The sequence below is a fragment of the Oncorhynchus masou genome, chromosome 11, assembly GCF_036934945.1.
Source record: "Oncorhynchus masou masou isolate Uvic2021 chromosome 11, UVic_Omas_1.1, whole genome shotgun sequence".
Classification (NCBI taxonomy): Eukaryota; Metazoa; Chordata; class Actinopteri; order Salmoniformes; family Salmonidae; genus Oncorhynchus; species Oncorhynchus masou.
This window is the reverse complement of record NC_088222.1, coordinates 10,710,945-10,821,542: the sequence shown is the minus strand read 5'-3', so window position 1 is coordinate 10,821,542 and position 110,598 is coordinate 10,710,945. Positions and strand designations below refer to the sequence as shown.

The window sequence follows — 110,598 nt, the reverse complement described above, 5'->3', positions numbered from 1 at the left end:
AGAGAGAAAGAGAGAGAAAAAGAGAGAAAAAAAAAGAGAGAGAGAGAGAGAGAGAGAGAGAGAGAGAGAGAGAGAGAGAGAGAGAGAGAGAAAGAGAATAATTTCCTGTTGACTATAATAATCCACACAACCCTGACAGATCATCTCCATAATCATGACTCGAGTGTGTCAAGCCCTCTCTCAGACTGGTTCATTAAGACAGGAGCAACAGGAAGTGGGGGAGAGGAAATCGAGGCTGTGCGTGTGTGTGTGTGTGTGTGTGTGTGTGTGTGTGTGTGTGTGTGTGTGTGTGTGTGTGTGTGTGTGTGTGTGTGTGTGTGTGTGTGTGTGTGTGTGTGTGTGTGTGTGTGTGTGTGTGTGTGTGTGTGTGGAAGATAGGCTGGGGAATTGTCCTCTAAACCAGGAGCGCATGCAGAGTTAAAATATCCATATCAACTCACGATGGAGAAACAGACAATACAATTGTGGTTGATTTCATCCATGTGAAATACTGTATATGTTACAGTTGTAATGGCATTCAATTAATTCAAGATGGAACATGGTATTTAGAAAAGCTTTTCATTTGTTATTTTAACAAATTCATTAAATAGGAATCATAATAACACACATTTTAAAAACACAATCATTATTTATTTCTCAGGTACTGTATATATTCTCAGCTTTTGTAAACACAGTGCTATCCAGACACAGTTACAAGGTCATCATCTATTTGCTAGTCAAAGAAGAAGAATTAGATTTGGATCAAATAATTTTCCTAGCCCCATACCTAACAGTCATCAAATAACTGTTTATTTGTTTCCATATTGAAACAGCCAGTCAGTTGGATAGTCAGTCAACCATGATTGGCCATATAAACGAGGTAAGTCAGCACAGGATGATCACTCCCTAAAGGCACCTTTGCCGTAACCATAGTTTCAAAGACAGCATAGCAACAAGAATGGGGTGAGGGGGCTGGCTAAAGAGACTGACAGCTCTAATCCAGCAAATGCCATGGCTGCCTGCCTGGCGGTGAGTTGTATTTGTGAGGGGAGAGATGCTCCACTGTATACTGGCAGGGATGGGGAGGCCATGCCTGTGCACACATGCCATCACAAATGTCACATTGACAAATGACTTGTAGTAGGGTTGGGGGAATTTGGTGGATGCATTTGGAGGATAATGTTACTACATGGTTATTTTAATATTGTCATATGAGGATTTAGTATTAATTAAAACATTTACTGAAGCAAAATGTGCACGTTATTTTCAATTGTGTTTAAACTTTACAGTATTTCTTCTTGACTGTATTTTCCCTTGACATTAACTTGACGTTTTTGAACAAAATGTTTTATTCACTGAAAATGAGTTGCAAAACTATGTTGCAAAACTTACATTTGTGCAAAAATGAATCAAGAATAGTGTTAATTACTAATTCAATGTCCTTGTAGTTTTATTTAGATTTCGGAGTCAAAATGGAGAGTGGAAAAAAAGGTAAAATGGCTTGTTTTCGTTTTATTGTGTCAAAATTGGACTTGGAACAACAGAAAATAAATAACAACAAATAAATAATAGTTTTTAAAGTTTTTAGTTTTGTTCATACCCAGAAGTACAAGGCCCTTCATCGAATATTCACAGGGCCTATGGGGGGGTTACAGCCTAGGTTGGCAGCACAAACAAGAGGATTAGACTGTGTGAGTGTGACAGAAAGATAAAAAATACTCATCAAATTAAATATCAAGTTCAAGAAACATTGGGAAACGGCGGCACACCAAAAAAGTGTTTAAAAATGCATTTCATTTCACCTTTTAATTTTCGGTCCGGCAGTGCATTTCGGCATTTCGTAATGCATTTCGGCATGATAATTACAATTGCCTACACCTGTGTGAGGGTGGTACATAGTGGGAATAAAAACATTAGTGATCCCACAATTGTTGCAATAAACAGTTCGTTCAGAAAGTATTCAGACCCCTTGACATTTCCCACATTTTGTTACATTACAGCCTTTTTCTAAAATTGATTAAATATTTTTTTCTCATCAATCTACACACAATACCCCATAATGACAAAGCAAAAACAGGTTTTTAGACATTTTTACAAAACAAATGAATAAAAAAAACTTTTTTTTTAGTTTGTTTACAGAAGTATTCAGACCCTTTGCTATGGGACTCGAAATTTAGCTGAAATCTCTTTGCTTTGTCATTATGGGGTATTGTGTGTAGATTGATCAGGGGGGAAAAATATTTTATCTAAACCATTCTAAACCATTTTAGAATAAGCCTGTAACATAACAACATGTAGAAAACGTTAATAGGGTTTGAATACCCTCCCGAATGCACTGTATCTGTCATGTCCTCTGCCTGAGCATCAAACTCTTTGAGTATAGAGTAGATGCGTCTCAGGCGTAGAAACTGGCCAGTCGGGATACTGGTTTTGAGATGTCGCCGACGATTACTGTTGAAGTGGAGGACAGTAATTCCTCTCTTTTGGGTTCCGATAGATAGTAGTTTTGAATATTTTGAGATATAGGAAGTTGATACTGTTGGAGTCTCTTTCAACAGTGAATTGAAGGAAAGTCATTGAGTTGTTCAGGTCACAGACAAAGTCATCAAGATGGTCTTTAGATGAACCCCAAAATAAAATTAGGTCATCAATGTAGCGCTTCCAAAACCAGGAGAGGCAGACAGAGCATGGGGCCCACCGAGGCAGTCACCAAGGACGTGCAAGTTCCTGTCCTGAACCTCTCCAAAATATCCCTGACACTGACGCAGGAGACTATACTAAGTAAGGAACTATTTTTCTCAAACACTCAAAATGTTTTCAAATTGAAAGTGGATACTTACAAATTCATGCGACAACTTTAACTGAAATGTTTATTTTCCTCTCTAAATAGATCCAGCACAAGCTACATATTGAAGCCCCTACAAAGAACGAGGAACACCAATCCAGCGTCCCCCTCCGCAGTCCCCCGCACTTTTTCCAAAACCCTCATCGTTCATCACCCCATACCTTTCAAGCCCAGTTGTCACCACGTTTGGCAGACTGGTTGAAAAGGAATTGGAAACTATATATTTTAAAATGACCATGGACCCCAATGTCACACTCTTCCTCCACCCGAAAGACGAGCACTAAGGAGAATAAGGACATCATCATAAAACCTGCGGATAAAGGTAGGGCAATAGTTGTCATGGACATGAACGATTACAATTCTGATATTGAAAAACATTTTCTGTCACGATCGTCGTTGGAAGCATACTCGGACCAAAGCGCAGCGTGATCTGGGTTTCACATATTTATTGAAGCGAAACTTTGAACAAGAGAAAATAAAGAAACAACGAAACGTGATGTCAATGAAGTGCTCAAAGGCAACAACACAAAAACAAGATCCCACAAAACACAGTGGGGAAATGGCTGCCTAAATATCATCCCCAATCAGAGACAACGATAAACAACTGCCTCTGATTGGGAACCATACCAGGCCAACATAGAAACAAACAACCTAGATAGGAACACCCCCCTAGTCACACCCCGACCTAACCAAAATAGAGAATAAAAAGGCTCTATATGGTCAGGGCGTGACACTGAACCTGTACTGCCCCTATCGACTTTTGCAAAGTGACCAATCTGCCTATATAACTATATAAAATCAGAAATTGATAGCTTGTTACAGCATGCCTCACCTCAGTCATTTTTTCCCTCCCGAAAGTGCATAAGAACCCTAGTCAGCCTCCACCCAGACCTATTATCGGTGGCATATGATCAGTGATAGAGCCCCTTTAGAAATGAATAGATTTTTTGTGTGAAAGATTTCCTTTTTTAAGTCGCCGTCCATTTTAAAAGACACAAAAGATTTACTCAACTGCTTAAATGACTGTCAACTTGAATCAGATGTACTGCTCATTACACTAGATGTGACCGGTTTGTACACCTGCATGGGGCGGCAGAGTAGCCTAGTGGTTAGAGTGCTGAACTAGCAACCGGAAGGTTGCAAGTTCAACCCCCGAGCGGACAAGGTACGAATCTGTCATTCTGCCACTGAACAGGCAGTTAACCCACTGTTCCTAGGCTGTCATTGAAAATAAGAATTTGGTTAAATAAAGGTAAAAAAGAATTCCCCATGCTGAAGGTCTACGATTGATTGCCAAATTCCTGAAGTCATGTGAAGACTCAGTGAATCTGCCTAATGACTTGCTGTTGAACTTACAAATTACTATTTCAAGTTTGATGAGAAATTCTACCTACAAACTAAAGGCACAGCAGTAGGCTCAAATTATGCAAACCTTGTCGTTGGAGATTCGATAAAGACCATAACCCCTTTCTTCCTTAGTTCTGGAAGGTGTTCCTAATGTTGTGTGCACTCGGTGTATGTTAACATTTCCAAAGCAAGTGGAATAAACTATCACAAATTAACAGTTAACCCTCTCTTTCTCTCTCTCTCTTGCTCTCTATATCTATCTATATCTCTTGACAATCAAAGTTCACTCACAGAGCGAATGTAGGCTGGTTGATGGTACCTGCATGGCTGTTTGAGGGACAACTGGACACAACATATCAGAATTGTTGGACTTCAGCTGAGACCCTCCTCTCCTTCCCCGTCTTTCAAGGAAAGAGAGGGTTAACTGTTAGCAGAGGGCTCGACATGAACTGTTTTTCGCTTGACCTGAGCAAGTTTTTAAAAAGCCAGACAAGCAAACTCTAGATCACGACATCAAAATCCTTTCAAGCTATTATGATTTTTTACCTTTATTTTACTAGGCAAGTCAGTTAAGAACAAATTCTTATTTTCAATGACGGCCTAGGAACAGTGGGTTAGCTGCCTGTTCAGGGGTAGAAGGACAGATTTTGTACCTTGTCAGCTCAGGGATTTGAACTTGCAACCTTTCAGTTACTAGTCCAATGCTCTAACCACCAGGCTACCCAAAGTGTCCTCTGGATGTGATGTGTTGCACACTGTCCTCCCAATCGAAGTATAATTATTGTAGGCCTGCGTTGACAGCCACAAGCAGCCTTTCAATCATGCAGTCACAAGATGTGTTTTTGAGATCAAAGCGGGTCTAGCCGCTTGAACACATTTGTTGATATTCATTGCGAGTTTAGATCTTTATTTGCTCAGTTATAGCTCATTTTTGGTCAGCAATGAAAATCCTTGAAAAGTAATGGTGTGTGCAGAGGACAAGTACATTACAAGTGTCTTGTTTGAGAAACAGATGCCTCACAAGTCCTCAACTGGCAGCTTCATTAAATAATACCCGCAAAACACCAGTCTCAACGTCAACAGTGAAGAGGTGACTCCGGGATGCTGGCCTTCTAGGCAGAGTTGCACAGAAAAAGCCATATCTCAGACTGGCCAATAAAAATAAAATATTAAGATGGGCAAAAGAACACAGACACTGGACAGAGGAACTCTGCCTAGAAGGTCAACATCCCGGAGGCACCTCTTCACTTTAGACGTTGAGACGTTGAGACACTACATAAAGAGATACCTAAGACAACAACATAGCATGGCAGCAACACATGAAAACACAGCATGGTAGCAACACAACATAAAAAACAACATGGTAGCAACACAACATGGCAGCAGCACAACAAGATAGCAGCACAAAACATGGTACAAACATTATTGGGCACAGACAACAGCACAACAGGCAAGAAGGTAGAGACAATAATACATTATGCGAAGCAGCCACAACTGCCCGTAAGAGTGTCCATGATTGAGTCTTTGAATGAAGAGATGGAGATAAAACGGCCCAGTTTGAGTGGGGTTTTTTTTCAGCTCGTTCCAGGCACTAGCTGCAGCGAACTGAAAAGAGGAGCGACCCAGGGATGTGCGTGCCTTGGGGACTTTTAACAGAATGTGACTGGCAGAATAGGTGTTGAATGTGGAGGATGAGGGCTACAGTAGGTGTCTCAGATAGGGGGGAGTGAGGCCTAAGAGGGTTTTATAAATAAGCATCAAGTGTGTTTTTTTACTGAGAGTTGACAGATGGCACTTGTCTGGAAGGATGTGGGTGGAGAGTGTGGATAGATGGGTGTAGATGGGTTTGGTTGAAGAAATTCCCTCTTCCTCTACCCCCTCCCCCTAAAATGTAATGTCATTGCCACATTTTACCCTGTCATCCAAAATCAAATAAAATTGAATATTTTACAAGTGAGAAGCTAAGTCAAAATAAGATTGCATGATATTAATTTGTCTTTACACATCTCTTCACTGCTGCCCAAACGTAGTCATCGTCCACTTAAGCCAGCATTCCCTGTTTTTAGTTTTAAGATTTTAAGGTAAAGCACTTTGGATGAAGTGTCATAAATGTGACACAGGATGTATTATTGTGGTTATTTATGTGTTTGTACTGTACGTACAATAAGCTATCCAATATTCTTACATCTGATATGGGTTGAAGTCACTATTGTTAATCCTGAGTCAAGTCTTCGAGCTCCCGAGTGGCGCAGCGGTCTAAGGCACTGCATCTCAGTGCAAGAGGCGTCACTACAGACTCTGGTTTGATTCCCAGCTGTATCACAACCAGCTGTGATTGGGAGTCCAATAGGGCAGCGCACAAATGTCCCAGCGTCGTTCCCATTTGTTCTCTCAAAGATGAATTTTACTCATGAAATAAAGATTGTCCACAGACATATGTTAAATACTCAGTCCCTGGCTCATTGGAAGAGAGGGCAGGAGTCAGAGAATTAAGGCCTGAGGCTACAGCCCACTGGTCAGATCTTCAAACTGAACCTAACATTAGATAAAGGGAACCCGAGTGAACAAATAACATAATGACATACTTATTTAATTTATTTCATAAAAGTTAAGCAACACCCAATGCTTCTGTGTGGAAAAGGTCATTGCCACTTTACAGTCAATAACTGGTTGTGACTCCTTTAGCTGCAACGACTCCAACCAAACTCTTCCTGTAGTTGTTGATCAGTCTCACATCGCTGTGGAGGAAGTTTGTCCCTCTCTTCCATGCAGAACTGCTGTAACTCAGCAACATTTGTGGGTTTTCAACCATGAACTACTCATTTAAAGTCCTGCCACAACATCTCAATTGGGATTAGATTAGGTCTGGACTTTGACTAGGCCAGTCCAAAACCTCAGATATGTTGCTTTTCAGCAATTTTCATGTATACTTGATTGGGTATTTTGGATCTTGCTGCATGACCCAGCTGCACTTCAGCTTCAGCTCACAGACCGATGGGCTGACATTCTCCTGTAGAAGTCTCTGATACAGAATTCATAGTTCCTTCTATTAAAGGCAACATTAATATTATTTTGTTGAATATGTAATATAATGATACAATTTTTTTTATATGCTTCAAGGGCATTGAAGTGGTAAACACAATGGCATAAAAAGGCCAAAGGTTTTAAAGAGGATAAAATACATGAACAATGGTTCTTTCTGTATTAGCATGACCCACATCAGCCCATTAAAACACCTTGGCGGACCAGAGAGGACTTAGAGCATGTGGCTAGCAATAATAATAATCATCATCGGCAAGGTAGACTCGGGAAGTTAGCTTTTTTTTATCTCTATTTTAGTTTGTTCGGGGTGTGATTTGGGTGGGCATTCTATGTTTTGTTTTCTATGTTTCTTTATTTCTATGTTTTGACCGGGTATGGTTCTCAATCAGGGACAGCTGTCTCTCGTTGTCTCCGATTGGGAATCATACTTCGGTAGACCTTTTTCCCCTCCTTCAGTGTTATCTTAGTTATCTTTGTTAGTGGAACTTAGCCCTGTAAGCTTCACGGTTGTTTCCTCGTTTGTTGACGTCATTTTAAATAAATAGGAATATGTACGCTCACCACGCTGCACTTTGGTCCACTTCTTTTGACGGCCGTGACACTAGGTCTTTCCTTGCAGTATTGGACCACAAGACTGGACAATAATCAAGACAGACCTCTCCGCATCTTTACAACCATTGACTCTATATATATTTTTTTTATTTCACCTTTATTTAACCAGCTAGGCAGGTTGAGAACAAGTTCTCATTTACAAATGCGACCTGGCCAAGATAAAGCAAAGCAGTGTGACACAAACAACAACACAGAGTTACACATGGAATAAACAAACGTACAGTCAATAATGCAATAGAAAACATCTATATACAGTGCCTTGCGAAAGTATTCGGCCCCCTTGAACTTTGCGACCTTTTGCCACATTTCAGGCTTCAAACATAAAGATATAAAACTGTATTTTTTTGTGAAGAATCAACAACAAGTGGGACACAATCGTGAAGTGGAACGACATTTATTGGATATTTCAAACTTTTTTAACAAATCAAAAACTGAAAAATTGGGCGTGCAAAATTATTCAGCCCCTTTACTTTCAGTGCAGCAAACTCTCTCCAGAAGTTCAGTGAGGATCTCTGAATGATCCAATGTTGACCTAAATGACTAATGATGATAAATACAATCCACCTGTGTGTAATCAAGTCTCCGTATAAATGCACCTGCACTGTGATAGTCTCAGAGGTCTGTTAAAAGCGCAGAGAGCATCGTGAAGAACAAGGAACACACCAGGCAGGTCCGAGATACTGTTGTGAAGAAGTTTAAAGCCGGATTTGGATACAAAAACATTTCCCAAGCTTTAAAAATCCCAAGGAGCACTGTGCAAGCGATAATATTGAAATGGAAGGAGTATCAGACCACTGCAAATCTACCAAGACCTGGCCGTCCCTCTAAACTTTCAGCTCATACAAGGAGAAGACTGATCAGAGATGCAGCCAAGAGGCCCATGATCACTCTGGATGAACTGCAGAGATCTACAGCTGAGGTGGGAGACTCTGTCCATAGGACAACAATCAGTCGTATATTGCACAAATCTGGCCTTTATGGAAGAGTGGCAAGAAGAAAGCCATTTCTTAAAGATATCCATAAAAAGTGTTGTTTAAAGTTTGCCACAAGCCACCTGGGAGACACACCAAACATGTGGAAGAAGGTGCTCTGGTCAGATGAAACCAAAATTGAACTTTTTGGCAACAATGCAAAACGTTATGTTTGGCGTAAAAGCAACATCGCTCATCTCCATACCCACTGTCAAACATGGTGGTGGCAGCATCATGGTTTGGGCCTGCTTTTCTTCAGCAGGGACAGGGAAGATGGTTAAAATTGATGGGAAGATGGATGGAGCCAAATACAGGACCATTCTGGAAGAAAACCTGATGGAGTCTGCAAAAGACCTGAGACTGGGACGGAGATTTGCCTTCCAACAAGACAATGATCCAAAACATAAAGCAAAATCTACAATGGAATGGTTCAAAAATAAACATATCCAGGTGTTAGAATGGCCAAGTCAAAGTCCAGACCTGAATCCAATCAAGAATCTGTGGAAAGAACTGAAAACTGCTGTTCACAAATGCTCTCCATCCAACCTCACTGAGCTCGAGCTGTTTTGCAAGGAGGAATGGGAAAAAATTTCAGTCTCTCGATGTGCAAAACTGATAGAGACATACCCCAAGCGACTTACAGCTGTAATCGCAGCAAAAGGTGGCGCTACAAAGTATTAACTTAAGGGGGCTGAATAATTTTGCACGCCCAATTTTTCAGTTTTTGATTTGTTAAAAAAGTTTGAAATATCCAATAAATGTTGTTCCACTTCATGATTGTGTCCCACTTGTTGTTGATTCTTCACCAAAAAATACAGTTTTATATCTTTATGTTTGAAGCCTGAAATGTGGCAAAAGGTCGCAAAGTTCAAGGGGGCCGAATACTTTCGCAAGGCACTTTACAGTGTGTACAAATGAGGTAAGATAATGGAGGTAAGGTAATAAATAGGCCATGGTGGTGAAATAATTACAATATACCAATTAATCACTGGAATGATAGATGTGCAGAAGATGAATGTGCAAGTGGAGATACTGGGGTGCAAAGGAGCAAGATAAATAAATAAATACAGTATGGGGATGAGGTAGTTAGATGGGCTATGTGCAGATGCAGTGATCTGTGAGCTGCTCTGACAGCTGGTGCTTAAAGCTAGTGAGGGAGATATGAGTCTCCAGCTTCAGTGATTTTTGCAGTTCGTTCCAGTCATTGGCAGCAGAGAACTGGAAGGAAAGGCGGCCAAAAGAGGAACTGGCTTTGGGGGTGACCAGTGAGATATACCTGCTGGAGCGCGTGCTACGTGTGGGTGCTGCTATGGTGACCAGTGAGCTGAAATAAGGCGGGGCTTTACCTAGCAAAGACTTGTAGATGACCTGGAGCCAGTGGGTTTGGCGACGAGTATGAAGCGAGGGCCAACCAACGAGAGCGTACAGGTCGCAATGGTGGGTAGGGTATGGGGCTTTGGTGACAAAACGGATGGCACTGTGATAGACTGCATCCAGTTTGTTGAGTAGAGTGTTGGAGGATATTTTGTAAATGACATCGCTGAAGTCGAGGATCGGTAGGATGGTCAGTTTTACGAGGGTATGTTTGGCAGCATGAGTGAAGGATGCTTTGTTGCGAAATAGGAAGCTGATTCTAGATTTAATTTTGGATTGGAGATGTGAGTCTGGAAGGAGAGTTTACAGTCTAGCCAGACACCTAGGTATTTGTAGTTGTCCACATATTCTAAGTCAGAACCGTCCAGGGTAGTGATGCTGGATGGGCGGGCAGGTGCGGGCAGCGATCGGTTGAAGAGCATGCATTTAGTTTTACTTGCATTTAATTGCAGTTGGAGGCCACGGAAGGAGAGTTGTATGTCATTGAAGCTCGTCTGGAGGTTAGTTAACACAGTGTCCAAAGAATGGCCAGAAGTATACAGAATGGTATCATCTGCGTAGAGGTGGATCCGAGAATCACCAATAGCAAGAGCGACATCATTGATGGAAATTATCTGGAAATGATCTGGTACATGGCGATAGGCAGGCAAACAGCCTCTGATACTGTTGTTAATGACAATGAATATTATCAAAGATTTTGTATTTTATGGACAAAATAGTAGAGTGACCGCACTAACAATGGAAAGTGTCAGGCGGGACCATTCTAGCTAATGAGAGGGCAGCTACACGTGTGAGCAAGAGGCTGTCACGAATCCCGCTTCCTGAGTCTGTGTTTGCCTGTGTTTCTGTCCTGGAGTGTGTTTCCGGTGTCCTGGAACGCACCATATCTGGTTGCCGGGCGAATTAGCTTGTTGGGAGATCGATGTTCACCCGCACCTGTATCCCATCAGTAATCTGCACACCTGTCCTGATCATCACCTCTCCCCTTCAAAAGCTCTGACCTGACATCCATTCCCTGCCGGATCGTTAGCCAGGAACAGTATGTTGTGCCCACGAACCAGCCTCCAGTTTATAGAGGTTTTTTTTTGTTGTTTTTTTGTACGTCTTGCTTGCCTTTAACTTACCGCCGTTTGTTTTGTCTACAGCCATTCACCCGGAACCCATACCCCATCCCTGTCTGCCCGTCGCCAGTGTGTTGTTATCCATTGGATCTGCCTATCCACTCCCATCAACCCACCTCCGCTGCCCGCTCCTCCACCCGGAACTATCTACCTCCACGTTCTCATTGATTAATAAATACTCACCATCGTTATACTCGCCTTGTCCTGGTCTGCTTCTGGGTCCAATTCTGGTAAACCCTGACAGGGGCACCACTCCGATATAAAGTGGGTTTCAAAATTGCTGAAATGCAACGTGTCCACTTACAGTGGGGATAACAAGTATTTGATACACTGCCAATTTTGCAGGTTTTCCTACTTACAAATCATGTAGAGGTCTGTAAAATCCAGAAAATCACATTGTATGATTTTTAAGTAATTGATTTGCATTTTATTGTGTAACAGTATAAATTTAGACCGTCCCCTCGCCCATACCCGGGCGCAAACCAGGGACCCTCTGCACACATCAACAACAGTCACCCACAAAGCATCGTTACCCATTGCTCCACAAAAGCTGCGGCCCTTGCAGAGCAAGGGGAACTACTACTTCAAGGTCTCAGAGCAAGTGACGTCACCGATGAAACGCTATTTAGCGCACACCGCTAACTAAGCTAGCTGTTTCACATCTGTTACAATTGCATGACATAAGTATTTATACATCAGAAAAGCAGAACTTAATATTTGGTACATAAACCTTTGTTTGCAATTACAGAGATCATACGTTTCCTGTAGTTCTTGGCCAGGTTTACACACACTGCAGCAGGGATTTTGGCCCACTCCTCCATACAGACCTTCTCCAGATCCTTCAGGTTTCGGGGCTGTCGCTGGGCAATACAGACTTTCAGCTCCCTCCAAAAATGTTCTATTGGGTTCAGGTCTGGAGACTGGCTAGGCTACTCCAGGACCTTGAGATACTTCTTACGGAGCCACTCCTTAGTTGCCCTAGCTGTGTGTTTCGGGTCGTTGTTATGCTGGAAGACCCAGCCACGACCCATCTTCAATGCTCTTACTGAGGTAAGGAGGTTGTTGGCCAAGATCTCGCGATACATGGCCCCATCCATCCTCCCCTCAATACGGTGTAGTCGTCCTGTCCCCTTTGCAGAAAAGCATCCCCAAAGAATGATGTTTCCACCTCCATGCTTCACGGTTGGGATGGTGTTCTTGGGGTTGTACTCAAAAGCTCTATTTTTGTCTCATCAGACCACACTTCAGACGGGCCTGGACATGCGCTGGCTTGAGCAGGGGGATCTTGCATGCGCTGCAGGATTTTAATCTATGACGGCGTAGTGTGTTACTAATGGTTCTCTTTGAGACTGTGATCCCAGCTCTCTTCAGGTCATTGACCAGGTCCTGCGGTGTAGTTCTGGGCTGATCCCTCACCTTCCTCATGATCATTGATGCCCCACGAGGTGAGATCTTGCATGGAGCCCCAGACAGAGGGTGATTGACCGTCATCTTGAACTTCTTCCATTTTCTAATAATTGCGCCAACAGTTGTTGCCTTCTCACCAAGCTGCTTGCCTATTGTCCTGTAGCCCATCCCAGCCTTGTGCAGGTCCACAATTTTAACCCTGATGTCCTTACACAGCTCTCTGGTCTTGGCCATTGTGGAGAGGCTGTTTGATTGAGTGTGTGGACTGGTGTCTTTTATACAGGTAACCAGTTCAAACAGGTGCAGTTAATACAGGTAATGAGTGGAGAACAGGAGGGCTTCTTAAAGAAAAACTAACAGGTCTGTGAGAGCCGGAAATCTTACTGGTTGGTTGGTGATCAAATACTTGTGTCATGCAATAAAATGCAAATTAATTACTTAAAAATCATACAATGTGATTTTCTGGATTTTGTTTTAGATTCTGTCTCTCACAGTTGAAGTGTACCTATGATTTAAAAAATTACATACCTCTACATGCTTTGTAAGTAGGAAAACCTGCAAAATCGGTAGTGTATCAAATACTTGTTCTCCCCACTGTATATTGGTGCATTTGCAACAACCCAACCGTAACTATGGACAGAACAGCTGGCAAGCATATTCACTGTCATCTTCAACCTCTCCTTGTCCCAGTCTGTAATCCCACGTCTAAAACTGATCACCATCATTCCTTCGCAAGAACTCTAAGGCTTCATGCCACAATGACTAGCGCCCCAACAGATCCATAGATGATGCAATCTCAATTGCACTCCACACTTCCCTGATCCACCTACAGAATACCTACAGTAGCTAGATTTCCATCCAATTGGAGACAGATTTTCATGCGAATATTCTAAAATTTGCATATAAATAATATGCGCATTTTAGCACCAGAGATGTGTTTGTATCAAATTGACTTGTTGCAGAAAAAAGGAGGTGCGTGATGATGTAGTGCACATAAAAATACATTGAGGTAAAATTAGCATGTAGCGAATATTTAAAAAAAAAAGTTAAAAGGGTTTCCATCGCATTTTACACTCTACTGATGGTTCTCACAATTCAATATTGTGTTATTTAACAAGTGTGCCCACTCTGGTATTTGCAAGTGCGCTCTAGCCAACAGCACTATCTGCGCTCTGTTGGCTAACGTACGTATAGCCTATGTAACCGGTGTGAAATGGCTAGCTAGTTAGCGGGTGCGAGCTAATAGCATTTCAATCAGTGACGTCACTCGCTCTGAGGCCTTGAAGTTGTCATTTTCCTTGTTCTCCAAGGGCCGCGGATTTTGTGGAGGGATAGGTAAGGATGCTTCAAGGGTGTCAGTAGTTGATGTGTGCAGAGGGTCCCTGATTTGAGCTAATGTAGGGGGAGGAGGGGGACGGAAGCAAAACTGTTACACTTACATCAGTGGTTCCAAACCTCCAGCTGCATACTCCTAGCATCAGGGTCAGCCCACTCTCAAATGTTGTTTTTTTTGCCATCATTGTAAGCCTGCCACACACTCACTATACAATACATTTATTAAACATAATAATGAGTGTGAGTTTTTGTCACAACCCGGCTCGTGGGAAGTGACAAAGACCTCTTACGGGACCAGGGCTCAAATAATAATCATCAATAATTTAACCATCTTATATTTAAAACCTTATTTTTTCATTGAAATATGTGAATAACTCACCACAGGTTAAGGGTGTGCTTGAAAGCATGCACATAACTCTGCAGTGTCGGGTTGTATTGGAGAGAGTCTCAGTCTTAAATAATTTTCCACACAATCTGTGCCTGCATTTAGTTTTCATGTTAGTGAGGGCCGAGAATCCACTCTCACATAGGTACGTGGTTGCAAAGGGCATCAGTGTCTTACAGCGATAACGCATAATGAAAGGAAACTTTATTAATATCACACCTTTTTCTGAAGTGAATGGTTTCCCCAACTACACCGCCCGCGAACAGCTGTGTTCTTTGATATCTACATTATGTGCAGCGCGAGTGAGGTTGATAGAAACTCTACATTTTCACTTTGTCAGACATATTAAAAAATGATTTACAATAATGAGATGTTTCCACCAATCGAAATAAAGGATAGGCGGGAGCTTGACAGCCCACCGTGCCGCTTTGTGGACAACGACTCCCATTGTTAGGGCGGAGAGATATGTATATTGTCACCATATCTATGTCGTTGGCGGAGTAAACCCTGTACCGTTGTCTCGTCCTCTCTGATGATAGAATATAGCTATCACTGCTTGGTGCTATCAGAGTTCTGCTGAAGTCGTACGTTCCATCATTCGTTACAATGTTGCAGGACGCAGCTGCAAAGTGTATGAAAACATAGCGGAAAAACTATCACAATTATTTGATGAAACGTAAATATATTGTTGTGAATGGTGTAATTTAGGCACTTGATTTGCCTACTGTGGACATTTTCCCCTCATTGGACGTGCACATACTTAGTTATTGTCATGTGATCCCTTTTTATCCAATCAGTGGCTTGGTAAGGCCTTTTTTTTCCTCCCGTAGGTTTGAATCGGTTAGCCAAACGTGTTGCAACGAAGCTAGCAGTGGGGACGTTCGTGGAATACTTTCTAACAAAGTGCAGTGGAATTGCATGTGTATACTGTCAAAGTTGTTTATTGGCAATATGTCACACAAACAAATCTACTACTCAGACAAATATAACGACGAACACTATGAATACAGGTATGTTCGCTTCCTGATCCTGTTATTAACTTGGCTCGTTAGCTGGTAGCTACTATTAGCGTGTGTGGTTTAACTAACTAGCCAGGATATGTAAGGACCAAAGTAGTGGGACGGGTTATATATCTACAGTTAGATGGTGATGCAATTTCTCTCCCCCATAAAAAAATAAAATAAATAGTGGACAAAATGTAGCTAATTCACTTTCCGAACTGTGAAAGGTAGCAATACGCAAACCACACGAATAACTAGTTAGCCAACTTTATATTCTCTGTGCCGAAAATGGCGTAGCTACCAACGACTGTCGTTCGTCCTTTTTTATATTTAAAATGACTCCAGTGAACTGGTAATATCTAGCTAGGTAGTTAACATTGAGTTAAGTGACTACTTCCATCTTTGCTGCTACTAGTAATACTACCATATATAGTAGTATATAGTATTAATCATAGTGGGCAGAGGCAAGTACGAGCTAGCGAGAGCCTATTGGCCCGTTCTAATATTTATTAGCATATTTCCGTTAGGGAACGCCCACTCTGAAGTGCGCGTGTGCAACATCTCAATTTGCTCTTGCACTCCCTTCTAAACAACGCTTTTTGCCCCCTTTTTTTCCCCTTTGGCAAAGCGTAAAGTCTACAAAAATTTGACCACTGTGTAACATATTCTAGTTTTAGAAACAGAACTGTTGAGAGCAAATGTTTTATTGATGAAAGAATAAGCAGAATATCGGCCAAAATCCATCTTCTCCCACCATATTTGGTGAGTGGAAACCCCAACCGGATGCTTCACACTTATACATCCGGTGAAATATCTGTCTCATTGTTCTGTGCTACTACTTTGTTTGCTCTGGTCCAGGACGTTGTTCAGATGCATACTCACTATTCTCCCATTGAGGGAAATGTGTTTAATGACTAACTTCAATATACTTTTGTAAGTAACCAATGTTAAGATGATGTCGTTAGAGTAGAGACAAACATTTATCTATATCCCTGCTGTCAATTCTTCAAAATACAAAATGAGATGTATGAGCACTTTGCTTACCGCCATATCCATGCGCATGCGTCAGATCTCCACTACAAGCATGCGGATGGATTGGCGCGCTGCAGAACGACGCCCTGCACCAGAGCTACAGCTTCTATGATATGGCGGTAGCAACAATCGTTTAAGTGCGTTCCGCCACCAACTGTACTGGAATGTACGACCACTCATGCATGATCTGTCCAATTCTGTACTACCATTAAAAAAAAAATGTAAAAATAAATAAATACATAAATCCCTACTAACTTCTACCACCCCCCACCCTATTAAACTTAATCTATATCATGCTGAAACACTCCACCCTTATGATTGTTCAGCATGTCAACAACCATTTCAACAGTTACATCTGTTACCCCAATATCTCTTTAGCCATCTCCCCCCCCCCCCACACACACACACACACACACACAATTACAACAAAAAACCTTCACATTGCTCCCACATTCACCATAATCATGTTCCCTTCCACACTTGGCACATCTTTCCTTTCTTTACATTGAACAGCTACATGTCCCATTCTTTGGCATTTAAAACACCACAATGGGGATGGGACAAATTCTCATACATTGAAACTAAGGAAGCCTGTGTGTACTTTTCCAGGCAAAACCTTCTCAACCCTCAGCAACACTGATTGGCTTTCACTTATTTGACCCTGTTTCCTACTGATCAACCTTTTGGCCTCAATCACTCTGCTTTCCTTCACATTCTCTTTAATATCACCTATGGACCTAGATATTGGGACCCTAGTGATAGAGCTTACCCTTGGTGTAAGTTAGGGGTAAATGACTGCCCCCTCTCGTTGAAGTCACAAAGTTCAATGCCGACTGCGGTCATGCGGGCATTGCAGAAAACGGGATCCCCCATTCTGGTGAAGGAAAATCTTTGTGGTCAGTCTTGGTGTAAATAACAATTTAGAAGACGATCACAAAACCAATAATTGCTTCTATTACACCAGATGTATGTCCTGATTATCTTAAAATCACCGAAATAAAGTTAAGGATAATTTAGTAGCTAATGGCAGCACCCCAGTCGGCCTTTAACTTGAGACACTCAATGAGGGGGCAGCACAAAAATGTGTTTGTTTGTTGCTCTACTTGCTCTTCCAACAGACATGTTGTTTTGCCGCGGGAGATGGTGAAACAAGTCCCCAAATCCCACCTGATGTCTGAGGATGAGTGGAGGCGAATGGGAGTGCAGCAGTCTCTTGGATGGGTGCACTATATGATCCATGAACCTGGTTTGTACCCTATATTCTTTGTCTACACCACATCAATCATGTCTCAAGGCAAATAGCCTGGTCGCAGGGCTTGTTGTTTTGTTTTTTTTGTGACAATTTTATGTTGTCATACTTGGCATGACAGTGAGTGACCCAAATGAGTTGGCAAGACGGCACAAACAGATCTGGGACCAGGCTAAGCGTAGACTATATGTGAAGGGTTTGTAATTTGTAAGTCAATTCTTCTTTTTTATATATATATATATTTCTTTCTTTCAGAGCCTCACATTCTCCTGTTTAGACGACCATTACCGAAGAACTGATCTGGAACGTTCCTTCCTGTCAACATTCCGTGGTATTCATTGAATACTCGCTCCCCTTCAAGTTATATTGTCTGCTGTGCATGAAGCTGTATTTGTCTCAGCAACCAAGCTCAGTCTGATTGTATGGAGGATGTGAATGTTCTGTCACTGTGGCATTTAATGAATATCATACATCACCAATATGTTGCTACTAGTACTACACTAATACCAAAGTGCCTACGATGAATATCCACCCTTTGATCAAGTGTTGAAATAAAGTATTGAGTAACATGTTATTGACATAACATGTTGTTTTTCTATCGCTTTAATATAATTGTTGTATAACCTTCCCAAACGGCTGCATGTGCTCACTTTTCTATGACTAATGATATGTACTGTGTTTTTCTATTTTCTAACTGAATGGATTTATAAGTAGGTGCACCAGATGGTATTGACTAGCTTTTTGTACATAAAAAGTCAACTCTGATTGAAAGCTCAGTAAAGATGGTGTTTGCTTGTATACTTGTTCCAGGTTCTCTAAAGTACCTGTTTTCTATCTACTGTCCACTGACATGCAGGCAGCACGTGTGGCATGACGAGTAGCCAGCCAGGCCACTTTTGGTGGCCAGTCAAACATGTTTATTTTTCAGCTCGTGTATTTGTGATCTGTTGATAGAGCCGTACAGCCTCTAAACTGCACCGCTACTGAACCACTGAGGATAGCATCAGTCTAATACAAACGTATCATTTGTGATTGTCTACACCACATACACAATGGTATGAAATAAGTTTGTCACTCTTGAGCCTAAATCAATCTATGGTGTTTGGCTGTTTGAATGTCATTACTTTTGATGAGAATGAATAAATATATTTTTGAAATTGGTTACTTGGTCCTTCAGAAATTGTGCTGTAAGCTTTTGGCCATGAGATGGTGCTATAGGACATGTATTGGAAATGTATTGGTACATACCTGTCTAATGAGGTGTAGGTCTACATAAAAAGTAACAAACTGAGTGTTGGTGAGGGGGGGGTATTATTGAAATACAGTCAAAAAAAAAATGTAATCTATGAAGTAAACAGCTTTCACTTGACAAACGCCTTACCAAAATAATGTATGTAGGCAATGCTTTGTGGTTAGAGGTCCACTGCTGATTGTGCAATACCCTTGTGTGCCTGAGTAGGTCAAATATTGACTGAATTGATCATTTACTCTCTACCAAGGCCATTTTGATTGTCTTGCTTTTTATGAACGTTGTGACTGTTCTGTGGGTGCAGTGCTCATGTTATTGAGAGCAATGGCATGCCGTGGCTGCAGGCAACATAGATTTAGCATGGTGTCTAGTTCATATCTGGAATACCCCAGATGGCTGTGGCAGAATAACTATTTATATTAAATATATAATATGATCCGTCTTTTAAACAGTGGAAAATATTTTAAAGAAAATGTCAAGTTTGTCAGAGGGACCCTGTCATTACAGTATGAATAATCATAACCTACTATCATAATGTTCTCGCACACAAGCACTGCACACACACACACTACATTTAACCTCATTTTCTGCACCAGACAATTTTGAGGTTCAATTCCATTAATAGAGCACGTCACTCACAGTGACCTCTTGGTCTGCCCTAAGGTGCCCTAACATAGTCACACTTCCACAAACATCTACATGCCCTGATACAAACGCCTTTCTGACATTTTTGTCTTTGACACCACTTTACTTAAATGTTGTCTCTAAAAAGTGGAAGCACAATAAAAAAACTGAAGGACAGTAACGTGTGTCTGTAGTCAGCACATAATGATGCAGACACATTTTGTTTCCTGCATAACAACTTCTTCCAGTAGTGTTTATTCGAGTGATGTATCTGTCTGCTCTGCAGTATGGACACACCAACAAGACTAGATATTGCCTAGTTCACTGGCATATCTGAAGAGTGTGGCTCTGGCGTGGAGATCACCTTATTCTAAAATGTATTCAATTGTTTTCTTCCTCATCAATCTACACACAATACCCCATTATGACAAAGAAAAAATAGGTTTCTAGAAATGTTAGCCAATTTAAAAAACTAAATATTACATTTACATAAGTATTCAGGCCCTTTACTCAGTACTTTGTTGAAGCATCTTTGGCAGTGATTACAGCCTCGAGTCTTATTGGGTATGACGCTACAAGCTTGGCACATCTGTATTTGGGGAGTTTCTCCCATTCTTCTCTGTAGATCCTCTCAAGCTCTTGTCAGGTTGGATGGGGAGTGATGCTACACAGCTATTTTCAGGTCTCTCCAGAGATGTTCGATCAGGTTCAAGTCCAGGCTCTGGCTGGGCCACTCCAGAACATTCAGAGACTCGTCCCGAAGACTCTCTTGGCTGTGTGCTTAGGGTTGTTGTCCTGTTGGAAGGTGAACCGTCGCCCCACTCTGAGGTCCTGAGCGCTCAGGAGCAGGTTTTCATCAAGGATCCCTCTGTATTCTGCCCCGTTCATCTTTGCCTCGATCCTGACTAGTCTCCCAGTCCCTGGTGCTGAAAAACATCCCCACAGCATGATGCTGCTGCCACCACCATGCTTCACCATAGGGGTGGTGCCAGGTTTCCTCCAGACGTGATGCTTTGCATTCAGGCCAAATAGTTCAATCTTGGTTTCATCAAGCCAGAGAATCTTATTTCTCATGGTCTGAGAGTCTTTCGTTGCCTTTTGGCAAACTCCAAGCGGGCTGTCATGTGCCTTTGACTGAGGAGTGGCTTCCGTCTGGCCACTCTACTATAAAGGCCTGATTGGTGGAGTGCTGCAGAGATGGTTATCCTTCTGGAAGCTTCTCCCATCTCCACAGAGGAACTCTAGAGATCTGTTAAAGTGACCATCTGAATACTTGTTTCTTTTTAATACATAAAAAATAATAATCTTAAAACCTGTTTTCACTTTGTCATTATGGGTATTGTGTGTAGATAGCTGAGGAAAAACATGTAATCCATTTTAGAATAAGGCTGTAATTTAACAAAATGTGGAAAAATTCAAGGGGTCTGAATACATTCCGAAGGCACTGTATGTATCAATGCACCCAGTCACTACAAAGATAGAGGCGTCATTCCTAACTCAGTTGCCGATGAGGAAGGAAACCGCTCAGGGATTTCACCATGAGGCCAATGGTGACATAAAATAGTTACAGAGTTTAAATTAATGGCTGTGATAGGAGAAAACTGAGGATGGATCAACAACATTGTAGTTAATCCACAATACTAACCTAATTGACAGAGAGAGAAAAAAGAAAGCCTGTTCAGAATAAAAACTATTCCCATAAAAGCATCCTATCCAAGCAGATGATACATCTCCTTTAATTATTGAAATGTGGTGTGCTTTCTGGCCACGTGACTGCCATATCTTCACACTTGGGTGCTTCATTTTGGTGGTAGTGAAGGATCAGCTCGCTGGCTACACCTACTACGGAGTCCATGAACTGCAGTGGCTGAGCTCAAACTTAATCAAAGTCCTACTATGGAGAAGCCACACAGACGGCAAGGACAGCGAGACACCTTGATGACACCTGCTGCCTGCCTTCCCCTGGACTTGCTCCAGACACCACCTTGATGACACGTGCTGCCTGCCTTCCCCTGGACTTGCTCCAGACACCACCTTGAAGACACCGTGCTGCCTGCCTTCCCCTGGACTTGCTCCAGAGACCATCTTTGCTTGCTCTCCCATTTGATCCCCTCCTTCCAATGATTACTCAAAGCCATGGACTTTCCAACCATTTTTTGTTGTTTTAAAGCTCTTTGAGGTTCTTTATGTAATGAATAACGCTATGAAAGTTGAATACATTATTATTATTATATGTGGAGGATAGATCTAGAATCTACAGGGAGAGATCTAGAATGCACAGGGAGGGATCTAGAATGCACAGGGAGGAATCTAGAAGGCAATGGGAGGGATCTAGAATGCACAGGGAGATATCTAGAATGCACAGAGAGGGATCTAGAATGCAATGGGAGGGATCTAGATTCTAGAATGCACATCTGTACAAATCAGCAGACTCCTAATTGCGTTTGGGGACTGGTTCCAACAAACATTCCATAGTCACCTGTTTTCTCTTAACCAACACATGTCACATAGTGAATGAAGATTACCACAGCTGCTTTTTATATTAATTTTGGGCAGCACTTACGGTATCACTAACACAGGGAGTCATTTAAAGTAAGCGCAATATCAGAGGAGGCTGGTGAGGGGAGCTATAGGAGGATGGGCTCATTGTAATGGCTGAAATGGGATACATGGAATGGAGTCAAACTTGGTTCATGTGTTTGATGTGTTTGATACCTATCCATTTATTCCATTCCAGTCATTACAATGATCCCATCCTCCTATAGCTCCTCCCACCAGCTTCCTCTGCTCTGGATACTACAGGGGCTGACAGGACTGTGATTGGACTAGGTTCTATGACTTACTGTATATCTCAATGATAGTGTGTAACAGAAGGGTTACATCTTACCAACAACATACTACAATTATCTTCTCAAAACAAGGACCTAAGTCTGAAAGATAAAGGTGAAGAAAGATAATGTGACATTTACGTTTAGATGTATGTCGTGAAGATATAGCTGAAAAATCAATGTAGAAGGAAAACATGTACTGTATATTCTGACCATTAAACTAAAATATATGTAGGAATACTATGCCATTATACAGATGGAGTGCATGGAATTTAAGTTAGACTAAGGGACGAGGAAAAAATCAGAATTCATTTCATTCATATATTCATTCATATATAACAGTACTTTGTTCACACTTCACAACCACATTTCATCAAGACTAGAGAAGCTCCACGGCTGAAAGATGTGATTGTGTTTAGCCCGAGCCACCACTTGAAGGAGTCTGGGGTTGGAACCCCCGGCACTCTGCCCTTTCCACCCCCTTCATTGGACCATAAGACAAGGGATGGTTTGTCTGGCTATACTGTGTTTTTGATTCACTGCTCCATTTGAGGAAATGTTGCATAACCTTTGACCCATAACAATGACCTTTCCAACCCCTTCAGTAGAATGTCTGCGAGTAGCTGTCCAAGGACCCCCCCCCCCCCCCCACACACACACACACAACGTTTTGGTCAAAAGTAAAGTCTAGACATTAGTGTGTCCATTTGGAGGTTTGAGTCTGTTCTATTCTATTATAAACTGAGTGTGCCAAAACATTTAAATTCCTCTGTCTGTCCTCAATTATCTTTCTTCGGGCGGCAGGGTAGCCTAGTGGTTAGAGCGTTGGACTAGTAATCGAAAGGTTGCAAGTTCGAATTCCCGAGCTGACAAGTCGTCCTGCCCCTGAACAGGCAGTTAACCCACTGTTCCTAGGCCGTCATTGAAAATAAGAATTTGTTCTTAACTGACTTGCCTAGTAAAATAAAGGTACAATTAAATTCAATCTTTTTATAAAGGTGTTAAATAAACTGCATTATCTGCTAGGCCTATGTATCATAATAACTTTCAAAGATAATATTATTTGTAAATACCATATAGACTGTATAAAATGGGTAACAACAGCGGGCTTTGTGCCACTCTCACACAAGCGCCATCAGTGCCCTCTGGAGACCTACCTTGCTTGTTTGCATAATACTTTTCCCTGTCCCACCCCCCTCTATCTCGACTGATATCACTGCTGAGAAAGGATTTTTGAATTCGCAGCAGCACACAGGTCACACCCGCCATGCTGTGAGTCACAGCGACAAACTTGACAAGCTCCGGCAACCACCGTCAACTATTTTAACGACCCAGACAAAGAGGATATTTTTTTTTTACCAAGTAAGTCAAAGATTGATTTTATGTTTAGGTCAATGCACCGTTTAATTCGTGATACGGATATGTTTTCTTGAACATTTGTTGAGAAACTTATCTGCTGTGGGTTGTTGCATGGCTGTCTATCTGGTATCTGAGCTTGCCTTGCGGTCATGCATGCTGCTCACTCAGTGAGTAGGGTTGGATAAATGTCTATATTTGAGGGGTTGGAGCTTTTAGTTCGCCTTACACTTGTTACAACAGGTTGTTTATTTTGTAAGGAATTTACTACAGCTTTACTATGTTTATTTTGAAGTTTGCGATCTAGTTACGTTAATACATGTTTCTGAAAGATCGATTTTCCTGTAAAAAGTCAACAAAAAGTGCACTTTTATTTTATCAGACTAAAATTGTGTGTAGGTTGTCATCACCACCTAAATTATTTCAAAGGAAGGCTTGTACATTTTATTTCGTGCTTTTTTTAATATAAAAACTTTTGCAAATACACGTTTGTTACCGTAGCCATAGCAGCGTCTCACCTCATATAAATTACAAAGTTGGCGTAAAATAGTTTCAGTTAGAGAATTATTATTATTATTTAGTCAAGAGACGTTTAAAGATTAAAATATCTCCATGTTTAATGAGTTCTCAGGGTCATTCCGGGGTTGCTAGCGATGCACGTATAAATGAAGGGCGCTCATTCATTTGAACAACAAAATATTTGTATTGAAATGGGAGAAAATGAAAGCCTATCCACGTAACAGTTTGAGATTACAGTGGTTGAGTTTAATGATTTTATATAAATAGATACACTAGATGACTGGGGGGGACTGTGTTGAAGCTACCGTGCCTCCATCTTGGCACCCATCACCATTGTAAAACATCTTGGAAGTTACAGAAGTGCATTTATTAATGCCTACATTCGTTTTTGCCACGTTTATTCTATTAAAGACTCATTAATGCACACTTTTGAATTATATGTGAAAAACACATAAATTAAAATGTTAATTTTAAAGTATACAAAAAATTACAATTTTGTCATTGAGACATTTTAATTGAAATGCTGTAAAATGACATTAATTCCTATGGAGGACTGCTCCTGTGGAGTGCCAATATGGCCAACCGGTGGCTTCAAAGCCTCACAATGGCCAATACATAGCATCAGCAATCCAGGGTTTATGTACATAATTGGTTGAACTAGCCTGGAGACCCGGCGTTGAATTGTATTGGATTCAATGCCTGGCATAAATTAGCGGTTGGATCAGGGACGTTTCCTCTTACGACCTCTACAAGCCAGAATGTTGAATACAATAATATTTTAACTTACTTTACAGCAGGTATTGAGTTCAGATTTATATCACTTGAAGCATGCGCAGAACCATGTAAACACGTGCACGAACTCGGCAAGTATTCATGAGTCTCATGTAGGTATTTTCATGTTGGCCGTGCTTCAGGCGACAGCGATCTGAACGCACTACCTGTAAAAGAGAGCGATGCTCCAGGGACCCACTGACAGGAATAAGGCAACTCTCAGAGGATCTATGAGATGGATGTATATCTTTACAGAGAAATTGTGTGAATTAATATACTGTCCATAATAAACAGCATGAGACTTAATGAGCACTAGCACAGGAGCAATAATAATGTTGACTGTATAAGGAGATGGTGGCCTAATTAAAGGACTGTATAACACATAGCATCAACTACTACTCTCTTGTCCACTTGGAGAGAGATGGAGGAGGCTCTGACCTGAGCAGGCAGAAGGACTGTCAGGTGTCCTGCCCCTTGACGTAATTATACTTTCCTGTTGTCTTACATTCTTACCTGCAAAAGGACCAACCACATTGACAACCAGTAAAGTTCAAATTTAATTTGATTGAACATTCTGGTTTGTAGAGGTTGTGATCCACATATTAATGCCCGGTGTAGAATTCATTGAATGTCATTGTCAGGTTAGGGTCAAACCAAAGGGTATACGCGTTGGAATACTCTCACCAGAGAACACTGCGTTACCTGTATATCGTGTTGCTGTGACACACACACCAATCATAGATCTCTTAATGACAGTCATTTTTATTACTGGGAAGGCTTGATCTTGTAACTTGTTCAGCAGATCTCCTGGGTGATATGGAGTGAAGTAGGACAAAGAGAGAAACTTATCCAGTTCAGGCATATCAATGCAAAGCCATTAAAATTAATGTCCTCTAGCAGTAGTTCCCAACCTTTTTTGCTTACTGTACCACCAACTGAATTTTGCTCTGCCCGTAGTACCCCCCGGGGGCATACCAAGTACCCCCTATGGATAGATCAAGCACCCCAGATTGCTTGTCCAGGAGCCTGCCAGCAAATTTAGGAAAATGTGTTAGTTAAATGATTGTAATTTAGCAGATACTCTTAACCCTAATTGCTCTTGAAAGTTACTCTGGATAAGTGTCTTGCTCAAGGGAACATCTACAGTTTTTTTTTTTCTCTCTCTCTCTCACCTAGCCAGCTCGGGAATTGAAACCAGCAACCCTTTGGTTACTGGCACAACGCTGTTAACCACTAGGCTACATGCCACCCAGTTGACTGTGTTGCTCTTTGCTTCTAGTCAAATGTGAAGCCTGTGGAGATAACATTGGACACTCTCTACCAACGACCAATAGTCATACAGAATGTTAGCCCTATATGACATCCAGAAGGCGACCTACCTTGTGGATGAGCTATCAAGTGTGAGAAATGCATCCTTGCATTGAGGACAGATAGACAACGAAAGCATTTAGCTGCCTATGAACACATCTGTTATGTACCTACTTAATTTCATGTTTCACTAAATTATTATTTTATACGTCAAAGGTTCATTACTCTGAACATTGATTTATAATGCTTGAAGACCCACTGAAGGAATGCTATGCTCTGCCTGTCTGTTTGGAAGTCCTCTGCGGAGGCCTCAATATAGTAATTATTCTGCCTCATCAAATTAGATCCCAGTCCTGTGTTGGGTCATGTGAGGCATGGCAGCCACCCGGACCTTGTCACTATAATGGTGGACTCGCACTTCACTCTGGTTGTCCCTCTGGCCCTGTGCCTCTGGCTCTTTGTTAGAGCAGGACCGGAAATTGCTGTGAACATTTACCAGCCAGCAGACAATCATAAAAGAGTTTCTGAGGTGGTCGTATTAATGGTCAGTAAAGCTGTGTGTGTATAGCTGTTCATAAAACAGTGGAGGTATAGTACCAGTCAAAAGTTTGGACACACCTAGTCATTCAAGGGTTTTTCTCTTATTTTTACTATTTTCTACATTGTAGAATAATAGTGAAGACATCCAAACTATGAAATAACACATGGAATCATGTAGTAACCAAAATTGTTAAACAAATCAAAATGTATTTTATATTTGAGATTCTTTAAAGTAGCCACCCTTTGCCTTGATTACATCTTTGCACACTCTTGGCATTCTCTCAACCAGCTTAATGAGGTAGCCACCTGGAATGCATTGAAATTAACAGGTGTGCCTTGTTAATTTGTGGAATTTCTTTCCTTGATGCATTTGAGCCAATCAGTAGTGTTGTGACAAGGTAGGGGTGGTATACAGAAGATGGCCCTATTTGGTAACAGACAAAGTCCATATTATGGCAAGAACGGCTCAAATAAGCAAATCAAAATGACAGTCCGTTTACTTTAAGACATGCAGGTCGGTCAATGCGGCAAATTTCAAGAACTTTAAAAAAGTTTAAGTGCAGTCGCAAAAACCATCAAGCGCTATGATGAAACTGGCTCATGAGGACCACCACAGAAAAAGGAGACCCAGAATTACCTCTGCTGCAGAGGACAAGTTAATTAGAGTTACGAGCCTCAGAAATTGCAGCCCAAATAAATGCTTCAGTGTTCAAGTAACGGACACATCTCAACATCAACTGTTCAGAGGAGACTGTGTGAAGCAGGCCTTCGTGGTCGAACTACTGCAAAGAAACTACTACTAAAGGACACCGATAAGAAGAGACTTGCTTGGGCCAAGAAACGCGAGCAATGGATATTAGACCAGTGGAAATCGGTCTTTTGGTCTGATGAGTACAAATTAGAGATATTTGGTTCCAACAGTCGTGGCTTTGTGAGATGCAGAGTGGGTGAACGGATCTCCGGCATGTGTGGTTCCCACCGTGAAGTGTGATGGTTTGGGGATGCTTTGCTGTTGACATTGTCAGTGATCTTATGGGCAGGTGGGACGGTAGCGATATAATTAATGCCTTACCTTTGATCTTCTTCTGTTGGCACTCCAAAAGGTCCCAGATACATCACAAATGGTCCTTTTGTTCGATAATGTCCTTTATGTCCCAAAAATGTCCATTTATTTGGCGCATTTGATTCAGAAATACACCGGTTTCAACTCGCCCAACATGCCTACAAAGTATCTAAGTTTACCTGTAAACTTGGTCCAAACACTTCAAACACCGTTCCTAATCCAACCTCCGTTACCCTAAAACATAAATAATCAATGAAATTTAAGACTGAATGAACTGTTTCTAATACCTGATAAAAACAACGTGAAGCGCGCTCCAGTTCACGTGCCTCAAAACAGTAGAGTCCACCTGGAGTGACACTTACAATGAATAGGACTACTTCATTTCTCAAAAGAAAAACATTGAACAATTTCTAAAGACTGTTGACATCTAGTGGTAGCCATAGGAACTGCAACCAGGTTCCTAATAAGGGTATCCCATAGAAAACATTGGAAAATCCTATGACCTCAATTTTTATCTTCCCTGGATGGTTTTTCCTTGGGGGTTTGCCTGCCATATCAGTTCTGTTACACTCACATTATTTTAAATTTTAAACTCAAGTGTTTTCTATCCAACTCTACCAATTATATCTATATACTAGCTTCTGGGCCTGAGTAACAGGCAGTTTACTTTGGGCACGCTTTTCATCCAGAGGTGAAAATACTAACCCCTACCCAAGAGAGAGGTTAAAGTAATCTGGAAAATGTCAAGGACGTTTCTTTTAAGTGCAGTCGCAAAAACCATCAAGCTCTATGATGAAACTGGCTCTCATGAGGACCGCCACAGGAAAGGAAAACAGAGTTACCTCAGCAGACGATAAGTTCATTAGTCACTTTACAAATTACCTTGACTAACCTGTACTCCCGCACATTGACTCGGTACCGGTAGCCCCTGTATATAGCCTCGTTATGTAATTTTCTTGTTACTTTTAGATATGTTTCTTCTCGCTTTTTTATTTAGTAAATATTTTCTTAATTCTATTTCTTGAATTTCATTGTTGGTTAAGGGCTTGTAAGTAAGCGTTTCACGCTAAGGTCTACTCCTGTTGTATTCGGCGTATGTGACATAAAATGTTATTTAACTGCACCTCAGATTGCAGTCCCAATAAATGCTTCACATAGTTCAAGTAACCGACACATGTCAACATCAACTGTTCAGAGGAGACTGCATGAATCAGGCCTTCATGGTTGAATTGCTGCAAAGAAGCCACTACTAAAGGACACCGATAAGAAGAATAGATTGGCTTTGGCCAAGAAACACGAGCAATGGACATTAGTCTGGTGGAAATCTGTCCTTTGGTCTGATGAATCCAAATTGAAGATTTTTGGTTCTAACCTCTGTCTGTGAGATGCAGAGTAGGTCTCTGCTTGTGTGGTTCCCACCGTGAAGCATGGAGGAGGAGGTGTGGTGGTGCATTGCTGGTGACACTGCCAGTGATTTAAAACTCGAGGCACACTTAACCAGCATGGCTACCAAAGCATTCTGCAGCGATACGCAGTCCCACTGAGAGCAAACCAGATGGGATGATCATTTGTTTTTCAACAGGACAATAACCCAACACACCTCCAGGCTGTGTAAGGGCTATTTGATCAAGAAGAAGAGTGATGGAGTGCTGCATCAGATGGCCTGGCCTCCACAATCACACGACCTCAACCAAATTGACCTCAGATTAAAGGAAAAGCAGCCAACAAGTGCTCAGCATATGTGGGAACTGAAAAGACTGTTGGAAAAGTATTCCTCTTGAAGCAGGTTGAGAGTGCCAGGATTGTGCTAAGCTGTCAAGGCAAAGGGTAGCTACTTTGAAGAATCTCAAATATAAAAAAAATATTGATTTTTAACACTTAAAAAAAAGACTACATGAGTCCATATGTGTTATTTCAGAGTTGTGATGTCTTCACTATTCTACAATATAGAAATAGTAAAAATAAACTCTTGAATGAGTAGGTGTCTACTTTTGACTGGTACTGTACACGAAACCAACATCTGATGAGCCAAGTCTAAAGCATTGGAAAACAGACTAATCAGCTGGTTATGGACAGTATATGATAGCTTTTGGTAACTTTGGTTTGAATGGGGAACTGTCTACTCAAACATCTTGAATATCGATGATGACTTATGATTCTCAGCACACTCGGTGAACCCAACTAGACAATGTAGGACCCTGTCTGTCAACAGACAAACTTGTGACACAAGGGCTGTGTTGACTCCTGCCAACTTGTGTGTGCCAAGTTCTTTCAGAGCTCATCAATAGTGTCAGGTACTCCAGGGAAGAGAAGAGTCTCTTATTGGACTCTGCCTCCATCAGAATACAGTGCTGCCATTTTAAAGGAGAAGTTCTCCTGATTTGAATCAAATCTACTTTTTTTTCACTTGGGTTTGGGAAATTTATCCCACCGACAGTAGACTTCCTCATTGCTTGTTCTGCAGTATGGCGGCCACAGATGATCAAAGACTCCAAGAACAGACGTCATTTTAGAAACATCTAATCTCTCCGTATAGTGGTTCAGGTTTTTTAGATGTTGTACACACGATATTGTGTAATTCCGAACTGTATCCGCAACATTATATGTGTGTGAACTTCTACTTTAATCCTCCCAGCAGGAGAAGAGGCTGATGCCGCTTTAACATTGAAATGCATGCTGGTAAATTATCTAGACTCGAGAGGCTACTCCAAAACAACACGCATGTAGTCATCATGACTCTTAAATGATGGATCAATAAATGAATTTAGGCATTGTCATTGGTAATTCACTGTAGTGAAGAAGTCATGCAAGAACATTGATGCAGAAATAAGTTGCTTTGGTATTTTGTTTCACTTCTTGAATTCCCAATATCAAGTTGCTTTCCTAAGGTCTTGTTATTTCAGAGTAAAGGTCAGGAAAGGTTATTCTGGGTCTTCATTGCAGTAGGTTGTTTTGGTTTATTCAGTGACTCCTTAATTCAAACATGCTAATGATGTTTTGAACGCTTGCAATCCTTTCATTGTCTAAACATCTGTGTGTCTACTGCGTGTTGTGGAGGTCGGCCAATTTAAAGTTTTCATAACAATCGGAAATCGGTATTTTTGGGCGCCGATTTGCAGATTATCATTTATTTAATTAAAATATATATATATATATATATTTTTTATATACCTTTTATTTAACTAGGCAAGTCAGTTAACAACACATTCTTATTTTCAATGACTGCCTAGGAACGGTGGGTTTACTGCCTTGTTCAGGGGCAGAACGACAGATTTTCACCTTGTCCGCTCGGGGGATGCAATCTTGCAACCTTGCAGTTAACTAGGCCAACGCAACAACGACCTGCCTCTTTCTCGTTGCACTCCACAAGGAGACTGACTGCCTGTTACGCGAATGCCGTTAGCCAAGGTAAGTTGCTAGCTAGCATTAAACTTATCTTATAAAAAAACAATCAGTCATAATCACGAGTTAACTACAGATGGTTGATGATATTACTAGATATTATCTAGCGTGTCCTGCAGTGCATATAATCTGACTGAGCATACAAGTATCTAAGTATCTGACTGAGCGGTGGTTGGCATTCAAACAGCACTTTCGTGCCTTTTGCCAGCAGCTCTTCGTTGTGCGTCAAGCATTGCGCTGTTTATGACTTCAAGCCTATCAACTCCCAAGATGAGACTGGTGTAACGCAGTGATATGGCTAGCTAGTTAACGCGTACTAATAGCGTTTCAAACGTCACTCGCTCTGAGCCTTCTAGTAGTTGTTCCCCTTGCTCTGCATGGGTAACGCTGCTTCGATGGTGGCTGTTGTCGTTGTGTTGCTGGTTTGAGCCCAGGGAGGAGCGAGGAGAGGGATGGAAGCTATACTGTTACACTGGCAATACTAAATTGCCTATAAGAACATCAAATAGTCAAAGGTTAATGAAATACAAACAGTATAGAGGGAAATAGTCCTATAATTCCTAATAATAACTACAATCTAAAAATTTCTTACCTGGGAATATTGAAGACTCATGTTAAAAGGAACCACCAGCTTTCATATGTTCTCATGTTCTGAGCAAGGAACTGAAACGTTAGCTTTCTTACATAGCACATATTGCACTTTTACTTTCTTCTCCAACACTTTTTGTTTTTGCATTATTTAAACCAAATTGAACATGTTTCATTATTTACTTGAGGCTAAATTGATTTTATTGATGTATTATATTAAGTTAAAATAAGTGTTCATTCAGTATTGTTGTAATTGTCATTATTACAAATAAAAATGTTTTTTTTTTAAATCGGCCGATTTTAATCGGTATCGGCTTTTTTTGGTCCTCCAATTATCGGCATCGGCGTTGAAAAATCTAAATCGGTCAACCTCTAGTGTGTTGCCTTGACTTTGAGGTTAACGTTGTTAACAACATCATTGGAAGCACAGGACTCACAAACGAGTTAATCAAATTACGTACGTTCTGTCACAAGCAAAAGTATTCTATTGAAGCACGCAACCCAGACTTCAGGGACTTTTCACCGGTAATTGATTTACGGCTAGTTGGAATAAGACTGAAATGGAATGCTCTATATCACTCAACAGAATCTTAGTTCCAACTAGACAAATGTGGAAAGAAAATGGCGTTTGTTTTGCTTGTTATGAGTTATGTATTCCTTGTCTGTGAGACCAGACTATTTGTCAGAACTTATGAGTGCTCAAATTGCCTCTGACAGAGGGCTTGTACAGGGTTGCATGGATATGCCGTTAGCACACAAGGGTTTTCTATGTCACTGCTACCAGTGCGGCAAACCCCAATAATGTAATTACCTCAAAAGCAGAGGACAAGGTCATGTTTATTAGGGTACACAACTGAAATCACTTTTAAACATGTTGCAATGGAAAACAGAAACAAGGGTCTTATTGGACAAGGTCGGGTTTTAATTATTTTCTTCCGCTTGGTACTTAACACGGCCAAGTTGGATCACAGGTTTGTGTTTCGCAAGCTTTCCTGCTGCAGTAAGTCAACCTGCATCAGGTCATTTAATGGACTGGGTCTGCTGGGTTTGGGGACCAAAATATGCAGTTTCATATCAGTTTGAATTCCATGCTAGACTGGCAATAGCCAGAGCAGTTGTGAGCTGCCCTCAACCCCCAGCTGTGGAGGCCACTGTAAACGGTGCTATGAAGTCATCATACGCACCTATTTGCATATGCATTACCTCTGTTCCCCTGACACTCAAGGACCTGAGCAACATGAGAACTTACTGTAGCTGTTTCTAGGTAATATGTTGCATTCCAACAAGATTGTGATGGTAGTTCTGCTTCTTCTGGAACTACCCCCACCACACGCACACCCCAACATCCCCAGGCTTGAATAATTTCCTATTGGCACAAACATGAGGAGCATCTGCTCCTTGCAAGAGACACAATTACATTGTTGTCGGAGCCTTCGGGGAAGAGTGTGTTGCGTTGCATTCCAGAATCCTTCAATATTCCGTTTTAATGTTTGTCTTGCTATTTAGCAGAAATAGGATTTCATATTTCATATCAAATGATAAGAAGCTACATATTGAAGCTTGATCTCGGTTTCCTGCACAGCCATATAAACATTGGCGTGGAGCGCTCATATTGACACAGTATGTTGTATGTACGACTACTTGTATTTGAGAAGTTGCTCTGTGGTGTTGTGGCAGATCTCATTTCAGCACTGCGACTCCCTATTCATTTATATGTTTTTTTTCTTATCTAGGCTCAAATTCACTTGTCAAATTGATATGTCTTGGCAACTTTTAGAAAATCTGAAATATTGCTATGAAATCACCTCAGTGACTTCCATGCATGTGACATGAATTGTCCAGGATCAATGAAGCATCAAAACAACATTATGGTGGTTTAGGCGTTATGCTCATCAGATTGATTGAAGCGGAGGGGACAGCAAGAGGTTATTAGCCTACATTGAGCCTATAGGTATAAGAGGTTATTAGCCTACATTGAGCCTATAGGTATAAGAGGTTATTAGCCTACATTGAGCCTATAGGTATAAGCCAAGGAGGATCAAACTGAAATGCTGTGAATACCGTTGAGTTAACGCCTATATCCAGTGTAAAACCTCTTGATGCAAATGTGCGAAAGAAGCCCAACTGTCATGTGTTATACTTTATGGCTATTATCGCAACATTCAGTCTTACAAATGCCTCCAGTCAGTGTAACAATTGTTTCCATTTCCAAGAGTATTTATGGTTGTCCTGGCAACTCCTGGCCCCCTTCGCGAAGAAAACAAAACAGAACTCCGAAATTGAAAAGTCTCCGAGATCCAACGGCTGAAGCCAAGAGGATGGATATCGCGGAGGGTAGAGGAGAGAAACCAAGCTCAGTGAAGCACAGTGCTGTTGACAGTGTTTTGAAAAGGTTCCAGTGTGGCTGAAAGAAGTGGCGTTTTGTACATACAGTATATATATATATATATCCCATTTAGCAGACGCTTTTGTCCAAAGCGACTTACAAGTCGGCTGGGGCCACTACTTTTACATATGGGTGGTCCCAGCGGGAATCGAACCCACGACGCTTGGCGTTGCAAGCGCCATGCACTACCGACTGAGCCACACAGTACATTCTGTCACTGGCATGTCCACCGCTCTTTGCAGCCGAAGTCTACACCGTTGTCATACAACTTGTCAATCTTTAACCTATAACAAGTGCTCTACTCATGTGGGCGGACACTAACCTCTGTTAAATTATGCTCCGATATAACCCCCTCCTGTTTCCCTCACTGTGGCAGCACCGGAGCACCTTGGGTTACAATAGGATTTACTGCTGAAAGAGGGCAGCTGGAATACTGATCCCTATTCACCCTGCCTGCTAAGGATCGCAGAACGACCCTTTTAAACAATAGACACTCACTCAGAGAACCCCCCCCCCCCCCTCCTCCTCCTGAAATTGTGTGCATTCCAGAGGCGCGAGAGATTTCAGCGCTATCGCTCCACAACGTGCATCGCTTGACTGCCTTGACCGAGAGAAGGCAGTCAAGTCCACTAGATACTCCTATTGTTAAGGTAGGGCTGCCAAAGAGGCAAGGCTGCTCTGCTCTCGGTGTGTTGGATGAGTGGGGGTTTCCCTCCTATTCTTATTTCTGTCGCATTTTTTGGACAGACTGGGTTGAATAATTTATTGTTGCTGGTGAGAAGGAAGGAGCGGTATGGCTGGAAAGAGGAGGTGACTACCGGCTCTAGAAAGAGGTGGCTACTGCATTTGGTGGATGCTTATATTTGTTTTCTCTTTGTCATGATCAGCAGTGTTGTCACTGGTCATGCTAACATCTTGGTAGGGGATTGTGAAGAGTGGACCTACTCTCCCCAGCTGGAGGAGCTTCTGACTGGGCTACAGAGCTGGGTAAGAGTCCATTATCATAAATACTACCAGGACTTGCATGGGACAACAGACACTGAACGGAAGCAGCACGATGTGACCAATAACTCTTTGTTGAGAACATGTCATGATCAGTGTGTCTTTGGAAGTCGACTATTACGCTCCACATTCGAAGTAAGCTTATGCTTATGGTTTTAGTATTTAAAAAAACAAACATTTTCTCTGTCTGGATGTTGAATCATTCAGTGTTTTTTGTTTCTAATGAAATCTGGTGCCTGCATGTGATATTTTTTAAACTGTTTAGCACTACTGTACTATCGGTGGTGAGGTATTCCACTTGATTCTTATGCTCTTCAGTTACAATAATATATTTATGCCTTTTTTTTAAATGAGCTTATTGACTGTTGATTTACCGGTAGTTAGATTTGCAAGGGGTACATTTGTACAGGATCTAAAAGGAAACAGATGTTCTTTCTTTCCTCTACCAGGCTATACAGATGTGATTTTATTTTCTAAAGTGACCTATTCCTATTTGAGGTTTTGTTACGGCAGGACATGGAAAAAGTTGTGAAGCTACTTGCTGTGTGTTATTATTTTACCCTGACAAGGAAGCTGGTATTGTTTGGTCTCTCCCTGTAGAGATGCTTGTTTTCCACCTCATTATTGGGTATGGGGGATACTCTTCGTTTGCAGCAGCCAGCCCAGTCAGTGTTGCCTTGCTTCACAAGATCAAAGCCAGTTAACGTCTTTTCAAGTGCTATCGCTGCACTTCAAAGACTCTGGGCTCGTGCCTCGGAGCTCTCAATTCTCCAAAATAGCAGTGGTAGCACAGAAAAGATAGCCATGCAGCCTTTTGTCATTCATGTGCCATCTTTAAACATCACAAGGGTCACGTGATGTGTGATTTGACACCACATCATACTTTTCCATTTAATCCTGCATGTACAGAGTGGAAAATGTCAAGAATTTGTATTTGCATCTCTTTTTTGTGTGGCTGTCTGTGTTTGTCAGAGATGTAGGTTGGTTCCCCCTTTTTGTTAATGAATTATTTTATATATCTATAGATACTCCTTTTGAATTCCTGCTGTGGTAGTGAAATTCACATTTCTTGATGAGCCTCCATGAATTCTATTGGACAGATCTTTGTAAAATAGAACATTATCAATCACCTAGATGATGGTTGAACTAAGGTAAAGGAAATCAACTGAATTGACTTCAGTCTGCAGAGTTTCCTTGCAAGCTCTTTTGATACCTGAAATTAATTTACACATTCATCTATGCAGATTTCAAGATGTATTGTTAAAATTCCACAGGCCTACCCTTTTAAGTTGCTTTTCCCCCTTGGGCATACTTTAATGGAGTTTCCTCTCCGCAAGGCAAACTGCAGCGTTTGCCTTTTTTCATTGGTGTCTGCAGCACTGAGCACTTTGACAATTGGTTCATGAACAACTGCATTGTGGAAAACCCTCTGCTATCTCTGCATATTTCAAACTTTTCCATGATGGGCAGTAGGAAATTGACTGGAGAAAATAGTGGTTGCCGCACATTTTATCGCCTCACACGTTCTGGGGTAGTCTAATCTGCCTGCCCAAGAGACCCATACAAATGTTGGCAGGCACAGGTCAATGTTTCTTTTCTTACATTTTTTTTACAGTAGAATTGAATGCTTAATTGCTTATGGGGAGGGTCTGGCGTGGACGTAAAGACAAAAAGGAGGCCTGTATATTGCAGAGAAGATTTGAGCTTTACTGAGTTAGAGGTAGGACCAGGAGCATAGACCTAGTTGAAGAATGTCAGCCATTCTGCTGCCTTACGTTATTGTAAAGAGAGGGCCTGTCTTGACAGGGAGGAGCACCGAGGGGACTGGAGGCAGACCACTTGCCCTAAGACATGGCTGTTAATTTGGAACGCCATAGAAATCTAATCTCAAGCCATGTCCCAGGGCAGGCAGACTGCATCAGACATCCTAAACTCACTAACGAGGTGGACGGAGGCAGACAGGAACACTAGATGACAGCCAGGCAACCCAGCCAGGATGGTTCTCCCCCCGTGAGAACCAGTCATTAGCTCCAGGTTCCACAGCTAGAAGCTGTCTGGGTCTGTATTTATCAAGCCTCTGAGTTGGATCTGTTTAGCTTTTTATACTGGGCATACACAACCTCTAAAATCGTAACAACTTGGACTTGTCCACATATTTCCCTAATAAATGTTTTCTTGTCCCAGATCGTTCATTCAGTTCATCCTCAACCCTAGGATGTGGGTGCTCACATTACATGATGATTTCCTAGTTGATCCTGCCCTGTTTCTCAGAGGTGCAAAATATGGTGTGGACGATATGGATTTACAGCGCATTGACTTTTTCCACATTTTGTTACCTTACAGCCTTATTGTAAAATTGATTAAATAGTCCCCCCCTCCAATCTACACAAACTACCCCATAATGACAAAGCAAAAACAGGTTTTTAGACATTTTTGCATCTTTTGGCAGCGACTACAGCCTCAAGTCTTCTTGGGTGTGACGCAACAAGCTTGGCACACATGTATTTGGAGAGTTTCTCCCATTCTTCTCTGCAGATCCTCTCGAGCTCTGTGAGGTTGAATGGGGAGCGTCTCTGCACAGATATTTTTCAGGTCTCTCCTGATATGTCCATCAGGCTCTGGTTGGTCCTCAATGACTTTCAGAGACTTCCTCCCTCCATTGCTCAGTTTGGCCAGATCTAGGGAGAGTCTTGGTGGTTCCAAACTTCTTCCATTTAAGAATGATGGATGTTTCTGTGGTCTTGAGGACCTTTAATGCTGCAGAATGATTGGTCCCCTTCCCCAGATCTGTGCCTCAACACAATCCTGTCTCGGAGCTCTACGGACAAACCTCGTGGTTTAGTTTTTGCACTGCCAACTGTGGGACCTTATATAGACAGGTGTTTGCCTTTCCAAATAATGTCCAATCAATTGAATGTACCACATGTGGACTCCAATCAAGTTGTAGAAACATCTCAAGGATGATCAATGACACTAAATTTCAAGTCTCATAGCAAAGGGTCTGAATACTTAAGTAAATGAGTTATTTCTGTTTAAAAAAATATATATATTTTCACTTGATCAGTATGGTGTATTGTGTGTAGATGTTTGTATTTAAAAAAATTAATTTTAAAAATAGAATCAGGCTTTAACGTAACAAAGTGGAAAAGGTCAAGGTCTGAGAACTTTCCGAATGTACTGTATTGTTCTCCAGTGGGACTTTAATATTGAGAAGGAACTTCCCCACAGCACAATCTCATTAATTATGGCTAAACACACATATTTCTACATTTTATTTTCTTTAAAATCAGATTTTAAAACTTATCTCAACCACACTGCTAACCTTATGCCTAACCTTTTTAATTTTAAATGAAGATGACAAAAAAATGAATGTCTACGATATATAATGTTGACATAGGATTCACTAGTTACCACAGCCACTGTGTTGTTGATTTTCCTCTTGGTCATCATTGTTTTGATCTCACACGCTGAGCGCTAATTGGTTACTGGCAGTAGGCCTTGTCCAATTTAAGTCGTAGCACTGCTCCTACTACAAGATGCAAAACCAAAAATGTAAGAAAATGCTCAGGACATCTGACAGGGGTCTGTAGAGGGGAACAGCCATCATCGGTGTGTCCTTAACCCACTAAAAATAGCCCAGTCCAGACGTACTGATCCTAGCCCAAGTTCATAGGATTTCACCCCGATTTGTGAAAATTTAGTGATGGCAAAAACAGTGACGCATTTTTGTGGTGAAATCGTGTACTGTGTGCCCGGCATTAAGTCATAATGAATCAGATTTGTTACGGACCTGATCCTAGATCAGCTCCAACAGTACACTTTATCCCTTGGAGCATCTCTGTTATGGTATCCACACGAACAGTCCTAAACCATTATAGCTTTTTAACATTGCTTTTGATTAGGTGGTGAAGTATATCTTGACCTACATGTGGTGGGTGATCACGGAGTAATGTCAGAAGACCAGTGTAATTGTCAAAAGGCCTATTGTAAGTTTACTTGCTGAAAATGGCAGTAGCCAGGCCCTGTTTTGTAGGCTAAAAGAGTGAAAACCCATCGAGCTGATTTTTATCTACCTATCCCTCTTCAGGATAGGTGTTGGATACAGTTTTGCATATGTGTTGACATGCGGATGGGCCTAATCTATTTAGCTAATGTGTTACTATTTTAATCTTTTTATGGAAAGATAAGCTGATAGACTTATGGCTGATTCTGCTGATGCATTACTGTACAGCGAGAACACCGTTTAGAGATCTAAGAATAAGCACGTGACAAATAAAGCGTTCCAAATTAAAATGTTGTCATCAACATCCTAATGAAAATCCAATATTGAGCAGGTTTTCATTTATTTTTTTAATATCAGAGCTCGATTGCAGGATAAAGTCAATAGGATTAGATTTATGATACGACTGCAGTAGTAAATAACACATTTTACATCACTATACTATAGGTGTCTTTTTTATTTAGAAAAGCACTTCAACAATGGCGTCATTGGCATACATAAAGAAATGCTTTGTGTACTGTCGTCAAGTGCCTTCCTAACCCTTGTGTACATATTGCACCACGTGATGACTGTTAACATTGATGCAACCATAGCAACCGCATGTACACTGGATGGTGTAATGCATTTTCATCAGGTAATGACATTTTGTTGTGGTGAAATTTGATTTAACGAAACGTTTCGGCAATTTATGCCCCGAAGTATATCCTAGACCACTCTTTCCAGCCGTCTGGTTGCCTGGTGGATTTCTCTGTGCTAGAAACACAATTTATGCTTGGCGGCTTCAGCTGCGCTGGTAGCCATGGCAACTGTATCCCCCACAAGTTGAAGACCAATCCTTGCCTTTGCTAATTGTGAGCAAGTCAGGCTTGTCTGCAAGTTATCCCCAGCCTGTTCAAATGCCTTTTGTGCTGAAACACAGGGTGTTGTAATATGTGCTCCAGAGAAGCTTGGTGTCCATATTACAAGCAAGAAAAATACCTCTTGTGCCATTTTTAAAAAGGGCATTTTAGGTTTTCTAGTTAAGTATATGCATGTTTTTTTTTTCTTCATGAAAAGATAGGGTGTTGTGAGTTCCATGTCGGCAAGTAGAATTTTATAAAGGACATATGTAAAGCCGTTGATGTTTCATTGTTTCATATGAACTCACTGTTTCTCTCCCTTCACAGATCTGTGATGTAAACCATCTCATCCTTCACTCCCCTGTTTCAAGCTACTGTGCAGGACAGAAAAGGCCGTTTCATGAATCAATATTCGCTAGTTGAAGCCATGACAGACAAGTAAGTTCTTGTTCCCATTGTCTGCATGAAGGTTACAAGAAAGCGTCCACTGTCTTCTCTCGTGCCTGTTTTGTGGGATGAAGTAAGAGGATATCACCATGTTAGTGTGCCTTTATATTACACTTTCCCCACACAGGCAATGCTTTGCATGTCAAGAGGCAGAAAGAGGAAGAGGGAGCTAGTGTAAGGTTAGTGCTATATCACATGGGGTGGAGGTATGGAGGAAGTTGGCACTAACCCAGCCTGGTCTAACCTCCACTTCATGTGATGTAGCACTAACCCAGCCTGGTCTAACCTCCACCCCACGTGATGTAGCACTAACCCAGCCTGGTCTAACCTCCACCCCACGTGATGTAGCACTAACCCAGCCTGGTCTAACCTCCACTTCATGTGATGTAGCACTAACCCAGCCTGGTCTAACCTCCACCCCACGTGATGTAGCACTAACCCAGCTTGGTCTAACCTCCACCCCACGTGATGTAGCACTAACCCAGCCTGGTCTAACCTCCACCCCATGTGATGTAGCACTAACCCAGCCTGGTCTAACCTCCACCCCATGTGATGTAGCACTAACCCAGCCTGGTCTAACCTCCACCCCATGTGATGTAGCACTAACCCAGCCTGGTCTAACCTTCACCCCATATGATGTAGCACTAACCCAGCCTGGTCTAACCTCCACCCCATGTGATGTAGCACTAACCCAGCCTGGTCTAACCTCCACCCCATGTGATGTAGCACTAACCCAGCCTGGTCTAACCTCCACCCCATGTGATGTAGCACTAACCCAGCCTGGTCTAACCTCTAACCCATGTGATGTAGCACTAACCCAGCCTGGTCTAACCTCCACCCCATGTGATGTAGCACTAACCCAGCCTGGTCTAACCTCCACCCCATGTGATGTAGCACTAACCCAGCCTGGTCTAACCTCTACCTCATGTGATGTAGCACTAACCCAGCCTGGTCTAACCTCCACCCCATGTGATGTAGCACTAACCCAGCCTGGTCTAACCTCTACCTCATGTGATGTAGCATTAACCTTTCTGTTTTCTCCCAGAAGACACACGTGATTCTCATGGGGCCTCATTTGCATCCTCTTTATGTTCACTATTGCTGCTGGCTCGCTTATTGCTGCTGGCTCGCTTATTGCTGCTGGCTCGCTTATTGCTGCTGGCTGGCTCGCTTGTTGCTGCTGGCTGGCTCGCTTGTTGCTGCTGGCTGGCTCGCTTGTTGCTGCTGGCTGGCTCGCTTGTTGCTGCTGGCTGGCTCGCTTGTTGCTGCTGGCTGGCTCGCTTGTTGCTGCTGGCTGGCTCGCTTGTTGCTGCTGGCTGGCTCGCTTGTTGCTGCTGGCTGGCTCGCTTGTTGCTGCTGGCTGGCTCGCTTGTTGCTTCTGGCTGGCTCGCTTGTTGCTGCTGGCTCGCTTGTTGCTGCTGGCTGGCTCGCTTGTTGCTGCTGGCTGGCTCGCTTGTTGCTGCTGGCTCGCCTGTTATTTTCCATTGGAATGCTGGAGTTTCTCTGTAGCCTATATAATGGAGGCAATAAAATGCTAGCTTGTCACGTTTCTGGCATCTAATTGTCACTTCACTCTAACACTAATTGTTCCCTCTAGAGTTTTAACCAACTACCCCGTTGCAATAATCTGCCTCATACCTAATCATACTGTAGCTATGTTGCACAATTTTGATACCATGTCATCTTAGTCTAACACCTGAGACATCTCTCTTCTTAGGGATATACTGTATGTATCCCTAAAGTATGTGGGGGTGACAGGAGAGCTGGGCTATATGGACGACTCAAAGTTTATTGGTCGCGTACACAGTTTTGCAGATGTTTTGTTAAACTTTATATCCAATTGTTCTCCGTCTCCTGGTCGCGGCCAGCTGCGAGACAGCCCGGGATCGAACCGCGTCTGTAGTGAAGCCTCTCGCACCGCGATGCAGTGCCTTAGACCGCTGCGCCACTCGGGGGGCCCAGTTTTGCAGATGTCATCGCAGATGAAGCTCCAAAAGGGCAGCAATATCTAGCAACGCAATAACAACACACACATCATCCAACGGTCTTAATTATTTTATTAACTTATCAGAACGAGCAGCGTCATAGTCTGGAATATAAATATATACAGTACCAGTCAAAAGTTTGGACACCTACTCATTCAAGTATTTTTACTATTTTCTACATTGAGGACACTCAACTATGAAATAACACATATGGAATCATGCAGTAACCAAAGTGTTAAACAAATAAAAAAATATATTTGATATTCTTCAAAGTAGATACCATTTGCCGTGATGACAGCTTTGCACACTCTTGGCATTCTCTCAACAAGCTTCATATGGAATGCTTTTCTAACAGTCTTGTGCTGAGAACTTGTTGGCTGCTTTGCCTTCACTCTGCGGTCCAACTCATCCCAAACCATCAATTAGGTTGAGGTCCGGTGATTGTGGAGGCCATCTGATGCAGCACTCCATCACTCTCCTTCATGGCCAAATAGCCCTTACACAGCCTGGAGGTGTGTTGGGTCATTGTCCTGTTGAAAAACAAATGATAGTCCCACTAAGCGCAAACCAGATGGGATGGCGTATCGCTGCAGAATGCTGTGGTAGCCATGCTGGTTAAGTGTGCCTTGAATTCTGAATACACCAGACAGTGTCACCAGCAAAGCTGGTTACACAATTCCATGTTTGTTATGTCATAGTTTTGTTGTCTTCACTATTCTACAATGTAGAAAATAGTAAAAATAAAGAAGAACCCTTGAATGAGTAGGTGTGTCAACTTTTGACTAGTACTGTGTGTGTGTGTGTGTGTGTGTGTGTGTATGGACAGTATATAAATAGAAGAGGTGTGTACAGCAGTAGTTATATAGGATGCGCCATGACTCAAATACAGTATATACATATAAAGTGGGTAAAATGTTATGAAAACATTAAAGTGCCCAGTTTTCAATGACTCTGTAAATTAGGGCAGCAGTCTCTAAGGTTTTTTTTTTAAGGTCGTGGGAAGGGTGGCTGAGGTCCTTGACAATGTTCTTTGCCTTCCTGTGACATCGGGTGCTGTAGATGTACTGGAGGGCTGACAGTGTGCCCCTGATGATGAGTTGAGCTGACCGCACCACCCTCTGGAGAGTCCTACAGTTGCCGTACCAGGCGGTGACAGTCTGTCAGTGTGAAGGACCGTTTTTCAGGTCCTCAGTGATGTGTACACTGAGGAACTTGACGCTTTTTAACCCTCCACTGCGGCCCCGTGGCTTTGGATGGGCTTGTGCTTTCTCTGCGGTCTCCTGTAGGCCACGATCAGGACCTTCATTCTGTTGATGTTGAAGGAGTGGTGATTTACCTGGCAACACTCCACCAGGGCCCTCACCTCCCTGTAGGCTGTTTCAGCATTGTTAGTAATCAGGCCTACCGCTGTTGTCGTCAGCAAACTTGAAACAGGGACTTCACCCATGACTACTTCAAAATGACAGAAGTGAGCGCTATGGGGCGATTTAGTAATTTAGTTCAGTTACCTATTCTTTCTTAGGTACAGGAACAATGGTGGACATCTTGAAGCAAGTGGGAACTGGGATAGGGAGAGAATGAATATGCGACCTGTTTCAAGAAGCTACGCATTTGTTGCACGTCACCACTTCACAGGAGAGGCATTTTAACGTATTATTTTTTAATGTGTTGTCGGGCAGAAATGCCTTCTTTCACGTATCTTAATAACACACGTGTATGCTGTTTGTAAATGCAAATAAAATGTCAAGTTTCTGATTGGTTTAGGTATGGAAAATGTCAGGAACCTTCCTGCTAGGCATGTTTAGGTGAGATAATGGATGGGCTGGATATGCTGAGAGACTTGGTCTGCCATATAGCACGCTTCTGTCTATAACATGAGCTGCTCAGTATGTGTAGATGATCCTTGCTATTGCAACCTTTTTTGAAAGATACAACGTAAGTACATCACTGGGGCCAAGCTTCCTGACATCCAGGACCTATATACAAGGTGGTGTCAGAGGAAGTCCAAAACATGGTCAAAGACTCCAGTCAGACTGCTCTCTCTGCTACCGCACTGCAAGTGGTACCGGAGCGCCAAGTGTAGGTCCAAAAGGCTTCTGAAACTCTTCTACCCCCAAGCCATAAGACTGCTGAACAATTAATCAAATGGCCACTGGACTATTTCAATTGACCCCCCTAGTTTTTACACTGTTGCTACTCGTGGTTTATTATCTAGACTAACCTGTACCCTGCTCATTGATTTGGTACCGGTACCCCCTGTATATAGCCTAGTTATTAACTTTATATAGTAAATATTTTCTTAACCAACAATGCACTTCAAGAAATAGAGTTAAGGGCTGGAAAGTAAGCATTTCACGGGAAAGTCTACCACGCCTGTTGTATTCGGAGAGTGTGAGAAATACATTTTGATTTGAGGCCATGGAGAATCGCAAAATTGTTGTTACTGCTCTCAACAACATTTCTGCCCTGAATTTAATTATCGACAAAGATCAGAGGGAAAAAGTTGTGATGTCAAGTTTCTGCACACAGTCAGTGTGACCCGGAGTGACTTGACACAACTGGCCAAACAAGCTGTAGCTTGGGCTACTTGTGTGGGACACCTGGGTGACTTCATGATAAATGTCATGTAGCACACTCATTTTGGAAGTTATCATTCTGAAACTTTGCACAAGTACTGCGCATATTCATTATGTACTGCGCATATTCATTGTTTCTCTCCGTTCAAAAAATATTCCTCCATTTGGGAATTCCTAAATGAATCGTCCTCGATCAATTTCTTCTAAAATTGTGTGTACATCTGTATATCTAGACTTAGATTTAGCTTTTCCTGACTTAGTCGCCATACTGATTGATATATAAACAGCTGAATATGCGCGTTACCAAAACAATGCTGTGCGCAACATGCGTGGCTCCTTCCGATATGAATCGTCAAAAAAAAATTGGCGAAAGAACCTCTTTACGCTGGAGTTTACTACATGGGTTGGTCTTCCAACACATAAACATTACATATTGCCGTTTACCTCAGCTCATTGGCTATCTACCCAGCTAGATTTCAAGACGATCAGTGGTCATTGGATTAAAATACAGTCAATCAACGAAACAGCGGGCAAATCATTGGTGCACAGTGATGTCATTACTTGTTGTCTTCAAATCGGTTTCTTTCAGTCCCGTGAAATGACCCATGTTTGGTTGTGTTCCAAACAAACCAGTTGATTGCAGTGAAACCAAACATGACTGGAAAGTCACTTTTTGTGTGTGTATTTACCTCGAATGTGTCGTCGTCAAATGGAATGAGATGGAATTCACGACACAAGCGGTTCACAAAATGTTTCGTGTTAGGCTATAAAAATAGATTTTATCAAACAAAAGACCATTCATTGTGTAACAATGAGCATTGGGATTGCAAACAGAGGAAGATTGTCAAAGGGAAACAATTTATTTTATTGCAGTTTGTGATTTTTTTTTTTTACGCCTGTGCTGGTTGAAATAGTTTTTTTTTTATGGGGCTCTATCCTCAGATAATCGCATTGTATTCTTTCGCAGTAAATCCTTTTTTAAATCTGACAACGCAGTTGGATTAGCAAAATTCTAGGCTTTCGAAACGTGAGACACTTGTATTTTCATGAATGTTTAATATGACTATTTATGTAGCGATCACCGTATGTTGTCGAATTTCATCCCGCTACCGGGTTCGGTGCACAGAGGTTAAGCCATTTTCCACAACTTTGGAAGTATACTTGGGGTCATTGTCCATTTGGAAGACCAATTTGCAACCAAGCTTTAACTTCCTGACTGTCTTGATGTTGTTTCAACATATCCACATAATTTTCCTTCCTCATGATGCTATCTATTTTGTGAATGGCACCATTCCCTCCTGTAGCAAAGCACCCCCACAACATGATGCTGCCACCCCAGTGGTTCACGGTTGGGATGGTGTTCTTTGGCTTGCAAGCCTCCCCCTTTTTCCTCCAAAAATATCAATGGTAATTATGGCCAAACAGTTCTATTTTTGTTTCATCAGACCGGAGGACATTTCTCCAGAAAGTACGATCTTTGTCCCCATGTGCAGTTGCAAACCGTAGTCTGGCATTTTTATGGTGGAGCAGTGGATTCTTCCTTGCTGAGCGGCCTTTCAGGTTATGTTGATATAGGACTCGTTTTACTGTGGATATAGATACTTTTGTACCTGTTTCCTCCAGCATCTTCACAAGGTCCTTTGCTGTTGTTCTGGGATTGATTTGCACTTTTTGCATCAAAGTACGTTCATCTCTAGGAGACAGAACGCATCTCCTTCCTGAGCAGTATGACGGCTGCGTGGTCCCATGGTGTTTGTACTTGCATACTGTTTGTACAGATGAACGTGGTCCTTTAGGCGTCTGGAAATTGCACCCAAGGATGAACCAGACTTGTGGAGGTATACAATTTTTGTTTATTTTCATTCTTATCTGATTTCTTTTGATTTTCCCATGATGTCAAGCAAAGGGGCGCTGGGTGTGAAGGTCGGCCTTGAAATACATCCACAGGTACACCCCCAACTGACTCAAATTATGTCAATTAGAAGCTTCTAAAGCCATGACATAATTTTCTGGAATTTTCCAAGCTGTCAACTTAGTGTATGTAAACTTCTGACCCACTGGAATTGTGATACAGCGAAATAATCTGTCTGTAAACAATTGTTGGAATAATTACTTGTCATGCACAAAGTAGATGTCCTAACCGACTTGCCAAAACTATAGTTTGTTAACAAGAAATTTGTGGAGTGGTTGAAACACTTAGGTTGGAGTCATTAAAACTAGTTTATGTAAACTTCCGACTTCAACTGTATGTCCGTGAACAGCCAGCGAGCCTGCACATGCTCTGAGGACGCCATCTGGGCTGGTAGCCTTGCAAGGGTTTACTCACGTCAGTGTCCGACATGGCTGGCTCTCCCTTTTATAATCCGTTATTGTCTGTAGTCCCTGCCACATATGTGTCGTGTCTGAGCAAATTAATTGCGGCTCCACTTCGTCTTTGTACTATCGTTTTTCCTCTGATTGCATTACGGAGGTCATAGCTGGTCTGTTTGTACACTTCCATGTTCCCAGTCATTTAGCCGTGGTTAAATGCGGCGGTTTATGCTTTCAGTTTTACGTGAATGCAACCATCTACCCACGGGTTTTGGGTTTGGATAAGTTGTAATCAATTCTGATTGGTCAGAACAACATTGAACTGTTTTTACCATGGGCGCTTCCTGCTTAGTTTCTGCCTATATGTAACAGTATAGCTTCGGTCTCTCTCCTCGCCCCTGACTGAGCTCGAACCAGGGACCCTCTGCCCACATCTACAACTGCCTCCCAGTTGAATTTCTGGTGGGTGACCGCCAATTTAGTGTCCAAAAGTTATTTTTGCCTGTAGGTAATAATACTAGATACGTTCTGATTTTAAATTATTTAAGAAATTGCAACCAAAAAAAGCCAAATACTGCAAAGTTGGATTGGAGCTAGAAACAGCTCGACCGGGTCTGTTGGCACCACTGTCAAAAATCCAGATTGAGATAAATTGCCTGCATTGATGCGATACAGGTAAATAGTGCGGTAAGTTTTACTTTACTGGAGCCATGCAGTGTGCACAGAGTCAGCGATGCTGTTCTCAATGGTTACAGCTGTGATCAGCACACACACACACTCACGCAGCACCCCGACAGAAAGAAGTTAACCCCTTCAAGGCTAGGGTATGTAGAGTTGGACTGGTTTCATCCACAGGCCCTAGATTGATAACATTCCTCTGCATCAGTGGTAGGCTTACAGCACACAGTTTAATTTTGAAAGTTTGAATAAAAATATTGCTGAAAACCAACAGATCATTTTGGTACTGAGGCAGATCCTTTTTTTAAACTAAGCCTTTACCAGCCTGTTTTTGTATAACAATTTACGTCTGCCTGTATTTCTACATGTGTGCAGAATGACAACTTTAGTTTTGAGTTCAGTAAGTAAGTGATGAGCTTGTTGACAAGCTGTCCGGCAGATCAAAGGTTTCTTAGCAACCAGCGTTAGGGGTGACGGAGGCCCCAGATTTAGTAGTTCATTGTTCTGCCTGTGCTGGTCAGTGTTGTAGCACAATTGTTCGTTTGGAAGAATGATAAATGTTCCTGCCAAAAGGAAGGGAAAAGAAAAGTGGGAGAGTGTCCCCCGTCAGTGGTCTGGGAACAAAGACCCCCTCAACATGGGACTACTTAAGATTCATGCAGCTCTGATCAGCGCTGTTGCTGCTGAACACCCATCTCATTTTTATCTGGCATGCTTTCCAGCAGCAAACAATTACATCAGCTGACATCCCAGTAAATATGTGCAATCTGATGGACGGCAACTCCCCCAACTATTAACAGCCCAGTAGCTAGAGGCCTCTGTAGGAAGATGGAACGTCTTGATTAGTTTGTCTTAATGAAACTAAATTCTATTATTTCCAGCATGACAGTCATTTTTTTGTTCTAATAAAATGTGAGTCTTGTATAAATATGACTCTACCACAGCATTAGAATAACCTTGAGTTCCAAGTAAACAACCTACCCCATTTGGAAAAATTCCATGTGCACATTGTTAGTCGAGAGATTAGTCATATCTTAAACTGGTTGTGGAAGCTGTTTTTTTTTTAACGATCTGCTTCAAGTATTCCCAGATTGTAAATAAAGCCTTGCTGTTATGCACCATTCCCTCTGTTGTGGTGTTTCTAAAGCCAGATTTGGGTTTCAATACTTGTAGACAGGGATTATTTCTGTTGAAACCCAAACCTTTGTATTCCACCCCAGTGCACAGTGCAGATCAGAAACCAATAGTCCTCTGGGTACACCTCTTTGCTGATTGTGAGCAGTGGGATTTCACCCAGTAATTTTGTTTTGTTCTGTATAAAGAAATAGTTTTACTCAAGTGTTGGTTGGCTGCATTGCACCGATGGGGACAGAATCTAGGACAGAAACGCTTACGTAGATTACTCCAAATGTAGTTTACACAGCAAGGACTAGCTAGTTGCATGCGAGTACACATATTTAAAACCTGATGGACCAGTCCTCTACCCGGCAAGGCCTAATCACCAAACGGTCAGATAAAAAACATCTGCTGATCCAAAGTTGAACTCCTAAACTAGTCTGTATTAGATTGGGACAAAGCCTTTTCAATCTCTGTGAGCAAGGTTATCCAGCTCTTCGAAGCTGCCAAGAGCAGAGGCATCTGATGGGAGGAGAGTGGGAACTCAGTCGGTATGCTCTTTAAAGCCTCAGACACACCAAGAATTTTGACTGCCGTTTGCGCTTTCAGTTTCACGCGAATACTGCCATCAATCAACGGTTTCTGGTTTGGGAATGTTTTAATCGTTGCTATGGGAACGACATCATCAATGCACTTTCTAATGAACTCACTCACCGAATCAGCGTATTCATCTGTTGTTGTTGGACGCAATGCAGAACATATCCCAATCCACGTGATCGAAGCAGTCCACGCTTCAAGACTGCTTCGATCACGTGGATTGGGATATGTTCCGCATTGCGTCCAACAACAACAGTTCGTACATTTGAAGTCGGAAGTTTACATACACCTGAGCCAAATACATTTAAACTCAGTTTTTCACAATTCCTGACATTTAACCCTAGTAATAAGTCCCTGTCTTAGGTCAGTTAAGATCACTACTTTATTTTAAGAATGTGAAATGTCAGAATAATAGTAGTATTTTATTTCTTTCATCATATTCCCAGTGGGTCAGAAGTTTACATACTCAATTAGTATTTGGTAGCATTGCCTTTAAATTGTTTAACTTGGGTCAAACGTTTCGGGTAGCCTTCCACAAGCTTCCCACAATAAGTTGGGTGAATTTTGTCCCATTTCCTCCTGACAGAGCTGAGTCAGGTTTGTAGGCCTCCATGCTCGCACATGCTTTTTCAGTTCAGCCCACAAATGTTCTATCAGATTGAGGTCAGGGCTTTGTGATGGCCACTCCAATACCTTGACTTTGTTGTCCTTAAGCCTTCCTCCTAGCATAACAATGGTCATTATGGCCAAACAGTTCTATTTTTGTTTCATCAGACCAGAGGACATTTTCTCCAAAAAGTACGATCTTTGTCCTCATGTGCAGTTGCAAACCGTAATCCGGCTTTTTTATGGTGGTTTTGTAGCAGTGTCTTCGTCCTTGCTGAGCGGCCTTTCAGGTTGTCGATATAGGACTCGTTTTACTGATAGATACTTTTGTACCTGTTTCCTCCAGCTTCTTCACAAGGTCCTTTGCTGTTGTTCTGGGATTGATTTTCACTTTTCGCACCAAAGTACGTTCATCTCTAGGAACGGTATGACAGCTGTGTGGTCCCATGGTGTTTATGCTTGCATACTATTGTTTGTACAGAGGAATGTGGTGCCTTCAGGTGTTTGGAAATTGCTCCCAAGGATGAACCAGACTTACTGACTTTATTGTCCCCATGGGGAGAATTTGTTGTAGTGTCATGTACACATTTAAAGTGGCGTTGAAATACAAAACAAGATTGACAAAACAGCTTTCATAACAGTTACGCACCAATAAAAATAGTAAGAAATACAACTTTTTTTTTTTTCAGAAAAAAAGACTAGCCTGCTGGCCTTACGGGGTCAATGGGAACATTCACCCAAGCTATTTAGGAGGGATATCACACCTGGCACAAATGATTGTCTCTTTCTGTTTTTCCTGCTGAGGGGTGCCCTATACCTGTGCCCAGAGGGGAGTAATTCAAAGTCCAGGTACAGGGGGTGGCTTGGGTCTAAAATGATTTTGTGAGCCTTACGGAGGGCCCTGACCTTAAAGATCTCATCCAGGGCCTGTCTGTTTGACTCCAAGTACCTTGCTTGCTGTGGTAATAATCCTTCTCAGCATGTTTCTCTGGCTGACAGTGGCATTTCCAAACCAACAAACAATACAAAAAGTTAAAATACTCTCAATAAAGGATTTGTAAAACAGAGTCAATATAGTACAGTCTATATTAAAAGAACCCAACTTTTTTAGAAAGTACAGTCTCTGTTGGCTCTTTTGTAGATCAGGTCTGTACATTTACTCCACTGAAGCTTATTGTCCAAAAGGACACCCAGATATTTGTATTCCTCTACAATTTCTATATTCTGGCCTCTGATAGATGTTGCAGAGGTAGGTGTTGTACGCTTCCTTAAGTCTACACACATCTCTTTGGTCTTGTTGGTATTGAGGACCAAGTGTGACTCCTCACACCACTCTACAAAGTCATCTAGGACCGGGCCATGTTCCTCGTCATCATGCAACAGGCTGATCAAGGCAGTGTCAACAGCAAACTTAACGAGGTGTCTGTCCAGTATGGGAACTAGTACAACTATTAGTGTACAAGATGTACAGAAGTGGGGACAAAACACATCCCTGAGGAGAGCCTGTGTTATTGCGTATATCTGACACATGGGGACCTATTTTTGACTCGCTGTGAGCTTTGGCTCAGGAAGTCCAACAGCACAAAACCAGCCCCCCGTCTAAGAAGTGGGTGCTGGTTTTGTGGCTGTTGGACTTCCTGAGCCAATGCTCACAGCGAGTCAAAATAGGCTTGTGGAGGTCTACAATTTATTCGGAGGTCTTGGCTGATTTCTTTAGATTTTTCCCATGATGTCAAGCAAAGGGGCAATGAATTTGAAGGTAGGCCTTGAAATGCTTCCACAGGTAGACCACCAATTGACTCAAATGATGTCAATTAGCCTATCAGAAGCTTTTAAAGCATGACATCATTTTCTGGAATTTTTCAAGCTGTTTAAAGGCACAGTCAACTTAGTTTATGTACATTTCTGACCCACTGGCATTGTGGTAGTGAATTACAAGTGAAATCATCTCTGTAAACAATTGTTGGAAAAATTACGTGTCACCCACAAAGTAGATGTCCTAACCGATTTGCCAAAACCTATATTTTAACACGAAATTTTTGCAGTTTGAAAAATGAGTTTTAAAGACTTCAACCAAAGTGTATGTAAACTTCCAACTTCAACTGTACATATATTACGACTTTTGTGTTTGTTTTGGTGTTTGGAAAGGGTGTTTTCAGCTGTAGCTGAAGTCTGTGCCCCATTTTGTTGGTTGAGAATATGAACAGGTTTCTTCAATTAAGTGTTTGATGTCATTCAATGAGAGAGGAGAGCAGCTAGGTCCTACTGTCTGCAGTTGTATTTTTTATTCTACCTTTATTTAATTAGGCAAGTCAGTTAAGAAGAAATTCTTATTTACAATGACGGCCTAGGAACAGTGGGTTTAACTGCCTGTTCAGGGGCAGAACGACAGATTTGTACCTTGTCAGCTCGGGGGTTTGAACTTGCAACCTTCCGGTTACTAGTCCAACGCTCTAACCACCCTGCCGCCCCAGTGCATTAGTATTAGCATTGGTTCATGCACTTTTTTCACTTGAAGTACTGCACCAAACATCTTAGCTACAGTGCGCAACTAAGACCTCTGCAAAAATAGCAATGAATAACAGATTTCTTGATTTACCATAGATTAATTCAGACTATTTTGAGGAAGTGTTACTGGCTATGTTGCTATAGTGGCTCTAAGGACAAACAGTAATATTGTTGTTGTTTTTTACTCGTTTTTCAGCCAAAGTCCTTTAGGGAGAATGCCCTTTTGCTTCGCCTAGCTGAGTTCTGCTCGGAGCAAACCGATGAGGACGCCAACTCACCCACAGCCTCTCTCTCTCCCCATCCCCCCCCTTCCTCTTCTCTGTCAACCCTCATTCTCTTTCCGTGGCTTGTACCCGCCCCTCTTTTCTCTTTCTCACCTCCCCCACTCTTCAGCATATTGACAGGGCTGTGTGGATGTTGGTAGGATGTGTCCCATATGTGTCCCAAATGGCCATGGTCAAAAGTAGTAGGGAATAGGGTGCCATTTGGGACTGAACCTTAAGCATGAGAGCACAGATGAGAATGTGGAGCAGGCCGGGGTGGGGGTATTGGTGATATCTTTACTGGAAAGGCCACATGGCCAGGGTATGTGTGGCGTTCCCCAGTCGGTCTCAGCTGGTCCACCATGCGTGTGAAGTGTATTCATATCAGTGTCAGGGGAAAGTCAGATATAGAGAAAGAAGCCAAGGCTCAGGAGTTGGGCACCAGCCTGCTGCTGTCTGAGATGCTTCGTGGTTTGTCTGAGTGTGACTAGTAGTTAATATGCCCATGTGTTCCACCTGCTTCCTCTCTCTTATAGGGCAGGCTCAGAGATTCATCAAGGCATAGACTGACTATATCTGCAGAATATATATCCATCAGACTACCTACAGAAGATCTGAACTTTACGTCCCTATTTATTTAACCTTTTATTTAACTAGGCAAGTCAGTTAATAGGGCTGCAATCCCATTAACGGGATATGACAACAGCCAGTGAAAGTGCACGGGAAATCTCATAATTTAAAATTCCTCAAACACACATCTACCTTATACCGTTTTAAAGGTAATTTTGTTAATCTCACCACCGTGTCCGATTTCAAATAGGCTTTACAGCGAAAGCACCACAAGCGATTGTGTATGGCCACCACCAACTCACAGAAATTCAGCAATTTTTCCAGCCAAAGAGAGGAGTCACAAAAAGCACACAGAGATAAAATGAATCACTAACCTTTGATCTTCATCAGATGAAACTCATAGGACTTCATGTTACATAATACATGTATGTTTTGTTTGATAAAGTTCATATTTATATACATTGGCGTGTTACATTCACTAGATCCAAAAACATCCGGTGATATTGCAGAGCCACATCATTTTACAGAAATACTCATTATAAATGTCAATAAATACAATTGTTAGGCATGGAAATATGGATATCTCAGATGGGGAGTGAGGCCTAAGATTTTTATAAATACGCATCAACCAGTGGGTCTTGCGACGGGTATACAGAGAGGACCAGTTTACAGAGGAGTATAGAGTGCAGGGATGTGTCCTATAAGGAGCGTTCGACTTGAAATCAGGTGTCACGGCCCAGTGATTTCTATCAGTCTGTTTGCCATACGTTTGTTGTGAAGTAGGTCATTTGTTAAAAGTGAAATGGCGCCTCTTATTCAGCATCACTCATCAATTAGAGATGTGGACCCTGTGACACCCTGACTTCCTCCGTGACACCAGGGTGGGGCAGGGGTCTATGGGTCCGTGGCACTGGTCAGTCAACGCTCAATTGAGATGTCTGGAGCCGGTGCCACGTTTTGCGGGAGTCAAGTGAAGCTTGTTTCCTCAGTATGTAGAGGGGGCTGTGACCCCTAACCTATAGCTCATCAATTTGGTGCCATGTCATCTCCTCACAAACTATCAATGATGTGATCATGGGGGTGAGGGAGTGGGACACAGTACAGGGCCATACCTTATTTGGGGTGTTGCTGTCTTTGTTGTGACTGTTTGCTAAGGCCACCGGCTCGGCACGAAGGAAGGATGGATGGATATTCAAATTATTGGTGTAAATAGCCGAAATGACGCTCTTGAAACCAAGATAATGTGTAAGTGATGATTGTTTTAACTGAGACATGAGTTTAGATTTAAAAACATTGTCAAAGTTCCGTGGCACATGCGTACTCTACGCTATTTGAATATACACTGACAGGCCTTTGAATCGCAAAGGAATTCCCCAGTAGCTTCTCTGCAATGCATTGTGTGCCATATAGGCTATTTGAAATGGACAGGACAAAGAACATACAACTCAATTTTTAAAGCCATAAAAATGGTATGTTTTTATTATATACATTTTATTCTATTGTTTTTATGTGCCCAATTCTCTGCATGACTTGATACTGTACAAAACAAAAGAACAATGTAACTCATCCAACAAATGCTAATTAATTCAATGTTTGGGTTCAATTCTGTGACCTGATTTCAATTGTCTGGAAGATTGTATCTTATCATGGGATAATGATCTCGGTTGCATTGCCAGGGGCTGAGGGTCATGCAGTACAATGGAAACCCCTCTTCTTTGAGTTTCATCTCATCATATTTCTTTTCATTGAGCCTTTTATTTAACCAGTATAGAATATTTAGATTTAAAAAATATATATATATTCTACCTTTATTTAACTAGGCATATCAGTTAAGAACAAATTCTTATTTTCAATGACGGCCTAGGAGCAGTGGGTTAACTGTCTGTTCAGGCGCAGAACGACAGATTTGTACCTTGTCAGCTTGGGGGTTTGAACTTGCAACCTTCCGGCTACTATTCCAAGGCTCTAACCACTAGGCAACCCTGACACCCCATCCTTGTCATTTTTTATATATTTTTCTATTCATGAGATTAACATCCATTTGCTAAAATATATGAATGTGTTCAGAGTGTGCGGTCCAAAGAGGGTAAGCTAATGTTGCCATGTCTAGCTTCATGTTTACACCTGAGCATTTTGTGCTTTCAAATCTAAACCATCAAAGGTTAAATCAATTGGCGAGCCCATATTTTTTTATATTTTTTTTGTGAGACAGGTTTTGATAATATATTTTGAGTTGAGTGCAGCGAGGGCTTAGCTCCTGTTCTCTTGAAGGGGGGAAATGCATTCACTCTTTTGAAGTACTTTAATTTTGCGTATGGGGGATTGGGAAGCATACACAGGGAAAGTGTTGTGAGTGGAGGTTTCACCATCTGTCTGCAGAAATGAGTTCTACGTTCTTTCGTCTCTTTTTTATTAATTCTGCTTCAATTGCAGCCAGAAAGAAACATTTTAAGATGTTGTGTGAATTATTTATTTGTTTGCACCGATTTCAGAGAATACATTTTTCATTCAACAAACTATTGTAAAACTTTCTGTGAAGCACATTCAGAATATTCTTTGTTTTCAAAATGGTAAAGCAATTGACATTGCTGTGCCATGGGAAAATATTTATATCACGTCTGTGATTTGACAGCTGAAAAACAAATGGCTGTAATATGTTAAAGCATCAAACTTTCCCAGGAGATGTATATTATTTTTAATTGTTTATTATTTTAGTACTGTTTTATGTTCTTCAAGCATTATAATATGTTCTCCTACATAACCAATTAGGTAGCCATAAGAGACCATGCCATTAAAATGCTGTCATGGGGTTAGAGGGTTCTCAGTATATTCTCAGGCTCTGAATAGAGCTTTCCCCTGGCTGCTAATCACACAAAGCCTACAGCTGGTGGGAGTTGTAGGTAGAGATGCACACTGATTGACATTTTCCCCTCGGACTCTTGTAAGGGTGGATAATGTTATTACTCTAATGTAAAGATTCAGAACTGACAGGCCAAGGCTGTCCTTTCTAGTCTGTAGTGTTCTGTTCGTCCTATCCTATACAAAGATAATCTTTATTTTGTATGGTTATTAGCTTGGTTCCAGATCTGTTTTGTGCGGTCTTTCCAATGCCTATAGTCTGTCATGTCAAACACAAACTGATCTGGGACCAGGCTATATGATTTATATATTTAGTAATGAAAAGTCACTACGTACACAACAGGCAACCAACATGTAATTTCACAGAAGTGTTATATGTTTCCCTGAACCCTCTCAATGTCGTACAGTCTGTTACTGTGTTTTGAGTTAATGATCAAACTACTCTGCAGTCCTGGGCAGTGTATTGTGTTATGGATAGTTTTTTTTCATGTGCTGTCTGTTATTATGTGTGGTGTATTTATTACTCTACATGTTCTGGGGTGACAGTGGATGTATTGTACAGTCTTCCCATCCCTTCTATCCTGACAGGCTTCTTCACATCACATAGAGATATCTACAGTACCGCATCATCATAACTGTCTTCTCTCTCTCCTATAGCTTGAGAATTGTGTAATTCTCTCAAAGAAGGAGCCTCTCGTCTAGTAGAGCCGACTCGTTGAGGAGCCACAGGTCAGGACAAAAACCTTGTGTGGGCTTGCATGTTGCAACACAAATGCTGCATGCTTCTCAAGCCTCCAAATGCTGCACAGCTTCTCTTATGGTCCGCATGATCTGAAAAACACTTGGGTGATTTATTTCTATTTTTATAGAACCTCCCTTTTTACTTTGGAATTGCTTATTTTTGTTATTTTCTTTTATCTATCCTCATAATCAAGTTATTGTTTCATTATCTTTTGTCCCAATGAGTTAATTAAGGTGTATTTCCTCCCAAACCGCCTCTAAAGCTTTGTCCCCCTCTTCCTTGGGAGCTTCCATGGGCCCCCCCCCCCTCCTTTATGTTGCTTGAAATGGGCTTGATGTGTCTGTCCGCTCTCCTGTGGTGTAACTTGTGTTTATCACCTGTTGATTTCTGACTTGTTTTCTCTTGATTTCGATCATTTTCACGTGACGTTTCTGCGACGGTGTGTGTTTTTGGTTTTTTTCTTCAGCTTTTCGTGTTTTTAAAGTAATTTGTCTCAATTGGAACCTGACCCCATAAACAGGACTACGCCGCCTACCGAGAAAGTGGCTGATGTAACAGGGGACTCCGAGACCTACAGATGTTTGCTTAGCTTAGCAGTAGCCCTTTCCACTTGAAAATGGCAGATTGTGTCATTGATAAGCAAACAATGAATAGTTTGGCCATCCTGGAGCCTGATCTTCCTGCACCTTTGTCACTGGGGGTGTCTGTGGTAGCGGTGCCTACTACTACGATTTCGACCTCGGCAACCTTCCGTTCCCGTTCTGGATCAATCGGGGCTTCTCCATCTGTCGGGAGCAACGTGCTCAAGTTATCCTGCCTCTTGCCTGTCAAAAAAGGGTTCTCCGAAGCGTGGGAATAGGCAGATTTCCTCATCCTTCTCGCTAGCTGAGATTTGTGACCGTTCTTGGTGCAAAAATGTCCTGTCCCGGAGCTGGGGTAAATGACATTACTAAGCTGCTCCCGAATGTACTACACCAGCACATGGACATCAATGCTATCGTAGTCCATGTGGGTTTTAATGACATTATAAAGGGCAGCTCTGAACAGTTGAAACTCGATTTTTAAAGACATGATTGACTCTCTGCTCGACACCAATATAAGAACCATCATATCTGGCCCTGTGCCCTCTCTGAATCGTGTCATGGAACACTTTAGCAGGATTTTTATTTTCTCTTCACAACTGGTTATGTGAATTTTGCAGCTCAATGGGTGTAACTTTTTGTTGACAATTTCGATACCTTTTTGAAACGAAACACGTTTTATAAGGAGGATGGGATCCACCCAAATCACTTGGTTTCCCTGGATCCTTTCACTGCATTATAAGGCTGCGTTGAGAAAAAGACTTATCAATGACCCCCAGCCCAGCTCCGCTCAGTTAATCCCTACCATTGTGACACGGAGTTGTCATAATGCTTCAGAAAATGTACATTACACCAGGGGCGTTGGTAGACACAATGTAAGTAACCTAATGTATGTCCCTCGATCTACCCTGAATGCCTCTGCTGATCCTACAGCTATTGTATGCATTAGTCATGTGCCAATGAAGCAAATGTACACTGTTAGCACTAAGGCGGTGTGCCCTGGTAGGAAGTCCACTGTGTGCAGCTCACCCTTCACTAACATAAATAACATGAACATATCTACTTCTGCGAAGCTTCCCAGTAAAGCAATGAAAACAAGTAAACATCCCAGAAGAAAAGTGCCCAAAATAGCCCACGTTAACATATGTTACTGAAGAAACAAAGTTACTGAAATCTAGTAACAAATGACATTCATATCCTGACTATCTCTGAAACTCACTTAGATGATACCTTTTGATACAGTGGCATCAATGCAAGTTTTTATAACATTTACAGAAAATATTGAAATACTAATGGTGGTGTTGCTGTTTTAAATTCAGAACCACAGATCTCATGTTAAATACTGTTGAAGTAATATGGCTACAAGTTCATCTGCCCCACCTAAAACCCATTCTGGTGGGAAGCTGCTATAGACCACCAACTGCAAAGTCAGCACAACCGATTGGCAAACATATTGCAAATTAAGAAATATGCCTAAACTGAATAAAAATTAGAAACCACAATCTGAAACAAACCTGAATGATAGTAATAGGCTTTGGAGCACCTTAAATTATTTTTTTTTGGGGGGGGAAAGGCAAACTCCATTGAATCAGATGGCTCATTCATCACAAAACCAACTGATATTACCAGCTACTTCATTGGGAAGATTTGCAATCTTAAGCATTACATGCCAGCAACAAACACTGACACAGCACATCCAAGTATATCTGACTTAGTTATGAAAGATGCGCATTGTAATTTTAAATTCCGTAAAGTGAGCGTGGAAGAGGTGGTCTATCAGCAATGACAAGCCACCGGGGTCTGACAACTTGGATGGAAAATTACTGAGGATAGTAGGGGATGACATTGCCACTCCCATTTGCCATATTTTCAATGTAATACTTCTAGAAAGTGTGCCCCCGGGATTGGAGAGACGCTATAGACATTCTGCTACCTAAGAATAGTAAAGCCCCCTTTACTGGCTCAAATAGCTGATGAATCAGCCAGTTAACAATCCTTAGTAAACTTTTGGGAAAAAATGGTGTTTGACCAGATACAATGCTATTTCACAGTAAAAACGTTTAGGGAAGGACATTCAACAAGCACAGCACTTACACAATACTGGTAAAAAAGTACTCTTCACTGACGAGTCGCGGTTTTGTCTCACATGGGGTGATGGTCGGATTCACGTTTATCGTTGAAGGGATTAGCTTTACACCGAGGCCTGTACTCTGGAGCGGGATCGATTTTGGAGGTGGAGGGTCCGTCGTGGTCTGGGGCGGTGTGTCACAGCATCATCGGACTGAGCTTGTTGTCATTGCCTGCAATCTCAAAGCTGTGCGTTACAGGGAAGACATCCTCCTCCCTCATGTAGTACCCTTCCTGCAGGCTCATCCTGACATGACCAATCCAGCATGACAATGCCACCAGCTATACTGCTCGTTCTGTGCGTGATTTCCTGCAAGACAGGAATGTCAGTGTTCTGCCATGGTCAGCGAAGAGCCCTGAGCTCAATCCCATTGAGCATGTCTGGGACCTGTTGGATCGGAGGGTGAGGGCTAGGGCCGGTGGTGCGCGCTAATAGTGTTTCAATCGGTGACGTCACTCGCTTTGAGACCTTGAAGTAGTGGTTCCCCTTGCTCTGCAAGGGCCGCAGCTTTTGTGGAGCGACGGGTGTCACGATGCTTCGAGGGTGACTGTTGACGTGTGCAGAGCGTCCCTGGTTCGCGCCCAGGTCGGGGACGGACGTAAAGTCCATACTGTTACACTAGCAGCCTAGCCAGCATGCTACAGTTACACTATAGCTAACAGCCTAGTCAGCATGCTACAGTTACACTATAGCTAACAGCCTAGTCAGCATGCTACAGTTACACTATAGCTAGCAGCCTAGCCAGCACGATACAGTTTCACTATAGCTAGCAGCCCAGCCAGCATGCTACAGTTACACTATAGCTAGCAGCCCAGCCAGCATGCTACAGTTACACTATAGCTAGCAGCCTAGCCAGCATGCTACAGTTACACTATAGCTAACAGCCTAGCCAGCACGATACAGTTACACTATAGCTAGCAGCCTAGCCAGCATGCTACAGTTACACTATAGCTAGCAGCCCAGCCAGCATGCTACAGTTACACTATAGCTAGCAGCCTAGCCAGCATGCTACAGTTACACTATAGCTAGCAGCCTAGCCAGCATGCTACAGTTACACTATAGCTAGCAGCCTAGCCAGCATGCTACAGTTACACTATAGCTAGCAGCCCAGCCAGCACACTACAGTTACACTATAGCTAACAGCCTAGCCAGCATGCTACAGTTACACTATAGCTAGCAGCCCAGCCAGCATGCTACAGTTACACTATAGCTAGCAGCCTAGCCAGCATGCTACAGTTACACTATAGCTAGCAGCCTAGCCAGCATGCTACAGTTACACTATAGCTAGCAGCCTAGCCAGCATGCTACAGTTACACTATAGCTAGCAGCCCAGCCAGCATGCTACAGTTACACTATAGCTAACAGCCTAGCCAGCACGATACAGTTTCACTATAGCTAGCAGCCTAGCCAACATGCTACAGTTACACTATAGCTAGCAGCCTAGCCAGCACGCTACAGTTGCACTATAGCTAGCAGCCTAGCCAGCACACTACAGTTACAGTATTCTTTCAGCGTTCCTCAGTACACCATAGATTGCCAAGTTAGATTGGCAGTGTGAGTCGGAGGAATGTTTTTGTTTTATTTGTTTTCCTTGAAAGTGGGGAAATTAGTATTTCCCCTCCATGTGAGCCAAGTTCAGGAGGACAGGCTGGAAGTGTTCTGAGAGCAGTGGGTGCTGGTAGTTTCACAGCAGAGGACTCCTAAGGAGGTTTTGTCTCTGGGAAACTAAATCAGACCATGAAATCAGTTGCTAAAGATGAGGAACAGAGGATGTTAAAGAGCCTGGACCCAGTGGTGCAGCTCAGTGAGGGGGACACTAGGCCTTAAGGGTTTTCACCAGGGCCATTTTTAGTGACATTACATCTTAAATATGGCAAATGGTGACACAGGTGAAGATGCTATAGAAAGCCTTATTTTTTTATTTAAATTGTTTTTTTAACTAGGCAAGTCGGTTAAGAACAAATTCTTGTTTCGTGGGTAAACTGCCTTGTTCAGGGGCAGAACGACAGATTTTAAACTTGTCAGCGCGGGGATTCGATCTTGCAACCTTTTTGGTTACTGGTCCAACGATCTAACCACTAGGATACCTGCCACTCCTTGGGCATCCACAGGTAAACAATGAGTAATATTAAAGGTGGAATAATCTGTAGTTAGCTGAAATCTACAGTGCAGGCAATATCATTTTCACAATAGGCATCAAGAATTTAACAGCCAATATTGTTCTAATTCTGATGTGATCTATTTTTGTATATTAGCCAACAGTACTTGGGCATTTCTGCATTCTGGTGTTAGAGAAAGTCAGACGTGGAATTATTCAATGACTAGCTATTAACGTGTCTCAACCTCCTAATAGCTACACATCCTGCAGTGTGTGATTTATCTATGAACCAGACGGGGGAGATCTGATGAAGACCGTCTCCAAGACACACAGTACACGTGGCGAGCAGTGGGAGTGAGGACGGAGCCTGGTTCTGCCTGGGATCTGAAAGCGATGTTGTCCACCAAGGTTACCGCAGATCCCCTCTCTCCTGAGTGACGCAGCGGTCCAAAGCACTGGATCTCAGTGCTTGAGGCATTTGATGCCAGGCTGTATCACAACCGGCCGTGTTTGGGAGTCCCATAGGGCAGGGCGCACATTTGGCCCAGCGTCACCCGGGTTAGGGTTAGGCCGTGGCAGGCCGTCATTGTATATAGGAATTTGTTCTTAACTGACTTGCACAGTTAAATAACTCTCCCTGCCTCTCCCCTGCTCCCTTCCTTTACCCTCTTTTCCTCTCCCTGGCCCTCCTTCCTCTCTCCCTCCTTCCCTGGCCTCGGCCCACACTCTCTGGACACCTGCCCTTAGCTATCACAACCAGGAGCAGCACAAGGTCTCAGGGCTGCCTCTGCTCTTTCACAGCTCCTAAAATAGTCCCTGGTCCCGGACAGAGTATGCCCTGAGCTCTGTTACAGATTACATTAGTCTCTAAGAAAATACACCTAGGACTAGCTAATGGGGTATTCTATGAATGCTAGCTAGTGCCCTACCGATATTACTCAAGCACCAGCTAATACTGTTTTTGCCTCTATTTTTTTAAAGGATTTCTCCTCTCTGAATCGCACTCCGGTCTCAGTTCAATAAGAGACTATGCATTAGTGGTACAGTTAAGGGGCTTTTCTGAGGTACCATTTTAAAGCCCATTTTAGATTTTCGCTGTGGTGAAGTGCCAGGCGGTACTGCACAGGAAGTAAGATAACTTTAGCTGAGTGGAACACTGAGTCAAACTGCAGGCCGAGATCTATCGCTCAGATATTTTTTTACTTGACTTAAAAATAAAAAAACAGTCCTATGTGAAATTAACCAATTAACAGTTCTGTAGCAATGAGGTGTGTGCAGTAAACTATAGGGCCAATTACATTCACTGCATATTGGCTATGCTTGAACTACCCTGTCAATGTTCTTGATAGACCATTTTGAAATTATATTTATTTAAAAAAAAAATGGATATAGGATCACACTAGTAATAGATCATTTGTCTTACTTGAGGGACAGTTGAGTGAGCATGCACCAATTCGTTGCTACACCCATGATCAACAAAAGTGAAATTTTCCTTGAAAAGTTTTTTTTGTTTTTTTTAAAGACAACAAATAATATTGTGCTTATTGAAACACTTTGCTACTCATTCACTGCAGCTGCAGTGCTGGTTGTAGAATGAGTGGAAGTAGGGATAACGCACATATTATGGCTTATAAAATTGTTGAACAAGGCTGAATAACTTAAATATGAATTTAGTCATAATAGCAACTTTTTTGCTGTATTCGTTGTCTCTCGAGTCATGGTTTTGACTTCTTAGTATCAACCTTGATGTGCGTTGGAGAGTTCTTTTTACAGCCTATGGCACGAGGAAACTGCAGACATGGTTGTCTGATTGACCAGCGGTAGGCCTATAAGTGCATTTGATTTTCTCTCTGGGCCTGCCGGGTCGGAAGGGTTCCACCTTTATACACATGAAGTGGTTCAAAATGGGAACAATTTGCCTTCCCCGCGCTAGCACAATTTAAAAAATGATATAAATAAAAATAGGAACCCAAGGCTTTTTTTTTTTTGCTTTACAGAAATGTTGGTGATCGACTAGGAATACCATTGACCACTGCATTTATTTTTTATTTTTTATTTATCCTTTTATTTATACAGGTTTTTTCTCATTGAGATCATCTCTTTTCCAAGAGTGACCTGGTCCAATAGCAGCAGGGGGAACTAAGTTTCAAATCATGCACTAGCTACCACTCTTTTCTTATTGGTACCTCTGAGATTGTGAAGAACCCTGTGAAAGCACCCTGTGAAGGACAGACCAGTCGTTGGCGTTAACAGGGATCAGGATAGCGCTTCATGTGGTGGGGAGAATGCTCTGAATAGCAACAGGAGGTCACACTGGGTGTGAACTGTACCATGTTGCTGTGATGGTCATAGACAACACACATCTGTCTCGCTGTAGAAGGTCCCTAGAGCCATAAATAGAAGGAAGGGAAATGGAATAGTTACCCCCTCTAGTTGTTCCTTTTTCTAGGTGACCAACCGTGTTCATACAAATCTTGTCGTTGTAATTTAGCTGTAGCAGATGGTGATATAAAGTTTGTTCTTTTCATCTTTTAAGATGGTGGTACGTGGTAATTACATTTTACAATTTAGCGTTTCTCTCTTGACCGGGAGCCACGGTTAACCAAACTAGCAGGAGCTGCTTTTCTTTTCTTCACACACACACCGCTACTTCAACTGTTTGTTTATGGTCTTTGTTTAATCTTCTGACAGCCCATGTGACTTGGTAAAGGGTGTGTTGTTTTGAAAAAGCACTCCATCACCATCTAAATATACCCTTTTACAAGGACTGACCCTTAATTTCCCTTTAGTGTGGTCGCTGTAGGTTGACGAACAGGCTCAGCGTGGATCCTGAAGCCAGTTATTATGAGGTGATAGTTATGTCCATAGCGTAGCATAGTGTTCTTTTCTGTGCTCAGCGAGCGACTCCCTTCAGTCATATGTGATTTAACTTAAAGTTCTACTCATTAAATCAAAGTTTATTGGTCGCGTACACAGATTTGACAATGTTATCACAGGTGCAGTGAAATGGTTGTTTTCTAGCTCCAACAATGCAGTAATATCTAGCAATACATGATAAATAATATACACAAATGTAAAAAGCTCTCTGTCCGCTCTCCCCAACCTCTCTTCTTCCCCCTCTCCTTTTCTTTCTGGTCCTGACCCACTCTCTCTGGGGCAACTGTCCTTGGCTATCACAACAAGCAATATCAGAATATCAGGCCAGAATATAAATATACTTTCTCTCATATTTACCGACTTTACAAGTGTATATACTCTAGTCAAGACTCATGCTATATAACTACTGCTGTACACAACTATTCATATAGGAGGTCGGCTAGTGGTGACAGTTTTAACAGTCTGATGATCTGGAGATAGCTGCTTTTCAGTCTCTCGTGTCCCAGCTTTGATGCACCTGTACAGTCTCCTCCTAGATTGTAGCCGGGTGAACAGGCTGTGTGGTGGCTCGGGTAGCTGAGGTTCTTAATGATCTTCTTGGCCTTCCTCTAACACCAGGTGCTGTAGATGTTCTGGAGGGCTGACAGTTGATATATGAGTCAGTTTATAATTTAAACTTTTTTTTTTTAAAGTCAAACAATCAATGCTATATTAAATGTCCAAAAGGCTTTCTCATAACACAGGCCTACATTGTCTGGTTAATGACGTTTCATTGAGGGCATCCACATCCAGTCTTAAGTATAATGTCCTGTCACAGTACGGTGGGTCACATCTGTAGCCAAACCGATGGTCAGCCTTATATTTATAGTGGAGGAGACATCTGTCAGGCAGCGTCACAGAGATGCGGTGGTCTCAGTGTTTTTGTTACCGGCCTACATGATGCAAAATGCCACATGATGCAGAGAAGGTCATCACTGCGTTTACAGCTTCGAAATGCAGATGGAAATGTTTATCTATCTGGAAACGTATGGTGTTTCTCCTTGGCTTGAGGTGTTTTCGTTTCTGTAGGGAATGTCTCGTTCACCCTCCTGGGCAGGTCTGGTAAAGCTCATGGATCTGGAGGGCACATTGGTCGATTTTTTTTTGTTAACGAACAGAAAACGACTGACTGTATTGATTTGATAGTGATGTGCGGTGTACAAAACAGCAGTGGAACTGACATGTCCTGTATCAGCTTGGACAAACTGTTCTTGTCTAACTCGCAGGACACCCTCACCGCAAACCAGAGTATCTGAGGGACATGAAGTGGATGAACCATCCTGAAAGAAGAGCCACTCCAGAAGAGGAGGAGAGCGAAAGATTGTTAGGGGCTGTCAATGGGAACTGAACGGCAGGAAGAGCAGCAGATTTTTGGCAGGATGGCGCTGGGAGGACCAGGAGAGTGCATCCACATTGATGTTGTCAGATCAATGAGTTATCACAGCAAGTGCCAACAGGCCGGGGTGCTGAGGGCCGGGGAAGGCTGGCAGGGAGAGGGCCTGAAAGGCTGGGAGGCATTGGCAGGCGCTGAATGTCCAGGCTGAGGCAGGCAGACCCATCGACCTGCCAGTTTTCTGTGACCCCGCTAGCACTGCATAGAGCACCAGAGCAGGTGTCAAACTCACTATGTGTCCAAAGAAGCTAAGTTCAGGATAGACAAAGGGCTCCAAGAGACATGGCAGCATGGATACAGTTTTAAAGAGGCATGCCAGTAGGCCTATGGCTGCAGTTTATATATCTATCTTGTCTGTGTGGCTGGTGCAGTGCCAACTTGCTCCCCTCTTCTTGTATTGTAATAGATTAGTACTGAACTACGAATGGTTGACGTGTTAAATCTCCTTCTCTCGGTTTAATCATCTTTAGTTGCCTTTTGGCTTTGTTCTAATAATCCAGTCTGGCATTTAGAAGCTGGGAAGAGAACTAGGTTAGTGTGGAGTGGTGAAAGTACACATCCTCCACCTTCTGTGGTGTTTTGTGTCCATTCATTGTTCAGTTACTATATGATGATGACGCACATGGGGAGAAGGGAGATTCAGTGCCCTCCCTGTCTTCTGAAAACAATAGGTCTTTCTGTCTTTGACCCCCTTTTAATGTCCTAGGCTGTGAGTGACTGGCTAGGGTGGAATTTGGGACTCGTTCTGATTCAACGGATTACTTGATTTAGCTTTCCTAGATGTTATGGTGTGGCTCTGTAATTCTCCCCAGGACATGTATTTTCAATGACATCGGATCAATGAGTTTTCCTAGCTGTTGTCGACCTGAAACTGATTTCCAATATGTGTGGTGTTTTTATGATCCCTCCTCGGGCGAACATTTAATTACTATGTCTTCTCTAATGGTAGCAGAACTGTGTCAGTAGGTTAGGCCAGGGGTTGGATAGTTAGTTAATTGGTTCCCTTTTCATAGTTTGTTCTGTCACACTTGGTGGCATGTCAAATAACAAAGACTTACTGCGATACTAAAACTCAATCTAAGCTATAGGTTTTGTAAAACTGTGGGGAAAGTGTTATTTTCTAATGCCATGCGTTGTCCGAGTCTTTCACTCTACACCTAGAGAAAGCAAAAGCTATTCTACTTCATGATGCCTTCGGATGTCTCCTCCCCCCTTCTTGCTTCAGACTATAGCCTACAATTTATATTAAAACATTGCTTATGATGATCACATGCTGAAATTATGGAGTTATTTTGGCAGCAACTGGTATCCATATGGTTCTACTAAGTTGTATTGAATTCCTGCCCGGGCTTCTTCTCCATTGTATTTTTCATCTTGGCACTTCTCCTTCTAGTTTATCAGAAAGATGAACTTTTTCCATCTGTGAGAAGGAAGCAGGTTTTAAGAATAATTACCACCTTTTGCCTGCTAGGAAATGTGATTAGCATCTATACACCCACATGATCCTGTCCCAGGCCTTCAGCCCACTGCTATTAGGACACCTTCTCTTCACCTGGGCCTGCTCAGGCTGGGAAACCAGAATTACCTGCTCTTGTGCTGGTGTCACTTTTCCTTTGTAAAAGGATTGAATGGCTTTTCCCCATCTCCCTTGTGAGCCCCTGCTTAGAGAATGGCCCTGCAATGGATAGCTGCAGTTCTATTGTGTTTTCATGGCCCTGATCTGAACTTTTTGGGCATAATGTTTCCGACATTGTTGAAAAGAGCTTCTGGACATCAGAACAGCGATCACTAACCTCAATTTGGATCAAAGTTTATACTTCAAATAGTCGTAGGCGCAGGACATACTGCTCACGACAGACCAGGCCTCGGAAAAGATTGCAAGACGTGCCAACATGCAGACACCTTGACAAAAGTACAGTACCAGTCAAAAGTTTGAACACGCCTACTCATTCAAGGGTTTTTCTTTATTTGTACTATTTTCTACATTGTAGAATAATAGTGAAGACATCCAAACTTTGAAATAACACATGGAATCATGTAGTAACCAAACAAGTGTTAAACAAATCAAAATATCTTTTATATTTGAGATTCTTTAAAGTAGCCACCCTTTGCCTTGATTACATCTTTGCACACTCTTGGCATTCTCTCAACCAGCTTAATGAGGTAGCCACCTGGAATGCATTGAAATTAACAGGTGTGCCTTGTTAATTTGTGGAATTTCTTTCCTGAATGCGTTTGAGCCAATCAGTAGTGTTGTGACAAGGTAGGGGTGGTATACAGAAGACAGCCCTGTTTGGTAACAGACAAAGTCCATATTATGGCAAGAACGGCTCAAATAAGCAAATCAAAATGACAGTCCGTTTACTTTGACCGACCTTCATGTCTTAATCAGGAAATATGCAGTCGCAAAAATCATCAAGCACTATGATGAAACTGGCTCTCGTGAGGACCGCCACAGGAAAGGAAGACCCAGGGTCACCCCTGCTGCAGAAGGTAACCGCATTAGTTAACTGCACCTCAGATAGTGCAAATAAATGCTTCAGAGTTCATTTAACACACATCTCAACATCAACTATTCAGAGGAGACTGTATGATTCAGGCCTTCGTGGTCGAACTGCTGCAAAGAAACCACTACTAAAGGACACCAACAATAAGAAGAGACTTGCTTGGGCCAAGAAATACTGGCAATAGACGTTAAACCGGTGGAAATTTGTCCTTTTTGGTCTGATTGATCCAAATTTGAGATTTTCGGTTCCAACTGCTGTGTCTTTGTCAGACACGGAGTACGTGATTGGATGATCTCCGCATGTGTGGTTCCCATGGTGAAGCATGGAGGTGGGATAATGTGTGGGTGCTTTTTCTGGTGACACTGATTTATTAAGAAATTAAGGGCACACTTAACCAGCATGGCTACCACAGCATTCTGCAGTGATACGCCATCCCATCTGCTTTGAACTTTGTCCCACTGTCATTTAGCTTTTCAACAGGACAAACACACACCTCCAGGCTGTGTAAGGGCTACTTGACCAAGAAGGAGAGTGATGGATGGAGTGCTGCATCAGATGACCTGGCCTCCACAATCACCCGACCTCAACCCAATTGAGATGGTTTGGGATGAGTTGGACCGCAGTGAAGGAAAAGCAGCCAACAAGTGCTCAGCACTTGGTTACTACATGATTCCAGATGTGTTATTTCATAGTTTTGATGTCTTCACTACTATTCTACAATGTAGAAAATTGTAAAAATAAACGCTTGAGTCGGTGGCAACTTTTTACTGCTACTATAAAGTTGAGAGACAGACAAGGTACTAAACAATTAGAGCAGGCACTCCACTTTTTGAGCCAGATGCAAGCCCCCCCCCCTGGTGGTGCAGGAAATGCAGAAGCAAGCCCCCCCCCCCGGTGGTGCAGGAGAAGGCAGAGCTACCTGAACTGGAGAAGCCGAGCAGGATCATGCCCCCACTTGTGGAAAATCTGATCTGTTTACATCACACTATTGTGATTGGTGGATTGCTGCTCACCACTGCCAGCACTCGGTCTGCATGGCTAGTGGCTAACGTTAGCCAGCTCGAGCTATAGCTAACACAGAGCAGATTCTCCATATGACGTTGACAAATGTCGTGGGTAGCAGATATCCGGAAATAAGTTAATAAATATGTTGTTTTTTTAAACGTTTTAACTGTTTGTAGTTATAGGCAACCAGATCGTGACGATAACTGTCTTTGACTACACTGCTGTTACTTTGGTGAATAAAAACTCATGCATCCTACCCTTTAAAATCAGTTGCGTGCACCTTTGTAAATGTTATTCAGATTTAATCTTCCATGCAGCCACATTAGGAATCATTTATTTTGATTTGATAAAATGTCCTATTACAGTATGTTACTGCCTCCATAGTTTAGGTGCAAACTATTTGACTAAGATAGCGTATTATAATCTTACAACGAGGATAGAATAAGCACGTTTAGATTAGAGATGTATTTTCATATTTCAGTTAGGCTTTAAGGGCTCAAATATTTCACAGGTTTATGAGCTTTTCTCTGGTTTGAGCTGACTCAGTTTGACCTAGAAATACATAGGCCTACTGTTTTGGGAGGAAAAAAAAGTAATTGAAAAGCATCGATGACAAGTCAAACATTGTCGCTGTATCTGACAAATATTTTATATAATGTAACGGGCAACTCCAAGCTCTGTTGACAAGCATCAACATTTTCTGCATTTGTTTTCGTTGCAGTTTCTGGTTTGACCTAATTATCCTTTTGGGGGGTTTTATGGGTGTTCTAATCCAGTTGGATGATAGACAGAGAACCCTGATTCTGTCAGAGGTGTTTGCCAGTTGCACCATCCAGGGCGTTCCTCCCTCTCTCTGCCTGAGGGATAGTTGGGGAAATAGGTAGGCCTTCCAAAGTCATAGATATATGGGTTGTTGTATGATCTTTTTGTCTTCTTTCAGACAAAAAGCTTTAATTGGTTTCTTATCAGATCCGTCAGTGGATGTGTCAGGAACCTGCCGTTTAATGCTGCTGTGAATTAGTGCATAGAAATGACAGTCAAATCGGATTACATGTTTTATATAATATGTAATGCTGGTGGGAAGGTTGTCATGTAAAAGCCCTTTACGGAAGAGAAGAGATCCGCCTTAAAAAATAAATTAAAAAAGGATGAATAAAAGGTTAGTGTGCCTTAATGAACATGACCCAGCCTAAGAGGAGCAGAGCATGGCTGTCATGTTAAATGAAGAGCACATGGTCCCCCTTCTCTCTGTCAGACTGAGCGACTCCCATCAAGTTAGTTCAGGGCCCTGTCATCACATGCTCTCCCTCCCGCACCCTACCTGAACTCAACGCCTGCGGTCTTGTACTCTGTATTACACAAACACAGGCTACACAGCTGTTGTCATTAGAGGCTGGTCCTTTGATAGCAGGTCTGTCATTTACATAGTTGAGTTGAGAGATGCTGTGAAATGTCTTGGGTTGGCAATGTGAAATAGTGTGAATGTGGTGTTCTGTTTGAGAGGAGTAACAGTTACTTGAGCCATAAGAAAAATCACATGTATAGTAGCTGTTGTAGTGTGCTCTTGTGACAGTCACACACCCCCTCGGGTCAACAGCACCCCCTCTGGCCAACAGCACCCCCTCGGGCCTCAGAGTATTACAATATATTTACTGATGACAAAGTGCCACACTTGGTTGTGATTTTGAGTACATTAGAATACAGGACAGGAATCGGTTCCGCTGTCATAATGTGTACATGCGTTAACAAGTCCAAGGGGTCTCAGAATGTCTGTTTTATGTATCCATCCACAGACGCTGAGTGTTGACTGTTTCAGTCACAGGGCCACAAACTACAAGGTTATAATGTTTTTTTTAAACGTGCTCTGTGTGTGGCAGTTTCTTTTGTGCATGTGTCTAGTTAACAAGTGAGCTAAAAAGAGGACGATGCGGTCGTAGAAGCCGTCTCTGAAAGGAAGTGGGTTTACTGTGTTCACGGCTGTCTCTCTGCTGCTGATTAATACACTGCTCAAAAAAATAAAGGGAACACTTAAACAACACAATGTAACTCCAAGTCAATCACACTTTTGTGAAATCAAACTGTCCACTTAGGAAGCAACAATGATTGACAATCAATTTCACATGCTGCTGTGCAAATGGAATAGACAACAGGTGGAAATTATAGGCAATTAGCAAGATACCCCCCTAATAAAGGAGTGGTTCTGCAGGTGGTGACCACAGACCACTTCTCATTTCCTATGCTTCCTGGCTGATGTTTTGGTCACTTTTGAATGGTGGCGGTGCTTTCACTCTAGTGGTAGCATGAGACGGAGTCTACAACCCACACAAGTGGCTCAGGTAGTGCAGCTCATCCAGGATGGCACATCAATGCGAGCTGTGGCAAGAAGGTTGGCTGTGTCTGTCAGCGTACTGTCCAGAGCATGGAGGTGCTACCAGGAGACTGGTCAGTACATCAAGAGACGTGGAGGAGGCCGTAGGAGGGCAACAACCCAGCAGCAGGACCGCTACCTCCGCCTATGTGCAAGGAGGAGCACTGCCAGAGCCCTGCAAAATGACCTCCAGCAGGCCACAAATGTGCATGTGTCTGCTCAAACGGTCAGAAACAGACTCCATGAGGGTGGTATGATGGGCCGATGTCCACAGGTGGGGGTTGTGCTTACAGCCCAACACCGTGCAGGACATTTGGCATTTGCCAGAGAACACCAAGATTGGCAAGTTCGCCACTGGCGCCCTGTGCTCTTCACAGATGAAAGTGAAGACTCCACGTTGCACCACAGACTGTCCAGGAGTTGGCGGATGCTTTAGTCCAGGTCTGGGAGGAGATCCCTCAGGAGACCATCCTCCATCAATAAGAATATTTCATTCATTCAGATCTAGGATGTGTTATTTTAGTGGTCCCTTTATTTTTTTGAGCAGTGTATATCTGTGTGTCTGAGCAGACAGTCTCTTTTACCTACCTCCTTTAGAAGAGACCTGTGTATTAAATCAACATTCTTGTATTTTGTTGTCATCAGAGGAAACTTCACGGTTCCGAAGCTGCTCCCGGAATCCAACATGGTGTTCGGAGTTCTAGGTGTGTTCTTGGGTCTACTCCTTGAGGTTTCTACACACGGACCCCACAGCATTCCCCGGACCTCCTGGAAACACGAAGGTATGGTGACATGATCAGCTCTTTCCCTCACAGACACTCACACTGCAGCAGACCTGGGTCAAGTATTCTCAAATACTTTAGGACGGTACGCTAGATTTAAGTTTTCCCGGTACAATAGAACCAATGGACTCTAGGGAAATGATTTACTGGAAAGATGGTGTAGGTAATTTTCTTCTAAAAGTCTCAAACATTCACCCAGGGTTCACTATTTTAAAAACATCAGTCTCCCATTGAGTCTCTTCTCAGCCTTTCATGCTGTGTTTCTTGAAGGGGGGAGGAAGTTGAGTAACAGTTTGTATGCTGCTATTGACATAAATAGCTCCAGTAATCAAATCGCATTTTATTTATCACATGCTTCGTAAACAACCGGAGTAAACTAACCGTGAAATGCTTCCTGGCGGGTCCTTTTCCAACAGAGCAGATTTAAAAATACAAAATAAAATGGTGATACGAGGAATAACAACGAGTAAAAATAACATGGCTATATATACAGGAAGTACCAGGTAATACCATGGCTATATACAGGGAGTACCAGGTAATACCGTGGCTATATATACAGGAAGTACCAGGTAATGACGTGGCTATATATACAGGAAGTACCAGGTAATGACGTGGCTATATATACAGGAAGTACCAGGTAATGACGTGGCTATATATACAGGAAGTACCAGGTAATGACGTGGCTATATATACAGGAAGTACCAGGTAATGACGTGGCTATATATACAGGAAGTACCGGGTAATACCGTGGCTATATATACAGGAAGTACCGGGTAATACCGTGGCTATATATGCAGGAAGTACCAGGTAATGACGTGGCTATATATACAGGTAATACCATGGCTATATATACAGGAAGTACCAGGTAATGACGTGGCTATATATACAGGAAGTACCAGGTAATGACGTGGCTATATATACAGGAAGTACCAGGTAATGACGTGGCTATATATACAGGAAGTACCAGGTAATGACGTGGCTATATATACAGGAAGTACCAGGTAATGACGTGGCTATATATACAGGAAGTACCAGGTAATGACGTGGCTATATATACAGGAAGTACCGGGTAATACCGTGGCTATATATACAGGAAGTACCGGGTAATACCGTGGCTATATATACAGGAAGTACCGGGTAATGACGTGGCTATATATACAGGAAGTACCGGGTAATGACGTGGCTATATATACAGGAAGTACCGGGTAATACCGTGGCTATATATACAGGAAGTACCGGGTAATGACGTGGCTATATATACAGGAAGTACCAGGTAATGACGTGGCTATATATACAGGAAGTACCAGGTAATGACGTGGCTATATATACAGGAAGTACCAGGTAATGACGTGGCTATATATACAGGAAGTACCAGGTAATGACGTGGCTATATATACAGGAAGTACCAGGTAATGACGTGGCTATATATACAGGAAGTACCAGGTAATGACGTGGCTATATATACAGGAAGTACCAGGTAATGACGTGGCTATATATACAGGAAGTACCAGGTAATACCGTGGCTATATATACAGGAAGTACCGGGTAATACCGTGGCTATATATGCAGGAAGTACCAGGTAATGACGTGGCTATATATACAGGTAATACCGTGGCTATATATACAGGAAGTACCAGGTAATGACGTGGCTATATATACAGGAAGGACCAGGTAATGACGTGGCTATATATACAGGAAGTACCAGGTAATGACGTGGCTATATATACAGGAAGTACCAGGTAATGACGTGGCTATATATACAGGAAGTACCAGGTAATACCGTGGCTATATATACAGGAAGTACCGGGTAATACCGTGGCTGTATATACAGGAAGTACCGGGTAATACCGTGGCTATATATACAGGAAGTACCAGGTAATGACGTGGCTATATATACAGGAAGTACCAGGTAATGACGTGGCTATATATACAGGAAGTACCAGGTAATGACGTGGCTATATATACAGGAAGTACCAGGTAATGACGTGGCTATATATACAGGAAGTACCGGGTAATGACGTGGCTATATATACAGGAAGTACCGGGTAATGACGTGGCTATATATACAGGAAGTACCGGGTAATACCGTGGCTATATATACAGGAAGTACCAGGTAATACCGTGGCTATATATACAGGAAGTACCAGGTAATACCGTGGCTATATATATATATACAGGAAGTACCAGGTAATGACGTGGCTATATATACAGGAAGTACCAGGTAATGACGTGGCTATATATACAGGAAGTACCAGGTAATGACGTGGCTATATATACAGGAAGTACCAGGTAATGACGTGGCTATGTATACAGATAATACTGTGGCTATATATACAGGAAGTACCAGGTAATGACGTGGCTATATATACAGGAAGTACCGGGTAATGACGTGGCTATATATACAGGAAGTACCAGGTAATACCGTGGCTATATATATATATATATATATACACAGGAAGTACCAGGTAATGACGTGGCTATGTATACAGGAAGTACCAGGTAATGACGTGGCTATGTATACAGATAATACCGTGGCTATATATACAGGAAGTACCAGGTAATGACGTGGCTATATATACAGGAAGTACCAGGTAATACCGTGGCTATATATACAGGAAGTACCGGGTAATGACGTGGCTATATATACAGGAAGTACCAGGTAATACCGTGGCTATATATATATATATATATATCACACACACACACAGATATAATAACATGGTTATATATACAGGGAGTACCAGTGCAGGGATTTGACATAATTGAGGTGGCTGTGTACATATAGGTACGGATAACGTGACTAGGCAACATTATAGATAATAGACAGTAGCAGCTGTGTGTGCGCAAAGAAGGGTCAGTCCTAGTCCGGGTAGCCATTTGATTAGCGGTTTAGTGGTCTTGTTATCAGTCGTATGGCTTGTTGGTTCCAGACTTGGTGCACTGGTACAGGCTATGGGTGGATGAAGTCTTTGACAATTTTCTGGGCCTTCGTCTGATACCGCCTGCTATAAAGAGGTCCTGGAGAGCAGTGATGTACTGGGCCGTACTCCCCACCCTCTGTAGCGCCTTGCAGTTGTCGTACCAAGCGGTGACGCAGCCCAGTCAAGATGCTCTCAATGGTGCAGCTGTATAACTTTTTGAGGATCTGAGTGCCCATGATAAATGTTTTCAGCCTCTTCAAGGGGAAGAGGTGCTGTCGTTCCCTCTTCACTAATGTGTCGTTTTGTTTGGATCATGATAGATCTATAGTGATGTGGACCCACGAGGAACTGGAAGTTCTTGAATAACTAATTATGTCATGGCTCAACGCAATAAATTGATACTCACTCCAAACAAAATGGATCCCTTCCCTCCAGCCCTTCAGTGTTGTCTTTCAGCGTCTGAGAGAGGGTTTCTGCTCGGGCAGGTGGCTGGAAACCTGTGTCCTCTCACACCTGTTGTCGGCACTGCCAGACACTCTACCTAATGCAAACTACTGCCAGCTTCCCCATCAATCACCACACTCACACAAAGCATTCTGAGTAGCCATAGTGATAGGCACTCGCAGAGATGCACAAAGGAGACTGGTTTATATCCCCTAAACATATCTAGACTGGACTGGCCCATTATTATGTCTGAGAGGAACACTAGACCTATGCATCCTGCACTGTGGAAATTGTAGATAAGCAATAAGGAAATCATGAGTTGCTTTTTTTTTCAGTAACTTTGGGAAATTGCTTGACTTGACTTTTAACCTCGACTCAGTCATGGGTGTTGGCACTGGACAATGTTTTAAAATCTGTGTGTCTTGTTTATCAACAGAACTCAAGTTGGTGGAGTTTTCTGAGCCCGGCATCTTCAACTATTCCACTCTGTTGTTGAGTGAGGATAACGATGTGCTGTACGTGGGAGCGAGGGAGGCCATCTTTGAACTCCGCATGACCAATGTGTCAATCAAGAACAACAAGGTACGGAAAGGTTTTATCATTTCAAAAGATCTCAACTTTAAAAGTTTGCCTTTTAAAAAAAATAATTGTTCTATTTTGAATGGTTCCCCTGTAGGTTCAATGGAAGGTCCCGGAAAACCATATGACGATGTGCATCGTAAAAGGAAAATCTAAAGAGGTACATCTGTTTATTCCATCAAACACCTGACTTCAGATCTGTTGTGAAAGGAAGCCATCTCTCCAGCATCTCCATTTTGTTTTTATTTGGGGTATCTCTGTCAGCCAGGTGTAAATGTGTCTTTGTGATGTGTTTTACAGACAGACTGTCTAAACTACATCCGGGTGTTACAAGTGTTGGACGACAAGCGACTGTATGTCTGTGGGACACATGCCTTTCAGCCCGTCTGTCACTACCTAGTAAGTGGATTACGTTTACGTGTTAGTCATTTAGTTGACACTCTTAGCCAGAGCGACTTACAGGAGCAATGCCTTGCTCAAGGGAACATCGGCATATTACAGTGGGGCAAAAAAGTATTTAGTCAGCCACCAATTGTGCAAGTTCTCCCACTTAAATTACAGGCCTCATCTTTTTAAGTGGGAGAACTTGCACAATTGGTGGCTGACTAAATACTTTTTTGCCCCCACTGTATATATTTTGGCACCTGGTCAATCCAGGGATTTGAACTCGTGACCTTTCGTCCCAAAGCTCTTGACCGCTAGGCTACAGCCGCCTCTTTATTTTACATTGTATTTTATTTTGAGGTAAAAATGAAAGGAATTTAATCGATTTTATTATTATTATTATTATTTTTTGTATCTTTTAATGTCCACGCCACGTCGAAGTTCAACTTTTACTTCACAGTAAGTAGTAATCATTACTGTGTAATAATCATAATTGTGCTCTCGTCAGTCCCTAAAGGATTTCAGTCTGGAGGGTGCAGCGGAGGACGGGAGAGGGAAATGCTCCTTTGACCCATCTCAGAGCTTCACAACGGTCATGGTTGGTAAGTAGGCCCAGATTACATCGGTGGTAGGCCCAGATTACATCGGTGGTAGGCCCAGATTACATCGGTGGTAGGCCCAGATTACATTGGTGGTAGGCCCAGATTACATTGGTGGTAGGCCCAGATTACATTGGTGGTAGGCCCAGATTACATTGGTGGTAGGCCCAGATTACATTGGTGGTAGGCCCAGATTACATTGGTGGTAGGCCCAGATTACATCGGTGGTAGGCCCAGATTACATCGGTGGTAGGCCCAGATTACATAGGTGGTAGGCCCAGATTACATCAGGTGGTAGGCCCAGATTACATCAGGTGGTAGGCCCAGATTACATCAGGTGGTAGGCCCAGATTACATCAGGTGGTAGGCCCAGATTACATCAGGTGGTAGGCCCAGATTACATCAGGTGGTAGGCCCAGATTACATCAGGTGGTAGGCCCAGATTACATCAGGTGGTAGGCCCAGATTACATCAGGTGGTAGGCCCAGATTACATCAGGTGGTAGGCCCAGATTACATCAGGTGGTAGGCCCAGATTACATCAGGTGGTAGGCCCAGATTACATCAGGTGGTAGGCCCAGATTACATCAGGTGGTAGGCCCAGATTACATCAGGTGGTAGGCCCAGATTACATCAGGTGGTAGGCCCAGATTACATCAGGTGGTAGGCCCAGATTACATCCGGTGGTAGGCCCAGATTACATCCGGTGGTAGGCCCAGATTACATCCGGTGGTAGGCCCAGATTACATCAGGTGGTAGGCCCAGATTACATCCGGTGGTAGGCCCAGATTACATCCGGTGGTAGGCCCAGATTACATCCGGTGGTAGGCCCAGATTACATCCGGTGGTAGGCCCAGATTACATCAACTGCTTAGGCCTGAAAAACAACCGAACCTGGTTTAGAGAATTTTTAAAATCTTTATGATACATTTTGTGTTTTCTTTCCTGTCTTTTTAGATGGAGAACTTTACTCTGGAACGTCGTATAACTTCTTAGGAAGTGAGCCGATCATCTCCAGATATTCTCTTTCACAGAGTCTGTTGCGGACAGAGTATTCAACATCTTGGCTGAACGGTAAGATACCTGCTCCTCTCCAAATAAGGAATTGACCGTATCAGTGTTACTACACTTGAACCCTTTACACTCGTACCCGGGTATACGGGTTGAAAATGGCAGATTTGGACACTGATAAGCACCTAAATTGGAACACAGTGGCTGTACAGTAACATAAATGAGGTCAGAGTTCAGGCTCTGCACTTCACAGCGCTGTATGGGGTTTTGACTGAAATCCATTCAGCACCGCACGCAACAAGAAGTTTCCCTCATTCAGTAACTTTTGCAAATGTTTTGTTGTCTGAGTGAGAGAAAAGCTGTAAATGAAGAGGACTCTGTATTTAGAAAGATGAGACATTGAGGATTATAATAAAATACTGCTTTGGCGTCATACAAGCTACTCAAAAACCTGTAAATCCAAATGTGCACTTCACATTTCCATGTTAATATACAGTGTCCACGTTTATGATCACTGTTTGATATACAGTTACAAGATGACATGGCGTCAGACCCTGGGTTGTTCTGAACAGAACAATCATATTTGTTTGTCTATTGTGAAGAAAATTTACCGTTGAACACGTACACCTGAATGCACTCGTGACTCGTTTCTATCCACGGCAGAATTACAATTGCACTCTCTGAATTGCCTCGTTGCCTAAAAGAAAGTATTTTATAACTTAGCTAGTCATGTTGGCAATAGAACAAGCTTTCAAATGATGCCCATCTGTCCCAGATTTAGATTTATAATGGGTCGTTTTTGAATTGCGTTAAACAACAGTAATTGTGTGAAGGTGGGGACGCGGAGTTGGGTTCCAAACAACTACATGTGTGCTAGAGTCAGTTCCTCGACGGCAAAAACGTACAGTCGAAGACTCTTCTTTGAGTCTTAAAAGTGCATTGAAAGCACCTTTTGGAGAGGTGTGTGTGTGGAGACACCAGTTAGTCCTCTCATTCAAAACCTTGTCATTTATTTGGTCTTATGTTGCACCTACCCCACATTTTAAAGGAATATTCTGATCATGTTACTGAATGTATCCAGAGTATTTTCAGAGTCTGTTATCCACAAATGCAGCTGAAAGTACAGGAAATGTGAAATGCACATAAAATCAACATCGTATGATTTTGTTGGTATTCAGTTTTGTCAGGTGAACTGTTGTCCTCAACTTTGGTCAAATAATTTTCTCCATCTCCAAACGGTTCCCTTTTCAATTGCTACCATGGTTATGCATATGCTTTTCATATTTATTCTGTAAGAGACATTTCTGTTTAGCCCATCTAGGCCAATTCCCACGAGTGTAAAGGGTTTTAAGGAGCTCACATCAAAGATCCTCTAAAAAGTAACAGCTGATCAACCTTCAAGTTTTCCTCACTCACAATATACAGACAAATCTGGAGGTGAAAGAAACGCACACCTGTTTAGCAGAGGTGCTGGCTGAGGGGAGTAGAACACCTGTTTAGGAGAGGTGCTGGCTGAGGGGAGTAGAACACCTGTTTAGGAGAGGTGCTGGCTAAGGGGAGTAGAACACCTGGTTAGGAGAGGTGCTGGCTAAGGGGAGTAGAACACCTGGTTAGGAGGGGTGCTGGCTAAGGGGAGTAGAACACCTGTTTAGGAGAGGTGCTGGCTAAGGGGAGTAGAACACCTGGTTAGGAGAGGTGCTGGCTAAGGGGAGTAGAACACCTGGTTAGGAGGGGTGCTGGCTAAGGGGAGTAGAACACCTGTTTAGGAGAGGTGCTGGCTAAGGGGAGTAGAACACCTGGTTAGGAGAGGTGCTGGCTGAGGGGAGTAGAACACCTGTTTAGGAGAGGTGCTGGCTGAGGGGAGTAGAACACCTGTTTAGGAGAGGTGCTGACTGAGGGGAGTAGAACACCTGTTTAGGAGAGGTGCTGACTGAGGGGAGTAGAACACCTGTTTAGGAGAGGTGCTGGCTGAGGGGAGTAGAACACCTGTTTAGGAGAGGTGCTGGCTGAGGGGAGTAGAACACCTGTTTAGGAGAGGTGCTGACTAGTGGAGTAGAACACTTGTGTGGTTCTCTTTTTCAATATGCAGAGAAACCATTAATTTACCACTGACCATGAATATCTCTCTCGACCCCATAGAACCCAGTTTTGTTTTTGCTGATGTCATCAGAGAGGGGAAGAACAGTGCAGATGGCGAGGACGATAAGATCTACTACTTCTTCACTGAGGTGTCTGTGGAGTACGAGTTCTTTGGCAAGCTGCTCATCCCCAGGATAGCACGCGTCTGTAAGGTCAGGACACGTCAGCGGAACGGCTAACCATCTGCCACTGGCACTACCACGCCGCTCCCTGCCTCATCGCCCCACGTCTCGCTCTCCCCCCACCTCTCGCTCTCCCCCCACCTCTCGCTCTCCCCCCACCTCTCGCTCTCCCCCCACCTCTCGCTCTCCCCCCACCTCTCGCTCTCCCCCACCTCTCGCTCTCCCCCACCTCTCGCTCTCCCCCCCCTCTCTCCCTCTCGCCGCCCTCCGCCTCTCTCTCTCGCCCTCCCTCTCGCCTCTCTCTCTCTCGCCCTTGCCCTCTCGCTCGCTCTTTCTCTCGCCCTTTCCCTCCGCCCTCTCGCTCGCCCTTTCCCTCCGCCCTCCCTCTCGCCTCTCTCTCTCGCCCTCCCTCTCGCCTCTTTCTCTCGCCCTTTCCCTCCGCCCTCTCGCTCGCCCTTTCCCTCGCCCTCCCCCCTCTCGGTCTTTCCTACTCTTTTGCTTCTTCCTACCACAGTACAGTTTGTTCACTGTGTTCGGTTTCAACTGCCTATGGGTTCAATTCCTGCAGGGATCAATTCTACATAAATTATATTTGGATGAATGCGTCTGCTAAGTGTCATATGTTATTATTATATATGAATGTGCCTCATCTCTCTGCAGGGTGATCTGGGGGGCCAACGGACGCTACAGAAGAAATGGACCAGTTTCCTGAAGGCCAAGCTGGTGTGTTCCATGCCAGAGCTCAACTTCGTGTTCAACGTGGTTAATGATGTGTTCATACTGAAGACTGCTGACTGGAGAGAGACTGTCATCTACGGAGTGTTCACATCCCAGTGGTGAGTTGGGATTCTCAGTCAGGACACTGTAATAACTCTGACTCCATTTCATTAACATGTTACACTTCCTTCAGAAAGTATTCACCTCTAGACTTATTCTACATTTTGGTGTTACAGCCTTGAATTCAAAATGGACTCAAAAACATTCTCAATCAACTACACACAACACCCTATAATGACGAAATGAAATGTTTTTTGATAATTTATTGATAACGAAATGCTGAAAGATCTCATTTGCATAAGTATTCAAACTCCTGAGTCAATACTTTTGTAGAAGCTTTCCACACCTGGATTGTGCAACATTTGCTCATTTTTTTAAAATTTTTTATTATTCAAGCTCTGTCAAATTGGTTGTTGCTCATTGCTAGACAACCATGTTCAGGTCTTGCCATAGATTTTCCAGATTTAAGTCAAAACTGTAACTCGGCCACTCAGGAACATTCACTGTCTTGGTAAGTAACTCCAGTGTAGATTTGGCCTTGTGTTTTAGGTTATTGTCCTGCTGGATTGAGAATTCCTCTCCCAGTGTCTGTTGGAAAGCAGACTGAACCAGGTTTTCCTCTAGGATTTTGCCTGTGCTTAGCTCTATTCAGTCTATTTTTATCCTGAAAAACTCCCCAGTCTTTAACGATTACAAGCTGACCCCTAACATGATACAGCCACCACTATGCTTGAAACTATGGAGAGTGGTACTGTGAATGAATGTAATGTGTTCTGTTGGATTTGCCCCAAACGCAACAATTAGTATTCAGGACAAAAAGTGAATTGCTTTGCCACATTTTTTAGCAGTATTACTTTAGTGCCTTGTTGCAAACAGGATGCATGTTTTGGAATGTTTTTATTCTGTACAGGCTTCCTTTTCACTCTGTCAATTAGTTACAACGTTTAATGGCTGTGAGAGGAGAAAACAGGATGGATCAACAGTGTAGTTCCTCAACAAAACTAACCTGTTTTAACGTCATGATTGGAATCATGGTGACATTTCCTGAGTGGTTTCCCCGGCAACAGGAACATCTGTCCCCGACCGACCAAAACAATATATAATAATCTTGGTAGACCAAGAGGAGTAGTCAGTTCTTTCGAACAATCGATTGATCTAAATTTATTAACCTGTATTTTTCCATATATAGACACACATCCTATGTTTTAATCAAATCAACTAGATGCACTGAGCTTGTCTGATGCTCTAAGCTGTTTGATGATTAAATAATTAAGATGCACAAATGACAAGAGGGAGTCCTACCGCATTTGATTTGTGCTGGGCCTGGCTCAGACTTGCTACGCCTTGTAAAAAAAAAATACTCTGACGATCAACCGTTTCTCTCTCCTCCCTGCTGCAGCGACCACCACAGAACATTGACAGTGTTTATCATGCTGTCTGTGTTGCTGAAGCTGTAACATAATTACAGACATTTCTGACTGAGAAGTTTTGTTCCAGAAATCCCTCATTTGTTTGGGAAAAACATTCCCTATTCCCTCATCCCCTTTGCTCTCTCTACGTGACACGTATGCATCTCATGCACGTGAGGGCCTGACCTATAGCACATCATCACATCAATAAATTGGTTATAACAAACTCTGAACAACGTAACAGCAAAATGGATGCAGAGGACGTGACAAACTGGAAATGGGGGAATGTGTACTGGTTTCTCAGGAAGTAAAGGGGAAGTCAGATGTGTGGAATAAATGTGACTCGTTGTTAAATACTGGAGATGAAGAAAAAGAAGGTAAGGAACAAGCTTTGTCTGCGTATTATGTTTCCAAACAGATGCTGTTAGATTACAATAAACCTTTTCTGACTGTTTGGAACAGTTTAAACACTAAATAAATTAAAAGCGTACCAGAGAGTGTTGTGATGTTTAAAACAAAAGCATTTATCGCAGCAAAGACTAAACAGCCGCATGCATTTGTAAATGCAATTGCCTAAATGGAACGATTTATTTATTTTTCACACTAATTATTGAACTCGCTTAGTTATTTTATTTTAAAATTAAAATGCTTGATTGCAACATGGTCTAGGAAAAAGGCGCCAATTCAACAGCGCGCTGTTTCAGAACCACCGACAGCAACCGCGAACAAATGCAGGAGAGAGCGCATTAGTTATAAAATAATAATATTTGTGTTCGTGTTGCACCATTGTTCTTTATCATGTACAGTTTCAGTAACACGTGTCTTAAAGGGGTGGACTGTACCATCCCCATAGCCTCCAGAATGGATTAGTCCACTCATAGGCGGAAATCAGACAGTTGTCTTGTACACCATGAATCATTTCATTGACTACTGCTCGACTAAAGAAATCTCGATCGACCAAACAATCGACCAGTCGACTAAATTCAGTCAGCCCTTGGAAGGACACCTCTCTCTGTAGTAACTGGGTGTATTGATACTCCATCCAAAGTGTAATTATAACTTCATGCTCAAAGGGATATTCAATGTCTGATTTTTTTAGTTTTTTTATCCATCTGCCAATATGTGCCCTTCTTTACGAGGCATTGGAAAACATCCCTGGTCTTTGTGGTTGAATCTGTGTTTGAAATTCACTGCTCGACTGAGGGATCTTACAGATAATTGTATATGTGGGGTACAGAGATGAAGTAGTGTTTAACCTGATTTTTGATTGACTATCGCACACAAGTTGCATGGACAAAGGGGTTTAACACCTTATACTTATTGACTGAAGGAATTTCAATGTTCATTTTAATTAGTTTGAAAAAATAATTATATATTTTTTTACATTCCACTAACATTATGGGGTATTGTATGTAGGCCAGTGACAACATATTATTTTAAATCCATTTTTTAAATTCAGGCAGTAACACAACAAAATGTGGAAAAAGTCAAGAGGTGTGAATACTTTCTGAAGGCACTGTCATTTTACCACGGCGTTAATGGGTGTAGGAGCGACCACATCTCACCGTGGCAGTGGTAACACCCACTTGTGGAAGGGTGTTCTGTGACATTGTCTTTGTCTCTTTCTTGTCCAGGGGAAACGTAGGCCTGTCTGCAGTGTGTGCCTACGACATGTTGTCAGTAGAAAATGTGTTCTCCCAAGGGAAATACATGCAGAAAGCCACAGTGGAACAGTCTCACACCAAGTGGGTGAGGTACAACGGGATCACCCCCACCCCTCGCCCAGGAGCTGTAAGTGTTGCTTGCTGAAATCACCTTCTAAACATGTCTACATCTTCTTCTTTTTTTGTAGTTGTGTTTAATTATACGTTTCCCCTTGGATTGAATTGTCATATTTTGGACTCGGTTAGAGCGTTGTATCCTTCATAGCATCATCCCTCTCACTCCTATCCATCTGTAGTGCATCAACAACCACCACCGTCTCCAGAACATCAGCAGCTCTCTCCACCTGCCTGACAAGACCCTGCAGTTTGTTAAGGACCATCCCTTACTGGAAGACCCTGTCCTTCCCATCGGCAACGGGCCCAAACTCATCACCAAGGACGTCAGCTACACCCAAATCGCTGTGGAGAGGGTGCAGGCGCTGGACAACAACTTATATGATGTCATATTTACTGGGACCGGTAGGCGCCAACGGTTCTCAGGGGAGCTGGCTGGGGTTCAGAGGACAGTGTTGTGTGGGAGTTAGGGTCAATTCCATTTTAATTCGGTTAATTAAAATGTTCCTCGTTGTTGTGAAAGGTGTTTGTATTTGGTGGGATTATGATCAACTCTCAGCTCCTGATGAAGACAAAAGGGACGTCTTTCAGTCCTTGATATGGCGTTGACGTTTCCCCCTCTAACCCTTTAGATAAAGGACTTCTGCATAAATCGGTGGTGTATGACGGGCTGGTCCATACAGTGGAAGAGATTCAGCTTCTCCACAAATCTGAGCCTATCAAGACCTTGCTTCTGTCATCACAAGGGGTAAGTCAAAGAGAGATGGAAGGAGACTCTCACATCCGTGTCTCACGGAAAGTGAGTTCTCCTCTCCTGTGATAACACAAAAACTGAGGAAGACGTCGAAACGTCAGTCACCAGTTCGCATCATGTACAATGGATTAAAAGGGAGCAAAAATAAATACGTCTCTTTCAAGTTCCATTTCAAAGTTTTTCTTGTTAAGCCATTTCCAATAAAACTAAAGCTATTGAATAACCAAGACAAGCTAAGCTTTATTTCTCATTTTGAGAAGTCTACCTACCCACTAACTTTGGCTCTCGATTTGGATTCCATGTCCGTGTGAAACTGTTCAACTCGAGAGTAGAGAAAGGGAAGTTGCCGACCAGAGACGACAAGTCTGCGCCGATGTTAAAACCACAACTTCTCTGTGAATGAATAATGAGCATTGTTTGCTCTCTACGGGCCAGACTTACACGGCATTTAAGCATTTTTACAGACACTGTAAAACAAAAAATGTGTTGACTTTGAAGGTGTATGTTAATCTTTAGTGTGCGTGTGTGTGTGTCTGTATCGTCAGGTTAGGTTGCTGTAATTGGCGCGTATCAGACTTAAAAGAAAAACGTGTCTTTTCTCTGCAACTTCCCTACCATTGCACTTCGCTATTATCAGTAGCATTTCATTCTTATTATTGAAGTTATTACCTATGAATATTAGTCTAGTATACAAATGAAGACTTGTAATATTGGAGAGGAATTCTGAAAGAAATCAGATGTGAACTATTCACACCAAGTCTGTTTGGTTTTGCCCCACTTTTCCTAACAATTCACATAACTTCCCCAACGCTGCTTTAAAAAATGTAAATATATGTATTTAACCTTTTTATTTAACTAAGGAAGTCAGTTAAGAACAAATTATTATTTACAATGATAAGGCATAAGGCCTCCTGCGCAGACGGGGGGGGCCTGGGATTTAAAATGTTTTATAAATACAATATAAAAATAGGACAAAACACACATCGCAACAAGAGAGACACAACAACACTACATGAAGAGAGACCTAAGACAACAACATAGCAACACATAACAACACAGCATGGTAGCAACACAACATGACAACAACATGGTAGCAATACAACATGACAGCAACATGGTAGCAATACAACATGACAACAACATGGTATCTCTGTGCATTCAAATTGCCATCGTGTTCATTGTCCTTAGCTTATGCCTGCCCATACCATAACCCTACCACCACCATGGGGCACTCTGTTCACAACGTTGATGTCAGCAAACCGCTCACCCACACGACACCATACACGTGGTCTGAAGTTGTGAGGCCGGTTGGCTGTACTGCTAAATTCTCTAAAACAACATTGGAGTTGGCTTATGGTAGAGAAATTAACATTCGGTTCTCTGACAACAGCTCTGTTGGACATTCCTGCAGTCAGCATGCCAATTGCACGCTCCTTCAACTTGAGATATCTGTGGCGTTGTGTGACAAATCTGCACATTTTAGATTGGCCTTTTAATGTCCCCAGCACCAGGTGCACCTGTGTAATGATCATGCTGTTGAATCAGCTTCTTGATATGCCACACCTGTCAGGTGGATGGATTATCTTGGCGAAGGAGAAAAGCTCACTAACAGGGATGTAAACAAATTTGTGCACAAAATTAGAGAGAAATAAGATTTTTGTGTGTGTGGAACATTTCTGGGGTCTTTATTTCAGCTCATGACACATGGGACCAACACTTTACATGTTGCGTTTCTATTTTTGTTCTGTGTATAGAGTTTAAAACTAATAGGCCTAGGTCTATTCAAGGAGAGAAGCATCGATCGATCCTCTTGCTTGCTGAATGGCTATAAAATAGGCGACAGTACAACGTTGGCCATGAACTGGCATAGGGGTTTGAATGGCGAGAGTGACGTATAGCCTAGCTCTGGTGTGATGTGTTTACATTGGCTAAATTGATACCTTGCTGCACCGATGCATTGCAAACGTAAAAAAACAGACAAATTAATTCACACAAGGTGAATTGTGCAGCCTGTCAGTGGCAGTGTCCCAGATAACAATTTAATTGGTCAACAACTTATTATCGAATAAAGAAAATATGTTACAAAAATAATAAAGCTTGTGGCAGGACGATATTTTGCAACTGGTGTAAACAGATGTGCTCGTATAGATTTTTTTTTTCTTCTTACAAATTATTCGTTTTGAAAATAACAGACTTGGTGAGAAAGGGCCTTTAACTGAAATGTGTCATTTAAAAATCATGACGGGAGCGTTATATATATATATATATATATATATATATATATTTTCACCTTTATTTAACCAGGTGGGCTAGTTGAGAACAAGTTCTCATTTGCAACTGCGACCTGGCCAAGATAAAGCATAGCAGTGTAAACAGACAACAGAGTTACACATGGAGTAAACAATTAACAAGTCAATAACACAGTAGAAAAAAAAGTCTATATACATTGTGTGCAAAAGGCATGAGAAGGTAGGCGAATAATTACAATTTTGCAGATTAACACTGGAGTGGTAAATGATCAGATGGTCATGTACAGGTAGAGATATTGGTGTGCAAAAGAGCAGAAAAGTAAATAAATAAAAACAGTATGGGGATGAGGTAGGTAAAATTGGGTGGGCTATTTACCGATAGACTATAGAGAGAATCAGCGAACTCTCACTCACACACACACACACACACACACACACACACACACGTAAAAGCACCCATTAATCAAAGAAACCAGCATATGTCAGACTCAAGCAAATATACATTTTTTCATGAAAACGTTAATAAAAATCTAGGCCTACTTTAAGCTTTTTGAAAGTAGTATATAAGATAATGAATTGACAAGGAAAGGATGAAGGTGAGAGACCGCTATGCAATAGTATGAAGTTGAAATGTAACAATATTAAAATGGAAACAAATAAACGCAACATGTTCATAGCCTATTTATCAGCGTTGATTAGTCTATAAATGGAGAAAAAAAAGATTCCTTGTCGAATTATTCCATGCCAGGTTGGAGATGATTGACACATTGGCGCATTATAGGCCTCAGAGCCAGAACAACCATGTTGACCGCTGTTGAATAATTAACAAAGAGCCACACTATTTTTATTTACTAGCAAGCAATGAAAATGTGCCTTGTATAAAAGGAAGTACACGTATATAAAAAAATGTACTGAAGAGCCATAGCCTATAGGCCAGCGCTTAGACAGCCCCACTCAACTAGCGGATTAGCTGCTGGAGCTTAAAACAACAATTGGAAAGAGAAGATGTAGAAGGACTAAGTTATAATCATTAGTAAACACTCCCGCTATTAGGTGAAATTTATCAACATGAAATTGCAGTTAATTATTAAATAAGTACCCCAAAATAAATGTAGGCCTATTTTAAATGTATTTGATAGTTATTTTCTTTTCATTGCTGTTTTCAGTCATAAGTCAGTTAGATGGTATTCAGCTCCCGTCACAGACCTTTGTGTGTGGCTGTGTTCACAGACGAGGTCCCTGTACGCTGGCTCGGACTCGGGCGTGGTGCAGTCTCCTACTGCGTTCTGTGACAAGTACCCATCCTGTTCAGACTGTATCTTGACCCGGGACCCTTACTGTGCCTGGGACCCAGACTCTTCCACCTGTGTCAACATCTTCCACACCCAGGGCCTCACACACCGGTAACACTCCTTTTATAATGGCATTAGGATTATCAGCACAATGCAAAACCTACGTGTTTTTACTGCCTCGGTGTAACCCAGTCCATCCTGTTTCTCCAACTACAAGCCTGAAAGTGTCGACCCTGATCTATGTCTACCTAATGTCAGTGATGTTTTGTTTTTCAGGAACTTGATCCAGAGCCTTAACGGTGACGCAGACAAGTGTCCCTCAGGTCTGTAACCTCTGCATTTTAACGTGACCAAAGTCTCTGCATACTGACTAGCTATTGGCAGAGAGACGGGCTGCACTGCTTAAAGTAAACAAATACACTCATTTAGGAATGTCTTTATCGCTTTAGTTTAATTGCTATATAAGCATCTTACTTACCAGAGATTTCACATTAAACACAGCATTAAAAAAACCGCAAGGAAGTTCAGGACAGATCTAGTAACACCAGCCCTCTCTTCAGAGAGTAAACTCCTCTCCTCTCCTCACAGCGCCAGGGATCTCCGTGGAAAACTACCAGCGTGTGACAGTTAAACCAGGGAGCTCGGCTGAGCTGCCATGCCTGGTTCAGTCCAACCTGGCCGTGGTGGTCTGGAAGCAGAACAGCAGCACCATGACCGAGGCCTCCAAGTTCCACCTGATGGGTGAGACGGGTCTGCTCATTTACAGTGTGGCCCCAGAGGACCAAGGCCTGTACGAGTGCTGGTCACTGGAGTGGGCCCCTGTTGCAGGGAAGAACTTCAGCCGCCTCCTGGCTGGGTATGTCCTAGACCTGGATGTCCCCAGGAGGCCTTCACCACGAGGCCACCCCCCTCAGACCGCCAGCACCCTCAGCTCCGCTCACCCCCACCACCAGTCCACCGCTGCCACTGAAGGTAATAACGGTAACACCGTGAGACCCCTCCCACTAACTTCAGCCCCTCCCAGCTCCACCGCCCTCACCTCACCACCACCCACTCACAGCGCCTCGTCATCACTAACCACGCCCCCCAGCAGCAGCAACACCGCCAGGCTCCAGCCCAAACTCCTTCCCCCCAGCTCCAGCGCCCTCCCGCTCCCAGAGACCCGGGACCCTGCGACAGAGTACCTCCAACACGACAACAGCAGTACTTTCCTCTTCCTCTTCCTCCTGTTCTTCCTCCTCTTCCTGGCTGCCCTGGTCTACAACTGTTACATGCAGTACCTACCGGGGCCGTGTCTTCGTCTTCGTGCGGCTCTGCTGGGAAGCCAGAAGAAGCCCCAACCTGAGTATTTAGCCTGCGAGGCCGGCCTCATGGAGCCCGTCACAGTAGACAAGCTGGACGTAAAGGATCAGATCCGCCTGACTCAGAACGGGGTACAGCTCCGAGCCTTGAGGGACACCGGCTATGAGACCGAGCCAGAGTGTAGCAACGGCAAGGTCCCCTCTCGCAGCTACGGGGGAGAAGACAGTCCTTCTAAAGAGAAGCCCTTTGACGTGGACTGTGACTCTCAGCCCATTGAATATGCAGACGCAGATCAAGAAGCATCACCGTACTAAAAGATGCACATCTCAGCTTCTCTGTTAACTAGTGCAAGAAATATTAAGGCTTGTTATTTATAGGGGTCTTCTCCCTCGCTGGCTCTCTCCACATAGTGGGTCTATACATACAAACCTGTGTGTTATACATAAGCTCAGTGGCCACCTCTCTTTCAGAAGGACAGACGGAGGCAGAGTACTTCAGTTATTAGGAGGTCAAGTCACACATCCCGCTTGCCTTCAGAGATTCTCTTACTCACTCTGGCTACCCCAAGACCAATCAAATGTAGGGCCTACTAACTAAATATTAAAATCATAGCCTAATCTCTGTGCAAACCTGTAACCATCTCGCTCTGCATTTTTCCAGCAAGAAACGCTGATTTTTATTCCAAATTGGAAACATTGTTTACCAAATTGGTAAGTTAACTTGTTTTCCAAATTGGAGCCTTTTTTAGTTATTTTTTTTGTACAATTCTGGGAGCTTCTTCTTCTAAGGCTGTTATAACATGGGAGCTTCTTCTTCTAAGGTTGTTAAAACATAACTTGTTTTTTGTATTTTTCTGAATATTCAGTGAATAAGGCTATTTGACGTAGTAGGTCAGCTGCTTTCCATCTCAACTTATAGGACGATCTCCTCTAGAACCTATAGTACCATCTTCTCTAGGACGATCTCCTCTAGAACCTATTGTACCATCTTCTCTAGGATGATCTCTAGAACCTATAGTACCATCTCCTCTAGAACCTATAGTACCATCTCCTCTAGAACCTATAGTACCATCTCCTCTAGAACCTCTAGGATCTCCTCTAGGACAATCTCCTCTAGAACCTCTAGGACGATCTGTAAATTCTCAGGGACGGTTTGTTAGTTCGCTCTATGCCTTGTTCTCTGGTGGTTGTCGATAAACAGACAACCACTGGTGGCCAGTGACTGACTGACGGAAAAGATGTGGTATGACTGATATGAGATCTATAGATATTTATACAATGGGTGGGTCTAATCCTGGACGCTGATTGATTAAAACTGCATTCCAACCGGTATCTATTCCACAAGTTACCACTGGCTAAAGCTATAACGTTGAATTGCCTATTTACTCTGTTCAATCCACTGTTTCATCAGCCCAGCCACTATAAAAAAGCATCTCGACATAATCTACCATTTCTTTAAGACTAGCAATTGGTTTTCAGTAGTCTGTCTCTCTCTGACATTTGCAACACTGTTTCAGTATTGAAATTCGATCTTCAGCTGTCCCATAGTAATGAATGTGTCGGATGAGACAGGCAGGCAGCTTTTCTCAGCCAGTCAAAATCATGAATCAGCGTCATTTTTATGGATTGTATACAAAGAAATGTAAATCGAAAACCGAACAAAATGAAGTGCAGCTAATTTGCAGTCTTTCCATCTTCAGTTTGAAGTGATTGTGTTAGCTGTGTTGTTGACTAGCTCCTCGGTGTCCTGACGAGAGCACATTTCTATGCCAGGTGAAATCGTGCCTCATTAGCTCATCTTTATGGATGTATCCGGATGTATACAAAGAAATGTCACTAGAAAACGGCTTAAGCAAATGCAGCTACTTTGTTGTTATTCTGGCTGCACTCTTTGACGTGACTAAGTTAGCCAGCCAGCTAGCTAGCAAGCAAAGGATAAAAACGTTGCCAGCCAATAGAACATCAAGAACGAACGACTGGGTCGCGTCTCTGGCAACCGAACCAATAGAACAAACGACCAGCCGGCTTGGATAGCAACCCTAGATTTGTGTTGGGACTATATTTTGTGGAAGGATGAAATGGTATGAATAAATTCATCAAAATAATGTTTTTAATTAAAATATATAAATCATTATTTGAATTTGTTGGTAACCCGTTGTATAAAAGTGATAATGCCCTCAAGCCGGGGTTCGGAGGATGTATTGGCACAGTTTTCGACTTCGTCTCGGGCCTAACAACACCCGTGCCAGTATATCCTCCGAGCACCGGCTGGAGGGCATTATCACTTACATCTAGTCGCATTCCTTACATGTTTGACAAGGACCATTTTAAAGATTAAGTCTGAGGCATCATCAGCTGTTTTTATGAAAAGAGGACTTGGTTTTGGTAATCATCCCGTTTTATGAAAAGAGGACTTGGTTTTGGTAATCATCCCGTTTTATTAAAGGAGGACGTGGTTTTGGTAATCATCCCCTGTTTCATGAAAGGAGGAGTTTTTGGTAATCATCCCGTTTTATTAAAGGAGGACGTGGTTTTGGTAATCATCCCCTGTTTCATGAAAGGAGGAGGTTTTGGTAATCCTGTTTTTATACGGCGACAGAAGAAAGCAAAATGCTGAAATGAGTGAACGTGACTCACTAGATGACGACGACGGGAAATGCTGGACACTCAAACCACTGCTGTCTGAAGAGCACAGACCTCTCCAGAGCTACACGGCTCTATTCTAACTCTGTCTCTCGTCATCTCCTGTGAATCCACAATTCCAATGGTACGAAGACACGTGAACTCTGGGGTCATATTTACTAGACATGAGCTTCCTCCATATTAACCTGTGTTGGTTAGTTTTCCCCACTGGTCATGTCAGTATGTACAGTTCGAGTCCAGATTAAGCTTCTCTAATGTTAGAAGCTTTGTAAAATGAAAAGGTGAAATATTATAAAGAATTTCTGTTTTCTTTGTCCATAGAACATTGGCACTGGAAGTAATCAGATGTTTTTTTTTATTGAATGAAGCTTTAAGTTTTACTCTTTTAAATATGATTATTTAGTAATAACTGTCCGACTTGTATGTTCTCATTTTATTATAGTGTAGTAACGTTGTTTTTTAATTTCTATGGATGTATTGGTTCACAAAGCCTCTTTAATATTTAGACCTATAGCCTCCCCTCCTGTGTCTGTCTGTTTCACACATTTCTCTTACTGCCTGGCTGTTGTCCTTAGAGAACTCTCCTTTCTCTCCTTCGGCTCTCCCCACCTCCTCCCTCTCTCCCTCACAGCCGCCTCCTCTGCTGTTCCTCCTCTCTCTCCTGTTGACACTTCCTCATCCCTGTCAAGCTCGGGAAGTAGTCCCTCTCTCCCTCCTTCCTCCTCTGAGGGGTTAGGGGTGTGCCTGCTGCCCCCATCCCTCCAAGACCAGGCTTGGGGGGTTCAGGCTCAGGAGGCCTTCCTGCTCTTCTGTCTGGCCTTGGGTGAGTGGTGCCTGTTGTGACCTATGTGTGTGTGTCTCTCTCTCACACTCCACACCTTGCATGTGGCCTTCTCCCTTCAGACACACATCAACCAACCCCCTACATACCTACCTACCTTTCTACCCTAACCTGGGATGTGTTCACATCCTCAAAACAAGTGTGTTCCTTGAGCCATGCGTTATTCTGACCCCTTTTAAATTTTATAGGTGACGGTACAATAATGTGATGAAAAGTTAGATGTTTTTGTGTTAAGGTACAGTAGATCAGCTCACTGAAATATGTATTTGATTGAGCAAGTTGTCTCAAAGGTTTTAGTTCCATTTTTTTTTTTTTTTAATATAAACTTGCACCATTTTGTATATTGTGTTATTGGGAAATCTGAGACAGATATTTAATTTGAAACGAGGCGAGAGGTCTTTATAAGAACAAAAGACTGTTTTGGTACTTTTTAAGCTCTGTGTCAATTACTGAGTTTCAATACTATCTAAAACTAGAACTTGTGCCTGTACAGTGTATATATTTGTGTATATATGGAATATACTTTTTGAAGATGTTTGTATATCCATAGGCATTCTGGGGCTACTGTTCGTATGGGGGGTTTTAATACATCCTGATTTCAAATGTTTTGAACGTTTAGCCTACTGGTTTAACTGTCATAATGCTAACATGTGCAAACCAAGCTAACTAGGTTACTTTTATACACACGGACAGGAAATGTAGGAAGACAAGCTTCTGATTTATTAAAGTTTTAGTCTTTATGACCTTTTTTGAAAGATTAAAATTGCATACATTGAAAAACGAATTGACTGAATGTGATCTTTTGAAAAAGAATGAAAAGGCCATCGGAGAACATTGCACAAGTCATTCACCTCACCACAAATCAAATTAAGTTTCCCCTCAATCACGATTGAATGTTTAAAATATGCTAACGCACAACAGGAGTACATCTATTTGGACTCAAATCTGCACACTTGATCCTAGGCAGTATTTAGAATGAAGTGGTTCATGCTAATATATGCTCCCATATTAGAATCTGAAAACTGCAGAATGATAAGTCCTTTCTGTGCTGAGGATCTGTTAGAATCAGATCTGTCTGGTATTTCTATGATCGCGAACCAAGGAGTTTGTTTGGTGTGAGTGCTTAGAATTGACGTTCCTCGACAGCAATTTTAATGTGCCAAAGCACACACCTGGTTTACGGAAATCAAACCTTCAGTATAGCAGAATTTAATTGATCTGCTTCCTCCCAGTTTGGGCTGAAACACTGTGAATCAGAATAGTATGTCAGTACTATAGCGTTGCTCTTTATGAAGTGGCTAAGGAGCTTAGCTGGAGAAACAGGGCCGGTTTCCTGGACAGAGATGAAGCCCTGGACTAAAAAGCATGTTCACAATAGACGCTCTCCATCCCAAAGTCCATATGAAGTCCCATTATGTCCCTCAGGTCCCAGTGATCTCCAAATTCACTGGCAGGTGAACGGGGTCCACCTGGAGACGCCCATCACAGAGTACCGCCACCCCTTGGTCCGGGGGGACTCCCATGGAGAGGTGCTGGTGAGCAGCTGGGTGAGAGAGAGGGCCCTGGTCAAGGACTCCAGCTACCAATGTGTCGCTGCGTCCAGCGCAGGAAATGACACATCTAAAGTGGACCTCAACATCCTCAGTAGAGGTAGTGATCATAGATGGCCGCTATAGCTACACCTTTATATTGCTCCCTTCTCTCTCCATAAGCTCCTGCCTGCATGTTGAACGAATTCTATGAATGAGTCCTTGTCAAATGATGCAGTAGGTTCTAGAAAATCAATGGCAACGCAAATCTTATTAACAAGGACAGGGGTGTAATCATTAGCTAAACGTTGCATTTTGCAACAAAACAAATTGAGTTTCTATTGGAAAAATTCAGGTAGGTCCCTCCCCCGTTTTTGTTACATGCGCTTCCGTTTAAGACATTTTTTTGCAACAGAATCTGCATAATGAATACGCCCCAGGCAAACACTCTTACATTACCAGGGTTGTGTTCATTAGGGCATACAACGGAAAATGGTGTTAATTATTATTTAACTTTTTCAGTACGTTTTCATTCCGTTTGGTGCCTAATGAGCATGATAACTGATATTACAATAGTCAATTGTCAAATACAGTAAGTTTTCAACTGATATTACAGTATTGCCTACTGTAATATCAGTTTAAAACTTACTGTATTTGACAATTGACTACTGTAATATCAGTTATCATGCTCATTAGGCACCAAACGGAAGAAAACGTACTGAAACAGTAACAGTGTCAAATACAGTAACTTTTGTTTCTGATGAACAGATGAAGACAGTATTCCATCCAGAGATATGAGCCAATGGAGGAGTGCCCTCTCAGAACACGACAAACTGCTAAAGAGGTGGAAAAGAGCATGGGTAGGTTTTCTATTCACTAAGCACCAAATCATTGGGGAAGTAGTGAACTTAGATTGGGGTGTGTTTTGTGTGTGTCAAACTGCAGTGCAATTTAAAATGAGTAACTTTTTCAATAATGTTAAATACATTTGATGAAAGTTTCATAACGCTGCCTGAGTGTGTGCATGGAAGATTTCCTAACGCACATGATTTAGAAGCCACCCTGAACTCACGCATGCTTTTTCACTTTGCATACCAAGTTTTGATGGCTCTGCGTGTCTGTTTAGGGCCAGGGCCGAGGGGGAGTGGTTTGATGTGCTCTCCTTATCTAATATCTGAGAGCACTGCAGAGGTGATGAATTCCAGTGAATCAATAAGTGAATGTCCCATACTTCTACACGGTTCAAAAATAGTTAACTATTTAAAACGGCACAAAAATGTGGTTAGTTTCCTGGTTCAACCTTGTACGTGTCTCGGGCAAGGATCATCAACTAGATTCAGCTGCGGGACAATAGTTTTATTGAGTGGATGTTCAGGGGGTCAGAACATAATTACAGATCATTTGTAGACTGCAAATTTGATCTCAAGAAGCCCAAACCGATATATTTGTCGAAACCAATCATTACAATGTAAATGTACTTTTATTCTGAATGGCTGCATATTTCAAGACATGGCACATGAGGGTGCAGTGAGATACTCGACTGGATTGACGAGAAAGGTATCATTCAACATCTTCAAAAAGTGTCTACTTAACTGGAAATCAACCAATCCTCTGTCGTTGGCACAGGGTCAAATGCTTTATCATCTAGATGTTAAAAGTGCGTGGGCGAAGGCAGTTTGAGGCCATGTGGCGGAGAGCGATTGCGGGGGGGGGCAGGCATGTGGGTCAGGGCAGGTGTGATATCGTTCATGTTTGTGTAATGTCGTTTGTATGTGTGTTTTGAATTCTTTGCAAAAAATAAAATCTTACAAAAAATACCCCAAAAAATACAATTTCAAACCTACATTTGTATACGATCACGTTGAAAACACCAGCAAATTGATTGCACCAACTCCAAGTGATTTTAATTTTGGAAATCTGTTGCAAGGTATTCCCACTCATACGTGATCGTATACAAACGTAGGTTTGAAATGATGGATTTCTACTACAGTAAACACTTCTACTCCAGTAGACACTTCTACTACAGTAGACAAAGAAGGAGTTGGGGAACCTTGGTCTAAGGGTTGTGTTCAAAACAATGATTACATTACTACCTGGCTAGGGTTTACTGACTGGGAGTAACATCTAAGTCTAAACCATTTTGAAGTGCTGTTTGTCTTTCATAATAACTTACCTAAAATGTGGGATTGATGACATTTTAAACACTTTATTTTAGTGTCCCTTTTCCTCCACCTGTTGTAGCTTCCTAGGGGCAGAAGGTAATGTGTACGGTATTACCGATCTGCATTCTCTACAGTATGTATCTCTCCTCCTATAGGAAAGCTGTGAGGGTCAAGGTGCTCTCTGAGGTCACCTGAGCTCCACTGTTATTGGCTCCTAAGACAGGCTTCAGCCCAGGTGACCCTACCTGACCTTGGTCCAAAAATGCCAAGTCATGACGAGACATGGTACTATTCTCGCCGTTCGACGCCTGACGCAAGGCTTCAACCTCCGGCTTCGGTTCTGCAGTGTTCACCTGTTGTGGTGCATCAAAGATATTCTATAATGTTACAGGCCCTTCATACAGGCTTTAGCATAGGCCTTAGTCTCCCCCTTATTGACTGACTGGGGACTGGGCAGATCAGTTGACTTTGCTCTTGGGAGGGTCTACTCTGCATTCCCAGTGAAAGCAGAAGATTCTCTGTGACTGAGTGGTGGCATGCAGTGTCTGATATCTCCACAGTGTCTGATATCTCCACAGTGTCTGATGTCTCCACAGTGTCTGATGTCTCCACAGTGTCTGATGTCTCCACAGTGTCTGATGTCTCCACAGTGTCTGATGTCTCCACAGTGTCTGATGTCTCCACAGTGTCTGATGTCTCCACAGTGTCTGATGTCTCCACAGTGTCTGATGTCTCCACAGTGTCTGATATCTCCACAGTGTCTGATATCTCCAGTGATCGACAGTCTACCTTTGAAGTTTGCACTTTCTTTCTCTACTGTGGTAGCAGTGTCCATCTGTCTTTCACAGTGGGCAGCTGTTACAGATGAGATTGTTTTTAGATAAGTTTTAAAGTATGGGAATATAAGGTTTGTTTTGTTTTATTTAGATTATTTTACCGGTATGTCTTGACTAGAATATATCCACATTGATTTCTCAATCCAAATTAGAGTTGATCTCTTTGTTATGCCATTACAGTACATAATATCATTACCAGTGCTTTGCCAGAGTAACTAGAGATGAGTAAATTGTGTCAGTACAAAGATGTAGACACAAATGTAACCTCAACTCCACTCTCCACTCCATAGTGCCTTTCAATAGGTTCAGATTGCTGAATAAATGCAGTTGTAGCCTATTAAAGATTCAGATTCCTGTATTTTTGCCGACACATGTATTCTCTGTCATTATGTGGTCAGTTAAACTCTTGTCACTGAAATGTTTAATTCCATGTGTTAATCATATGACAATGTGGGAGAAGAAAATTGTATTAAAGGGAACTTGACAGTGGAACTTGATGTTGCCTTATTGTCTATCATACTGTGTTCTTCATTGGCCACATTTGAGGGCAGTGAAGAACAGTTCAGACATTTGATATTTCAGTGGTTTGAATGTAGTTCAGATATGTCTGTGGTTCATATCAGTGTCAGGTCTTTGTGACATTTAGGCTATAAAGGAGAGAGTCACAGTGAAACTTCACAACAGCTGCGCTCAGACATCCATTTCGAATCCAAATACTTTCTATCATGATGACATCAAAGCAGCAATACTCCACAGGAACAGATTCTCTGGTTGAATTATTAAGCAGCACCTACTGGTAGGCTTGGCCCCCATGTACTTGTCTGAGTTAGAGGTCTGTCTCCACACTCCGGTTTACAGCCTGGCGTCTGCAGTGATATGGCAAAGACAATGTAACAGATGCATAGTCACCCAGTGTAATAATAATTAGAAGGCTAGCTACCCTTTAGGTGAGATTATTGATAGCCAGTTGTCGGTCTGTTTCTGCTCTCCAGCCAACTCAGTATCGTCATGCCATTGGGAATTGGCAACAGAGCAGAAACGGACTTTCACCCTAGTCGTGAACACCTGCTACATTCAAAATATCGATCAGCAGTAACACTTGGCCATCTAGTGGCAGATTACGGGAATATCTAGCCAACCCTACAACAACTCTGATTATGTCAGTGTCGTATTTTGTGTAATGCAAAATTATACTCCCTGGTGGAAAAAGTACCCAATTGTTTTTCGAGTCCACTGTAAAGATACCTTAATATACCTTAATAGAAAACTACTCAAGTGAAAGTCACCCAGTAAAATACTACTTGAGTATAAGAGCGTCTGCTAAATGACTTAAATGTAAATGTAAATGAGTAAAAGTATTTGGTTGTAAATATACTTTATCAAAAGTATAAATAATTTCACATTCCTTATATTAAGAAAACCAGACCGAACGATTGTATTTGTTAATTTCTGAATTACGGGTAGCCAGAGACACACCAACATTTACACAATATTTTACCAACGAAGAATTTGTGTTTAGTGAGTCCGTCAGATTAGGGGCAGTAGGCATGACCAGGAATGTTCTCTTGAAAAGTGCGTAAATTTGACAAATTTCCTGGCCTGCTAAACTTTCGAAATGTAACGAGTAATTGTGGGTGTCATCGAAAATGTATGGAGTAAAAAGTACATTTATTTTCTTTAGGATTGTAGTGGAGTAAAGGTAAAATTTGTCAAAAATATCAATAGTAAAGTATAGATACCCAAGAAAACTACTTAAGTAGTATTTTAACGTATTATTATCATTATTTTTGTATTTTTTACCCATTTTTCTCGACAATTTAATTGATCTAAATTGGTAGTAACAAGTCTTGTCCCATCGCTTGACACGCTGATTGCTTAACCGTCATTGCTAGGAGGTCGTAAATAAGAATTTGTTCTTAATAACTGACTTGCCTAGTTAAATAAAGGTTAAATAAAATAATAACCCGGAAGCCAGGCGCACCAATGTTTTAGAGGAAACGTTGTACAGTTAGATGGCTAAGGTCAGCTTCCCTGCCCGCCAGAAGGAGTCGCTAGAGCGCGATGGGACATGGGCATCCCAGCCGGGAAAAACCCGCTGGGTCTCCCGGTCGTGGCTGGCTGCGATGTGGTTTTTTTTTTAGTGTGTAGACACCTCAATAATGGACAAGGTACTGTCTGGAAAACTAAGGTGTTTAAACACCTCCAAACAGAAGGGCGAAATCGTTAAATTATATTGCAATTGGCTTTGAGACAGGGCATGCACCACCGAAGAAGAACACCCGGAAGTAAAGTATTGTTAAGAAATCTTAGATGGCGCGATTCTTCAAAAACGTCAACAGACTTTGATACATCAAGATTAATCTTCTAAAACGAGTGACAATTGTGTGAGTGTGACACAGCGTTACTGGTTATATAAAGTTAACGCTGGCAGATCCGATTTATCGTAACGTTAGCCGGCTGAAGTGGGCTGACCGCTAGACTGGCTATGTTAACTTTAGCTGTTCTTGATCTCAATAATCTAGCTAGCTACTGTAGTTTGGTTTCATGCTTTTATTGTTGTTGATTTTGTTTATTTCAGATCGAAAATGCCCTTGTCTACTCAGTCTCAGACTGAAGGTGACAACTACGTCCTTGTCGCTAGTCTGGACAATGTCCGGAATCTGTCCAACATCTTGAAAGCTATCACCTTCAAAGATCATGCAATTTTTAATGCCACACCAAACGGGTTGAAAGTCACTGTGGAGGACTCTAAATGTCTGCAAGCCAATGCCTTTATTCAGGTTAGTGCAGGAATATCAACATACACTAATTCTGAGTCATTAACCATTAGATGGGCTGTGTTGTCATGTCTTGGTAATGTTGTCATTCTTTTCCAGGCTGAGATCTTCCAGGAGTTTACCATCAGAGAGGACTCAGTGGGGTTTCAGGTCAATCTGACCGTTCTTCTGGACTGTCTCACCATCTTCGGGGGAAGCACAGTACCAGGTAATGAAGAAGACTGTCTTCTTGATATCCTTTCAGATCTCTCCTGGGTGATTTACAAAACAATCTGATGAAGACTTTGCAGGTCAAAACACCATTATTTGAACCTTAATAAAATCATCAGCTTTTTATTCTAGGAGAGAGTCACAGCCACACCTTTCATTCTAAAATGTGAACCTAAAAACATGATTAAAGCTACTGGGAGTAACTAACACATCTTGTCTACTTTTTGTTGAAGGAGTGGCCACTGCCTTGCGGATGTGCTACAACGGATATGGCTACCCCCTGACCCTGTTCCTAGAGGAGGGTGGTGTGGTGACTGTGTGTAAGATCAACACCCAGGAGCCAGAGGAGCCCATAGACTTTGAGTTCTGCAGCACCAATGTGACTAATAAAGTCATCCTGCAGTCGGAGAGTCTGAAGGAGGCCTTCTCTGAGCTGGACATGACCAGTGAGGTCCTGCAGATCACCATGTCTCCCAGTCAGCCATACTTTAGGTGCAATACTAATACTGTGTTGTGTGTTTTTTAAATGAGGAAATCTCAAAATGGCATTGTATTGTAGCGAATTAAGGACTCTTAACTGTAGTCTCTGTTGCAGTCCGTCCAAAACCTTTTGGCCATTCCACCAAAAGGCTGGATACTCTTGACAAGTTTGCTGGTTGTACTGAGGTCATTGCAGCTACAGGATGATGGTCGCAGAGTATAACCTTGCCATTGTTAACCTTTCTTCTCTTTATCTGTTTTCATGTTTAGGTTGTCTACCTTTGGGAATTCTGGGAATGCCCATTATGATTACCCAAAAGATTCTGACATGATGGAGCTGTTTCAGTGCACAAAGACTCAGACTAACAGGTACATTAATCTTCTATATACTGTATTATCATCATGTATTTGGATATTTGGGAAGTGTGGCACTACAGATTCCTGCATTTCCTAGAAATCCAAAAATGTGCACGTGAACATGGAATTAATTTACTAAATTGTGTTTTTGCTGGTTGGCCACTCTTTGAGGGTATGGCTTTCATAATTATGGTTTTGAAGAACATGCTTACTGGATTGTCACTTTGCTGATGTGCTTTTTGTCAGGTACAAGATGTCTCTCCTGAAGCCGTCCACCAAGGCCCTGGCTCTATCCTGTAAGGTCTCGGTGAGGACAGACAGCAGAGGGTTCCTGTCTTTGCAGTACTTGGTCAGGAATGATGATGGACAGATCTGCTTCGTTGAATACTACTGCTGTCCGGATGAGGAAGTGGAAGAGGAGTAGGGAGAATAGGAATATTGTTGTACAAGAATACGAGACTCAAATGTTTTAGATGTTATTCTAAAGCCAAACTTGCCCGTTATTTGGATTATATTCCTTGACTGTGTTATTTGGATTGTATTCTTTTGACTGTGTTATTTGTAAATAGTGTTGGCTCTGGTACATGTTCATTTTAAAGTGAAAATGATTAATTGCTAATAGTTTTTCTCAATTTGTTTTTTTGGTTTGCTTTCTGTGAATTACTGCTGCTCTCCCATTGTTTGGAAGTTTACAAGGAACTTGAAACAATATTTATATAATCAAAATATTCCTTTACTTTTGATAAAGATTTGAACATTAGTATTGACAAATTTAAAACTGATGCTACCACTGTAAAACTGGCGCTACCACTTTAGCTTCCAATGTAAAACTGGCGCTACCACTTTAGCTTCCAATGTAAAACTGGCGCTACCACTTTAGATTCCAATGTAAAACTGGCGCTACCACTTTAGATACCAATGTAAAACTGGCGCTACCACTTTAGATACCAATGTAAAACTGGCACTACCACTTTCGACAAGCAGCATCTTGTTTGTTCTCGCAATACAACTCCGCGGCGCCAGGTGGCGTCTGTTTTATGTTTGTCCTGCTCTCACGTGTGTTGTCCTCGCTCTGTTCTTACCGTTCTGAGCCTGCGTGTCAGAAATCAAAATGTCGGCGCTCAAGAGAAAACGTGGAGGAAAGGGTCCAGGTGGAAAAGCAAAGAAAGTGAAATTAGTAGAAAATGGAAATAAACCCCAAACTACAGAGATGGAGCAGAACAAAGAAATCACCGTCCCAGCACCCGTGTCAATGGTAAGTGTGTCAAACATGAAATTGCTAGCCACTTCGTTGACTTGGAAAGTTAAGCTAATCGTTACATATTTGTCTTGTATAAAAACAGCATAACAACATGGAGTAGTGTTACATGATTGTAGCGATCGTCTATGAAACAATGTGTTGATGAATTGGATTTTGATTTCCAGGGTAAGTGGAGAAACAAAGAGCGAGTTCTTGTATTCTCTTCAAGGGGCATCAACTTCAGAACACGACATTTGATGCAGGACCTCAGGACAATGATGCCACACACGAAAGCAGGTTTGTTCCTGTACCAGTATGTGGGCAGAGGAGACGATGGATATCACGAGTCTCTTCTCTAGCCTAGTTTGCTACAATACATTTTTCCCATTAGACATCGCAAGCATTATAATGTCAAAATACGTTCATTACTTATCAAATATGGAGTTTCGCTGAGCAACAAACAAAATGGACTCCGGTAACACATGGTATGTATACTGAACAAAAATATAAACGCAACAATTCCAATGGTTTTACTGAGTTACATTTTATATAAGGAAATCAGTCAATTGAAATACATTCATTAGGCCTTAATCTATGGATTTTACGTGACTGGGAAGGGATGGAACCATTGGTGGGCCTGGGAGGGCATAGGCCCATCTACTTAGGTGCAAGAACCACACACTGGGGAGCCATGCTCAGCCAATCAGAATCCCCCCCCAAACAAAAGGTCTTTATTACAGACAGAAATAGTCGTCAGTTTCATCAGCTGTCCAGGTGGCTGGTTTGAGACGATCCCACAGGTGAAGAAGCCGGATGTGGAGGTCCTGGGCTGGTGTGGTTACATGTGGTCTGAGGTTGTGAGGCTGGTTGGACATACTTCCAAATACTCTAAAACAACATTGGAGGCTGCTTATGGTACAGCAATGAACATTAAATTATCTGGCAACACCTCTTGGGGGGGAGGCATTCCTGCAGTCAGCATACCAATTACATACTTCCTCAACTTGAGACATCTGTGCCATTGTGTGACACAACTGCACATTTTATTTGCCTTTTATTGTCCCCAGCACAAGGTGCACCTGTGTAATGATCACACTGTTTAATCAGCTTCTTGATATTCCACACCTGTCAGTTGGATTCGTTATTTTGGCAAAGGAGAAATGCTGACCAACAGGGATCTTTTATTTCAGCTCAAATATGCGACCAGCACTTAACATGTAGAGTTTATATTTTTGTGCGGTATACTTCGGAAAAAAATATCTAAATAAAACATTTGTAAGTATCCGAAAACACATATTGTTTGGAAATAATCAATGAATTGTTTTTGACCACTTCTTCGGGAAGACCACTGAAAACGTAGACTATGTTGTCTACTTAATATACTTACATGAAATAGTATTGCCTTGTGTGCAGTACGTCTGAAACAATGGGTTTGGTATGACGTTCATCCACTGTTGTAGATGATAAAATTAATGATCTTTTGGGACACTACTGCTGGATCATCTGATCTTTGCCTGAGATGTACTCTTAAGGAGCCTACCTTCACACCTTATGGTCCAAGGACCTTCTTTATATAATATCTTCAGAGGTAGACTGGCTCTGGCAGCCAAATACTCCATCTAAACGTGAATCGATTCAAAATTGCGTTACGGTTGTTGAAACACAAAGCCCTTTACTTTCAAATAACAAATAATTTCACAAATGCTAGATAGCTAAATTAGCACAGATGGTCCCTTCCGTAGACATGTTCTGTAACATGGCCATATGGATGTGTGGTAACACTAACCCTAGAAAGGTGTATTTTAGTGTAATGTGTGTTGAATGTTCAGACTCAATGACTTGTGTGTAATGGAACTGAGTCATGATCAAAGGCTTAGCCAACCTGTGTGTGATTTTTATTGGAGGTGTCGACGAGGTGGATTTGGTGCGTGCGGACTTGGTCAGAAACGCTAGATTCTATCCAGACTTAATGTTTTCGGTTTGCTTGTACTTTTTATCATTATTAAGACCTATTTAGGAATTTGCATACCAGGGCATGACGACAGTTGCTCTGCCAAACTCTGTATTTGGTGAGTAAAGAACATATTTTGGCATGATGCTTGCAGAGCTGTTTAATGGGTAAATGAATGGTAGCTAACTGGGCTACAGAATACTACATATATTAATCTCCTCCTCTGCCCAAATACGGGTTCAGTTTGTTCCTTTTTACATGTTTGTATTTTCTTATTTCAGTGATTTAGTGATATTGATCACTGTATGTAGTTGGGTATAACTCAGGAGACTTGACCTTACTCTTACAGACACAAAAATGGACAGAAAGGACAAACTCTTCGTCATAAACGAGGTGTGTGAAATCAAGAACTGCAACAAATGCTTATTCTTTGAAGCAAAGAAGAAGCAGGATCTCTATATGTGGTGAGTGTCAAAGTTAACATCAAATCCTCTCCGCCAAACACACACAAGTATTCTATTCCTGTCCCCTGACGTGGCTTCCTGTCACTTGACATGTCTATGGAAATGTCCCCTTTTTTAAAATTTAATGATTTCAGTCACTTTCTTTTTGTATAGGGTTGCAAATGTTCCGCACGGACCATCTGCAAAGTTCTTGGTTCAGAATGGTGAGTGTCATTGCCTGAGTTTGTGTGTGAAATGACATGAATAGACTACGTTTTGCATTTGGGGCGGCAGGGTAGCCTAGTGGTTGGAGAGTTGGACTAGTAACCGAAAGGTTGCAAGTTCAAATCCCGAGCTGACAAGGTACAAATCTGTCATTCTGCCCACTGTTCCTAGGCAGTCATTGAAAATAAGAATTTGTTCTTAACTGACTTGCCTAGTTAAATAAAGGTAAAATAAAATTTTAAAAAAATTGTCTCAATCAAGTAACCGTGGTTAAACTGCTGTTGGTATCAAATAGCGGCAGAAATCCCTGAGTTGACCAGATGAAAAATCTCTGTCCTTGATCAAGGCACTTCAACCCTAATTGCTCTGGATAAGAATGACTATGATGGAATAGAATAATGACCATGGGCTACAGCTTCATCATCATTCACTCTTTTTACTCTTCCTGTAGTCCACACACTCGCCGAACTCAAAATGACAGGGAACTGTCTGAAGGGATCCAGACCACTGCTGTCGTTTGATCCTGTGAGTATTGCGGTTTCGGGTCAACGGCAACACGATTCCCGGACACAGATTTATGCCTAGTCCTGGATTAAAATGCAAAATACATTGAGAATATCCTAATCGGAGTCTGGGACACCACCCCCATAGTGTAACGGAATACTCTTGAAACTAACTTCATATGAGCCTCACCATCAAGATGTATGGAGATACTGTTTAATGAATTCGTGTTTCTATTTATTTTCAACCCAACAGCAATTTGACACGGAGCCTCATTATGCACTGCTGAAGGAGCTCTTTATCCAGGTTAGTTTCATTATCGCTGCAGCAGAAATATTTGGTCCCAAAAATTACAATGCGAGAACCATTATTAGTTGTTTAGCTTTTCTTGTGACGTTGTGATCAGTTCAGAAGTGAGTTTTTGTGTTGTTTCTTTTGTAGACTTTTTCAACTCCCCAGTACCACCCCAGGAGCCAGCCCTTTGTGGACCATGTCTTCACGTTCACCATAACAGACAACAGGATATGGTTCAGAAACTATCAGGTGAGTTTAACTAACTTGCTCCCCTTTCCATTATACAGTATGTGGTCAATGTATGTGGAATATAATATATTCTCTGATCATTTCGAACGGCGTGTTGTAACACTCCCTGATTTAGAAGTAATGTTCTCGAATGGCCAAAATTATTAACGCAACATGTGTTTTGACTTATTTCTGTGTCCCACAGATCATTGAGGAAGATGCATCGATGGTAGAAATTGGACCTCGCTTCGTCCTGAACCTCATCAAAATATTCCAGGGGAGCTTCGGTGGCCCCACACTCTTCGAGAACCCACACTTCGAGTCTCCGAACACGGTAATATTTCATTTGATTGCTAGTGGACTTCCCACCCTACATCACTGGTAGATCAAACCTTTATCTTCAGTAGGTATAGAGCAACAATGAACTAAAGCTGTCTCCCCTCCCCAACAGTACTGGTGACTGTGATCGCTTAGTTAAACCGTGTACGGTTGGTGATGGGGCAGTTTTGAATTATCATGGTTACATTTTTCTAGATCAGATTGGTTCGTTGTTGTTTTGTCTCCCCTCCCCACAGCACCGGGCATCTGATCACTTATATTGAGACTAGGAAGACCATAACTAATCACTGTCCCAGAGTAATTCATTGTTGTCTCTATCTCCCCTTAGCACCGGCGTGTGATCCGCATGGCCACGGCCTCCAGGCTGAGGGAGAAACAGATGGTCAAGGAGCTCCAGAAGCTGAAGAGGACGGAGAACAAGGAGGCGGTGACCAGGGATGTGACAGATGACGTGTTTGCCACGCCGGCTGAGGAGAGGCCAGTCCACATTGAGCTGGAGGCTCCTGCAGCTAAAGTAGTGAAGAAGAACAAACACAAGGCTTTCAAACGACAGAGGAAGCAGAAGCATTAGGCTGGAGACTGGTTGGTTTGTTGGGTCTTCTAGAAGTAATCTGGAAAGTGATTACATTGTTTCTTTGTCAATTTGTCTTTCCTCAATTCCATGTCTTTTTTAATTTTCAAAACTCAAATGAGAAGTTTGAAGGGAGTGACCTAGAATCTTCTCCAGAGCGTTTAGAAGGAATCAGGGGGAAAAAAACAAATTAGGACATTTGTTTGGCCATAAACTGTGAGGATTGAGTCGACCATCAAGTCCGCAGCCTGTGAAGGCCCATCTCAGAATACGTTGTTTATGTGTTGAACATTTTTTTTTGTTTCAGCTGCAACAACAAAGTACTAAAGCAACATTGTAACTTCTGTTGTCACGCTTTTCTTACAGTTCTGAAATAAAGTCTTGGTTTTAGTGTTTATTTCTCCTGTTCATTCCTGAAGATGTCAGTTTGACTTACAGATGACTGGACCTCCTTTGACTTGATACCTGCATTAGTAACTTGACCAGCCTTGTCAATAGCGATTGCAAATCTAATAGTTGATAATATCCATGTCAAAAACACTTAAAAGAGATGTTGCCACCTCTGTGCGCTTTCGTTCACCGTTGCTTAAAGGAGTGTGTCCACAGGTATAGAAGGAAGCTAGTCATTCCACTGCCTAAAAATAGTTAAGCACCCTTTGCTGGCTCAAACAGCCACCCATTCAGTTTGCTGCCTGTTTTTAGTAAACTGGAGAGAGAGAAATAGACCAAATACAAGGCTGTTTTTCAGAGAACTGACTTTCAGCATTCATATACAGTAGAGAACTTGTACTGCACTGACTCCGACTTCAGATGATTGGCTAAAAGAAATGCATAACAAGATAGTCGGAGCTGTATTGTTAGATTTTAGTGCAGCCTCTGAGCATTCATTTCTTTATTGAAGGAACTCACTTGCTAAGGCTTTACATCACCTGCAATCACACGGAGAGCTATTAGCCAATATAACCTAGTGTTTTTCAGTGAAAGCTTCTTTAACATCAGATACATTCATGGTGGTTACTTTTCTCAACGTGACATTTTTACAAATTACTTGAATGTAAATTGCACTCAAAAGTATTCAGACCCCTTGACTTCACCCACATTGTTACGTTAGTCTTATTCTAAAATTGATTAAATTGTTTTTTTTTCTCCCCTCATCAATCTACACACAGTACCCCATAATGACAAAGTAAGAACTGAAATATCACATTTACATAAGTATTCAGACCCTTTAATCAGTACTTTGAAGCACCTTTGGCAACGATTACAGCCTCAAGTCTTCAGGCTTAGCACACCTGTATTTGGGGAGTTTCTCCCATTCTTCTCTGCAGATCCTCTCAAACTCATTGTTTTGAGTTCCACGGTGGACAAACTGAATTGGTCCACCCACACAGACCGCGTCGTGAAGGCGCAGCAGCGCGTCTTCAATCTCAGGGGGCTGAAGAAATTTGGCTTGTCACCAAAAGCACTCACAAAACTTCTACAGATGCACAATCAAGAGCATCCTGTCGGGCTGTATCACCGCCTGGTACGGCAACTGCTCCGCCCACAACCGTAAGGCTCTCCAGAGCCTGAGGTCTGCACAACGCATCACTGGGGGCAAACTACCTGCCCTCCAGGACCTACACCACCCGATGTCACAGGAAGGCCATAAAGATCATCAAGGACAACAACCACTGCCTGTTCACCCCACTATCATCCAGAAGGCGAGGTCAGTACAGGTGCATCAAAGCAGGGACCGAGAGACTGAAAAACAGCTCTCTCAAGGCCATCAGACTGTTAAACAGCCACCACTAACATTGAGTGGCTGCTGCCAACACACTGATTCAACTCCAGCCACTTTAATAATGGGAATTGATGGAAATTGATGTAAAATATATCACTAGCCACTTTAAACAATGCTACTTAATATAATGTTTACATACCCTACATTACTCATCTCATATGTATATGTATATACTGTACTCTATATCATCTACTGCATCTTTATGTAATACATGTACTAA

At 42.3% G+C, this 110,598-nt stretch overlaps 4 protein-coding genes across 9 annotated transcripts; all 4 read left to right on the top strand.

Annotated features, from left to right (window-relative positions):
- Nucleotides 1-15,237: 15,237 nt before the first annotated feature.
- zgc:86839 (Cyclin-dependent kinases regulatory subunit 2-like) lies at nucleotides 15,238-18,861 on the top strand. Its single transcript, XM_064977375.1, has 3 exons — nucleotides 15,238-15,428; nucleotides 17,570-17,697; nucleotides 17,956-18,861. The coding sequence occupies exons 1-3, from the start codon at nucleotides 15,337-15,339 to the stop codon at nucleotides 17,997-17,999; spliced, it is 264 nt and encodes an 87-aa protein (XP_064833447.1). The 5' UTR covers nucleotides 15,238-15,336; the 3' UTR covers nucleotides 18,000-18,861.
- Nucleotides 18,862-23,647: 4,786 nt separating this feature from the next.
- Nucleotides 23,648-99,482, top strand: sema4d (sema domain, immunoglobulin domain (Ig), transmembrane domain (TM) and short cytoplasmic domain, (semaphorin) 4D). 6 transcript variants are annotated; one of them, XM_064977372.1, is made up of 20 exons: nucleotides 23,648-23,763; nucleotides 40,503-40,613; nucleotides 73,074-73,210; nucleotides 77,012-77,157; nucleotides 77,252-77,314; nucleotides 77,455-77,553; nucleotides 78,047-78,140; nucleotides 79,094-79,210; nucleotides 81,287-81,438; nucleotides 82,069-82,244; nucleotides 85,229-85,385; nucleotides 85,555-85,777; nucleotides 86,005-86,120; nucleotides 89,606-89,778; nucleotides 89,944-89,990; nucleotides 90,256-90,639; nucleotides 94,243-94,434; nucleotides 95,878-96,102; nucleotides 96,750-96,841; nucleotides 98,299-99,482. In XM_064977372.1, exons 2-20 carry the CDS (start codon nucleotides 40,576-40,578, stop codon nucleotides 98,326-98,328), a joined length of 2,661 nt encoding a protein of 886 aa, XP_064833444.1. In that variant the 5' UTR covers nucleotides 23,648-23,763; nucleotides 40,503-40,575; the 3' UTR covers nucleotides 98,329-99,482. The 6 variants fall into 6 exon arrangements, with proteins under 6 accessions (XP_064833444.1, XP_064833445.1, XP_064833443.1 ...); XM_064977373.1 differs by lacking the exon at nucleotides 94,243-94,434; XM_064977371.1 differs by lacking the exons at nucleotides 94,243-94,434; nucleotides 95,878-96,102; nucleotides 96,750-96,841; nucleotides 98,299-99,482 and adding an exon at nucleotides 57,348-57,419 and having other exon boundaries at nucleotides 90,256-94,080.
- A 1,545-nt stretch (nucleotides 99,483-101,027) lies between these two features.
- On the top strand, nucleotides 101,028-103,422 carry rad1 (RAD1 homolog (S. pombe)). The gene is made up of 6 exons (XM_064977111.1): nucleotides 101,028-101,363; nucleotides 101,558-101,759; nucleotides 101,856-101,964; nucleotides 102,200-102,458; nucleotides 102,717-102,815; nucleotides 103,050-103,422. The coding sequence occupies exons 2-6, from the start codon at nucleotides 101,565-101,567 to the stop codon at nucleotides 103,225-103,227; spliced, it is 840 nt and encodes a 279-aa protein (XP_064833183.1). The 5' UTR covers nucleotides 101,028-101,363; nucleotides 101,558-101,564; the 3' UTR covers nucleotides 103,228-103,422.
- A 466-nt stretch (nucleotides 103,423-103,888) lies between these two features.
- On the top strand, nucleotides 103,889-108,990 carry bxdc2 (brix domain containing 2). Its single transcript, XM_064977367.1, has 9 exons — nucleotides 103,889-104,058; nucleotides 104,229-104,340; nucleotides 106,344-106,458; nucleotides 106,612-106,661; nucleotides 107,114-107,187; nucleotides 107,419-107,469; nucleotides 107,605-107,706; nucleotides 107,891-108,019; nucleotides 108,353-108,990. Exons 1-9 carry the CDS (start codon nucleotides 103,915-103,917, stop codon nucleotides 108,593-108,595), a joined length of 1,020 nt encoding a protein of 339 aa, XP_064833439.1. The 5' UTR covers nucleotides 103,889-103,914; the 3' UTR covers nucleotides 108,596-108,990.
- Nucleotides 108,991-110,598: the final 1,608 nt, after the last annotated feature.

What these genes read in the sequence shown, in the direction of transcription:
- zgc:86839 (XM_064977375.1), top strand. Translation starts at nt 15,337, where the DNA reads ATGTGTATACTGTCAAAGTTGTTTATTGGCAATATGTCACACAAACAA. An exon ending in GACGAACACTATGAATACAG is followed by an intron (nt 15,429 to 17,569) that starts GTATGTTCGCTT and finishes CTCTTCCAACAG; the next exon opens with ACATGTTGTTTTGCCGCGGG. An exon ending in CTATATGATCCATGAACCTG is followed by an intron (nt 17,698 to 17,955) that starts GTTTGTACCCTA and finishes TCTTTCTTTCAG; the next exon opens with AGCCTCACATTCTCCTGTTT.
- rad1 (XM_064977111.1), top strand. Translation starts at nt 101,565, where the DNA reads ATGCCCTTGTCTACTCAGTCTCAGACTGAAGGTGACAACTACGTCCTT. An exon ending in CGGGGGAAGCACAGTACCAG is followed by an intron (nt 101,965 to 102,199) that starts GTAATGAAGAAG and finishes TTTTTGTTGAAG; the next exon opens with GAGTGGCCACTGCCTTGCGG. An exon ending in ACAAAGACTCAGACTAACAG is followed by an intron (nt 102,816 to 103,049) that starts GTACATTAATCT and finishes GCTTTTTGTCAG; the next exon opens with GTACAAGATGTCTCTCCTGA.
- bxdc2 (XM_064977367.1), top strand. Translation starts at nt 103,915, where the DNA reads ATGTCGGCGCTCAAGAGAAAACGTGGAGGAAAGGGTCCAGGTGGAAAA. An exon ending in GATGCCACACACGAAAGCAG is followed by an intron (nt 104,341 to 106,343) that starts GTTTGTTCCTGT and finishes TTACTCTTACAG; the next exon opens with ACACAAAAATGGACAGAAAG. An exon ending in TATGGTTCAGAAACTATCAG is followed by an intron (nt 107,707 to 107,890) that starts GTGAGTTTAACT and finishes TGTGTCCCACAG; the next exon opens with ATCATTGAGGAAGATGCATC.
- sema4d (XM_064977368.1), top strand. Translation starts at nt 40,576, where the DNA reads ATGAATCAATATTCGCTAGTTGAAGCCATGACAGACAA. An exon ending in TGTCAATCAAGAACAACAAG is followed by an intron (nt 77,158 to 77,251) that starts GTACGGAAAGGT and finishes GTTCCCCTGTAG; the next exon opens with GTTCAATGGAAGGTCCCGGA. An exon ending in CTTCACAACGGTCATGGTTG is followed by an intron (nt 78,141 to 79,093) that starts GTAAGTAGGCCC and finishes CTGTCTTTTTAG; the next exon opens with ATGGAGAACTTTACTCTGGA.